The sequence below is a fragment of the Patiria miniata genome, unplaced genomic scaffold (assembly GCF_015706575.1).
Source record: "Patiria miniata isolate m_02_andy unplaced genomic scaffold, ASM1570657v1 HiC_scaffold_20, whole genome shotgun sequence".
NCBI classification, from domain to species: Eukaryota; Metazoa; Echinodermata; class Asteroidea; order Valvatida; family Asterinidae; genus Patiria; species Patiria miniata.
The window spans coordinates 10,188,232-10,317,120 of record NW_024037059.1 but is presented as its reverse complement, the minus strand read 5'-3'; the positions used below and the strand labels follow the sequence as shown (position 1 = coordinate 10,317,120).

General features: G+C 41.1%; 7 protein-coding genes and 1 pseudogene across 10 annotated transcripts; 3 read left to right on the top strand and 5 right to left on the bottom strand.

The window, feature by feature from the left end:
- The first annotated feature begins 7,456 nt into the window (after positions 1 to 7,456).
- LOC119729372 lies at positions 7,457 to 9,475 on the top strand. Its single transcript, XM_038201994.1, has 2 exons — positions 7,457 to 8,056; positions 8,207 to 9,475. The coding sequence occupies exons 1-2, from the start codon at positions 7,457 to 7,459 to the stop codon at positions 8,531 to 8,533; spliced, it is 927 nt and encodes a 308-aa protein (XP_038057922.1). The 3' UTR covers positions 8,534 to 9,475.
- Positions 9,476 to 9,551: 76 nt separating this feature from the next.
- On the bottom strand, positions 9,552 to 20,245 carry LOC119729371. Its single transcript, XM_038201993.1, has 10 exons — positions 20,047 to 20,245; positions 19,260 to 19,345; positions 17,858 to 18,508; positions 17,246 to 17,320; positions 16,828 to 16,979; positions 15,640 to 15,849; positions 14,330 to 14,591; positions 12,780 to 12,922; positions 11,447 to 11,679; positions 9,552 to 11,026 (listed from the first exon to the last, which is right to left on the bottom strand). Exons 1-10 carry the CDS (start codon positions 20,072 to 20,074, stop codon positions 10,770 to 10,772), a joined length of 2,097 nt encoding a protein of 698 aa, XP_038057921.1. The 5' UTR covers positions 20,075 to 20,245; the 3' UTR covers positions 9,552 to 10,769.
- Positions 20,246 to 26,878: 6,633 nt separating this feature from the next.
- Positions 26,879 to 32,566, bottom strand: LOC119727373. Its single transcript, XM_038199241.1, has one exon. The coding sequence runs from the start codon at positions 32,564 to 32,566 to the stop codon at positions 26,879 to 26,881; it is 5,688 nt and encodes a 1,895-aa protein (XP_038055169.1).
- A 4,144-nt stretch (positions 32,567 to 36,710) lies between these two features.
- Positions 36,711 to 63,861, top strand: LOC119728155 (aminoacyl tRNA synthase complex-interacting multifunctional protein 1-like). 3 transcript variants are annotated; one of them, XM_038200228.1, is made up of 7 exons: positions 36,711 to 36,826; positions 47,778 to 47,923; positions 52,755 to 52,865; positions 54,972 to 55,130; positions 60,790 to 60,998; positions 62,168 to 62,336; positions 63,325 to 63,861. In XM_038200228.1, the coding sequence occupies exons 2-7, from the start codon at positions 47,815 to 47,817 to the stop codon at positions 63,495 to 63,497; spliced, it is 930 nt and encodes a 309-aa protein (XP_038056156.1). In that variant the 5' UTR covers positions 36,711 to 36,826; positions 47,778 to 47,814; the 3' UTR covers positions 63,498 to 63,861. The 3 variants fall into 3 exon arrangements, with proteins under 3 accessions (XP_038056156.1, XP_038056155.1, XP_038056157.1); XM_038200227.1 differs by lacking the exon at positions 36,711 to 36,826 and adding an exon at positions 38,114 to 38,273; XM_038200229.1 differs by lacking the exon at positions 36,711 to 36,826 and adding an exon at positions 42,738 to 42,769.
- Positions 63,862 to 66,826: 2,965 nt separating this feature from the next.
- Positions 66,827 to 78,637, bottom strand: LOC119727367 (annotated as a pseudogene).
- LOC119728409 (fatty acid hydroxylase domain-containing protein 2-like) lies at positions 75,179 to 95,975 on the top strand. 2 transcript variants are annotated; one of them, XM_038200637.1, is made up of 7 exons: positions 75,179 to 75,363; positions 82,441 to 82,539; positions 83,403 to 83,613; positions 85,665 to 85,786; positions 88,615 to 88,820; positions 90,722 to 90,994; positions 92,689 to 95,975. In XM_038200637.1, exons 2-7 carry the CDS (start codon positions 82,441 to 82,443, stop codon positions 92,870 to 92,872), a joined length of 1,095 nt encoding a protein of 364 aa, XP_038056565.1. In that variant the 5' UTR covers positions 75,179 to 75,363; the 3' UTR covers positions 92,873 to 95,975. The 2 variants fall into 2 exon arrangements, with proteins under 2 accessions (XP_038056565.1, XP_038056566.1); XM_038200638.1 differs by lacking the exon at positions 75,179 to 75,363 and adding an exon at positions 77,275 to 77,294 and having other exon boundaries at positions 92,689 to 92,872.
- Positions 95,976 to 98,105: 2,130 nt separating this feature from the next.
- Positions 98,106 to 99,284, bottom strand: LOC119727365 (craniofacial development protein 2-like). The gene has a single exon (XM_038199233.1). It carries the CDS (start codon positions 99,282 to 99,284, stop codon positions 98,106 to 98,108), a length of 1,179 nt encoding a protein of 392 aa, XP_038055161.1.
- Positions 99,285 to 102,515: 3,231 nt separating this feature from the next.
- On the bottom strand, positions 102,516 to 127,005 carry LOC119728444 (aminoacyl tRNA synthase complex-interacting multifunctional protein 1-like). The gene is given in 8 exon segments (XM_038200686.1): positions 102,516 to 103,046; positions 104,842 to 105,010; positions 107,260 to 107,468; positions 109,795 to 109,953; positions 112,693 to 112,723; positions 112,725 to 112,810; positions 116,641 to 116,786; positions 126,823 to 127,005. Coding segments are annotated over 8 exon segments (975 nt in total). The 5' UTR covers positions 126,825 to 127,005; the 3' UTR covers positions 102,516 to 102,873.
- Positions 127,006 to 128,889: the final 1,884 nt, after the last annotated feature.

Here is a 128,889-nt window from a genome sequence, read left to right as displayed (position 1 = left end):
TGTGAATGTTGTATGCATATCCGCTATCCAGTCTTTATATACAGGAACAATAGAATTAGCTGTTGCAAACTGCTTACCAACCAAAAGGACCTGATGCAAAAAAAATAGTTAGTGGCCTGACGTTTCGACCCTAGCAGAGTCTTTCTCGAAGGCTAAATGACAAGACTATAAACATAAACAGGTACATGTATACATTACTGATGTAACAAAAGCAGTCAAGTGGAAATAGATGATGCAGAGGAAAATACACAGAGAAAGCAGGTGGCTGAACAGAAAGGAGGGTAACAAAAGGGAGGGGGATTGGGGGAAGGGGATGGTTGACCACAAAGGACCAAGTCAATGATGGGGAGAGGGAGAGAAAGGTAGTTAATTGGTGAATGAGGCAGACTGGAGGGTGGGGGGGGGGCTTATCTGTGGTGAAAAGGAGAAGGCAAAGACAAAAAGTTATTAGTCATTTCCTTCTTGGATGTTCAGACCATGGGGTTGAATGGTCTGGAGACGTCTTATCCATAATTTCTCTCTACTCAGACGAACAATCTCTCTGTGGTTTCCTAGTGCCTCAATGCCCTGTAAAATCATGTCAGAAATTGAGTGATTAGGAAGATTGAAATGATGTCCTACGGGTGTATCCAGCTTATGGGTGTTGACTGTGGATCTGTGGCCGTAGAAACGTCTCTTGAGTGTAGTTCTCGTTTCACCTATACATTGAACACCACAAACTTTGCAAGATTTTAAATAGATTAGATTAGTGGTGGTGCAGGTGACATGACCCCTTGTCCTATGGGTGGTACCACCGGTATGGCTGGTGAAGGAGTCCGATTCTCTGATGTGTTGTCTACAGACGATGCATTTGGAGGTGCTGGGACACCTGAAAGTTCCCTGTGGCAAAGGGGGGTTAACATTATCATTAAAGGGGGGGGGGGGGGACTTCTGCCCGGACAATGAGATCCCTGAGACTGGGTGGCCGTCTGTAGGCAACTATGGGTTCTCTTGTACAACACGTTTAAGTCGATCTGATGTGCGAAGAATATGATGGTTAGAACTGGTTATTGTACGAATGGGGGGAAGTGAGGGGTGGAAAGTGACAACAAAGGGAACTTTCTCCTTGGAACTCTGTTGTTGCACAGGTCTTTTTGAAAAACTACTGACTCCCTGGAGCAAGCTTTGACTTTCTGGATTGCTCGATGGACTGCCAGGGAGCTATGGCCCCGGGAGACGAGGTGTTTCTTAAGTTCATGTGAGTGGTGGATAAAATCGGAATCATTAGAACAGATTCGACGGAGTCTGAGGGCCTGACTGTAGGCTATGCTGGTTTTGCAGTGTCGGGGATGACAGCTGGTTGAGTGGAGATATTGGTGTTTTTTTACTGTGGGTTTAACAAAGAGATCTGTGATCAAACCATCATCCGTCTTTAGAACCTTGTCATCCAGAAAGTGGGTATCCTTGGTTGAGTATTCGGTTGTGAATTTGATGGTCCTATGGTAGGAATTGATGTGATTAATGAATGCTGTGAGGCTAGATTCATCTCTGGTCCAGATGAAAAAGATGTCATCAATATAGCGCCACCAGACCCAGGGACGGCACGGGGCTGACGCCAACATATGCGCTGTTAAGTTGGCTCATGAATAGGCAGGCCATTGATGGTGCCATCCGTGGACCCAGCCCTTGGGTCTCTGTCTACCCCACTTCGCAAGCGGTGGAACAGCACACTCCATAGTACTTCTCTCAGCCTCATTCGTATTCTAACAGAACATTGTGATGTTTGTCTCAACAGCTTCAACCAAGATATTTCCTGTCTTCAAGCAGAATTACTTAGATCCATCTGCTCAGAAGCTCGTTTTGCGCAATTTACCAGTGAGATCGATACTGGTTTGTCTAAATGTAACCTGGATAAATTACACACTATGGGGGAACCCACAAAAACTAAAGATTCAATGGGGATTAACTAACGAAACTAAACTAAACTCATGATCTTTGAAAGGAAAAGTCGCGAGGAAATTGAATTAATAGAGACAAAGGACGCAAATTTAGATTTCAAACCAAAAAGGAAAAAAAATGCATTTATTTACTAAGAACTGAAATAAAACTAATAGAACAGAACGTAAGACCAAAGACCGATAGCCAACTTAAAGACTGAACTTTACAAAAACCCAAAATACATGTAACTAAAAGCAAGACTAAAACTAAAACCTAAAACCAACACAGTGTGAATTAATGGATCTTATTAGAGTACACTTTGACGAAAATTTGTAAACAAGAAAAAGAGAAGCAAAAAACATAATAAGAAGCAGTAAACAATGAAAACGAAGTCAAGTTATACGCTAGGTCTAAGTTATTTAAACAATGAAATAATATGTGGGAAAACCACTCCTCTTGGCTTTATGATGTACATAATAAAATAATGGTAATGGAGAAACATATCCATCCAACTACCAAACAAGGGTACAAATTCATAGGTCTCCACTTAAAACCAAATTTCAAAATACAACCACAGAACTATAAACAAAAATAATCAAACCTTATCATTAAAAAGGTAATACGACATTCATCAACCACTTGAACAAACTCATTAGGCAAGAAAACTCAGTCCTTCTGATTACCAAGAAAACAATCAATAATTCAACCTTGTAACAACACATTTTTCCACAAAGATACCAAAACTGCAACGATCATGATCCATCACAAATTCAATCAAAAATCAAATCATAGCAAGACTGCTCATGAACTTACTACAAACATGTCATAACCCTGAACATTATTAAAACAAAACAAACGACGTCTCAAAACTTATACACAAAACTGAACTGAGTACATAACATTAATAAAACAATTTCATGTCAAAACTCACCAATGACTTGACAAGCAGACAATCTCAAGCAGGAACACACTCCAGGTAGGAGGAACATAAAGTAAATGTGAACTTGTCTCTGCTGGTCTGCTGGCTGTACTAAATGAGGCTTGACTATGTGGCAGATTATATAGGGGAAAAAGGGGGGGCATCTAAACTGAACTTAAAATAATTTCTTTTTCCCGAGGGGAGCTACTAAATACACCAATGCAGTATACAATAATACAATACTCTGCACCCTGAACGTGACCAGTAGGAAGGTCATGAGTTCAAAGTTGACATCCATTTAGTAAGTCTTAATTGTCCTTATACTATCTGAGTTCAAGCTATAAATCTTAAATGTGTAACCTTCTGAGTTAAGTTGCCGCAGAGCAGTAAAGCTTAATTTTTAACCTTGTCCTGACCTGACCCGAACTGTGAACTTGAATGTTCCTGAACACAGAGTGAATTTATCAATTTGTCTTATTTAAAAAAAAAAAAACCTTATTGGACATTAAATAGGCCTACATCGTTATCAGACAAACCTTCACAACTAAATCTTGGCCCTGCCACATAAACTTGAATCTGTTCTTAATTGCAGGAGAAATGGTAAGATTGGTCGTCTTGTCGCCAAACAGCAACAGTACAGACAGCGACGTTTCAAGCGTAACATATACCCCCTGAGGCTGAGCAGTCAGCCCCTCCATCCACAGTTATTAACGTCTCATCATCTACCCTTTCAGACTCACTGAACACAGCCTGCTCTCCAATGGACTCAACTTCTGCCCCACTACCCCCACAGTCAATCAGGTTGAGCTCAGTCAGGACCTGACTTCTACCGCAGAATTCGCCTTCATGAATTCTTCCTTGACTCACCACCCATGGATCCAGAGCCATTTTACTGCAAGAGTAAATGGGCACCACCAAAGAACCGTGTTCCTTCCCTCGAAACTGACATACAGGTTGTTAGTTCACAAATTAATTCAAGCGATCATTCCACCCACAGGACTCATGACAACCTCCCTAGAGAAGAACGTGAGGCCCTTAAGACTCTACGAGCACGGAAGGACATCATCATCAAACCAGCTGACAAGGGCTCTGCTGTTGTTGTCATGGGCCGTCAGCAATACATCGATGAAGCCATGAGACAACTCAACAACCAAACTAACTATAAACCCCTTGACACTGATCCAACAGGTACCTTTTCAAAGGAGATTCAACAGACACTGGACGAAATGCATGACCGTGACCACCTCTCCAAGAAAGCTCACAAGTTTCTTTCCCCAGTCGATTGTAGAACAGCTAGATTTTACCTTCTTCCCAAGGTACATAAACCAGATAACCCAGGGAGACCCATCATATCTGGCAATGGTTCCCCCACTGAGAATATATCTCTTTTTGTTGACAGTTTTCTCCAGCCTCTAGTGCCACAGATTCCATTATACATTGTATATTCATGACACTCCTGATTTCCTCCGTAAAATCTCAGGTATTCAGAACCAGAGGTCCCCAACACAGCTATCATCGGTACTTTTGATGTGTCCTCTTTGTACACCAACATTCCCCAAGATGAAGGGATTTCTGCCTGCTCTTCAGCTTTGGCTAAGAGCAGTCACACCTCATCGCCCATTTCTGATATAGTATCCCTCATGAACCATGTTCTAACTAAAAACAATTTTTCGTTCATGGGTAAGAATTTCCTACAGGTACATGGCACCGCTATGGGTACACAGATGGCACCATCAATGGCCTGCCTATTCATGAGCCAACTTGAACAGCGCATATGTTGGCGTCAGCCCCGTGCCGTCCCTGGGTCTGGTGGCGCTATATTGATGACATCTTTTTCATCTGGACCAGTGATGAATCTAGCCTCACAGCATTCATTAATCACATCAATTCCTTCCATAGGACCATCAAATTCACAACCGAATACTCAACCAAGGATACCCACTTTCTGCGGATGTCAAGGTTCTAAAGACGGATGATGGTTTGATCACATCTCTTTGTTAAACCCAAAGACAAACACCAATATCTCCACTCAACCAGCTGTCATCCCCGACATAGCCTTTCACCAACGCCATCGTGGCTTAACTTGCCCGCATTCAAAGCGGCGAACGCGAAGCGACTGGAGATGGAGACCACACATGCGAGTGGCGAAGCCACGAGGGCCTTTTGCAACTTGTCGAGAAATTCTTATGTTTTTCCTTATAATCTCGATTTTTGCTACCCCAACAGGGTAGCAAAATTCCAACCAATCATCAGCCTTTTCGTGCGTGCGTGGCTACCACCCGGACGCGTCGACGCGGACGCGTTGACGCGTCACGTCGGATGCTTGCACAAAATTTAAAAACAAAAAATGCGAGTCTAGTTTTCCACGAGATCGTGACTGCGTAATTGTTATTACATTATCTTATTTGAACTTTACTTATAAAGGTATTTCTACGAAAGCCCGTTAGTGCCATCGAATGTATAAATTGCTCTTTTGCAAGTATATGTTTGGTGAATCTTGTTTTTCGGATGTATATGTTTAGCAAATCTTGTTTTTTGGATGTATATGTTTAGCAAGTCTTGTTTTTTGGATGTATATGTTTAGCGAATCTTGTTTTTTGCAAGTATATGTTTCCCGAGTCTTGTTTTTTGCAAGTATGTTTCGCGAGTCTTGTTTTTGTGAAGTCTATTTTTAGTAACAGTCTTGTTTTTTGCAAGTATATGTTTCCCGAGTCTTGTTTTTTTCAAGTATATATTTCCCGAGTCTTGTTTTTTGCAAGTATATGTTTCCTGAGTCTTGTTTTTTGCAAGTATGTTTCGCGAGTCTTGTTTTTGTGAAGTCTATTTTTAGTAACAGTCTTGTTTTTTGCAAGTATATGTTTCCCGAGTCTTGTTTTTTGCAAGTATATATTTCCCGAGTCTTGTTTTTTGCAAGTATATGTTTCCCGAGTCTTGTTTTTTGCAAGTATGTTTCGCGAGTCTTGTTTTTGTGAAGTCTATTTTTAGTAACAGTCTTGTTTTTTGCAAGTATATGTTTCCCGAGTCTTGTTTTTTGCAAGTATATATTTCCCGAGTCTTGTTTTTTGCAAGTATATGTTTCCCGAGTCTTGTTTTTTGCAAGTATATATTTCCCGAGTCTTGTTTTTTGCAAGTATATGTTTCCCGAGTCTTGTTTTTTGCAAGTATATGTTTCCCGAGTCTTGTTTTTTGCAAGTATATGTTTCCCGAGTCTTGTTTTTTGCAAGTATGTTTCGCGAGTCTTGTTTTTGTGAAGTCTATTTTTAGTAACAGTCTTGTTTTTTGCAAGTATATGTTTCCCGAGTCTTGTTTTTTGCAAGTATATATTTCCCGAGTCTTGTTTTTTGCAAGTATATGTTTCCCGAGTCTTGTTTTTTGCAAGTATATGTTTCGCGAGTCTTGTTTTTTGCAAGTATATGTTTCGCGAGTCTTGTTTTTGTGAAGTCTATTTTTAGTAACAGTCTTGTTTTTTGCAAGTATATGTTTCCCGAGTCTTGTTTTTTGCAAGTATATGTTTCCCGAGTCTTGTTTTTTGCAAGTATATGTTTCGCGAGTCTTGTTTTTTGCAAGTATATGTTTCGCGAGTCTTGTTTTTTGCAAGTATATGTTTCCCGAGTCTTGTTTTTTGCAAGTATATGTTTCCCGAGTCTTGTTTTTTGCAAGTATATGTTTCCTGAGTCTTGTTTTTTGCAAGTATGTTTCGCGAGTCTTGTTTTTGTGAAGTCTATTTTTAGTAACAGTCTTGTTTTTTGCAAGTATATGTTTCCCGAGTCTTGTTTTTTGCAAGTATATATTTCCCGAGTCTTGTTTTTTGCAAGTATATGTTTCCCGAGTCTTGTTTTTTGCAAGTATATGTTTCGCGAGTCTTGTTTTTTGCAAGTATATGTTTCGCGAGTCTTGTTTTTGTGAAGTCTATTTTTAGTAACAGTCTTGTTTTTTGCAAGTATATGTTTCGCGAGTCTTGTTTTTTGCAAGTATATGTTTCGCGAGTCTTGTTTTTTGCAAGTATATGTTTCGCGAGTCTTGTTTTTTGCAAGTATATGTTTCGCGAGTCTTGTTTTTGTGAAGTCTATTTTTAGTAACAGTCTTGTTTTTTGCAAGTATATGTTTCCCGAGTCTTGTTATTTGCAAGTATATATTTCCCGAGTCTTGTTTTTTGCAAGTATATGTTTCCCGAGTCTTGTTTTTTTGCAAGTATGTTTCGCGAGTCTTGTTTTTGTGAAGTCTATTTTTAGTAACAGTCTTGTTTTTTGCAAGTATATGTTTCCTGAGTCTTGTTTTTTTGAAGTATATGTTTGGCTTTTTTTTTTTTTTGAAGTCTGTTATAATTATAGCTGCGGTGTGCATCATGCGGGCGCTGTTGTTTGTGATGAAAGTATAGCCATGCCGGTAGCAGAGAGCAACCAATTAATTCGTTATTACTTCAATTTAGGCCTTAATTACGACGAAATAATTGCATCACTTCTCGCAAACAACAATATTATTATCAGTAAACGGCATCTCAACCGGAAACTGCGAGCTCTAGGTCTTTTCCGGCGAAAAAATCACACCGATATTGTAGACGTCGCCACCTTTATTGAAGGAGAGTTGCAAACATCCGGGCAACTGCATGGCTATAGATGGATGCACTTGCGATGCGTTCAGAGTGGTATCAATATTGATAGAGAAACAGTGCGCCATCTGTTAGGAATACTTGACCCGGAAGGCGTTCAACAAAGGGCAAGGAGACGGCTTCAGAGACGCAGATATCACGTAAGCGGTCCCAATTTCCTGTGGCACTTGGACTCTTATGATAAACTAAAACCCTATGGCATTTGTATAAATGGCTGCATTGACGGGTTTTCCAGGAATGTGCTTTGGGTAGAAGCTTACGTAACAAATAGCGATCCTAGTGTCATTGCTGGTTATTATGTGAGAACAGTACGGGCCAAAATGGGATGTCCAAGAGTAATTCGGGCCGACTTAGGAACTGAAAATGGTACAGTTCGACAAATGCAACACTTCATGAGAACCAATTTCCAAGATGCGTTTGCAGGAGACAGGAGTTTTCTTCAAGGTACCAGTCAGCACAATCAGCGCATCGAATGTTGGTGGAGTGTGTTTCGGAAACACTGCACACAGTACTGGATGAACTTATTTGAAGAACTGAAAGATGATGGTCATTTCAGTGGTGATTTTCTGGATACATCTTTAATACAGTTGTGCTTCATGAATCTAATCCAGGTAAATGATTACATATGTAGGCGTTATGAAATAGTTTGTCGTTGCACAAGTCCCAATGTAAAATCCTTTATCTGTGAAAGCCGTTTAACTTTCAGCCTTTGTGAACAACAATTAAAATACCTGAACAATTAATCTTATTTGCTCATACAGGATGATATTGACACTACCGTGAAGGAGTGGAACTGTCACAGAATAGCTTCATCAAGAAATCGACATGGCCCATTCGGTCGACCTATGGTGATGTACACGGTGCCCCAACTGTATGGAACGCAAGATTATCTTGTTCCTGTGCAACATGATGAAGTAGAAGTATGTGAAACCGAGTGTCAATTTAAAAGCCGATTTCCATGTGACAAGGATGTGTTTAATCTGTGCACTCTTCTGATGAATGAAGCAGGTATTGATAAGCCAAGTAATGCCGACCAAGGACTCCATCTATATCATTTCCTTAGAACAACAATACTGCGACAAATATAACATTAATCATGCAGGCACAAGGTATTGTAAGACTTCGGTTTGTTAAAATAGGCCGTAATCTGTACTGTTTTGATGACAAGGGACAGAAATATCAAGATTGAAAAATTAATATTAAAAAAAAGTATAGCACGGCATGGTTTACTCTGTTATTTTTTTTAAAAATTCATTATGTTAAACCCAACAGACAGCCCCCTGCCCCCCAAAAAAAACAAACACAAACAATGACTCCATTTTTTTGTTCAGCTGGGTCATCTGGACCAATTCCAAGACCGTGGAGAGCGAAGGTTCGTTTATCAGTGGATTTGTCTTCTATGAAAGTGAAATAGAAATTATAGCGGGGTATCGCTCGCAAAAGTGTGTTTGGAATCCGTGGGGGGTCAAAATCCCAAATTCCCAACGTCGGCCATTTTGAAAATTGTTTCTTTTTCAATGGTTTGGCCCACAGTGCTACAATATAATTGTTTCTGGGGTTTAGGGGTACAGGAATTCATATTTGATGTCGATTTGATGATTTGACCTTTTGTTGACCTTCAAATTAAAGATGGCCGCCGAGTTTTAGCTCACAAAGGTAAATCAACTAGTATGGACAGGTACTCATCCAGGGTTTTGCTGTTTGCTCGGACCTAAAACAACACAGGGTGAATGGATTGTGATAATGGAAATGAAACAGTCCTAGGTTAGACACCCTTTAAGCATTATTATTTTGTCTAATGTTATATGGCAATTTCTATTTTGTGGCGTGCAGTTTTTCTTGTGGATGTGTTTTTCAAAGTAATGTATTGCCTAAATTGACGGTAATAAAAGAGGGGAGAGAGAGAGACAGAAAAAAAACTTTTGTCATTTAAATTTGTCTTATCACTGGTGTCATTGTTATATTTCTTCAACATACTCCCATCATCATTTTTTTTTTGAGAGTTACAAGTAGTCTCCACAAGTTTATCCCTTCAGAAAAACATGACTTCCAATATGCTAAGTATACTGTTACTATTTATTAATAAAGAGACAATGCACAGCTGAATTTTATCTTCAAAATTAGTAACAAGTTTAATACAATACTTGAGTTAAACACAAGGCAAGAACGAGCCCAACAAACAAGTCTACTTTTACCAATCATCATGTAGGGGTGGTGTTGGACATATGATGAACTTGTATGGGTCATAAAAACTCACGGGTGTAGCAACATCTATTACATCAGTTCATGCAAGATATTTCTCTTCGCAATATTTTGTACTCGGACTTAAACACAATTCAAAATCAGTGCAATTCTATCATCTCTAACAATTGAAAATCACTTTATTTGAAACCTTTAGATCATTAATTCTTCGGACCGGATATTTGGTAATATTGAATGATTAAGTAGTGAGCAAGTTGTAATTGTAACGAACTAGGATGTAAGACTGTGAAAAAGAATAACTGATTTCTATTGAGGCCAGATGATAATACTCTCCCAAAACCCTGACAGGATGGGATCTACCATCATGCGGTGGAACGCGTCAGGATCATCTACTCCTCTTGGAAGTGACAATGTGGGGCCGCATGTGCAGATGGCTATCGCCTTAAACCTGTTACAGCAGTGTAAAATCCAACCATATGTCGTTTCTTGAACCCATATGGAGGAATGCAGTGTGCTCACTGGTGGCATTGTTCTATTTCTTAGACATACCCAATCACTTTTCCCAGTGGAGAGAGTTGCAAGTAGTCTCCACAACTTTATCCCTTCAGAAATATGTCTTCCAATAAGCTAAACTATACTGTTACTATTCATAAAGAGAGAATGCACACCTGACTTTTATCTTCAAAACTAGTAACAACTTTATAAAATACTCAATTAAGCATATGGCAAGAATGAGCCAAACAAGCAAGTCTTCTTTTTACCAATCATCGACGCAGAGACCATCATATCCATTTTTTTTAAAATTCAAACCATTAACCTTAACATCACCAATGTTGTTGCGTGGGTGGATCTGTGAATAAACCAAAGATTTAACTGTTTTTACGAAAGGCTTTTATTTTTACAGAGTCTGACCTTTCATGAAGCTAATACACAGCTGACTTTTATCTTCAAAACTACAAGTAAAAAAAAAGTAACTTGGCAAAAACGAGCCAAACAAACATTTTACCAATCACCATAGTTGAGGCCATCAATGATTAAGTCAAGTGAGTAAGTTGTAATTGAAATGAAATAGGATGTGAGACTGTGAAAAAGAAACAACTAGCTTCTATGGAGGGCAGATGGCTAAACTCTCCCAAAACCCTGACAGTTGAGGATGGCATCTTCCATCATGCGGTGGAACGCGTCAGGATCATCTACTCCTCTTGGAAGTGACAATGTGGGGCCGCATGTGTATGCAGATGGCAATCGCCTTACACCTGTTACAGCAGTGTAAAATCCAACCATAAGGCGTTTCTTGAACCCACATGGAGGAATGCAGTCTGCTCCTGTCCAGAAGTCAAGCAGCTGAGTCAATTTAACTTGCCCTGTACCAGGTTGCCCTGAAACATAATAACAACATGCCTTATTTAACCCAAAAACTGACAAATTTGTTATAATTTTATTTTATACGAATAATTTTTGTTGTTGATTTTAAAATCTATAATGATTTTTATCGAATTCTTTGCTTGGCTTGGTTTGGCTTGTAAATAGGCCCAGTAAGCCAAATAATATATAATTGTAAATATGCAATGGAAAGTAGTAGGGTGTCACATTTACAGACTGATTAGTTTTCACTTCATCCTAATTATACACAAGATTGGGTTTTCAGTTGTTTTAAATTTCACACATGTTTTTTTTTTCATTTAGTGACCCCAGGGTAAGAGTGATAACTGATCATTGAAATTATTGTAAATGTTGACATTATAATAAATCTGCTCATTAAATACAGCTCAATGTCATTATCTTTAATCTGTACTTACTTGAGCAATTTTCTATGAAAACCTCAAAGGAGTAGATGGTGTCATCCTCAGCAGACTTGTTGTTTGAGCCCTCAGGAGAGTACTCCACCTGATACAACTCCTTCAAGCTCTTGGGTGTCAAAGATATGTCATGTTGGACGAGAAGGCATCTAGTTGTGTGCTGATTTTGTTCAATGTCATGGAACAAATCTTCTCCTAATCCACTAATGAATTGACTCGTGGCTGGCTGAACCCTTGATGAAATACAATTGAAATTTTCAATCGTTTGTAAAATTGAGACTTAAAGCATTTGAAAAGAAGAGCACACTGTCCATCGGCATACATTACTCCCAAAAGAAAGAGTAATTTATGTAATCCTTGCTTTGCTGCCAGATGTGCTATAGGGTGAGTCAAAAAGAAGGTTACCGAGATTAATCATTGTTTCACTAAAACATGATTACATTGATTCAACATTGCATGGTGTATTAAAACGAGCATATTCTCCCATGCACACATCGGAAAGAAAAAATCACTGAAACTGATCTTTGCTATCAGGAGTTATACCTGTTTTAATAAAAAAAAATTTTTTTTTACATCTGTCCATGGAATGTTGAACGAAAGTAAGGAAAACCTACAAAACTCAAAATTCTCATTTAAAAAAATTAATCGGTTGAATTTTGTTTATTCTTCAAACTTGCAGTGAGGTGCCATATTGGCAATGCCTGAAAAAAAAAGGTTTTACATGGGTCGAAGATCATTCTGTTATAATTGACACTGATTAAGGGTGTGATGCAAACTCACAGATTTAAATCTCACTGGAATTTCAAAGCCTGTGTATAATATCTAGTGCTCATTAAATAGCTTCCAAACATTTCAGCTTTCCATGGACAGCTGTAATAATAGGTGCCTTTACTCCTGACAGCAAGGATCAATTTCAGTGATTATTTCTTTCTGATGTGTGAGAGAATATGCTCATTGTAGTACACCATGCAATGTTGAACCAAAAGTAATCATGTTTTAAGGGAACAATTATTAATCTCAGTTACCTTCTTTTTGACTCGCCGTGTTTTAGTTACAGAATTGCTATCTGATGAAGCATGATAGGGTACAATAAAAGTTACAATGTTATCAATTGACTTTTAATTTGAGCCAAAAACAATTTGACTGTACTGCATGGGAGTTGAACCCGAGACCTCTGGATTACCGTACCACCTGAGCTATCCAGCGCCATGATGGCGTCCTCCCAAATAGTCAACTATTTTTGCTCGGGTTGGGGTGCCAGGCTATAAGCAGTTAACGAGTAATGGATTCTGTACCCTTTTTCCGGGTTACATGCACTTTTAGAGTAACTCACCTGTAAACCATGTAGTGATTTAACAGGCTTTGAACAATGTCTTCTTTCTCAACCCCAATGAATTTTGTCACACCTTGATCTATCAACCAGTCAGTAAGCTCTTCTATGGTTGCTGTCATCTGTGAAGCAGAGCAATCCTGAAGCTGCATTGAGAAGTGAACAAACACAAACATATAAAGACTCAATAAATGAGTTTCCTAAGAATAATATTGCTTTTGCAAATATCCTTCCATCTAAGTGTAATATTAATATCATTAAGTCCCATTTTAGATTGTTGATAGATCCTCATATAATCAGTATGTAATGGGGATGAAATTGCAGGCCCCCAATTTTGTTTTACTCCTAGTACCAATGTTTCACTAGGACTAGGACAAGTCTAGGAGTTGGTGTTTGATTGGTGAGTGGTAGGTGGGTGATTGGTAGTAGCCTATATACGACCAAACATGGTGCATGGAGGGAGGTTGTCCAGGGGTCAGTGACCATACCCAAGAAGTGTTTGAGCACTTGGCCACTGGACCCCGACAGAGGAAATTTGTAAAAATTAACCCTCTAAGTTTCTTCAGTTTAAACACTTTGCCTCTGTCGGATAGCTTCATTGGATTGTTTTTTTTTCTTTTTTTAATGCTGTCACTGCGAAAGAGAGAGGCACTTGTGCCAAAAGCTTCAACAGACTTTGAAGGTGTTATAACATTCTTTAAAATGGACTACAGTGCCGGGGTGGGGTTAGGGAGAGTGTCTCTCAGTCTTTGCCAGTGACAGCATTCCCAAAAGAAGGAAAAAAAAGGAAAGTTCAAGTTTCGCAACATTGTGAGTGTGTACCGGTTAATTTGTTGCTGTCTGTTTTAAGGCCACATTTATACTGATGCTTAACCATATCTACAAACTTATTTCAAACTGCTCTCGTGGACACAATGCTTCTCTACAATATCTCTGAAGGCTACATGTATGATTCCTTCTTCTTTTTACAAACAAGAATTTGGCAGGACCCTCTGGTGGTTGTTCCTGCATGTTCCCCAGTTGAAGCAAGTTACATATGATACAGTTATGGATGAACTTTTGATCTTTGTAATGAATGTGCGCATTCATTATTTAACTGTGCCACTTATAATTGTGCATAGCGCCCATAACCATGTGAGTTTGTTCTCTATGTAGGCAGCCATCTTGTCTAGACACAATACCGTACACTATTATTACTAGCTGAAACATCTCGAGTGTGCATTTTATTCAATCCGATTCATCCAATCATTACAATCTTTCTCCATGCACTCACATTGCTGAGATTTCTAAGACTAGCCATCTGTGTGCACGTTATGATGTAAAATGGGACACAGCTCAATTTATCACCAAGCTAAAATTGATCTTAAGGTGTGTTTTAATCTTAACAGCAGGGGCACTTGTCACAACTATCCCTGGATAACATGTAGATTTTTTTTTCACCCAGAAATGGCATATCATTGTGGAAAAGATGTGGGTGGATTTTTTTTAACGGAGAAAGTTTTCTATGGACTGCTAACGGATTATGCATGCAATGTCCTTTTAATTAAGAGTACCTTTTTCACATTCGCACGATATGCTGTATCACAGATGTTGTCCACCTCACTCAAACTAACATCTGCTTTCCCAACCATAGCCTCAAACACACATGGGTTAAGGCCATTCAGGCCAGGGCCACCATTGCTCAAGCTCCAACGTATTAGTTGACCAGCTGTCTTGTATGTGCCTTTCCTCATGTGTTCCACGTCGTACCTGAATTGAAGACCACCTTTAGAACTGTCAAAGATGCCCATGCATGCAACGCCTTTCATTAGCAACCTGCATAATTATGTTAAAAGAAAAATATCATAATGATAATATAGTCAGTTCATAATACCAGACAGTGGGTGCAAATAAATTCAGACCACTCAAAGACCAATAAATGCTCTTTTCTACCTTGCGCTGTAATTTTCTTTTGACTTCAGAAGACAAATTTTTTTTTTAATGTGTTGATGTCTCTTGATCCTTTCTTGTTGATTTAAAGTTTTGTTTCAGTGATCAGGCATGCAAGTTTTCCTCGGATCAGTTGATTTCCTCTTTTTTTACTTCCCATGTGTGCCATTGAAAACAGAAAAACACTGTACAAAGTCTTGGAAAGATTTGAATTTTCTCTTTTTTTTTGTGACTTGCCAGTTGCATGCCTGAGTGATTTATAGTCATGTTTTCAAACCTTTGGCCATCTCAGTCTCCATATCGACACAGTTTTAAAGTAGCACTGAAAATAGACATCATGTCACTAAAACTAAAGCATCCATGTGAAGTACCCACCTAGAGGTACCTACAATAGAAACAACTTTCTCGTACTTGCTTTGCAAGATTTTGAAAATGCTGTCATTGTGTTACTATACTGTCTCAAATATGGCAATTTTGCCCCAAAAGTGCATTTTCAGAGGAATTGTAATAATGGCAACAAACGGACGAGATTTGGATTTTAAAGGACTATTATTTCCTTGCTCCTTGTACTACTTCATCCCACAATGTACAAACAATATTTTTTTGACTGTGAACAGATATCTGAAGTCTAAAATCCCTTGTTCTGTTTTTAGACATTACAAAACCCCTTAATTCTAAAATCAGCAAAAAGATGCTCACTTTTTCCCTACTTGTGCCTGAGACTTTGCTTGGCACCTAGAATGTTTTCCTTATTTGGGCAAAAAATAGTTAAATTTTGGTGATAATGAATTTCCTTTGGGGGGGGGGGGAGGTGATCAAGGGACAACACAAACACGGCAACTGAGAGACAAAAACATCAACCTATGCTTAAATAATTGAATATAACAAACACTGTCTCAGTTATTCTGGTTTAAATACATGCATGTGTACTTACTTAAAAAACTCCCTACTTGGCCCACCCTCGTCTTCGGCCTCCTCACCGGCAAACGTCACACAAGGTGGTCGATCAAAACTGAAGCCCTGGGCTTGAGTAGCATGTATAGCTGACTTCAGCAACCTTTTTCTAGAAGCAATGACCATTATGGGATCTCCTGTGATTGATTGCTCGAGCTGTGAAATTATCTGATGCAGCGTTTTCTCTGTTCTGTCAGAAATAATGGAGGGTAAACCAACAAACTGAAATAATCCATCCAGTATAAAGTTTATCCAGTAATAAATAATCCAGTATAAAGTTTAGAACTTATTTATACAGTCACACTGACTGTCAAGAAAGAATCAACTGTGAATGTCAGAAATGTGGTTGTTGCATTGTAAATTTCCTTCAAGGTGAAAATTAATGCCTCCTTGCTAATTGTTGACCACCACAAACCCCCCCCCCCCAAAAAAAAAAATTAGTTTGTCCAACATGTGGAAGAGGCCACATCTAATAGCATATAGTTTGGATAAAGACAAAAAAGTCATAATGTCGTCACTATTGTGTTATACTAGTCCATTTCAATAAGTGAATCTATCGCTGATGTTGACAATAATTGAGTTTCCAACACAAGGTTTTTTATCATACTACAATAATTGGGAAATGTTGCAAATGCCACAGATACATGATGGAAATCTTCATTTAAGATTTCTCCTATGCCATTATGGGCTATATAGCTAAAGCTTCTAGGTCTGGTTATAGACCAACCACCTATACCATTACAATTCTTGTGGTCTTTCCAGTCTGTCTGGCTGTCTGTATGTTTTTTTGTTTATTCGTTTGGTTGTAATTTATTTGTTTGTAGGTTAAGTTTTCTTCTTTCTTTGTCCTGGCATGCATTTTTTTTCTTTTCTCAGTTACGATTGTGCACGTCCACCTTGTTTGTCCTTTGTGAGCCTACCTTACAAAGTTGGACTTATTTGATCAGCCTCATACTTCACCCTTTGGTTAGTTTGCACTTACCATACTACATTCTCTTTACTGTAATAGATTCCATTTTCAAAACTTTGTTGTTTTGCAGTGAACATATTGCTACATAATCAAGGAGTGTATAAAATAAATGTCTATTCAAAATGTGAAATTTTGAAAACAGTTCTATATATCCCCTGAACAAAATTCATCAGTAAGTACATGCATTATCAATATTACCTTGGTTCTGGTAGTGGCTGGATGTCATTTAAACTGGCTTCGATCGCAGCAGCTAGTGATTGGTCTTCTTCATCAATGTCGCTGTCAAGTATTTCTATGTAGGACTGGTAACTTCCCGCACTGTCAGTACTTGGTACATGTTCATTACACTCCTATTTATAAAAAAATAACAAAGAAGATGAGCCATTTAATTTTAAGCTCTTTCATTTTTTTCATAGTCAATTGAAGGTGCCGTGACAGACCACAATTATATCAAAAAAATCAAATGTCAATTAACTGTTTAAAAAAGGCTGTTAACATGAAGGGGAGAAGGAGAAAAGTACAACTCTTCATTTTTACATATTGCCGAGACTGAGAGAGTTGAGATGCAGACAAAGCTATGTCATGCACACATGCTGCTAAACCATACGAATCTTACCTGATGTCGGTGACGAAATAGAATGGTTGGTGTATCTGTTTGTTCAAAGCTTGTACTGGCTTCCATGTCTGAATGCTATGTGACAAGAACAATAAAAGTAACAGTTATAGTACCCCTAACAATAACAATAAGAGTAACAAAACTTCACAAAGGAAAAGAAAACTGATATGCATTGATCTCGTAGACATGATGTTCATCTGTACCAGTTAATGACATTATTCACAATTGATCACAGAAGTGACACCCCAGTCTGTAGTTACAGAAACACATTGTATTTTGAAGAAGCTATTTTCGCTGAAGACTATAAAAACAGGGTTTAGAATAAGTTCCTGCACATGCTTAAATTGAGGTTGATCAGTCAGTTCCTGTTGGCCTGTGTACTTTATATAATTGTTTGAGGCATCTAAGAGCATGTACTGCTTTACATGGATGTTTCTATTTCCATAAAGTGATGTAAATGTATCCTATACTCTCTTGCTTGCTAGGTAAATTGATCAATAATTTGTAACCTTTACCTGTGGTCTGCTCATTGTTTCTATTAGTCCTTTCTACAAGGAAAACACTTTTTTTTTAAAATGATGAAAACATGCACATCCACAAAGTCCAAAATACCTGATCCACAGGAATTTTTGAGGTCTCCACTTCTACTTCTGGGGGATCCCACAAGTCAAAAGATTCTTCGTCCTCACTCTCCACGCCATATTGTTTCGTTTTTAGGTAGAATCGTACGACTGCCATCTTTGCTTCCTCAAACAGTTCCTCCAATGTGGCACTGCTCGGTACAACTTGGTGCCGAACATCAGTAAGTTGGGTTTCATGCGATTCCAACGATCCTTTTGAGGATTGGCCGTCTTTAAAAAAGAGGCCCTCTGCTATCTTTTTTAGGGTATCTGCTGTTGACGACTTACTTACTGCCAGTTTTCTTGTCCCTCCCCCATGTTGTTTCCGGACTTGCTTGTATTGTTTTTGGACTTCATCATAATGCATCCACCCAATGTCTATTTTTCGTGTAGTGCGTTTTGCATGTTTGTTCCCAACAAGGTGCACTTTTGGAGCTTCTGATGTACCACCGCCTCTTTTGTTATGAAGTTTCATTCGAAGTTTCTGCAGGAGTTTCCCCTTCTCAGTATCTTCACTATCACTGGAAGATGATTGCTTCATGGTTTTCTTGCAGAAATGTTGAACTGCCACACGGTCGCCCAGGTGTGGGAGGAATGCCTGAAGTTGTTTGTCATCAATGAGAAGCACTGTTTTCGCATCAATCTGCATCAAGATAAACTTGACAATTTAAGAAATAATGCTCACAAAATTTCATATGGCAGCCTTATAAAATGTCATTTTTAAGTCTTGGATTGTTTCAGATTCATAACCAATAATGTGCAGGACTAGTTAATTTGATAGTAATTTGTATGGCCCTTGGTGTTTTTAAATGTTTGCAAATTTCTTTTAACAGAAAAAAACACGTGCATTTTATAGTGGCATTATTACACGAAAGTGACTTTGTTCACACCAACCAATACTTCTTCAGATTTAAAGACAACACAGATTTGTTTAAATTTATTTGAAGAGTCTTATGCACAATCAAATGACTATTGAGTGAAGTCATGTTGCTGCGAAAGGGTCTTGTTTTTGTATATTCATGATTGAGCATACATTTGTGGGTGCACTCCATGTTCCACCAGCAAACCAGCAAATGCATGCATGCACTAGAATCACTGCGGGAAATGTTGGTCTCTGAATTAGGACTCGAGAAAAGTGTGCAAATTTTCCCCTCGCAAACAAATACAAAATGTAAACCTCAGTATTGTTTTAAGTTAACACTATCTTTTCACCCAAACTATAATGTCAAAAACTTGGAGGCCCACCCTACCCTTAAAGAGTAACACAATTAGTTTACAATGGTTCATAATATCAAACAGACAAAGTCTTTTAATGTATTACTTAGGTTTGCAGTATTATTTGATGTAAAACATATGCAAAAAACACTCATTAGTGTCATGAATGTGCTGTGTACCTTCTCTTTCCTCATCCTCTCTATAGTGGCTTCTGGGATTGCTCTGTCCCTCATAAATTGGTAAAGATCCATACCTGATGAATTGCCTATCAAGAAAAAAACAGGAACACTGAAAATGAGTTGAAAAAGTAGCTTGCACCTATATACAATGTCAATAAACAATTATTTCTACAACAGTAAGAAGCCTAAATTGCTAAAAGGCCAATCAAATATATATCTGGTGTTGTTTCAATAATTTTACAGTCACGACAGTATCTAAGATTATGATAAGTGTACTACTAGTCTGTTGGCTGGCTTACAGTTAACGTTAGAGCCAATTTTGGGCAAAATCATGACACGGCACCGGATAGGATAAGAGCCCCAATTTTGGTGGGCCTATACACTTACTTTTTATATGTCCCCAAGAACAATTCCATATTTAATAGAGAGGGGGTGCCCGGTTTGGGTCACCTACACGTAGATCAAGGTCAGACCAATGTTATAGGCGGGTGCTCTCCCATGCCTAACCACTGTTGAAAGGACGTGCTATACGTTACACAATGTACATGTAGGCCTAGCATTTATGCATTAGACTTAACCACGCTGACGTACATCATACATGGAGAAGAAAAGTAACTGGCCTAGGACTAGGATCGTGCAATCCTGTTTGACATTGTTATCCTCTCTAAAGTGAAAGAGTAAAGCATCAAAGCTACAAAGAATGGCGTACGTGACTCTTCTCTCGGCTTAAAACTAATCTCATAAAAAAGAGGAACAGAAAAAGACTCTCCAATTTGAAAATCTTTACCTGCAGTTCTGCCGGAAGAGTCCATCATGTCCGAGGCGCCCTCATGCGTTGATCGCCCGACGCCAGCGTGGTGACGATACGATCAAGTCTCACGGTGCAAAACCCAGGAAACATACAAGATTCGCCAAATATACACTTGCAAAAAACAAGACTCGGGTAACATATACTTCCAAAAAACAAGACTTGCTCAATTTATACTTGCAAAAAACAAGATTTGCCAAACATATACTTGCAAAAAACAAGACTCGGGAAACATATACTTGCAAAAAACAAGACTGTTACTAAAAATAGACTTCACAAAAACAAGACTCGCGAAACATACTTGCAAAAAACAAGATTTGCTAAACATATACTTCCAAAAAACAAGACTCGCCAAACATATACTTGCAAAAAACAAGACTGTTACTAAAAATAGACTTCACAAAAACAAGACTCTCGAAACATACTTGCAAAAAACAAGACTCGGGAAACATATACTTCCAAAAAACAAGACTGTTACTAAAAATAGACTTCACAAAAACAAGACTCGCGAAACATACTTACAAAAAACAAGACTCGGGAAACATATACTTCCAAAAAACAAGAATGTTACTAAAAATAGACTTCACAAAAACAAGACTCGCGAAACATACTTGCAAAAAACAAGACTCGGGAAACATATACTTGCAAAAAACAAGACTCGGGAAACATATACTTCCAAAAAACAAGACTGTTACTAAAAATAGACTTCACAAAAACAAGACTCGCGAAACATACTTGCAAAAAACAAGACTCGGGAAACATATACTTGCAAAAAACAAGACTCGGGAAACATATACTTCCAAAAAACAAGACTGTTACTAAAAATAGACTTCACAAAAACAAGACTCGCGAAACATACTTACAAAAAACAAGACTCGGGAAACATATACTTACAAAAAACAAGAATGTTACTAAAAATAGACTTCACAAAAACAAGACTCGCGAAACATACTTGCAAAAAACAAGACTCGGGAAACATATACTTGCAAAAAACAAGACTCGGGAAATATATACTTGCAAAAAACAAGACTCGGGAAATATATACTTGCAAAAAACAAGAATGTTACTAAAAATAGACTTCACAAAAACAAGACTTGCGAAACATACTTGCAAAAAACAAGACTCGGGAAACATATACTTGCAAAAAACAAGAATGTTACTAAAAATAGACTTCACAAAAACAAGACTCGCGAAACATACTTGCAAAAAACAAGACTCGGGAAACATATACTTGCAAAAAACAAGACTCGGGAAATATATACTTGCAAATAACAAGACTTGGGAAACATATACTTGCAAAAAACAAGACTCGGGAAACATATACTTGCAAGAAACAAGACTCGGGAAACATATACTTGCAAAAAACAAGATTCGCCAAACATATACATCCAAAAAACAAGATTTGCTAAACATATACATCCGAAAAACAAGATTCACCAAACATATACTTGCAAAAGAGCAATTTATACACTCGATGGCACTAACGGGCTTTCGTATATTTCAACAAATTATTTGAGGGTATGAACTTATTTTTCATCTGAACTTACAGTTATTTGCTCTTACGTTTTCCTTACTCACCCTTCTTTTAAAAATGGAAGCGACTAGGCAAAATCCGCGTTGTGATTGGTTAACCTTCAGCGCGCTTCTTATTTGCATAAAAACTATGAATAATTCAACAAAATCAAGTTGCAAAAGGCCTCGTGGCTTTGCCACTCGTGCGTGCTGACTTAATCTTTGCTCCTGTCGCTTCGGGTCTTCGCAACTCCGCCGCTCTAATAAGCCACGAAGGCCTGGGCGAAAGGCTATCCCCGACACTGCAAAACCAGCATAGCCTACAGTCAGACCCTCAGACTCCGTCGAATCTGTTCTAATGATTCCGATTTTATCCACCACTCACATAGCCTTGTTCAATGCGGTCTCTTTGCTTTTTGTCGAAGGGAGATAATCGGGCCCTGCACCCACAATCAACGCGGCTACGTGCGTGTACCACCGACCCTTGTCCGTACGAACGGTTCGGTACTAACACAACCAGCAAGCACACACACGTGAGTACGGACTGTACATGTACGCATGGTGTAATAAGGCAGTAAAATGTAGGCCTACTGTGTTCTGCGTGTTGGTGTACGTACGTGCGTGTGGGGGATATACGCGCCGCGTGGCCTGTCGAACGACCGCCTTGTTGGGTCTGCAACTTCCGGGTTTAATGTCTTTATTTACCTTTTCGTCCAGTTTTGGAAAAAAATGGGCGGGCTTCAGGATATGCGGGTATGCCGTGATGATTATGTAGGTTCGTCTTGGACCAATCACATGAAACAACCTTCCCAATAGTATGATTAATTCATTTTTAAGCTGACCAATTGTAAGCTTCACAAGAATCATGTGACGTCGCGCTGCATGCATAATGCATTAGTCATCATGGCGTCTTCCATGTCTTGTTAGCGAGAGCGAAATGTTCGTCACTTTTTCAACAATTTGACATTGGTTCGAGTTTTTCGGCTCGTGTAATGAATCCATTTGAGTGGGCAACGATCGTCTAATGACAGCATTACCTGCATAATTCGTTGGAGCCTTCAATACTGCTTCGGACAGACTGGGACTGAACGACTTTCACCCACAGCAACGGGCCGCCATTGCAGCGTTTCTTCGCGGATGCGACATGTTTGTTAGCCTATCGCGGGCTGACCAATGAGAATTCAGTATACGCGGGGGTGGTACCTCATTACCGTAATAGGTTTTGCTGGGTCAACTCAAAACCATCAAGGCGTTGGGTTACGCGGACTAGCTCATGCATGCACTCAGTGGCGTCACCAGACTTTTCAGTCTGGGGGGGGGGCACAGGGGGGGGGCACCCGCATTTGATGGGGGGCACTTAGGTGGATACGGATCGCCGTCCTGGGGGAGGGGTCTAAGGGGAGGGGGTGCCCCCCTCCCCTTTGGAAAATTTTCGCATACGGAGGATGGGCTAGATGCAAAATGGTGCCACATTTGATGCTAAATTCGATCTGAAGATATATCCAGAAATTGCTATTTAACCAACTCAGATGATGGGAGTTGAATATAACAAAATATATATATATTTTTTTACCAACCCAAATCTCAGATGGGGGGGCACTCGGGGGGCACTAGGTTTTCCAGGGGGGGGCACGTGCCCCCCCCCCCCCCTGCCCCCCCCCCCCCCTGGCGACGCCACTGCATGCACTGTGTGTGCATGGCTGTAATTCCTGCTGTTTGCCGACGACACACTTATTTACCAACCCATCCAATCACCTGATGACGAGCATGCCCTTCAAACAGACCTCACTGAACTTGGCCGATGGAGTGAAATGAACGGCATGCAGCTCAACCTAAGGAAAACTAAGGTTCTCCACATGTCGCGAGCAAAGAAACAAATTGATCCCCCCACTTATATCCTCAACGACACTCCTGTAAGCATCACTTCAACCTACAAATACCTTGGACTCACCCTCAACAACACTCGGACCTGGTCTAATCACATCAATGCAGTCGTTTCCAAAGCCAATAGGACACTAGGGTTCATCTGGCAAGTAGCAGGAGGAACTTCAACACAGGCCCTTTCATCTCTTTATAAATCCCTCGTACTACCGGTGCTTGAATACGGAGTGCCTGCCTGGTCCCCTTACACTGCCGCTGACATCTGTAAATTGGAACGAGTCCAGAGGCGGGCCAGCAGGATGTGTCTGAAGGTTGCCAGGGGAACCGTAACATACGAGGACAGACTTCAAGCCCTGAACTGGATGTCTTTGGAGAACAGACGAGCCAAGCAGTCCGTCACATATGTAGTGAAGTGTCTGTATGGACTTATTGAATGCCATTCTGTTTGTAATAATATAACAGTAAACACTCGCCACCTAGATCATGTCATATTCAACCAAATTCTGCCTCATGTCACGTTTACAGACGTCCTTGAATCGTAGGTTCGGACGACCAATTGGCCTGGAGCCTGACGAAAGCTCGCCATACAGGATGGCCCTTGGAAGACGACCGGAGTCCATCCTGTGGACGTGACCGAGCCATCTGAGGCGGCGCTGGCTCAACATGGCGAACATGCTGGTGGAGTGGGCACGTTCCAAGACTTCCGTGTTGGGGACTTTGTCCTGCCATTTGATGCCAAGGATGCGGCGTAGGCAGTGCAGGTGGAAGCTGTTCAGCCGTTTTTCTTGTCTGGTGTAGGTGGTCCAGGCCTCACTGCTGTATAGCAGAGTGCTGATGACGCATGCTTGGTAGACCTGGAGTTTTGTGCACACAGTTAGGTTCTTGTTAGACCACACTCTCTTTGCCAGCCTGGCCATCACTGTGGCGGCCCTGGCAAGACGGGTGCTCAGTTCTGCGTCAAGTGACAGGTTAATGGCGACTGTTGATCCGAGGTAAGTGAAGGTGCCCACACAGTCTAGGGTCTTGTTGTCAATAGAGATGGAGGGTGGGGTTTCGACTTCTTGGCCCATGACATGGGTCTTCTTAATGCTGATGGTTAGGGCGAACTCCTTGCATGCATAAGAGAGCCTGTCCACCAACTGCTGGAGCCCTGTCTCTGTGTGTGATGCTAGAGCTGCATCATCTGCAAATAGCATTTCCCTCAGGAGTACACTGGTCACTTTCGTCTTGGACTTAAGGCGGGCAAGGTTGAAGAGTTTGCCATCAGCTCTTGAGTGTAGGTAGACGCCTTCATGGGATGAGCCAAATGCAAACGACAGCAGGAGAGAGAAGAAAATTCCGAAGAGGGTCGGTGCAAGAACACAGCCCTGCTTCACTCCGCTGCGGATTGGGAAGGCCTCTGAAGTTTCTCCATCACAACAGACTGAACCCTGCATGTTGTTGTGAAATGATGTCACGATGCTGAGAAGTTTTGGAGGGCAACCAATCTTTGCAAGCAGCTTGAAGAGACCATCTCTGCTAACAAGGTCGAAGGCCTTTGTGAGGTCGACGAAAGCGAGATACAAAGGTCTCCTCTGTTCACGGCATTTCTCCTGCAGTTGTCGAAGGGTGAAGATCATGTCCACCGTGTATCTTGCTGCCCTTAAGCCACACTGTGTCTCAGGGTAGACGCGCTCCGCCAGAAGCTGGAGCCTGATGAGGGCAACGCGTGCAAAGACCTTCCCCACAGTGCTGAGCAGAGAGATGCCGCGGTAGTTGTTACAGTCGCTGCGGTCGCCCTTGTTCTTGTACAGGGTGACGATTTTGGCGTCACGCATGTCCTGGGGGACGGCTCCTTCATTCCAGTAAAGGCAGAGGAGGTCGTGAAGATGTGGCAAAAGGGTTGGTTTCCCAAGTTGGACGATGTCAGGTGTTATCCCATCAGCACCTGGGGCCTTGCCACAAGCGAGGCTGTCAATGGCTTTGCTGAGCTCCTCTTGCGTGGGGTCCCTGTCAAGTTCCTCCATCACAGGCATGTTTGCGATGCCATTCAGAGCCTCCTCTGACACTGTGTTTTCTGTGGCATATAACTCCATGTAGTGCTCAGCCCACCTTTCCATCTGTTTGCTGCTGTCGGTGATGACTTCACCGGACTTGGATTTCAGAGGCGCCGTTTTTTTGATGGAGGGACCTGTGGCTTGCTTGATCCCCTCGTACATACCCCTTGTAGGGTTCAAATTCTATTTCCCCACATTTTGCCACAGGCCGCTGATTTCCTATAACGCGATCTCAATCGGACCTATAGTTTCTAGAATTATCGATGCTAGAAACCTGTCTATATGATTAACAGTTGGTTTATTGTTCATACTGCAGGTGTCATTACATACCTCAGAACAGGCATCACAGATGTACATGTAGATTCAACTTAGAAAATGAACAACTCCATGAAAATGAGAGAGAACAATAGAGAACGGTAAAAGAAAATTGTTGTCTAGCTGGCCGTGGCGAACGAACTGAAAACAAGTAGTTGCCACGCGTAACATTTGAAACGATTAAGAACGCGTAAGTGCGCGCAGTACGCAAACCAGAAGCGCGCAGAAGACTGGCCTCAACATTCCAGCCCCTTAATTGTTATGTAACGAACATACAATTACCTCAAATCATGAAAACTATAAAAGACTCAGGCACTAATTTAAACGCACTTTTAAAAAATAGAACTAGTTGCAGCAATCGTTTCTGCTTTAAAGAGAAACCTGTAGAATACTAGATGCTTGTCAACCGAAGCACTGAATACAGAGTGCACACAGGTGTAACTCCAGCAAATGGTGTCTATTCATGCATCCCTGTAGCAATAAGAATAAAGACTCATCAAACAAGTTTATAAGTTATCATAACAACAGTCTTTGCATGCTTCACAAGAAAAGCTTTAAGAAAGTGAGATTTCAACAAAACAAAAAGGACACATCTAACAACTTGGAAAAAAGGCAAACACTTGTACTAAGTAGAACAATGTCTTTTCAACAAGTAGAGTATAACTGTACAGCGTATGCTGAACATTCTTAAAATTACTTTAAAAGACATAACATTCACGGAGACTTCCATTAGGATGAGTACAATTTGTCGAATGTCCGGAATCGTCTTGCGATGATTTCAAGTAGATTTTGGCTTCAGAACCTGCAGCTCCATCCGCGAAGACTTAATCTCACTGCATCGAACTGACAGGTGTTCCAGGTGAAATGGTGGCTGTAGAACATTGAAGGTCTCCCTTGTGAAGATCCACTGTCTGGTTGGTATCCTTAAGCAACAGCTTGAAAGGACCCTTAAAGTCAGTCTTGCTTTTAATCTGACTTGGGTTCCCAGCAACCCATCCCAACTCTAGGGTAAACCCTGCAGTTAGGTGTCCCAGTTTAGACGCCGGGGACTCGTCTCTTCAAAGTGTCTATAACTGTTGTGCATTACACAATGGCTCATTGTGATCCTTCAGAACTGAAGTTTCTTGCTCAAGGAGAAGGCAAAGCTTCGTGACCGGTCTCACCAGAAGAGCCGTTCTTGTTTTTACCTCAGCACTCCTGATCAATCCATTCGTGTCAGGATAGGTTTTTTCCACTATTCCAAGGGGCCACGAACTGCGCGGTGCTTGATTGTCAGCAACTAACACCACATCACCAGGGTGTAGGTTCCTCTGAGGGTACAACCATTTTTGGCGCTGTTGAAGATCCATCAGGTATTCTCTAGACCATCGCTTCCAGAACAGATCTGCCAAATACTGCATTTGGCGCCATCGCCTCTTCGCATACTGATCTTTCTCTGAGAAAACACCAGGTGGTGCGACGTATAGACTGCTCGGTCTCAGCAAGAGCAAATCATTGGGAGTGATGGCGTTCAAATCCTTAGGATCATCAGACGCATGGGTTAACGGTCTACTGTTAATTGTGTACTCAACTTCACACATCAAGGTCCTGAGCTGTTCCTCATCTCTACACACTCTCATATGCTGCTCATTCAACATGGCTTGTAGTATCTTCCGAATGGTACGGATTTGGCGTTCCCAGATGCCGCCAAAGTGTGAAGCTGCTGGCGGGTTGAACTTCCAGGTGATACCACGATCAGTTGTGAATTTCTCGAGAGTTTCATGATTCCACTCGCTCATCGCCTTTTTCAACTCTGCATGAGCACCCACGAGGTTGGTACCATTGTCGGAAATCAACTCTTTTATATTTCCTCTTCTGGCAATGAAGCGTCTCACTGCATTTATGCACGAGCTTGTGTCTAGGCTCTCTGCAATCTCAATGTGAACTGCTCGGCTGGTCGAGCAGGTAAATACTACTCCATACCGCTTCTTTATGTTGCGGCCCTGCTTGATATTGAAGGGGCCAAAGTAATCTATTCCGGTGCTAGTGAAGGCTGGCTTCTCAGATAGCAGCCTGTTAGCGGGTAAGTTTGCCATCTTCTGCTGACCCAATTTAGCTTGGACTTTCTTGCAAATCACGCACCTCTTCAACACACTCTTCAAAACCACTCCTGCCTTCAAAATCCAATATCTCCGGCGCAGCTCTGCAAGTACATGATTTCTGCCTTGGTGGTGAATCTTTTGGTGTGTATGTTGCATAATCAGGTCTGTCACGTGGCACCTTTGTGGCAGGATTATCTGATGCTTGGCTTCCTCTGGGAGTTGAGCGGCTTGTAACCTACCGCCGACCCTCATCAAGCTCTTGTGCATCACTGGGTCTAACTGGTCTAACAGCTTATCCACTTTCTGCTGTTTTGGAGATTCCCTTATGAGATCTTGAGGGCCATCATTCATTTCTTGAAGCCTCTTTATCTGGTGAGGAAATGCCTCATGTTGAACCCATCTCAAGATACTCACTTCAGCTTCTTCTATTTCTTCCACTGTGAGGTTGTTCACAGCGTCATGTTTGAATTCTTCTTTGCTTCTCTTTCTCAGGATTCTCTTTAACCGTAGCCACCATGCTGCGGCTCTCCTCAGACGATTCCAATCTGAGTAGTATTCTATCAGCTTCTTAACTGCATTTGACCGACTCAGCAGATTTTCAATCGGAACTGCCGCCATGACACGCTTTACTTCTGGGTCCCGATCTACTTCTGGCTCCTCGGTCACGCAAGTTGAAGGCCAATCTGCTTCTGCATGCCAGAGAAACTCTGGTCCTCGGAACCATCTCCTATTGGCAATGAACTTGTCGATGGGAAGTCCCCTTGAACAGTCGTCTGCTGGATTCTGTTCTGATCTCACATACTTCCACTGACATGGATGAGAACTGTCCCTTATCACTGTAAGTCGATTAGCCACGAAAGACTTGAACCTTGTCGTCTCATTGCAGATATACTTGATGACGGTCATACTGTCTGTCCAGAAGAAAGTCTGGTCAACAGGGATCTCCAGCTCTCTAACTATCGAGTTGTGTACTCTCACTGCTACAGTGGCTGCTGTAAGTTCAAGTCTGGGTATGGATTGCTGCTTCAACGGGGTCACTCTTGATTTGGATGTAACAAAGGAGCAATGAACATCTCCATATCTGTTCTGTAGTCTCAGGTAGCTGACGACGCCATACCCTTTCTCACTGGCATCGGCAAAGTGATGGATCTGCACACTAACAGGATCCTGAAAGCCTTCAGGCTTGAAGCATCTATCTACTGAGATGCATTCTAGTTTGGGTAGGTCCATCAGCCAAAGGTTCCATTTGTGCAGGTGTTCTTGAGGAATCTTCTCATCCCAGTTCAACTTCAATCTGCATAGATCCTGAAGCAGCAACTTGGCAGGCATAATGGCAGCACTGACCATTCCCAACGGATCATAAACTGAACTCACAATGGATAGTATACCACGACGTGTGGGTTCACGATCTTTCACATTGATCTCGAAGCCGAAGGTGTCGCTCTCCATACACCACAAGACTCCAAGAGTTTTATCTGGTGGAAGAACATCTTGATCAATCTGCAGGCCTTTTACCTCCTTAGACCATTCTTCCCTAGGAATCGACCGTAAGACTTCTCGCTGATTGCTGACCCACTTGGTGAGTCTGAATCCACCCTCAGCTAACAGGTCTGTCACTTCCCTCGAGATGACCTTGGCCTCTTCTTTATCTGGTACTGACTTGCAAAAGTCATCGACGTAGAAATTCTTCCTGACAGCATTCGTAACTTCCGAGCGATAGCGCTGTTCGTTGTCTGTAGCTGTCCTACGTAGTGCATAATTGGCACAGCTGGGAGACGATGCTGCACCAAAGACGTGCACTGTCATTCTATACTCTTCTAATTCACGACTCAGATCTCCACCTGGCCACCATAGGAATCTTAGGAGATCTCTATCTTCCGATCTCACCCTCACTTGGTAGAACATTGCCTCTATGTCAGCTTTGACGGCAACTGGTTCTTGTCTGAATCTCATCAGCACACCTGTGAGACCATTGGTCATGTCTGGCCCTTGTAACAGCTGTCGGTTCAGGGAAACACCACCATACTCTGCGGCGCAGTCGTACACCACTCTCATCTTCTGCTTCTGAACTTGGTAAACACCGTGATGTGGGATGAACCAGACTTTACCATCACTTCTGAACTTCTGGCTGTCGGGAACCTTTTCAACATAACCCTTGCCTATGGTATCTTCCATAGCTTGCACATATTTCTCTTTGAACTCTTGGTTCTTATCGAACTTCCGCTTCAGTTGAACAGCTCTCTTCTCTGCCAGCGAGCGGTTGTCAGGCATTCTTACTGTGGGTCGCTGTAGTGGTAGTGCCATCTGATAGTGACCGCCTTGAAACTCTGTAGTTTCTTTGACAATGTCTAAGAAGCGCATGTCTTCCCTTGACAGTGCACTTTCATCTTGGCTTTCGCCCAACCTTTCATTGAAGTCTAAGTTCATGTAGTGCTTGTATTGATCTTCCAGGTTGGTCAAGCCATCTAGTACGTTGATGTAGTTCGCATCAAGTTGGGATTTGGGTCTGCCGGGCACTCCATAGATGACCCATCCCACAGGGGTCTTAACACCATAAGGATCTCCCGAGTTGCCTCTGATGACCTCAATTGGTGTTGTAGCAGCTGGTACGTTCATACCTATGATTAGGGTTACCCTTGGAATCGCTGGGCTGCACAGTTGTGGTAGTTGTATGTGTGACAGGTGGGTCCATTCCTGCAGATCATCTTTCGTTACCATGTCTTCTGGCGACACAGGAATGTCATTCTTGACATACACATCAGGTAGGTCGATGAAGCTGTTCTCCTCTACCATCCCTCCCAACTGGAGTCTATCTATCACGATAGCAGAGTCGACAACTTCTTCTGAATTCAAGGTTTTCAGTATTATACTTCTCTTCCTTGTTCTCACCTTCAGTGCTCTGCAAATCTCGCTGTCTGCGAAAACTGCTCCACATCCGTTGTCTAGAAATGCGTACGTGGCAATGCATTCATGACTTGAAGATGCCTTTACTAAGACGGGTACGATAGCCATTCGAGGACTGCCAGATGCGTGCAAATTCGCCCCAGCCCCTAGTACACCTGCACACCCCGTTGTGACTTGGGTCTGAGAGTTCTGCGCTGGGTGGGACGTCTTAGTGATTTTCTCATCATTATGCAGAACTGTTGGATGGTTGCCTGGACATTTGCTGCATTTACTTAACTCTCTCTGTTTACAGCTTGATTTCGTATGACCGACCCCTAGGCAGCCAAAACACAATCCGTGTTTGAAACAGAATGACGACTTGTCCTTCCAACTCAGCTGCGCGAATTTCATGCATTCTAATGTAGCGTGATGGGAGTTACCGCCACAGAATTGACAAGACTTCTTCTGCCTTGCTTTCTCTGCATGGCTATTCACAGCGGTGCCAAATGCCTCTTTCTTGACTTGAACTCTTTTGTTCTTCTCTCCAATGTTATTCTTGCCTAGGTGGGGAGTCTCACGTAGCCTTCCAAACGTTGGGTTGGAGAGTATCTGAGAGTGTCGATCTACGAAACTCACCAGATCGTCAAGGACAATGCATCTCTTTTTCTCTTCTTCCACTTCATACGCTTTGTTTCTCCACATGCTGCGCAGTCTGTACGGAAGTTTCTCGACCAACATCTGGATGCTCTGGGTGTGGTTTAATTCACTGAGAGCGCTGACAGACTTTGTCATGTTCTTGCACTCCGATAAGAATATCGAAAACTTATTCAGGCCGGTAGCATCTTCTGCTCTGATGTCAGGCCAATTATTGGCTTTATTTAAAACCGCCTGAGCAATCTTGTGACTGTTGCCGTATCTTTTGGCTAGCAACTCTTTAGCCTTGCTGTAGCCCTCTTCAGCATCATGGTAATGTAAACAACTGCTTACCAGAGTGTTGGGCTCTCCGGAGGTATATTGACAAAGATAATTCAGTCTATCTCTACCGTCTGTGGTCTTGTCTTCGACACCGAACTCAAAGGACTTGACGAATCTTGTGTACTTCAGTGTATCGCCATTGAAGTTTTCTATCTGTTGTGCTGGTAACGCAGCTCTAACTTGTTGCTTGATCAAAAGTTGCGTCAGCTCACCGATATCGGAAATGGGCTGCAGATGTGGTTGATACCGTTGTGCTGTAGTTGGCTCAGGCACATCATGGTGATCCAGCTGAGCACAATCTTTGTGTAGCTGGCCTATATTCACCTGCGGAGTCAATTCTGGCATCCGGTTTTCGACTTCATCTACTTTACCTTGAAAGTCTTGCGGTATCGACCAAGGATTTTCAATCTTGTTGGGCTCTTCATTTGAAGAGACCCTTTCAGATGCTCCAGCTTCAATTCTATCACCCAACACAGAACTTGCACATGCCACCGGATGAGGAATTTCGTCGGGCAACTTGAATCTGATTTTCTGATCAAACTCATCTTCATATTGCTCTATAGCACTAATGCTGGCTTCAGAAACTTCTATTTCTACCTGCAGGTCGAAGTTTTCCTTTTCTCTCTGCAGTCTAAATTCTTCCTGTTGCCTAGCTTGTTGCACAGCAAGATGTCTAGATTCTAATTCTTGTTTCTTTGTCAGTAGACGTTGCCTACATAACAGTTCAGCTCGTTTTGCGGCTGCTTTCACATGAACTGAGCTTGATGTTCTGTTACTCATGGGTGAAATTTGAGAAACACTATCTTTGGCATCCATCATTCTTTGATGTTCTCCGACGTGAAATATAACAGAAATGATATTACGGCATCATAAAACCGGTAGGTAAATATATAGCGCCCTCTATGGCGACATCATCAAGGCAAGACGATTTATCGATGCCCGAAATTGTCCGGTACGGGTGAAGAAATACAGGAAACCCGCAGTAATTTTACTTCAAAGTTCTATAGCTACACTCTACAAATGTTCACAAAGAAACTGGGTAGCACATTCAGTAGATCTACAGTTCATAATCAATTTTCTTTTACTAAAATGTAGGGTTCAAATTCTATTTCCCCACATTTTGCCACAGGCCGCCGATTTCCTATAACGCGATCTCAATCGGACCTATAGTTTCTAGAATTATCGATGCTAGAAACCTGTCTATATGATTAACAGTTGGTTTATTGTTCATACTGCAGGTGTCATTACATACCTCAGAACAGGCATCACAGATGTACATGTAGATTCAACTTAGAAAACGAACAACTCCATGAAAATGAGAGAGAACAATAGAGAACGGTAAAAGAAAATTGTTGTCTAGCTGGCCGTGGCGAACGAACTGAAAACAAGTAGTTGCCACGCGTAACATTTGAAACTGATTAAGAACGCGTAAGTGCGCGCAGTACGCAAACCAGAAGCGCGCAGAAGACTGGCCTCAACACCCCTGATGTCACCTGTGTCGGAAGCGGCTTGTATGCGGGAGGAGAATTTGAGCCAGTAGTTGTTTGCGCAGCGTCGTGCTGTTTGCTGGGCCTTGCCCCTAGCTTTTCTAAGAGCCTCAAGGTTCCTCGTCGATGGATTATCTTTGTACTTGAGGAAGGCGGTGCGCTTGGCCTCGATAACTGGCTCCATCTCCGCTCCATTGGCCTCAAACCAGTCTGCATTTTTCCTCACTTTCTTGCCATATGCTGCGAGGGCTTGGTCATAAATGGTGTCACGCAGGCAGTTCCACTTGTCCACAGTACTTTGCTGATTGGAGGAGGAGAGTGCTTGATCAAGTGAGGTGAGGAAGAGCTGGGTGACAGTTGGATTTATGGAGCGGCTGGCGTTGATGCGGGGACGTGCCTTCTGCTTGGCATGGTGGATCTGCCTGGGCTGTGGCTTGACCTTACTGAGAAGGAGGGAGTGGTCTGTGTCACAGTCCGCGCTATGAAAAGTGCGGGTGAAGTGGACAAAGTTGAGTGTATTTCGTCTCGTGATGATGAGGTCGAGCTGGTGCCAGCGTTTGGATCTTGGGTGTCTCCAGGAGACCCTGTGCAATGGCTTAGTCTGGAAAAAGGTGTTGGTGATGCAGAGCTGATGATAGCAGCACAACTCTAGCAGTCTCTGCCCATTCTCGTTCATACTCCCCACTCCGAAGTGTCCAAGGCAGTCTGGCCAGGATTCGTGGTCGGCACTAACCCTAGCATTGAAGTCCCCCAGGAGGAACAGGTGCTCGTTCTTTGGGATGGTGCTGATGGCAGTGTCAAGCTCCTCGTAGAACTTGTCTTTTGACTCGGGGGGAGAGCAGAGGGTTGGGGCGTAAATGTAACGAAGAAAAACGGTTCACTGAAGAAAATATCTGTAAAGGCCTGGTTCAAATTGATAAGTCGCGAAAAATTTAATAGAAAACTGGAACAAATTTAAAAAAAGAAAGAGACAGACTGAATTGGGATGGAACTTTACAAACAAAACTATTTAATCCAGGATTAACTGCAAGTTTTACATTCACAAAAAAAACCTTTTGGGAAAACAAAACCAGAAATTAATAAATTTGGAAAAAAAAAATCAAATTGGAAACAAAAAGTAATTGGAAATGAAAAGTAAATAAACTTAACCAAAAAAACTAAAGAAGACGGAAAAAAACCAAAAACAAAAACCAACACAGAGCGTCAAAATAATGGACCTTAAATGCACTCTGACTGAAACCTAAAAATCAAGAAAAGACAAGAAAAGACAAGAAAACAATTAAGAAATGTATCAAAAGAAAGTTAAATTGGTTAAATAGCGCAGTCTAACTCTATTATGTACAGCATGTTACACAAGGTCACTAATTCCAAACATACACAATGGCAACACAAGTTTCTGGCTGAATATCTAATGAGTACTAATCCATGTTCCTTATCAGTTCCACATAACTTCTAATTAGACTTCACCCAGTCTAAGACAATCACACTAAGCCTCAATGTAAACAGGTGGTAAAAGTGGATTTAAACATAAAAGAAAATGCAGTGAAGGAAGTGGGACTAAGACAAGTCTAATTTCATGAATAAACATCTGGTGATCTTCTAAGAAAGGAATTTATACACTTGGGTCTCTAGATCTGTGGGAAAGTCAAACCACCTAGCTTAAACAATGGTAGAGATACACTAAAAAGTCATTCAATCTACATGTTCTAGGGGTAAAATATGAATCTTTCTCAACAAAAATCAATTCTCCAAGCAAATCATGTCATCTTGAGGAACCAAAAGTTATAAAACAAAACTCAATAAATGTAAACTCATGAAAAACATTCTTCCAACCTGTAAAACTATAGTCAAAGAAACTTAACTCCTTTAAAAAACAATACTCATCCTTACTCCATATATGTCAAAAAGGTAAGAAAGAAAATATAATTGTGCAGAATCCAAATCATAACCCATCATGGAACAGTAAAATCTCAATGCTTCAAAATTAAACTTTCACAAAAACTTTCCAAAGACAAAAACACACTTTAGACCATAACTAAGTAAAAACCTTCTAAAAACTGCACTAGAACTCAAAACATGATTATACAATATAAAAGAACAACAATTTCACAATAAAACTCACCAGGACGTGACTTGAACAGCTCAAAAACACACAGGGCAGGCGCTCCCAAGAAAAGGGGAAGAGTGGATATATAATACACAGTCCTCTCTCTGCTGCCGCTGGTCTGCTAAGTGAGGAGCTGTGGACTTACAGGGTGGCAGAGCACATGGTCTTATCATAGAGCTAGGTCTTATCAAAGGGGCTATTGTTCTAAGGGGTCATGTTACTGGGGAAGAGGGAAAAGTTAATCAGGGGTACACACTTCTATGAAAGGGTAGGGAACATCTAATAAAAAGGGGTGATTTATTCAGGGGAGCTACACCTATACCTAAACACTAAAAGCAATACAGTTAAAACTACAAGTTCAATTTGGCCCTGCCACATAAACGCTCAACAGATTGGCTGGTCCACTGCTGGTGGATATACGGATGGCAAGGATGCGTTCAGAGCCTCCTGTTGGTGGTACAGTTGTGGCAATCAGGGTGTTTTTCACTGCAAAGCCAACGCCATGTTCTCGGGTCTCTTCTGCGCTCTTGCCATGCCAGAAGAAAGTGTAATTTTTCTCCTTAAGGGAACCACAGTCAGCAAGCCGCGTGTCTCTTGGAGAGCAGCAATGTCGACATTGAGTCGGTCGAGCTCATGGTCGATGATGGCGGTCTTGCGAGAGTCGTCAATGTGGTCAAGGCTGTCTGAGAGCCCTGTGCACATGGTTCTAACATTCCAGCTTGATATGCGAAGAGCTGGCATCTTCGTTTTATTCTTTCCTTTTTTGTCTGGTGCGGTGTTAACGTCCGCTTGTCGTGCTTTACACTAAGCCCCAAGCACCCAATGAGGCAGACGGACGTTGGCGGGTCGACACCTTACTGGCCGGGGCTGCCCGGCTTGAGGCGGGCGGTAGCCGACCAATGGAACGCGATGGTTCCTCCCACCGTCGCAGCTGACCCGTGGCGCCCCGTTTCCTACGCCAATTGGATGGGACTTATAACCCGTAACTGCAGCTGCCGTGTTGTTTCCTCACTCTAGGGTGAGGCTGGAGTGGCCTTTCCAGGGCGCAAGCCTGGGCATGAAGTACGGAGATCCTGGGTTGCCCATGCGTCAGAATCCCCCTCTCGGCCTTGCTGATGGGTTCCAAAGGAATGCGAGCATGACGTTTGGCACCAGCTTGGCTGCAGGAGCTGCCGAAACGGTGTTTGCAAGGCACCATTTCGCCTTCGGGGCTCCACTCCTGATTTGGAAGGTTTACTCCTTTACACGTGGCCGTTGGGTCAGACGTTGACCTCCTCCGCCCTGGTCGTTGGCTGTCTGATGAAGCTCATCCGCCCAGTGGTGCAGTGTAGACACAACCCTCTCACGTGGTTTCGCCCGCCAGCTGAAGCGGTATACCGGGGTGTGGCACTTGGAGCCAGCACGTGAGAGATTTAGGAGATGGATGAGAACCAGTGATGCCTGTCCACTCTACCAAGAGAGTGCAGCTGACAGATAGCAAAGGTACTATCTCTATCCAGAGCCCCCTACACCTATTATATGGGGACAAGCTGATAGCCTTGGTCAAGGCTAGTGCAACAACAGAGTTCCAAGGAGAAAGTTGTTGTCACTTTCCACCCCTCACTTCCCCCGCCCCATTCGTACAGTAACCAGTTCTAACCATCATATTCTTCACACATCAGATCGACTTCAACGTGCTGTACAAGAAGAACCCATAGTTGCCTACAGGCGGCCACCCAGTCTCAGGGATCTCATTGTCCGGGCAGAAGTCCCCCCCCCCCCCCCCCCCCTTTAATGATAATGTTAACCCCCCTTTGCCACAGGGAACTTTCAGGTGTCCCAACATCTCCAAATGCATCGTATGTAGACAACATCAGAGAATCGGACTCCTTCACCAGCCATACCGGTGGTACCACCCATAGGACAAGAGGTCATGTCACCTGCACCACCACTAATCTAATCTATTTAAAATCTTGCAAAGTTTGTGGTGTTCAATATATATAAATAGGTGAAACGAGAACTACACCCAAGAGACGTTTCTACGGCCACAGATCAACATTCAACACCCATAAGCTGGACACACCCGTAGGACATCATTTCAATCTTCCTAATCACTCAATTTCTGACATGATTTTACAGGGCATTGAGGCACTTGGGCATTGAGGCACTAGGAAAGTCTGAGTAGAGAGAAATTATGGATAAGACGTCTCCAGACCATTCAACCCCATGGTCTGAACATCCAAGTAGGAAATGACTAATAACTTTTTGTCTTTGTCTATTCTCCTTTTCACCACAGATTCTCCTTTTCACCACACCCCCTCCAGTCTGCCTCATTCACCAATTAACTACCTTTCTCTCCCTCTCCCCATCATTGACTTGGTCCTTTGTGGTCAACCATCCCCTTCCCCCAATCCCCCTCCCTTTTGTTACCCTCCTTTCTGTTCAGCCACCTGCTTTCTCTGTGTATTTTCCTCTGCATCATCTATTTCCACTTGACTGCTTTTGTTACATCAGTATATAATGTATACATGTTCCTGTTTATGTTTATAGTCTTGTCATTTAGCCCTCGAGAAAGACTCTGCTAGGGTCGAAACGTCAGGCCACTAACTATTTGTTTGTCTTTATATAGAGATCAGTGGATCGTACCAACGGGGCACGAGGTTGGATCGAGACGCGACGAACGAGTACAAGTGGAGTCAGACTCAACCTCGTCCCCAGGGTGTCGAGCAGTACGCGCCCACAACTACTTACTATGGGAAACGCGGTTGGAAATAAAGTAAGCACTGGGGACGAGGTTGAGTCAGACTATTTGTACATTTTGCATGGCGCACGTGCGAACCTCGATCATCCTGATCTTCATTCTGTCTCTGGTTTCGTCTCCAAAGACCTGAAGACCCACCCTTCTCCGCATTACTGCTGCTAGTCTTCTGCTATCTACTTCCTGGCTTATGTGAGTCCTATGACTAGATGATAATCCAGTGCCAGTGGCGTAGCACGGTCATTATTTATTTGGGGTTACATTTAATTAGGGGCTTGCTTAGCCCGACTGCGTCTGGCCGTACAGTACTATCGCAAGCTCTGTAGTAGTCGGACTCCCTATTATCGCGGCATCCCTATTATCGCGGCATGAGAAATTTCTCTTTTTACAGTGTCAAAACTCCTTCAAGTGGCGATTTTTATCCAGTTCACCAGTCATCAAGGATTTTCTACCGAAATGTATATAAAGGACGATTAAAAAATGTTGTGTCTTTCGGGACTTTTAACGATTTTAATAAATATTAACGTTTTCCAAAACTTGCAAAATGTTCCCTCACCGTGTCTGCTAAAAGGTACCGTTTATATTTTAACATAAATCTTTAATTGCGCTCTGTCCATGAAAGTTCCATTGTCTGGTTCCCATTCTTCAGCTGCAAATGTAAAATGAAGTCGAACGACGATATTTGCAGCGCGAAATCGTAACAACTTTTACGGGATCAAAATAAGCACCGCGCGTTAGCGAAAATAAAACGGCACACTGTGTAAAGTGAATGGCGCCCTCAATCGCCGATCAGTAGACTTGCCTCAGGGATTTGTGTTCTCCTTTCGGGGGAAGGGCAGGGTCTTAAGAAATCATCCTGCAGACATTTTGTCTTTAATCAACTTGAACGTTACAGGGAAAATATCAGACTTTATTCAGGGGGTGTTTGGTCAAACACAAACTATGAACAAAAAAGTTGGGATCATTATAAAAACCACTTCCCGCATACCGCGATAATAGGGAGTCCACCTCCATTCGCACACGCCTCGCATGTCTAATTTCACAGGCATCGTACACGGAATAAACCACACCACCCGTCAGATTTTGTTATATTAATTTAAAAAGGAAGAGTTATACTACACATAAGACCGGACAATTCTGGAAGGTTAGTGCCTATAGTGGGCAATCTCTATTCCGAACGAGAAACGTGATAAGTACCGCGATAATACGGCGTTCCATCCTACGGCCAGACGCCCGATGCTTCCACAGAGACTGAATTTTTTGGGCCGCCGATGTAGCGAATTTGCTACATCTTTCGATCGCGATTATCTTTTCATCCAGGACACAAATTTCCAAAGTTAAGGTTCGTAGTCGTAGAGCAACTCATACCTTTTCGAAAAAACGTTCTTTGGTCTCAATATTTTCATCCATCTGGCCACAAGACGAATTTCAGTCATCAGATTCCACAAATATCGTCCCCCATGCGATCCCCCATGCGATTTCAAAATGGCGGCCGCGCTGTAATGTATGCATTATGCGAGCGCGCTTGGGCAAGATAATGAATATGCATTATTTAGTTCATGACCTCGTGTTTGTATGGCCAGCCGCGCTGAGTGGGTCCGACAAACGTCATTAACTATGATGCATATTCATTATCTTGCCCAAGCGCGCTCGCATAATGCATACATTACAGTGTGGCCGCCATTTTGAAATCGCATGGGGGATCGCATGGGGGACGATATTTGTGGAATCTGATGACTGAAATTCGTCTTGTGGCCAGATGGATGAAAATATTGAGACCAAAGAACGTTTTTTCAAAAAGGTATGAGTTGCTCTACGACTACGAACCTTAACTTTGGAAATTTGTGTCCTGGATGAAAAGATAATCGCGATCGAAAGATGTAGCAAAATCACTACATTGGCGGCCCAAAAAATTCAGTCTCTGTGGAAGCATCGGGCGTCTGGCCGTACTACAGAGCTTGCGATAGTACTGTACGGCCAGACGCAGTCGGGCTAGGGCTTGCTCTACTGAGCGGTCATACTAAAAAGCGTCAACACAGCGTCAACACACTCCAAAGCGTCAACACGGCGTCAACACAGCGTCAACACATCCAAAATGCATTAAAATTGACACAAGCAGTATGTAACCCATACGGTATGGACAGAAACAAGATTTTGGCTTCAAATCAATAGGTTAAACGTCTGCAAATTGCGATTTTTAGTTCAAGAAAATTGGCTCTCTCTCCGTGCCGCTCCGAAATCGGCTGCCATGTTGCCTCAGTGGCAGCGCGGACCATACCATTATGCTAAAGGTGAAGGTTGTACAATAAACCTCAGTCCCTCACAGATCAGAGTGCACTGGTGTCCCTCTCTGCAGCAAGGCACCCTCTGTTGTTTATGACAAGATTACCTACACACCCCTACTTTAAATGGTGTAGTCCCAGCTTTGTGCGAAGTCAAAATGGCGGACAACGGCCGTGCAAGTGAAGGGTCAATTTTTCGCGTGAAAATACTATATTTTTAACAACAAAATGGAAACTCAATCCAATGAAAATTCTCTTTTATTCTATGCTTTACAATTATATACCTTTTCTGTCAATTCAGAATGTGTTTTGGATGTGTTGACGGTGTGTTGACGCTTCTGTCATGTGTTGACGCTGTGTTGACGCTTTTTAGTGCGACCCCTACTGAGCGGTCATACTAAAAAGCGTCAACACAGCGTCAACACACTCCAAAGCGTCAACACGTCGTCAACACAGCGTCAACACATCCAAAATGCATTAAAAGTGACAAAAGCAGTATGTAGCCCATATGGTATGGACAGAAACAAGATTTTGGCTTAAAATCAATAGGTTAAACGTCTGAAAATTGCGATTTTCAGTTCACGAAAATTGGCTCTCTCCGTGCCGCTCCGAAATCGGCTGCCATGTTGCCTCGGTGGTAGCGGACCATACCATTATGCTAAAGGGTGATAGCGTTGTACAATAAACCTCAGTCCCTCACAGATCAGAGTGCACTGGTGTCCCTCTCTGCAGCAAGGCGCCCTCTGTTGTTTATGACAAGATTACATACACACCCCTACTTTAAATGGTGTAGTCCAAGCTTTGTGCGAAGTCAAAATGGCGGACAACGGCCGTGCAAGTGAAGGGTCATTTTTTCGCGAGAAAATACTATATTTTTAACAACAAAATGGAAACTCAATCAAATGAAAATTCTCTTTTATTCTATGCTTTACAATAATATACCTTTTCTGTCAATTCAGAATGTGTTTTGGATGTGTTGACGGTGTGTTGACGCTTCTGTCATGTGTTGACGCTGTGTTGACGCTGTGTTGACGCTTTTTAGTGCGACCCCTACTGAGTGGAGCGTTGAATTACAGGTACCCCTCCATACCAACGCTCCACCGATTCGCCTAGCCCCACTAGTGTGGCCGTCGGTATGCTGCACTGAACCTAAGGCCACACACCGTGGTCCGCGCACTACTGAGGATGTTTTCATAAAATTGGCAGGGAATTTCTTACATATGGTTGTATTCTACGATGTCCCATCTATCACTTCTGGGATTCTTAGGTGTAATGATGTTCAATTTTCCGAGATATTCTTGAATCTTTCTGGAGCCCATATGCACTCGTGAAACGTCCGGTGATGGCAGCCATTTTGAATGTGACAAGAGATGACCTCAAGCTGTGACGTCGCGTTTATGCAAATTGCTTGTCGAGCAAGGGCGCGAGTTGCAAATGCGACGGCTGTTTCCTGTGCCGTAGATCCTGAATAGGGATCAGTGCACGTGGCCCCCAGACGATAAATGCATGGTACAGGAAACAGCCGTCGCATTCGCAACTTGCGCCCTCGCTCGACAAGCAATTTGCATAAACGCGACGTCACAGCTTGAGGTCATCTCTTGTCACATTCAAAATGGCTGCCATCACCGGACGTTTCACGAGTGCATATGGGCTCCAGAAAGATTCAAGAATATCTCGGAAAATTGAACATCATTACACCTGAGCATCCCAGAAGTGATAGATGGGACATCGTAGAATACAACCATATGTAAGAAATTCCCTGCAAATTTTATGAAAACGTCCTCAGTAGTGCGCGGACCACGGTGTGTGGCCGTAGGTTCAGCGCAGCATACCGACGGCCACACTAGTGGGGCTACGATTCGCCATACTTTGGTAGCACCATCACAGTAGCATAGTCACAAACTCACGCAAGGACAAAAAGACCCCCAAAAAACGGTAAAGAGATTACAAATGAGAGAGACAGTTATCCTGGATTGATCTATACATTCTTGACATTCCATGAGACCCCTTATATTGTTCCCAAACAGCGAACATTTTGGAAAAAAACAGCAAAATAGTCTGAAAACTTACAGTTCAATGTGTTTGCATGGAGGCTCAGTTCTTGAATTAGCTTGTCAATGAGGGCGTCTGACGTGACGTCACCGTCGTTGCTCGATCGCGAAGAAAAACAAGTCGCGATTTATCTACGACTGTTTTGTGTAATAATACGTGCTCCTTGGGTGTGTTCGAAGCCCATACTGTCGTACGGCACGGCGCGGATCGGATCACGTATTATTACACGAAACAGTCGTTGATAAAGCGCGACTTGTATTTCTTCGAGATCGAGCAACGACGGTGACGTCACGTCAGACGCCCTCATTGACAAGCTAATTCAAGAACTGAGCCTCCATGCAAACAAATTGAACTGTAAGTTTTCAGACTATTTTGCTGTTTTTTTCCAAAATGTTCGCTGTTTGGGAACAATATAAGGGGTCTCATGGAATGTCAAGAATGTATAGATCAATCCTGGATAACTGTCTCTCTCATTTGTAATCTCTTTACCGTTTTTTTTGGGTCTTTTTGTCCTCGCGTGAGTTTGTGACTATGCTACTGTGATGGTGCTACCAAAGTATGGCGAATCGGTGGAGCGTTGGTATGGAGGGGTACTCGTAATTCAACGCTCCACTCAGTAGAGCTAATTAGGGGCTAAATAGGGCCTATTGAAGGGGGGGGGGGCTGTACTGTAGCACTAGCACTTGCAGTGTATTGTACATAGGCCTAGATTAGCCCTGGTGGACTCCCTTTCCTCCCTACGTTACGGAGGGATAGTCGTATTGCAATGAAGACTTCGTCCAACCTGGGCTAAGGCTACTCCTATAGTCTGTCTAGATCTAGAAGCCCGCAAAATTGTCTGCAGCACAAAACACTAATAAAGTACAAAAACGTCCATCAAAATGCAGACATTTCACACAGAACCGCTGCACAGTTTGCCCCTATACTCCGTACTTTACCTCTTGACATACTCACGTATCATGGGCAGAACTAACATAGGTGGATTCTGTCGGTTTTTAGGCCAAAATGATGAAAAATATGCCCTTTCCGCACTGAGCCAACCGAACACTTGAAACGTGCACGAGCGATGATTTTCGGTTCGCTCGGAGCACGCCGCGGGGGGTACGGTACAGGCGAAATGATAGTATGTGCATGCGTACAAGTGCATGTACCGTACCCCCCTCGGCGCGCTCCGAGCGAACCGAAAATCATCGCTGGATCATATTTGTTTTGTTATTCGGCGCAGCGCGCACAAGTATTGGAATGACGCACAGGCGCGCGCAGTTGCTATAATTCGTCGGATCAGTACGCGACATCGTGTAAAGCTGCAATTCAAAACAATTTGAAACATGATTTAGCAACTTTTGATTTTAAATTGAGATCCTAGAATGCTGTTTTTTTCTCGGAATATGAAGCTGAAGCTGAGCTGAAACTTCATCAGGTTGTTCAGTATCCTTCATTAGATTTTGAACACTTGTGTTGCTTCAAATGAACAAAATGCACTAATTACAAATGATGGACTATAGAGCAGTTTTTTGCTGAAAACGATTTTGCGGGGTTCTTAATAGGAGTAGGTATTACGGTCATCCTGCATGTAGGACTGTTAGTCGGGTACCAGCTGGTGGGTCTCTAACCGTTTTGTGCATGCGGAACTGAGGTTACCAGAGTATCATGCCTGTCTTTGATTTTCTGATCATTTTGAAAACATTCGTTGTGACAAAGTTGTGGCACATTTTACTTCGAATTTCTTGACAATGACAAATCCAACACTCGCGCAAATTCACAGGAAGCCTTACAAGTAAGTGATTTTATGGGCAAAATTTAGCCCCACTAGTGTGGCCGTGGTATGCTGCGCTGAACCTCTGCGCAACATACCGCGGCCACACTATTGGGGCTAGGCAAAATTATACGTAGTTATATGTAGCGGATCAAAAGATACATTGTATAATGATTTCGCTTGTATTTATGCGAGGGAAGCGCGTGGCATTGCATACGCCATGTTCACGGGTCTATAATTGGGGTAACATTTATTGAAGGGGGGGGGGGGACTGGTACTGTAGCAGGGTACGTATGTATAGCCCAGGTTGGACTTCGTTGTGTACACACAATGGAGTCCAGGGTATGAATCTCTCCTGCCATAACACATTTTTTTCATATTTTTACCTGACGGAGGAAGCTAAAATTTCGCTTACATACCAGTATGTTGCAGCGTAAGAATTGTACGTGTTCAGTAGCTATCCCATTATCGCAGGGTGTTTGCGATATTGACGTTTCCTTTTCTGGTCACACGTAAAATTACCGAAGTTTAAATCGCTACAGAACACTCACCTTTCACTTTCAGTTTTTTCTCAGGTCAGAAGTTAACCTGAGGAGTTTTTCTTATTATGACAGCTACTTTCACGATCAAAATCGATGGATTAGTTCCAGAAAAATAGTTTTTTTTTATCACTTTTACAGAAAATACTCATTTTGATCGAATTTGCATCAATTCAGGTTTTAGAAGGTAAGACCTTAGGTGACGCTTTTTTTACAGCCATAAATAGATTTAGTGACTTATTTTCTGCCTAGAAAGTCAAGATTTCAAGCTGAAATCAGTTTCGCTCAGTGCGAAAGGGACGAAAAACAAAACTTGGGTGCCTTCTTGATTTCGCCCGATTTTGCGTCCATCACGTTTAACATGCGTTTAATAAGTAGGGTGTGATGGGTGGGGCCGGGTGATACTGAATGGGTTGTGTTTTGGTGGGATGATTAGTGATAGGGTGTGGAAGTGGGGTGGACATAACCTCTTAACAGAAGCACCTACATGTATGGCAATATTGTTTGCACCATTGTCTCTCTCCTTTCCAGAGCTTTTATTTGATTGAAATTCGGCTATATTTCAACTTAAAATAAACATTATGCTAATTAAGCCTGTTGCGGGTACCCGCCCGCGGAGGCCAAGAACCGGTTCCATTTTATCCGGTCGGGTACCCGTAACCGAATTTATAAATTTCGAGGCAACGTCCGAGACAAAAAAAAACACAAGTACATGCATTCAAATATAACTAACAGAAGATTTACAAAGTTCAGAGTGAGTTTACCGACGATTTTGCGATTTATATTTTGTTTTCAGTTAGACTATCTTTGATGCGTCTCCAGAAGCCCGAAAGTGGCGACACACGATAGTATCAACCCATTGTTTGTGTTTGTAATAAAGCTTCTTGTAGCCACTAGCCAGGAAATCATCTTCTCTGATGCGCCGCAGATGGCGAGTACGAGTAGTACCCGTAACAAGTCCGTAACCTAAGTAAGATTTACAAAGTTCAAAGTGGTTGCGGTTTTTAGTTTGTATTCAGTTTTGTTGACTATCTTTGGAGTTTGAATTGATGCATCTCCAGAAGCACAAAAGTTGACCCATTGTATGTGTTTATAATAAGTTTCTCGTAGCGGGCCGCCAGGAAATGATCTTCTTTGATGCACCGCAGATGGCGGAATAAACAAACGATACTAAGTGATTGGCGTTTTAATTGCAGTCACGCACAATAAAAAAAGATGACAAAATGTAAGCCCAAGTTACTTTGCTGTGTCTGTGACTCTGTGTGATTATTTCTTGTCCCTGACATTCCCTGTCTCATAACCTTGCTGTCCGGTGATCATCATGCCATGTTCAGGAAGTAGCCACATTTGGTCACATTTTGAGAAAAAGTCGAAACTGTTTGTTAATTAATTGTTTTTCTTTAACCCGATTTTTTCTGATGTACGATGTCTCAAAGCCTGAGAAAGTTTGAAGGGTATTAATAATTTCCTATGATCGAACAAAGTGTAGATAAAAAATATACCTTTAACAACAAATGATACAATAAAAAAAATAACCACGCGCCAATATTTTCTGCGGAACTGGCCAATCACAACGCACGTAAGAAGTGCAACTTGACTAGCGATTAGCGTAGTACAGCATGCATGCGCCGGGTCCCTATGATAAAGCACAACACTATTTGTGCACGTGCTTTCACTTACCGTTACATGTAGTACTGACTGCCGTGCCGGTGTAGCATGAATTTAGGTTTTATGAACTACGGACTCATTGGTGGTATTGCGCATGCTCATGCATAGATAATTAGGAGAGGGACCAGTCACGTGAGAGGGTTTAACCAATAAAAGGGAAAAGAGTCCGATTTTCACACGAGTCTGATTTTCATATGATGCCGGTCGTCGTATGCATGCCTAGCCGAGTAAGCCGACCACGCTGCGCTGCAGTCAGTGTGGGCCACCTGGGCTAGCTGAGGTGACGGCCGGATGGACTACAAAAATTCATTTAATTTTCAACTTTTCTGTCAATACAGATTAATAATTTCTAAGCGTTGAGTATTACTATTATAAAATCTGTTTACTTACATGTACATGTAGCTGTTGTGTCAGTTACAGGAATTACAGTGTCAATCTGTTGTTCATAACAGTGTCCATCAGAGAATTATCATTTTTTGTCACAGTCTGCCCCGATGTATTATTTTTTTCAGCATGTTGGAGCATTTACCTAGAGCTTTCAAATGGACAATGATCATTCCCAAAACGCTCCTCACATTACGCTTAATCAACATCAAATAGGACACCAGTTGCAGTTTTATGAACTTTGTCTGTCCTTAAATGTCATTAGGGACACTTTCATTTAATTTTGTAGCTCTGCCACATGTTTTTCCTGGTGGCTTGAAAGACAAATTTTGTATGTATTGGACCTATAAATAGTGTGTAGTTTATTTTCAGTCTGACAGTTTGTTACAAAAAGTGTACCCATGATTGTGGCTGTGCACACATGTACACACACGTTTGGTTATGGTGTACATCAAGGAGTTTCTATTGTTCCTCTTCCCTTTTCCTTTGTTTATACTTTAACTTTCTTACAACAGCTCTCATTGGTTTGTACACATTTCTAATCGAGGAATCCTTGATTTGGCTCCTGTCCTTGATTCATCGATGATGTCGCACGTGTGTGTCCTCACATTTTTCATCCACGATTTGAATGCCTGAACATGCCCATGGAAGAAATCCTAGATTTCTGTTATTGTTCATACATGTGTGTAATTAAATAATAATTTAATTCATCCATTCAAAATAGCATCAAGCTCCACATGAAGTTACTGTATTACAGGTACATGCAGTGGCTGCACTCTGCCTTGTCTGCCTGCCTCAACCCTGCAAAAACTGTCCAACCTCCTAAATGGGTTATAAGAGTCCTGTAGCTACACGTACATGTAGGTTTGTAGGACATGTTCTCTGATCTGTTTACATCAAATGTTGGCTGATCTCCAGTCTAGCATGTCCAGTGGCTGTCATCTGTTAGAAATCAGTGGCACAGCTACATGCTTTCTGAGCATTTGTCTTTGTTCACATTTTATTAATCTAACAGGTTCCTCATTCGCTGTGGCCGATACGTCCGTTCAACCATGTCTGGAAATTCAGTGGTTATGGAACGTCTTGAGCAGCGAGCACAGCAGGCAGATCAGATCATTGCACGCCTGAAGAGCCAGCTCAATGAGCTGAAGAAAGCTGCAGGTAACAAGAATCAATCATTGGCAGAAAACAGTGTCCAGTTTCAGGATCTAGTGTTTCAGAATGATTGAATTAAACAAAATGAAAAGTGGCATCAGCTGTAATTTAATTTATTTTCTCTCCGTCATATCACTTTTGTTATTCCTGCCAAATTGAAGCAATTTCTGCTCCTGAAGTCAAATCAATGCCATTTTTAATTCTACATATAGAGTGTTTAACTCCAAAATTTAAGGAATTTAAATTTAACTTATTGTCATCAGTTGAAATAAACATTATGACAATCTTCTTGATGTTCAGTGTTCATGATAAAGTCTTTCAAATATTGTGCAGCTAGCATGGCTAGTGGTCTGAACCCTGAACAGTTAGTTACCACAGGCATGACAAGGGTTAAAAAAAACCCCTAAATTTCATCCATTTTTTTTTTCTGTAATAGAAAGCGTCTTGAAACGCCATGGTGTCGGACATACATTGTACCGGTACATGTACATGTACTCAGGCAAATGATTTTATTGTTTACCTATTCATGAATTGTTCTGTTGAAGTAACAACTGAATTGGTATAAAACAGTGTTAGAAATAAACTATACATTTTTATTTCAACAAATTACTTTACTAAGATTCAAAACGATACGTGTTGTACATGATTCACTTGGCATTTGAATTTGTTGAGGCTTTTCATTGAGGTTTTTTATTTTTTATTTGATTATGCCACGGAATGTTCCCATGAGTACACTGTAGATCATGTCACCTGGTCACAGTTGAATCCATGCCGCCAAATACAAACACCGATGGGAAAGACAATGAAAGAAGAAGGCTCCATTGTTGAAAAAGACAGGTGCTCTGATATGAACATTTTACAAAGTCTGGCTATAGTGACCAATTGGATTACTTCTGTAATGAAGCAACATTTGAATAAGGGAATAAATCTGTGCTCGGGAGGTTTTAATCACTCTGTTTAAGACCGCTCGGAGTCTGGGTGCTGATATTTGGTGAGGGTAATTATCAGCACCCAGACTCCAAGCGGTCTTAAACAGAGTGATTAATACCCACCAAGCACATATTTATTTCCGGTCAAAAAAAAATCAAAACTTTTCGGTCAAAAAACCCTGATTTTCTTCAACAAGTTCACTTCATGTTTTTTTAAACACCCCTCTAGCTAAATAATGGAGTGTCCAGCTTGTGAATAAGATGTAAACAACTCCTTTTATGGAGATTGGCACGCGCGTCGCACGTACTGTAGTACGTAGTATTGCACATGCCTACGTGCTGATTGTGAACGTTCAACCAATAAAACAGTAAGAGGCACTGGATTTTTAGGAGTCCAAATTTCATGCAACACTGGAAAGTGTTTAAGACCAGCTAGCCATGTCTTTATCATCCATTTACATAAGACTAGCCACGTGACGGGCTCTCGACCAATAGGAATGGGTAAACCGTCTTACATGTAGGTATTTATGAATGACACCATTACATGTATAATGTCCAGTTGAGCATAAATGCAAAATCACCAAGATTACTAAATTAAAAAGTATATTACTGATTCTGTATCTTGATTGGCTTAGGATCTGTTACATGGTGCGAATAACATTTCTTTGTACTCACCGAAAAACTGTAACAAACGTGTACATAGCAGCCTTAAGTGTCTCTACCTTGTTTATATTGTTCTTGAAAATTATACTTGTTCATGTAGTTCTTACTGCTGGAACATGTATACACAGCATGACATATGCCACTACCAGCACTTGCATACATGTACATATAGTGTCTCACAGTACAACCTACGGTACATGTATCTGGGCAATTCCACACTTTTGGGCCCAAATGTGTGACATTTGAGAAGACCTTTTAAGTTTTGATGATAAAACTATGATCTTGGTCTCTCCATTTTTGCTGTACACATTGCAAGCTTCGAACAAATATCCTCACCTGCAAAGGATACCGGTTTTGTATATTAAAAAATATAGTGGCTATTGTTTTAAAAAGTGTAACGCACGTTACAGACATTTGAGATTAATGTCACAAAGTAAGCATTTAAGTTTAATGATCCCCTAATGTTGACTTATTCAAGAAGATGTACCCTGGAGGAATGCTTATCAGTCAAAACCTAGAAAACTCAGAGTCAGCGTGAAGAATCATTTGATATTTTATCATGTTTATAATCAGGATTTATACGTACGAACAGACTGGACATTTGTCAAAAAATGTCTGTCCCTGTTAGTACGTAGCGCTAATCTTATCATAAATTTGAAGCCAGTGTGAAAACTGTTATATTTTCGCTTGATAACAATGTAAAATGGCTTAATAATGTCACTGGAAGTGCCTATTAGAAACTGAATTTGTCCTAAGCACCCTTTTCTTAGCAGTGTGTCTGTCCACGTTACATACGTATCACACAGAAAAGATGCCTGTTTTTTCTCAAATAAAACAAGGTATCATCTTTTGTCTTGTCTTGTTCTAGTCACTTTCAACTTAGCAAGATATTGGAAAAAACTGAAGAAAATACTAGCATATCTTTTACCCTTAATACACAACATCCATAAACTTATCTAATTGGCCCATTAGGCCAAAAAAAAAAAAAAAAATTCGGTCTCTGGTCAGACCAAAGTTCTGGAATTGACGCGGCCACGCGTTTTGTTTTTGTTGTTGTTTTTTTTGTTTTTTTTTTTCAAGCTTGGATTATACAGACAAGGTGGGTACTATTTTGGTTTTTTTGGTGTCCTCATGTACATTGGTGTCCTCAATAATTTGCCTTGGTGCTTATTATTTGCCTTGGTGCAATTTCCCATTCCTTGGTGCTCTTTGGTAAAAAAAAAATGAGGAGGTGCGGAAATAGAGGGCGCTGTTGGAGCTACCGCGGAACATTTTGGAAAAAAAAAAGATCGACGCGCATGATTAAAATCAACGCGCGCGCTGACCAGAGACTGACTTTTTTTTTTTTTTGGCCTTAGTGTGGAAATGCCCATCATGGACTAGCCATCATGACAATTTCCTTATTAAAATGAAGTGGTTTCTGGCTTATCAATCATCAAACCTTGGGGACAACCAGGCACCGGCTTATCCAGATAAGTTGATCAGCTCATATGTCATGACATGCCAGAACGTGCCCAACTGAAAAGAGTAGTTTCTTGTGCGCTCCATAACTGATTTATAATGGTGGAGGAGGATGAGATCCAATAAAAGGAGGAGTGATGAAAGGACTGGGATGACAAGGATCAAGGAGCTTCTGAAGGAAAGGGAAAAACTAATCACTCTAATGTTCATGCGATCCAATTGCTTAAAGGGTGCTCTGTAGAAACACCATGAAGGCATTTGAAAGAATGTACCGTACACAATGTACATGTACAGTGTACATGATGGAAATATTTGATATGCATTGTATTAGGAAAGGGTTCTGGAGAAAATTAATGGTGGAAGTTTTCAAGCTTCTTTCTTTTTCAGCATTTCAAGCCCACCTTTGTACATATTGTAGACACTGTATACTTTGTTGGGTGACATACATTGTACATGTGCAACACATGTGTATTTTGCTCATTTCACACTATTAAAAGGGATACATGTACAAACATGTGACATGGGATTGGGAAATGAAGCAGCATAATAATAGCAAGTTGTTTGTCCTCTTTTTCCCATGTACATTCCCACCCCATTGTTGAGGTTTGTGCTCGTGCTCACCAAGAGTGCAAGAGTATCCAGACAAATTTTACAAGACTGCTCAGAGGACAATTAAGTTTGTTAATATTGATAGAAAATGATAAGTACAAAAAAAATTTTTTACCCAAATACATACAGTAATCCTTTTTCCATTCTTATCGCTGCATGATTATTATCCGTAAAAACCAACACAATCTACCGTACGGTGTATTAACATTCTAAGACATGATAGAGTATTATAACCAGAGTACGTTACATACACACGTAACATGGACAGAAATTGGTCGTAAGATTATGAACATTACATACATGTACATATACATGTACATGTATCAAGGACTTAAAGAAGAAAATTGTGTTTAATTTGGCTGGTAGCAATCTTAAATGTGTGTTGAATAAGTGAGACAACATTGGAGTACTTTCATGTACATACGTGATAATCAATGGAACTGTCAATTTATAGTCAAGACTCTGTCCATGTACAGGTAGTTTGTATGGTGACTGACCCCTGTATATGTTCTTATGCATGTACATGTAGGGAAAAGCAGAGCAAAATATCTTGTTTTGTTGTGCCTAGCTTTAATGTTTCACTCTCCAATCCCAAATGTGCAGTCGTTTGCAGACCATTAGTGTGGAAATTAAGGCCCACTTACCCGTACATGTACATTGTACATTGTGGCATGATTTTGGTTCATTTAGTAGAATTGAATGGAGTGATATCTGTGTGATTGGTCGAAACCAATTGCCACTCAGGAAATATGTTACCCAATAAATTGAGTACAAATTATGGACATAAATGTAACTTCATTCGTCATTCATTACTTGCATAGTAGCACCCCATGGCTTTTGCTTATGTACACATTGTACATGCATATTGTGCACACTTTCCATATTAAACAAAATATTTTAGTGTACAGGTTCATCTTTTCAAACCGTGGACGAAAAATACCGAAGAACAAAAGAGAACAATATCGTCCACGATTCCCAGCATACGTCCGCGATTGGGGTCGTGTACAAAACATATGGAAGTCTTCCTAAAAAAAGAGTACAAACAAAAGAGGGACAGGATGTCCACGATCGACGGTGAACACACGTTTGTGTGTGTACACACATAGAGCAAGGACAATGCATCTTGCATTTCATCATGCCACATAGCTTCTTCTCGTTACCTTTTTCTTGTGAAGTTTCCAACAATGGTGGCAAGGAGGCCAGCCTTCAAGCTGAAAATACTGAGCTGCAGGCTGAGGTGCAGAGAGCATTGAAGAGACTAGTTGCCTTGGAGACCAGTCATGGTGGTAAGTCACTTGCTATGATTACTGTGTTTAATCGTGAGACTTGTTGGTTATTATTCCTAATATGGCCAGTCACTTGCCGTGTCACGCGTACATGTAGCTGCTCTAATTTCTCATCCACGCAACTGACAGCAACATGAGGCTAGCGAACGATGGCCCTAAAAAGGGCTTCAGAAAATTGGCAATTGTCATGGCAAACTACAACCAATCAAGACAAACAAAGCTGTTTTAGGTAGTAAATGACCTACTACATAAACCTATCTAGAGGTATTTTTTTCTCAAAAAAAGGATTTTGATGCATTTTGACAATTTCTTTTAACTAACATCGTCATCTTGGCTGATAGTGGTACCGGGTACTCTGATTAGTTGTACGTAGTTTTCTGTGGTCTCAAATGCAGTCTCGTAAAATCTCGCGTAGGCTTTTGGGCTATGCGTGCATGACCCCGGACAAGAAATTGAGGTCAAACAGGGCTCTGCGCATGACACGGCCACTGACTGTGGCCAGATGAACTATGTTTTGTAGTCGTATTGACTCATCTATCTCCGGACTGATCTTCCAACATGTCCAAGGTCTCCTAGCTTTCTCAATTAGTATTTATGTACAACAGTGTAGTAGTCTCTTTCAAATAACAGGTTTTTTTTTACTTTTTGAAAGACGAATGGGGTAGTCCCATGTGTTTGGACTGCCTCAAGACAAGCTACATGTCGAACATGTAGTTGTTATTTTCTGACACCCGGTCACATCACCTTTTGACTTGATTTGGAATGGATTTACCTTGATTGACCACATGGTTTTTATGATTGATTATCAACTTTTTGAATCTTATCTTTTAAAAACTATTCTTGTTTTTGGCGCCTAACCCAACCCCTTGGGCTCTTTACTTATGTAGAAAGTATCCTGAACCCGCCAAAATCCCTCAATTTTGACATGCAAGAAAAATGTTGGTGGCCAGTGAGTCCATCAGAATCCACCAGTAATGTGCCTATCAAATGGCCCCCCCCCCCCCCCCCGCATGCCCCCCTCCCCCCGCGCTGCCCCCCCCCCCTCCCCCCGCGCTGCCCCAGGTCCGATGTCAGGATTGGATCATGTTTTTCATGCCCCAGGGTGGGGATTTTGGTCACTCAAATTACATTGTTGCCATTGGCATACTACATGGTACGGCAATCAGTAGTGCGCCCCACGTATGTATGTCAGGGCATGGTCGGGGATTGTCACTTACATTTTGCCCAAGGGGTGGGGATTTTGTTACTTCAAAAGTAACAATCCCCACATCTTGGGTGGGGCAGCTGGGGGGGGGGGGAACTTGCGCATTAGGCGGGAATAAATCTATTGAGATCCTGAATCCGCCAAACTCCCCCAACAGCTCAGTATACAGGGTGAGTCCAAAAAAACGAAACCCAATTGTCGGGACTACTGTTTTATTGAAGTTCTGCATGTAGCACTTTCAAAATCTAGGATATAAAAGCCCAATTCATCAGTTTACAAAAATCATTCAAAACACGTACTTTTCAAGTTACGGAATTTTAAACACAACCACCGTTTTAAGGTTCTGTCAACGGATCACAAACAAAGATCAGTGTTCTTTCAACTAAACGAACAATGACGAAATCCTTCAGCAAAACAAAAATTCACACACATCCCTATATGATTCATTTTCGTCATTGTTCGTTTAGTTGAAAGAACACTGATCTTTTTTGTGATCCATGGACAGAACTTAAAAACAGTGGTTGTGTTTAAAATTCTGTAACTTGAAAAGTACATGAGTGATTTGAATGATTCTTGTACTAAAACAAAGCTTAAGAATTGGGCTTGCATATATATCCTACATTTTGAAAATGCTACATGCAGAACTTCCCTAAAACAATGGTCCCAACATTTGGGTTTCATTTTTTTTTACTCACCCTGTAGAGGTATCCTGAATCTATAAAAATTTTGCAGTTCCGCTAGGCTTACAATCCTGAATCCATCAAAATCCCCCAGTTTGTGCAATATGGAGGTTTCCTGAATCCGCCGAAATCTTTTCAGAGGCTGAAAAAAAAAATGAAACTCTTTGCACACATTGAACAGTATGAGTTTGTACATTGTTTGATTGACTGTATATTGCTCAGTTATCCAGATACCATTGCCTAGGCCCTTTTCAAGTCAAGCTAATGGCGAGATGCAAGAGTCAGAGGTCAAAGTTCAAATGTCAGATCCTGTGCTAAAGAGTAAAGATGCTGCAGATCAGGCCAAGCCAGCTCCAAAGACAGCCAAAACAGACAAGAAAGGTAGGAAACATTGAGCAGTTGTATTAAACCCATTGAAGTACCGGTAGCGGTACTACATTGTATTATATTGTGTTGATTTTTAATATTTGTAAATTTTATTGCATTGTATCTTTGAAACTCTGATACATTTCCTCACCGTGCGCAAGCATGAATTTCCTACAATGTAGTTCCGGCTTCGGAAAACCATATCACTACTCGTGCACATGAATATTGCGTGATGTTTGTAGTCGAGCTCAGATGCAGGCTAGGAATGAGGCTGAATATATTTCACTATAATTACTTATTAATACTGATCCAAACATTAAATACATCAGAAGCGAGTGTGGATTTTCATGTCAAAAAATTAGGTACATTTCCCAACGTTTTTATTGGATTTTTTTACAACGGTCATGTATGATTATAATCGATCAAGCTGTTGGTTGATGAACTTTGGTTGGATTTACTTGGGTCGAAAAGCCACCAAAAAGCGCGCATTGTTCGCAATGTTCCTTATTTTCCAATGAAGTTTTGCAAAATCAAACTTTAGCATGTTTAGTGTCTTTTTCAACCCTCCAATGCTTGCCCCGGGCGAACTCAACCCTGCTTGTTGTTGCTTTGAGAACCAAACTTAATGTGGTGTATTTTTGGTGTATGTACAAATGTACATTGTGGCTAAGATTTGGGGATGTATGTTTGGTGTAGTCACATCATTTGCATAAAGCTGGTGCACAATTGGTGTACACCACATGTGCACCAAAACTACACCAACTAAAGAGGTGTACAGCCCAATTGGGTGAGGGTTCACACTACAGTTTCGCCCAGGAGAAATGTCTGGCCCCGGGGATAAAATCTCAGAGGTGGTGCAGGGGTGAGAATTACAAGTGTGAAATATGGCTTATTTTCACCCCCGCATTGCCACAGAGCCATCCCTGAAATTTGGTTTAGTGGAAAAGAGTGTTGGAGTCGAGTCCTCAAAGCCGAGTACCGAGTTCTTTGATGTGCTCGATTTTTACTCCCGAGTACTAGGGTCGAGTACCGAGTCCAAACCAACGAGTCCGTGCCAAAATTGTACAAAGAATCGAGTACGGGCCGAGTCCACATAATTTTTGAGTACTGATAGTCGAGCACGAGCCAAGTACTTAAGTGTACTCGGGTTGTACTCGAGTACGAGTACTCGAGTTGTACTCGAGTACGAGTACGAGTACGAGTTCTCCAACACTGGTGGAAAAGGCATAGGCTTTAGTGCTCGGGCGGATGTGAGTTGCACTGGGAGTAATGGGCAGGGTGGTTGGTGGGGGGGGGGGTTTCACTTTCAGTGACTTCTAGGTTTAGCTCTTCTGTCATACTTTTGGACCACAGAGGAGTTCATTGAGGCAAAGATTTCCATACATTTACCGTAATTTTCGGAATATAAGCCGCGCGGCGTATAAGCCGCCGCAGCACGCAAAAAACTGCAAATTAAGATTTGAAGTCGGCGTATAAGCTGCACCGGCGTATAAGCTGCACCGACGGCAGCGGTTTCAATTTTGTAAGGCTTCCAAATTCTAGCCAAAATGCTCTGAACAAGTTTTATTTACATTACAGAAGCTGTAAAAAGGGCCACAAAAGTTGTATGAAATCATTGACAATCGATACTCTCACAAACAAATGTGGAAATTGATGATGAGAAATAAACACCGGGAATTGCTGCCAGCTGCCCCGTCCGGTCCCCGGCCGTAAAAGTCAATACATCGCCCGGCGCGGCAGCCTACGCCGCGCCGGCCTATGACAACATTTTCCTGCAGCACGTGAGAGAGTATGCAACCCACCGTGATTTTCCCCCATTGCGTGTGTTGTCTGACTGGAGCGCTACATACAAATCTTGCTTTGTGGCAACAGATGCTGATTTGTTTTGTCCTAAAAATGTACAGGTCCGTTTTTATCTCAAAACTTATCAAATTTTTGTGATTACTAACGAGCAGTATTCAAGTTTCGATCATAACTTTCTTCAAAAATACTCAAAACGATGCTGCTATTTTCATGGACGAATCCATTAATTTTGAAAGGGGTGATGTAGTCCCTGTTTAGAATTTTACATCGTTTCTTGAATACATTTCAAGTACAAAAATTATATTGTGACGTTGAACAACTGATCATCGAATAAATTTAATTTTAATACAAAGTATTAGTTGTCTTTTTTCTTTTTTTAAACAGCGGAAATGTTGGTAATTATTGTTTCCAAGATAGTACACCCCAATATTACCGCAAATGGTGTGGTCCGCTGGGGAAAGCATGCTGCATGCAGCAGCAGCACTAGAATCACGTACGGCTTGTTGCAAGCGTCGATCGAAGACAGCTTTCACCGTACTTTTTATAGTCGGGGGTCTTAGGGATATTTTGGTTCACATTCTTCCAAAAGCACCAAATTTGGCACAGATGTCAGTCATACCATACTATTTCGATTTTTGACGGGCGCCAAGACGGGCGCCCCGCGGGGCCGCCATATTGGCAAAATCCAATATGGCCGCCAATCGGGTCAAAGGTCAATTGAACTAAATGAACTAGAATCATAAATAATACCACTTTTCAGGTATTTTCAGGGTCGAGCAATCTGAATCTGATGTTATTTTAATGATTTGAGGCAAGACAGATGCCCCAAGGGACCGCCACATATATCACAGTTAAGAAAATAACGAGCTAAAATCTTAAATAATACCACCTTTAATGGGTTTTCGGGGTCACAGAATCTAAATATGATGTCATTTTAATGATTCGAGGCAAGGCAGATGCTCTAGGAGCCGCCATTTTTGAAAAAAAATGGCGGCCACCCAGGTTGGAGGTACTCGCAGTTAAAACAATACAACAGGTTTTTGGGGGGGGGGGTCCAAATGTCTGATTCTGATGTTATTTTAATTATTTGATTTCAAGTTTACCCCTCGAGATCATTCCGGTCATACCTGGTGTTTCTGGTGCGTCATTCCATAAAAAAAACCTTTTCCCATTAGCTGCACATGTCGGACAGTTTGACATTTCTACGCATACCACAGAAACAATCTTAGATTGGAGCGAGAAAATTGTCCCTAATTATTTTAAGGATGTATAGGCGCGTGTGGTGTGTGCCCGCCATGCTGAGGATGGGTGGAGCTATCAACCAACGGTCGTTTCATTGTCTTCACCACCCAAGATGTTGATCACAGATAACCAAGGCTCAGGGCAACCTCTCACTTGGTGAGTTCCAGTGATATACCCAAACCGTAAATATCCATTTCTCGCATGAGAACCCTGCAGTGAGGCGGGCTCATCAAGCTTGACTTCTTCGACACATCATAACAAGTTTGCAGATGGTGACATCCTCACCTGGTTGGGATACAATTAACTCAGTGCTAGCAAACGAGTCGGCAAAGCCCCATGCTAAAATCGGGATGTACGCCCTATACCTAGACAAGGCTGCATCCACATCTTATGGGTGCACCGGAGTAACTTGATATGCGACCCACTGAACCAGTGAAGGATTGAGAGTCGAGTCACTGCGATCACTTTCAAGATCATTTCAAGCTTGTTTTGGAGATCCTCGGCCTATTGGAGATCTGAGTGGGCTTCAGAAGTGGTGAAAAGTACAGTAACATACTAATCCAAAGCATCTACTCCGATCTCGGTCTGACAAAGTCCTTGGCACCGACCTTCTTCCAAAGCCTAACATGGTGCGACACAACTTGCTTCCCCATTTCATGCAGAGCCCAAGGGGTGTGGTGCAACTGTAGGTATCAAAGGGGCCAGACATCGCTTCTTCACTACTGGAAGCAGCTTGTCGGAAGCATCCCAGCTACCTGCCGTGCTGTTTGAACATGTAAAGCAACCGCTACTACGTACAGGCCACCTTGGTCCAGCAGGAAATTCCTGACTTCATCGTGTGGGGCTGGCACAAAGATGGCACCAGTACATGGCAATCACTATGGACCAACTCTCAATGATGCTTCAGTGACATGTGCCATTCTCGTGCGCTGCGGCTGCCTCATACAAAGGAAGGTTGAAATGCAATCACACTAGGTTTCTATATGCAAGGTCCTCTACAAATGAACAGCTCCATTTAATGGCACACAGCGGCATATAGCATTTTGTCACTGCAGACATCATCTCTAAATACATGTATTTAAATGAAAATAGTTCAAACAATAATCTTTATTGATAAGTCCAATCCTTAATGACCTTTAGGGCAAAATGTGACGTACGATCTTTAATAAAACAATAGATTAAGATTCTCCGACCCTGAAAATCCATGTAAAATGGTATTATTAATAATTGCAGCTCGTTTAGTTTTTAACTGTGACTGACCTCTAACTTGGCTGGCGGTCATTTGGATTTTTCTAATATGGCCTCATGGGCATCCGTCTGGCATCAAATCATTCAAATAACCTCCGATTCAGATTCGTTGACACCGAAAAGCCCTCCAAAGTTGTATTACTTATGATTCTAGCTAGTTTAGTTTTTTAACTGCGGTATGTGGCGGCCATTTTGGATTTTGCCAATCTGTCTTGCCTCAAATCGTTAAAATAACATCAGATTCAGATTGCTCGACCCCGAAAATACCTGAAAAGTGGTATTATTTATGATTCTAGCTCGTTTAGTTCGATTGACCTCTGACCCGGTTGGCGGCCATATTGGATTTTGCCAATATGGCGGCCCTGTGGGGCGCCCGTCTTGGCGCCCGTCAAAAATCGAAATAGTATGGTATGAATGACATCTGTGCCAAATTTGGTGCTTTTGGAAGAAACTGAACCAAACGGCCCCTATAACGCCCTAACATCCCTGACTATTCCGCTCGGCACCTTTACGTGGCACGTGGTTTCGGTTCGTTAATGACTTTCTTAATTGATAATTCATTTCAGCAACATATCTCCTCTTATACCAGTACATTAAATACACATGTGAATTTCATTTTTATTCTTCAAGGCTTGGCGTATAAGCCGCCCTGTGTATAAGCCGCAGTAAACATTTTCATGGGCAAAATCAACGTATAAAATGGTATAAGCCGCGGCTTATATTCTGAAAATTACGGTAGGTGTGCAGTCAACCAGTCATATGTACCTAAAAAAAGAGGTATTATGTTCTGCTTGAGTTACCATGCTAAATTAAACAGTTAATGTTTTCTTGAAATCTCTTTTAAGGAAAACACTTTTCAAGTGCAAATACTACCATGTCAGGAAGGCCATCATTGAGAGAATTCGGGAGAATCCTTCACCATTTACATCTTTTTTGCTTGTCATTCACTACATGATACATTAGACATGTTAGATAAAACATGTTAGTTTTTATACTGTTCTAAGGCTAGAAACAGATTTCATAGTCTATTTTGCAAAGTGAACATTTTTTTTTCGGAATCATGATTTGCCGTACAATGTAAGCCTAGACAATGTCCACAAGTGATTTTAGGTTGCTGCAAATTGTTTATCTGACATGTTCATCTGTTTCCCACGTTCCGAAGTTGCACCAACCAAAATTATGTATTATGAGCGACTCATACAGGTGATCTTTATCTACTTATTTTCATTGAAACAGTCTGTTTGTGAATTCAACAGTCCATCTGTTTGTGTAGAGGACTAACATGACTAATTTGTATGAAGTTACCGTAGCATTATTAAATGTCTTTTCATTTGTACTCTCACCTTGTTTTACTGTGCAATTTCTGTTTTGTCTTAAACAGAAAAGAAGGAAAAGAAAGAGAAAGCTGATGTCCAGCGTGCAGCCACTGATGAACCCAGCATTACCCAAGTTGATTTGCGCATTGGTCGCATTATAGACGTCAAGAAACACCCTGATGCAGACACGCTGTACCTAGAGCAGGTAGACCTAGGCGAAGCAGACCCAAGGACTGTGGTCTCAGGACTCGTCAAGCATGTCACCCTTGAAGAGGTGAGGACACTGAAGCAAGACCCCTCCAAATACATGTATAGCGCAATATTAATAGAGCAGACATGTACACATGTTCATGTACCAATGTGAACCAGTACATGTTTATGAAGTGTACATGTACTTGCATGACTGTCCTGGGTATACAGTAGGCTTGTGCGGTTCCGGCGGTTCCCTGGTTCTAACCGGTTCCAATATGGGAACCGTAACCGGGAGTCCAATATTTTCAAGAACCGGGTACCCGCTATCGTCGGTTCCGGGCCCAAAAGAATCAGTTCCAGATTAAATTACCTATTTTCTGTGCACAAAATTCAAAGCCGAGAATCGGCTCCACAAGAAATCAATCGTGGCGGCGCGGCCCAGGACATTCACTCGGGCCGACTAGTCAAAACAATATTTCACGGGTCAAAGACAAACAGCTCAACAGAGCCCTTTTTGAGTTTACGGTCAACCACGAGGTGTGCATATAGAGCATTGAACCCAATACTGGCCCTGTACGATGGATAATAAACGTGCTCGGGGTTACTTGGACAAGCGGTGGAGTGTTTTAGGTTTTATGAAATGCGGACTCAAGGAGGAAATGCACATGTCATGCATAGATAATTAGGAAAAGGACCGATCACGTGAGAGGGTTTAACCAATAAAACGAACAAGGAGTCCGATTTTCACAGGAGTCTCATGTAGTTGTGCAATGTACACTGAAAGCAGGGTACCAGTGTACGTGTGTACAGTGTATGAAGTGAATCATTCTATTCTCGGCGTCATGGCGGTTGTCGCGGTAAATAAAATTATAAGCAAGGAACAGAGAATAAGTAATAAACGCTAAGCTTGCTTTCAAAAATAGTTTCACACAAAAATTGTTGATTTGAAACCAAATACGTAGTGGAATGTTCATGAACTCCACATCGAACTCCTAGCACTGCTTCAGGCCATTAGGCCCAAGTCCATCATACTCCATCAATATTTCATCACGCCAGGCCTTCTGGACCAAGTCCACCAAAATCCACCGAAATGGGGGTATGGATTTGGATGGAGTTGGGGTGGTTAGGGTTAATTGCCGAAATCTGCCTACATGTACATGTACATGTAGATACCGGTGGTTGTGATGGTGAGGTTTCAGTTGAGGGTCATGTCACTTTGATCAATTGTCATCAGTTCTTTTTGACTGACAGATGCAAGATCGTCTTGTGATTATGTGTTGCAACCTCAAGCCAGCTAAGATGCGAGGGGTGCTGAGCCAGGCTATGGTCATGTGTGCTGCTACAGATGATAAAGTGGAGATACTCATCCCTCCTAAGGGTGTGGTACCAGGGGATCGCGTCAGCTGCCAGGGATATCCATGTATGTAATATACAATGCTTATTCACTACTATATGTACACTCTCTCAGTTTAGTTTTGAGAGATACGGTACATGTCTTATTATTACATGTATCCTTCCAACAAGCAAACAGCAACAAGCAAAATGGTTTAGAGCACACTGCTTGCCCAGCTTCCTGCTGGGGTAGGGTAGCCCACAGTGGCATCTAGCACTCTATACACCACACCAGGATCAAACCTGGCTTGAAAGTACAGTCATACTGTACTGTTGTTCCAAATTTCATTTCCATCTAAATTCAGTTATTTTTCAATTACCCACTTGGATTTAAAATGCAAAAAGAAAAGCACTCTAGAACCGGTAACTTAATAAAGCTTGGTGATTGTTGCAGTAGGCCCACGCATTGATGAGTGAAATTGGATGACTGCATTACCGGTACAAGCTGATCTTAAAGGCCAATCATTAGGAGGCACTTCAATGAATTTGCTAATGATCCAACAGGTGGATGGTGGGAGGCAAGTCATCCTGCATGGATGGAAGTAATTACACGGGCCATTTCACGCAAACATCAGCCTGTTAATTGGGCATTATTGCCGTGTCATCATCAGGCCTGCAATGACCAAATGGGTCAATGAAATTGGACAGGCAGCTATCTGAAGCCTGTCATCCGGGCTATTTCTATCATACAAGGCGGTGGAAACAACACTTTTTGGATGATCAAAGTAATGTACCCCATGGGGTACATCACTCATGTACCACGAGGTATATGCCCCCGACACAGTACATGTGTGTTTGTGGCACATCACATGCTCAGTTCTCGACCAATAAAACATCACAGTCTACTACCGTGGTATAACATGACGATTTGTTGAGCTACTAATCCCGCTGCTAAAAACTGTAACATTAGTTTAGTTAGACTTCACTAATACTTTATGCGTCATCAAACTGGGACTTACAAAAGCTTTCTCTTTCTCTTGTTCTCCTGTATTTCTGTCTGTCCTCGTCTTCTGTAGTGGCGGACAACTTCCCTCCTCAAATGAATCCCAAGAAGAAGATATTTGAGCAGGTCAAACCTCACCTCAGGACCGATGCTAACAAGGTGGCTTGCTACAAGGGTTCACCCTTGGAAGTTGAAGGCAAGGGTGTGTGTGTGGCTCCAACCCTTAGCAAAGCTGAAGTGCGATAGACTCAACCACAATCAACCTTCCTACTTACGCTGGTGATGTACCATGTGTACTAGCTAGGCTTGACTTTGAATTAGTTCTTAATGACACTTAAAGGCATCACGCAACATTATAAATATAACAGCCAAGGGTTGTTGTTTTTTTTGCGAAAGTACATGTATGTCCAAACATACCTCTTATGTTGGTCAATTTTTGAATGCTTGAGGGGCTTTTTGTAGTACATGTACCGGTACTGGTGCCCACTCCCAGATCTGCAATTCCTATAGCAAAGTACGTCCTGGTCAGTAGTACATTTTATTGAAGGCAGACATCTTGACTAACTTCAAGCCCTGCTTAGTTATTAAAGATATAGTCCATCATTTGTAATTTGTGCATTTTGTTTGTTTGAAGCAACAAAAGTTTTCAAAATCTAATGAAGGATACTGAACAACTAACCTGATGAAGTTTCAGCTCAGCTTCAGCTGTATATTCCACAAAAAAAACAGCATTCTAGGATCTCAGTTTCAAATCAAAAGTTGCTGAATCATGTTTTGAATTGGGCCTGAATTCAGCATCTGAGACGCGTTCTTACTGAGCCGATTGCAGCTATACGCGATGTTGCGCACTGATCCGACGAATTTTAGCAAACGCGCGCGCATGTGTGTGCGTCGTGCCAATGCTTGCGCACGCTTCGCCGAATAACAAAACGAACTACTAATTTAAATTTTCCTACGGTGCATCTTAAGACGCACCATTGGAAAGGCCTTCTTTTGTTTATCACTTCGAAATGACAGCTTTCCAGAAAGAATAATTTCACAGGGAGTTTAGTCCCCTTACTATCTTTCAATCAAGTATGTATTTCAACAATAATTACGCCAGTTACTTTTTGGATGGCTGCAAATGATGGACTATAGCTTTAAACTTGGTGGGCTGGGGGGGGGGGCACAAACTGCACCCCCTCCTGAACCCTTGTCAATGGTCTCACTCATTAAGCCGTCAATTCACATTCTATGTGGCAAAGCATGCAACAAATATAATGCCAAAAGAGTCCACTCTTTATCAGAAAAAAAGATCCACTCCTCACAAAATGTTGACTTCAAATTCAAGTAAGTCTTGGGCCAAGGGAATAGTGATCCATGGTGGATCGTGCACTGTCACTAATGTTTCACGATTAGAGCAGCTCACCTGCTCTCACTAGCATCTGGGGAATCCTGCAGTAGCGGTTTAACTTACTTTTTCCCTAGGCTTTCTGAGGTAACCAATTAGTGATTGCAAAATGATAGCCGTTGATGGGCTGATGAACGTCGAGCTGGCACTGATGGTTGCTGAGCGCTAAGCCTTTTTAAAATTATAGTTGTCATGCAACGGTTTTAAACATATGCGCAGCATATAATTATACACACTATGCAGAATTCAACTGTGAATTGTGACGATCAAATTTCATAAGACAGCCACATGCCATTGCTGCAAGATTCCCAAGATGTTAGTGAGAGAACATTACATTATCAAAAACAGTGTGCGAGGGCGCTTTACAACAATCACATTGATGCTCTCCAACGAACAATCACTATCGATAACTGACGTCTTGGGCCAAGACTAGCTTCAAGAATGCTTTAAGCTACATAGGATCTTTAGTATGTTGTGCATTTTATCACTTTTCAGCGGTAATTGCTCCAAGTTTTGTGTAGTGTGCATAACAACTGACCCTGAAGATAGACCCTAATACATTTTGAGAAAACAATGCAGTATATTTTTGGTCTTGTAAGTGGATTTCGTTGTTACAGCGTTGGTTTTATATTTTGAATTGTACCCTCTCCTTTACTATCCCTAAATTCAGCACTAAGGACATAAAGAACCGAAGTGCGCTGCGTATTCTGTTCCACGCGCGCACAGCTTAAGTGTGTAAAGACATCAGCATGTGAACCATAGTGATCCAGAACAATGACAGCTGACGTCACACTTCTGTACTGTCAGGGATGTGATTGGTCTGTGACAAAAAAACTGGAAAATGTTATGCATGAAGTGCAAACTCTGGCGAGCGCGAAGCCATTACGATGTCGGGTACGGGGCCCGCTTAAGGGCCCCGAACATTTTTTGATTTTAAATGCTCTGGGGTGCAATCTGAAGCGATTAGTGGGCACTTTCCTCTGAAATTTTGGAGCAGAACTTGTTTTAATTTTTAAGAAGAATTTTCCTTCATTTGTTAAAATGTACTCTTGTTCTTATAAAGTTTCTTCTGTACTCAAATTTGAGAACCATGCATTTTCATGTTACCTCGCCGTATTTGCCATGCTTTGGTGTGCTTTGGGTGTTTCACATGGGATACGACTCGAGCTATTTCTATCCACTCGACGCGTAGTTGATAATGTCGTTGCAAACATTGCAAAAAAACTTTGCCAGCGCCAGGTTGCTATTTTATCGAGACACTCTTGAAATTCATGCTGATGCCCGTCAATAACAACATAGTCCCGAAACCATTCCTACCGGAACTTTTTTTTTACTTCTTTATCAAGCTCTCGCAGTCGCACTGATAAATCTCCTTGCGACAGTATCGACTTGTTGGGCGCAGCCATGATGGAAGCATACGTACACAAACACTCCGAGCCGATGCACGTAAAACAACGCAACAACGTGCATAATCCACATTGTACCGTACTGTATGCCATTGCGCAATAGAGTACAGTACTCTATTGTACTCTTTCAACTTGTTAGTGTACATGGATGTGGCGTCATGGCCCCAGTGGATGGGTTATCTTTGCAGTAATTAATCAATATCGTCAAAGTGTAAACCCCTTCAATTGTTTTTTTTTCCCAAGCGATACCATTTCTGGTATAATAGATAATGATGAAGAGGTTGGTTCAGCGGTCGTCAGACTAAGGTTCATTCCTACGTGGACCAGTCATTTTACCGTATGGTACTAGTTGAGCAAGGTTTGTCATGTTAAATTTGTTGGTTTGTTTGGATCATGGATCGACCAATCAGAATCGAGGATACAAGTTTTCTTGAAGATAATTACATTTATTGATGCAGTATCTCACATGCACTTCTTGCATTGATCTTGATTGGTCTGACTAGCGATGCTGAACCAATTCAAACAAGGTGAGGTACGTACATGCATATGTTTTAAGAATGCATTTTGCACAGGAAGAATAATTCCCAAAATCTAATCAAACTTGTTCATCTTGTTTCATCATTTGTCGTTCTTATAAATTGTATGCAATTTGTCAATTTTTCCATGTATTAAAAAAGGAATTCTTCGTCTCCGTGTGTTCTGTATTGTTTGAAATGTTAAGTCTTGTACATGTACATATATGTAAATCAATTTAAGTAATGACACTCTTGCAGACATAATGTCCATCAATGAGTGAGGATCTCAACACACTGATTTTATTTGTTTGCATACCATCTTAAACCAAGTAAAAGAACATGCATAGTGTGTCAATCTCTGCACACACCGTGGGTGTACACGAAAAATGCCCAGGGAAAAGCCACACCTGACCACCGTGTACCATTGATTTCATTTCGAATCTAGTACAACTCTCTGCCGACCTGGTATCAAAAATGCTCCATTTCCACTGATCTGCCAAGTAGTTTGTTTGTTTTTTGTTTTTTTTCTGAATCTAAGAACATATTACCACCCACTAGTCTTGGTTCTGAGAACCTTTTGCAGACCGCAGTATTGCAGCATTATGATGCTATATTTTATTGCTATTTTTTTAAAGTTACAACAAACAGTACACTATGCATTATTAGTAGGTTATTTTGTCGCAAAAATGAACAGTTAATAATATTCTGCTGTCCTGACAAATCCACCAACTGCAACAGTAAATATATGTAATTGCAAACATAACTATGACTACACAAAACAGATGAAGTGAGTAAAGTTTGACATTAAGGGCTATCACACACTTTTTTGAACCCTGAATGTCGGATCTACATATAAACATGAACAAGGTAACCCCAACTATTCTATGAAATGTCTTAAAAAAAAATTATACAAGAGGAATTGGACCAAATATGATTATGGTAAATTTAGGTCCTAGTTTTGAAAAGCAATCCCCTCAAAATGATTGTCTTTATTATCTGGTTTGTTAGTGTGACGTCACTTCAGTTTGAACTACGCCCACTGCACATTAAGTAGCATTGGAACCATTGGACCGGAAGTTGACGCAACGTGAATGTTTATCCAATGGGCGCTAGTAATATGCGTGCGTGTGTGATGAAGTCACTTAACCAACTGGACAGGAAGGAATAGAGTTTGCTTATTTACATAGTTTTATCTTCATATCATGCAACTTAATATTAGGATTAAATAACGAACTCAAAAACATAGCTTATTTTATACCTATATTGTTTCACACAATATTCTTTGTATTGTTGTGCTGATAAATATTAATAAAATCTAAAGCTGATATTAATACAATTTTGTATCATGGAAATATCATTCCTAATTGTTAATAAATATTTCATGGATGTACATGTATACATGTACTTCACAGTCAGATCAAAATATCTGGTTTATATGCCAACCAATGCGATAAAGCAATGACTTGAAACATCCTGCCCACGTACAACTTTAATCATTTAACCCAAGTTGGCATGTAGTCATACTCAATTTAAAACTATGTTAGACCCAAGTTAGTTAAAAACAGTAAGCTCTGATGCTGCAAATTTCCTGACATCAGTAAATCTACTCTGTAGCTACAGTAACAACACCAGTCTTACCTTCTTTAAAATATATTATCACATTGCATACATGCACACTGCTGTTTATAGCATAATGTTCAGCCACACTGCACTGCAACAAACCAAAACAACCAAAACAAGTCTTGTCACAATAAAATCCATCAACACTTACTGTACATTTGAGTGTATTTGAAAACTGGTCATTTGTGCACAGCAAATTCCATTTGTAAGGTAAAAGAAAAATTGTATTATCTGTTCCTGACTATGTAGACCAGGTACAGCAGTTAATGTTTCTGGGGCTAATTTTTTTTTTTTACACTCTAACGCCACTGGACATTCCTTTGAAAAAAACACCTTTTTTTAAAATCCCTCAATGTTGCAAAACTAATAGGCCATTTATAGGCCATTTATGACTTGCCATGTACCTTGTCTTCTTCATCAGGTTTGGAGATATGGGTTTATGTACAATCTGAATACAATTGATTGTGTATACTTTGGATCCTATGTGTGCTGTGTCTCCCCTACATGGTTGCTACAAAGCAACCTCTAGTTGACCAATGGTTCTTGATTAGACTTGCTCCTGTTTGACAATGCCCAGCACCCCCATCAAACATATCATGATTCTTTACTGTCAGATTTAGTCTGTTTTCTTGCTTTCCAAAGCCTTGCGTTTGCCCTTCAGATCATCTGGGATGGTTTGAGACAGGGGCACAATACCAAGAAGTAGGATGTGGCGCGAGTAATTCTTGCTCTCACGGAAGAGATTGTCGGTTCCATGCAGACGATCCAGAAATACCAAGGTGCCAAAACAGTTGGTAAACCTGCCGTAAGAAATCCAATCAATCAGTTATCTGTGTTTCCTTTATGGAATAACGGACTACCCTAGTGGTACCCAAGTATAGAACTTCACACTGCATGTATGGGTATCATTTCTCAACACTAAAGTCCAGGGTATTCTTGCCAAGAGTCGTCTCGCATGGGAATCCTCCAAAATACACCAATGAGCTGGAGTCTAAGGCAATTACAAGTGCATAAAGTTATCAAGCTTTGTACACGTTATACAATTCAATACTTGGTAACAATACCCAATATTGCATTGCCACATGTAACATGTACAAAGCTTGAGCATGGTGTTACTTTACATGTTAATAATATACACTCACCAATGTATTTTTATAAACTCTGTATACTCAGTGTTGTCCCAAGTGATTGTGCAAAGAAAATCACTCAGTGGGACGCGAACCCATGACCTCCTGCTTACTAGCGCACAATTAACCTATTGCATCAACGCAGCTTGTAAAATATTGTCGAATAACATGATGTGTACGCAAAACGTGCAAAATCTGAGACAAGCCAAACTTCCAATGGGGTTTGTCTAAGGGGCATGGCTAACTCGCAAACGGCCATAGATCAATTACTCTGGAAAATACTTGAGTATACAGTGTTTATATAAAATATGTACACCGGTGAAGGGCAAAACCCAATATTGAATTTACATACCCCGATGCAAATTCCATCTTATTAATAATTAATATATTTTAAGTTATCCTTCAAGCGTGAGTGGAACACGGAATAATGTAGTGCGTCTGTGTCTGTGAAACCTTTTCATAACTGTTTCTACAGCAGTTTTCCCCCTCTTGCCTTCAAATTAAATTTTTGAACTGTCACGAAAATACCTTAAGGCCTAAACTGATTTCGAGATAATATACAAGGTAATTCCCGAATCACGATATAAGATGACCCTTAGATGTATGGAACGCCAAAGAGGCATTTAATGTGATCATCGAATCGGTGATGGACTTTTGCAATCGGTGATGCATATTCACGATCGGTAATGGACTTTCGCGATCGGTGATGGACTTTTACTGGTGATGCATATTCACGATCGGTGAGAGCCACACTTGCAATGGGGTTGTCTAAGGGGCATGGCTAACTCGCAAACGGCCATAGATCAATTACTCTGGAAAATACTTGAGTATACAGTGTTTATATAAAATATGTACACCGGTGAAGGGCAAAACCTAATATTGAATTTACATTACCCCGATGCAAATTCCATCTTATTAATAATTAATATATTTTAAGTTATCCTTCAAGCGTGAGTGGAACACGGAATAATGTAGTGCGTCTGTGTCCCGGCTGAGTGGTATGTGGGATTATAACACCTCACCCACAGATTCTGTGTCTTGATTGGCCGAGAGCAAGTCACATGATACTTTCTATTTTTGCTATTTTTCTGTACACGGCCCAAAGTACTATGCCCATAGCAACCAAAGTACTATACCATTAGCAACCAAAGTACTATTTCCACGGCGAGGTATTTGTGTGCAAATGCATCCTGGTTTGCGCGTTGTGCGTAGCGCGTTTTGTTCCAAAGAGAGCGCGCCACAGAGTTGGGTTCAAACATTTCGTGAAGGGGTAGTTTGGAAGAGAGTTTGGAAGAGAGAAATACATTTTCCACCAATTTTGTATTGAAATTGAAGTCTATTTCAACTGTATTCAGATTTAAATAATTTAAAATCTTAAAACCAAGCAGAATCTGTGGGTGAAGTGTAATAAAACAAATATTGAATGCTTTATCTCGTGGTGAAGTAAAACTAGCCTCCCTCGGTGATCCATGGAGCATTCTATTTTCCGTCCATGGATCACCTCGGGGGGCTAGTTTTACCACACCACTCGAAGCATTCAATATTTGTATACCACTGATCTCTGTACTAGACTGGATAGCTTATACTCAGCCGCACAATGAATGAATTTGACGCCATATTGGTGAGACCGGCTGGTGATCTACAAAGGACAAGTTGCCGTTTTTATGGACAGCATGATTTCTTTTGTAAAGTCGCGGTTCACTTGACTTATATTTTGACCACCACCACTGACCAAGGTTAACTACAATTTTTCTAACGTCGTGGTTACTAAAATGAAGCAAATATCACTTTTTCGGCGTTTTGAAATAATAATCACTACGGAAATGTGTCCCTTTTAGAACATCATAATATGTGTACGTGACCAAAATGCGCGTCAACTGTTGATACAACGCGCGCGTATTTACGCGTAGAACGTTCGTATTATACGCATAGATATAGAACTTCAAATAACGTTTTTTTAAGTTCTATATCTATGATTATACGCGGCCATCTTCGTGAGACCGGGCAAGAATTGGTCAATATGCAAAATCTACTGTGTGAATGTTGTATGCATATCCTCTATCCAGTCTTTATATAGAGATCAGTGTGTGGGACACGGACGCACTACATTTTCTGTGTTCCCCGAGCGCGAGCGTGAAAACGAAGTTATCTTCCATAGATATAGAACTTAAAAGTTCTATATCTATGTTTATCTTCAAGCAACCTTGACGCGCAGTACAGTTGGAATTATAACACCTCACCCACAGATTCTGTGTCTTGATTGGCCGAGAGCGAGTCACATGTTACTTTCTAATTTTGCTATCTTTCTGTGCACGGCCAAAAGTACTATACCCGTAGCAACCAAAGTACTATACCATTAGCAACCAAAGTACTATTTCCACGGCGCGGTATTTGTGTGCAAATGGATGCTGGTGTGCGCGTTGAGCGTTGCGCGTAGCGCGTATTGTTCCAAAGAGAGCGCGCCGCAGACTTGGGTTCACACATTTCGTGAAGGGGTAGTTTGGAAGAGAGAAATACATTTTCCACCAATTTTGTATTGAAATTGAAGTTTATTTCAACTGTATTCAGATTTAAATAATCTAAAATATTAAAATCAAGCAGAATCTGTGGGTGAAGTGTTATAAAACAAATATTGAATGCTTTATCTCGTGGTAAAGTAAAACTAGCCTCCCTCGGTGATCCATGGACCATTCTATTTTCCCTCGGCTTCGCCTCGGGAAAATAGAATGGTCCAGGGATCACCTCAGGAGGCTAGTTTTACTACACCACTCGAAACATTCAATATTTGTATATGAGCCCACTGTACATGAGCTGCGCATGCAGCTGGAATGTCACTCGCATCTTGGAATAGCGCAATACGCAGGGTGCGATATGGACCATGCGATACAGCCTCATATCACACTGTTGTTGCCATGGATCGACCAATCAGGATGGAGGATTCAAGTATACTTGAATATAATATTAGTTATCCCACTCCCGTTCGTGGAACACGGAAAAATTCAATGTAGTGCATCTGTGTCCGACATGCATTTGGCCAAAAGCCGAGTGGTAGTGAGATGCAGACGCACTACATTTTCCGTCTTCCACGAATGGGAGTGGGAAAACACGTTTATCTTTAAGCAAACTTGATGCACAGCTGCAGTGAAAATTGAACACGCACACTGTACTTGAAATTTTCAGCAGTTACGTTATTACATGCGCGTGTTGTAGGGAATGGCGAGCGCATCTGAGCAATGCGAGCGGTATGGACCGTGGCCGTGCTACAATTATATGTTGTTGCCATGTATCAACATGTATCAACCAATCAGGATCAAGGATTCAAGTTTACTTGAAGATAAATATATAACAAAATGGGAAATGCTGGGGATGTTTAGCCAATTTACTTGCATTTATTTCCCTCGTCAAAAATAAGTAAAAGCACGCAAATTGACACATACATGTTTGCATTAAAGAAAGGGACAAGGGTTCCTTATTGGGCACTATGGCTAGGAAATTAATCTTAAGAGATTTAAAATGGCCGTTTTGTTTCCTGTTTTTATATTATTTTGGACTTTGGAAAAAAAATGTTTAAGTGTGACTTATGGTGAAAATCATGAGCCTCTGGCGATGGCAGGAGTGGGAGATGATAGCCACAGTGAGCAACAATGGCAGAGCCTTCCACCATCATGAACCATACCCACAACACAGACACATGAGATCCCATCAGAATGGGGCCAATGATTGGTGGAAGCATGTTGGCAAGGATATGCTCCAATGGATGGGCATAGATGGCTGTCACTCCAATAGGTGCCGTCCACTCATGGTGCTTCTTATGGAAATGTCTGTACATTCGTGGGTGATGCAGGAGTCTGGGTATAAGACAAAAATCACCATCTCAGTTTTGTTATTCAGTACAAGGCAAGGAGCACTGCTGTTTTGAGTCAATTAAGTGAAAACAAAAAATTGAAGTACAACCCACATCTGAAAATTCCTTTCTCATTTTTCCCACAAATTGTGTCCACCTGAACTTATTGACAGTGAAGATCGAGGATGAGCATTATCCTGTAAAGGTAACTCCCTCAAGAACATCATGTACACTGAGCAGTCTAATTCACTTCAGCAAACTTGGAATTGAAAGACGACATGCGCTGGGACAACTCCATTTTCAAATTTCAATTTTTGTTGAAAACTTTAGTACATGTATCATGCTGGAACTGGTGAACTCTTACATTGTACATGTACATGTAAATCTACGTACATGTACACGTACGTAGAGGTGTTCAAAATATTTCCTGAGGAAAGTAAGATAAAGACATCTTTTTTGAAACAGGGATATTCCCGGGGCAAATTTCACGAAACTCGTCATGTCTTACGACTCGTCTGCAGATTTAAGACGAGTCCCCGCTATAAGATCGATCCTCTAAGCTAAGATGCACCTTAGGATCGATTTCAATAAAAGCATCTTCAAAGAAAGACGTAAAGGAAATACAGTTAAGGGAATTGCTATTTATTGAACGAGGACCAAATTGCCAATTTGACAGATGTTTCATGTTTGACGGACGTTAATAAGAATTAAACACGCAAAACCAATTTTCTTGTGCGTTCATATAACATGACGTTTCACCTGAAAAATAATTATTGCTTATAATTATAGCATTACAAAGTCACACTTCACAGGATACCATTGATACCCTTCATTATGATTGTCCATAATAACGGGGAATGTTATTTATTAGGTGTACATGTAGGCCTACATGTATATCATCATAAATTTTAAAAGTTAGAAATGAATTATTATTATAATTAATCGCACGTCAGAAACCTTTTCATAACTGTTTCTACAGCAGTTTTCCCCCTCTTGCCTTCAAATTAAATTTTGGAACTGTCACGAAAATACCCTAAGGCCGAAACTGATTTCGAGATGATATACAAATTAATTCCCGAATCACGATATAAGATGACCCTTAGACCGATCTGAAGTAGATGAGTACAGCGGCATCGCTAAAGAATTTAGAACATGGTGAATGCCGGTGTCACATGAAAATCCGACTCCTATGAAAATCGGACCCCTATTTCCCTACTATTGGTTGATCCCTCGCACGTGACAGGTCACTCTCCCGAAACGATCCTAAAAATAGCATGGTATCGTACTCACGCGTGCGCAGTACTACCAATGAGTCCACATTTCATGGAGTCGGATATTCACGCTACACCGGCATCTAAAGTTTGGTGAATTGGATCCTAGGGTGAGTCGTGAGTTGTAGTCTCTTTCTCAAACGTCTCTTAGTCTATCCTTAATTTTTCCCCTGGTTGTCAAGATGATCCTTTAACCCTTTGTCTCAGACAGTGTTAGAGTGTCAATTTTTGCTGGTTGGCCAATACTCTCCATATGACAAAGGGGAGGATTTGAAGGCTGCTCAATTGCATATCAGAGGATTTGCTTGGCATTCCTTGTATATATAGTGTGCGGCTGCTCATCCCTGCAGCCACAAACAAGCATGGAAGCATGCACTATTCAGGTCAATATTAACTGCCCACCTGTGAAAGTAGTAGAATCCGATCTCCTCAAAGATCAGGAAGACACCCATCTCCACCAGGACCCATTTGAATGTTGGCAGGTCAGCACTGATATTGCAACCACAGTACCAATGCAAAGGGGATGTTGACAAAGACCTGGTTGAAGAGCACAGTCTGCAGGGCCTTCTTCAACTTGGGCCAGGGGACATATTTTTTACAATGTTGACATACTTTTCAAAAAAGTTGTGATGTATTTCATAATGTTGGCAGTTGCCGTGCAGGGTTGAATAAATTCCGCTTTGGCGTGCCATAGTTGAGTTTTCCGCTGGAGCACGAGCACGTCACATGCACTGATCACATGTCACATGACGTAATGTCAACAAAACCGTACCCATCCAGAAAAAAACGCAAGCGTACGGAGCGGACGTAGGCCAACATAATTTTTGCTCGCTTTTCCCCCATGCTTAAGTTTTATCAAGAAAAATTAGCCTAGATTTCTTCAATTGGTGTATTATCCTCTGAATTTTGCATCTGGTGTTCGACGTCAGTTAAATAAAGGTAAGTTTATAAGTAATAAATGAATGACGGAAACTAGCCCCACTACTACTACTATTGTTGATGTACCCTAACGTGGCGCGGCCCCTAACGTGGCGCACTTTGATTTTTCGCCTGTAGCGCCTACCTAGAGCAAAAGTTTTAACTGAAATTTCCAAGAAAGTGAAATTTCATCAAGTTCTAAACACTCCTCTTCATAAATCGCGAGTTTATTTACCCGTAACAAAGTTAGAAGAACAATTTATTTTGGCGTGATTTTCCGATTCGCAGTGGCTATTGTTACGGCAGCCGTAACGCATTTCCCATTTTCTATCGTTACGGTAGACTGCAACCTGGCAACTTTTATAAAAAAACATGACAAGAAAATATAAAATTAGAAGGAAAAAAGTGAATTTGAACTTTATGCAATTCGGACTTTATTTCCCTTTTAAAAAAAATCCTCCAAAGCCTCAGGTTAGAAAAGGAAAAAAAATTGAGTGCAAAACTGAGATTCGAACCCGCAACCTCGCGGTGCAAAATCCTACCCTCTATCGGCTGAGCTGGCGCACTGCTCAATAAAACGTGGGGAAACAAATAATTATATACCCGCGGGCGTATCAAAAAAATATCGTAGAGGGCGCTAAACAACGAGTGCCGTAACGATAGCCACTTCGTTTCCGATTTTATTTTCAAGTGCAAAGTGAACCCTTTAAAAATGCCCCGAAAAATAAGAAAATAATTTTCTGACAAACATCTGGCTGGGCATGTAAGTAGAGATAATAATTGTTTATCAGAATTTATCAAGTTAACAGAAATTCTTAAATGTTAAATTGGAATTTTCCGGGATTTATTCAAGTGCGCCACGTTAGGGAACACTCCGCCAATTTGTGCCCAATTTCCGGACGCCACCGTTTTTGAATTTCGGATTAAATTTTATAAAACTGAAATTGTTCACAGAGGTTAAATAGCAAGCATTAATAAGGTAAAAGTACTAGTGTTTTACTGCATGAATTTGAGGTTTGTCAACAAAGAGGTTTGGCAACACTGCACGAGGAAAGTCGGGTAGGCTTCGAAGTGCGCCACGTTAGGGAACACGACTATACTCAGCTAAAGTAGCTGGAGCTTGGAGAAATGGCTGGAGTTACCTAGATACAACGCCACGCTGTTGTGTATTTTTGATTGAACCTAGCGAAATCGATCCGCCATACATAACTCCGTATGGATGTTGAGTACTCACCTAGGAATCTAAATTTGCCCGTCCGATTGTTCAGGCTGTGGGAGCAACTATAGAATGCAGGGCCACGCCGGAGCAAGTTTTTTTTTTCTGCTTGGAGGCGTGGATCGAGGCCAACGATGTGAGGATAGGACTAGGAGTAATGGCTACAAAAAGTACAATATAATAATATGCAAACCTGCAAAAAGTGCTAAGTACAGCAAATGCACTTGTCTTCTCATCAATGATCGGAAGGGAGGGCGTGCTTGTAAATGTGTCGGAGCACGGAGCCACGGAGTGAGTCGCGGAGACGCACGCCGATAGAGGGCGCAATTCTCTGCGGTATTTTTTTGAGAAGGAAGCATCCATATCCATTTTTAATTTCCTCGCAAAGGAAGGGAGGAGGGCGACGAGGCACTGGAGTCACGGAGTCGCAGAGACGCGGGGCACTGGAGTCGCGGAGGCGCAGAGTCCCAGAGACGCGGGGCACTGGAGTCGCGGAGTCGCAGAGACGCGCGCCGATAGAGGGAGCAATTCTCGGCTGTATTTTTTTAGAACGAAGCATCCATATCCATTTTTAATTTCCTCGCAAAAGAAGAGAGGAGGGCGACGGGGCACTGGAGTCGCAGAGACGCGGGCACTGGAGTCGCGGAGACGTGGGGCACTGGAGTCGCGGAGACGCGGGGCACTGGAGTCGCGGAGTCGCAGAGACGCGCGCCGATAGAAGGCGCAATTCTCGGAGGTAGGTCGACTGTGGCTCCACGCCTCCACGCAGCCGTACGGAGGCGCGGATGTAGAGTGTAGTGGCCCTGCATTCTTTAGTTGTACCAGGCTGTGTAATTTCGACGAAATTTGCCATCAATAAAGACCCATACGAACTTGTAGAAATTAGATTTTAACCTGACAAGTGACCCTGACAAATAACCCCAGACGAGTACCAGGGTCATTTCCGTGCAAAATTATCGGAACCCTCTGAGCTACCTATCTGCTTCCTGTCGCTTGGACAGATTGACGGCTGTTTCATGTCACAGCCCCGAAAAAAACCCGCAGACGATTGGCTGCTCGGCTCATCTCGTGTTCGTGTGCGCCCGCGTGCGGTGCAGTGAGAGAGGAAAGGACTTGAAACTTGTCTAAAACGATGACTCTTCTAGCTGCGACAGTAAACAGCCGTCGAATCATACGAAACAGGACGGTACAATAAAACGCAATGCGCATGCGTCAGTTGGGAGAAAATGGCAGCTAGCAGGACTTCATGAACCGGGGCCAGAATTTTCCTCAAATTTCGTCAAATGCAAGTTTTGACGTACAAACAGATTTCAAGACAGCTTCATATGTGAGTACTTATTACATGGGCAAAATAACGTCCAGTGTGTGTAACGGAGGGAGTCAGAGGGACAATTTTGCCAGGTTCGAAAATACACAACAGCGTGGCGTAGTTTACAAATACATGCCACGTTCATGGGTCTAGAGTTACCCAGCCCTAAATTTTTATCATTGGGTTGTCATTTAGGGCTGGAGGAAGTTTTTCACTCGAACCAGCAGCGTTGGCAGGTCCCAAAAAAAATTGCGAAGTAAAAAACGATCCACGATGAAGATTCAGCCTACAATTGCAGTGAAAAAAGGAGGAATAACCGACAACCGTGCAGGCATGGTGAGGACTGCAATTGGATTTGTGCACAAACAAACTGCGTGTACAATGAATGGCGGTCGATTACCATGCACAGCGTACTGGTACCAGTCGTTTTTGCCAGCTGCGCCTGCTGTTGGCGCATGACGTCACGCGGAAGCGTAACACCCGATGACTGTTTCATGCACTAACATGAGGTTTACCATTCGCATCACGGCTGCGGTACTGGAACGGCAAAAAAGTGCATAAAGTGCATAAAACAGTCATCGCTTCTGCGTGACGTCATGCGCCAACAGCCAGCGCGCGCAGCCGGCAAGAACGACTGGTACCAGCGCGCTGTGCATGGTAATTGTACACGCAGTTTGTTTGTGCACAAATCCAATTGCAGTCCTCACCATGCCTGCACGGTTGTCGGTTATTCCTCCATTTTTCACTGCGATTGTAGGCTCAATCTTCATCGTGGATCGTTTTTTACTCGAGGACCTGTGTACATGTAATGGTTATTCCAGGCAAATTCGCAATTTTTTTGGGACCTGCCAACGCTGCTGGTTCGAGTGAAAAACTTCCTCCAGCCCTAAATGACAACCCAATGATAAAATTTAGGGCTGGGTAACTCCAGCTAGTCAGCTAGTGTGGCCGCGGTATGCTGCGCTCAGGAGGATATAAGGATCGAGGAAATAAGGGTTGAATCAATCCCGAGTGCAAAAAATGATGAAAAAGTCCCCTTTCCATACCGAAGCTACCGCTTGAGTGTTAAGGTTTAAACGTGCGCACGCGCGCGAAGCGTTGTTGGCAAGACGTCATAGTCTTTTGGTCTGGAAACCGACCACAGACAGCGTCTTTGAAGCGCATATCGCGGGCGGCGTCAGACGGGCCAATCACGAGGCCACGTGATAAATGCTGCGGATAATTTGGTATCGCACTGACGCTCCGGGCACTCCTCATGTCCGGATCGTTAGTGCAATTCCAAATTATTAGCAGCCTTTATCACAGTAGACTGGATCACGTTTGTAAACACAAGTGCATTTCGAACGATAAAAAGGGAGTCGGGAACTAGCTTGAACTGGTTTCCGTCCATGAAATCTGCCCTATATGTAGTTCCGGACTCCCTATTATGGTTCGAAATGCACTTGTGTTTACAAACGTGATCAGTCTACTCATTATCATAATCGATACATCGCGCGCGCGCTCGCTAACGGAATCGCACTCGGGATACGGGGACCATAGAATGTACGCTAGGCATGAAGACCACATCGCGTTGTTCAAACATTAACACGAGTCGGAAATTTGGGACTATAGCGCCATGGTCAGACTTAGTGTCAGTCGCTTTCTTCATCGAGATTGGAACCTCGGACACTTGCTTGAAAGACCAGAATTTTACCACAAGACAATGCGCACGATCGCATGCCATTGCAATGATCAGTCTTCGGACGTATTTGAAGAATCCATTGAAATAAACTAAATATTCATGAGAAATTAATTATTCATAATGAGGTATTGCACTATCATTGGCCGGCTAATGACATGTGTTGTCGTGGCTGTCGATGTCGTGCGTATTTACGTACTGCTGTCTTCCAGACACTTCAATCAATTTGACCGGCTGCCTCCAATATTATTCTGCACGACATGTGCGTCTAAAATGTGCTCTTAAATTTATTAAGTAAAAACAACTTTTTCCTAAAATATTTCGCATTTGCGTGTCTTCCTGGATTCATCTTGGGTGAAATCACAAGGTGAGGCGTCAAGGTTTTATTATATGGCCGGCTGTAATTGTATTACAAAACACTGCATTCGAATCGACCAATCAAACAGTTATAGGCCATCAGCTTGGGGGTTTGGTCAGTATCAAATCAGGGCATAAATGATTATAGTGCGCATGCGCAAGGTATACCGCCCCTAAAGTGGTAACAAGCATTTTGATGGACATTTTGAAAAAAGGGTGATAACACTTAAAAAGCTGCCACCGCTGCAATGCTATCACATATTTTCCAACTCTGGAGGTGTATAGGCCTACCTTGCCAAAAATTGCTATGACGATTATTCCTCTCATTTGATACCGGTTGCCAAAATTTTGGACCGAGGCTGATGGCCTATTAGTCCTGATTTGGGAATGAAATGATGTCACAATTTATTAAAGTCGACCCAGATTGGCTGAGGCGCGGGATCGCATATTAAAATCTGCATGCTTAGATATATCATTATCAGACGTTATACAGGAGACTGGGCTCTGTGGATAACAGGTGATACTCAGACTAGGGGAGGGGGGACATACATGTACCTTGGTGAGCAATAATGCGAGTGCAAAGCCCTAACATTGTGGGGTTCTGCTAAAGAACCCCGATATTTTTGTTTTAGCAAAAGATCATCTTCTACAAATCAGTTTCGAGATTGGAGTCGTTGTATCAGCTATTCTGAGCTGTAGAATTTATGATTGTAGTAGGCTACAATTTTCATTCGGGGACAAACAAAAGTGGGGGGGGGGTGGGACAAACGATATGATATTCTTCCCCCCCCCCCCCCCACTTTAATATGTGGGGGGGGGGACTTGTTCCCCCCCCCCCCCCTTTGGTCCCATTTATGAATTTATAAATCTTCCTGTGCTACCCGCATGCAAAGAAACCAAACTGTGCACAATAAATACCAATTTCCATTCCCAAATCAATATAAATTGTGCAACTGCATTCTTGGCAGCAGTTCAGGTTTAGCCATCCCCAATTAGGGGTCTTTGGTCCAGTGAATTGTGTTGCGTTCAGAATTTGGCATCCATTCAATTTCTTTCTTTTGCCTGTCATGAAATCTTTGGCATTTTTCCAAGGACTGTGCATGATGTCACCTTATAGGCCTATTGAATTTGTGCAAACGTGTGAAAAACCTATAGGCTTACTGGACATTTTAATACAGATGCAAATTCCAAGGTCACTGTTTCTGTCATTTGTATGTAGTCACGGGTCTATGTGTTTTGCAAACTGCATCAGACCTTCATTTTTTTGAGGAGTGCAGTTGTGCAGACTCCAACCACACTTCTCGTCTGTTTTAGAGGAGCATAAAATTGCGATCCCAAATAGCAAAGAGAGGCTTTTACAATCTGCAGTTGAAATTTCAAAGTAGCTATACTGAGAGCTTGTTTTCCTTAAAAATTGCATCACATGGCCGCCATTTTGTTTTACGTCTTAACAAATTTTGAGAAGAGGTCCGACGACTCTTGAATATGTTAAATATCAGACGACTATTTACTGTATGCTGAATAAATACATAAGACAGTCACCGAGTTGTACTATAATACACCTACAACGTGTCGCACTTATGATGTGTTTTGTGAAATGGATCGGATCGCCGGACGCATCGCAGCTGCGTCGCAGCGCTGCGATGTATCGTATGTTACGGTGAGTTATATGAAATCGGGTGCTGAACACAGTCAGAGCTGATGGAAGAGCTAAAAAGGAATAGGATTTGTTTGTCATAATGTACAAAACTCACATCAAAATGACACCATGAAAAATATGTACTGTACCATTGCACAACAATAAGCTATACATGTATGGGCAATTCCATGAGAAAGTGGACACGTCTGAACAAATGAAAGAAACATTAAATCTACAAAACGAAATTAAAGGGAACAACAAGACCTATCAATTGAAAATGACATGTATGAATGAACAAAATGTATTCAAATATTGCCAGCATTAGAACATTTGCGCTAAGTAAGAATGATTGTTCACGACGTTTTCTGCGACTTAATTTATAAAACTTGATCTGCCTTTTCCGTGAATGTTTGTTTTCATTTCTGTATTTTGAGGTTTCATTTTGATTTCTGTAGCCCTGGTATTGTTTACAATAATCCTCCAGGTGGGAAGTCAATCTAGAGTACTCTGTCAATCTTGTAGGGCTGTCTCAAATATTGGATTGTTCAATCATCAACTGAATATCCAAATAGCATAAAGGTATCATACTTGTAATGGGATTTTCAGTTACAATTTTGAAAATAAATTGCAAACCTACTGGTAGCTACCCTAAATAATCATTAAAGTAGAGAGCATTGCTGCCTAGTAAATTGTCACAACATGCAGACTTTAAGTTTGACGTCAGATTGTGCCATCAATCTTGCCCAACCCAGCACGATACTTCCCATGACTCCCCAGGAAACATGACAAATATGCACATAACCCTGGGGTTAGTACTGTAGGGGGGTACACGAATGACGTCAGTGAGATGACATACCAGAGGGGCCAGTTGATGTACATGTGTTTTGATTTCTTGACAGATGGAGTGTGCTACTATGAGAGAAGAAAGCTGCTGTGCTGGGCCTAGCAGGCTACCAGCTGATGATAAACCACAGGAAGTCAAGGTTGGCATTACTCAGGTAACCAACCAAATGAATCATTTCAAACTAATCATCAACTGTCTGAAGATTAAATTCTACATTTTGATAGCTACATGTAGTTCAGAGACACATTTCGTTATATTATTATAAAAACTAAAAAAATCTATGTAATTGCCTCAAATTACCGTATGTTGCCTGTAGCCTCAAGAAACTGCACCAATGTTTTATTACTTAAAATCCTTAAGTAAAGACAGGAAAATTAAACCTGTCTTTACTGTGTACCATAATAATTTCAGACTATGTTAGACACTGAAAGATGAACCATATGTTATGAATTTGTTGACTTGTTAGATTGGGGTGTGGGGTGGAAGGAGAGTGAGTGGTAGACTCTAACTAGGAGGAATAAATGTTGGGCGTTCCAGCAAAATGAGACAAAACTGCGCAGAGGTCCAAATGAGGGTTTGCAGGTGTTAGGAAAGAAAATAAAATTCTCCTAACAATACTGTTTGTCGGACATTCCGTTGACAAGTTATGGTTGTGTATTAAAAGTGAGCAAATATCAACATTACCGAGGGCAAGGCATTTAAAGTTTTGAGGTTTGTAGTTGAGAAAGTATAAGAGACCGGTTGTTTTTCCTTACAAACACCTTTGTGCAAATGTCAATAAATCTGAAAATGGAAAAAAAATCAACCCCACAATTGGGTGTTTTTTTTTTTTTCCCCTTCAATTTTCTCCACTGAATGGGTTCTCATTTTGCAAGAATGTCTCACAATTTCGCTGAGGTTGCAATACCGTTCGTTTTGGTGTCATTGGGCATTCCATTGTAGTTCCATTCGATTTTACCATGTTAGTCACTTGGCATAATTGAACATATCCAAATATTCTGACAATATTTTGTTTAGAATCGTGCTGAGCTGATGAGCCAATGGGCAGACACTGTCAAGAAAGTTGTCTTCATTGTGGGAGGGGCCATCATTGTCTTTGCTGCAGCATGTAACTCCCTCACCTGGCATCTTGAGTCATTCTGGGGTGCTTCCGGTGACTTCTGGAACCGACAGTGGATGAAGATCTACAACTTGTTTGGCGGCAATCTCTTCATGCTTGGAGTAGTAGGTGGGCAACATGGCTCAATATTACATGTGTAATGGAGGTTTTCAACCGCCATACGCAGTAAATCTTTTGTGCATTTAATGGTAAAGCCGGAGTCCATCATTTGCAGCTATCCAAAAAGTAACTGGAGTAATTATTGTTGAAAAACATACTGGTTGAAAGATAGTAAGGGGACTAAACTCTCTGTGAAATTATTCTTTCTGGCAAGCTCTCATTTTAAGAAATCAACGAAAGAAGGCATTTCCAACGGTGCGTCTTAAGAAGCACGGTAGGAACATTTAAATAAGTAGTTCGTTTTGTTATTCGGCGCAGCGTGCGCAAGCATTGGCACGATGCACAGGCGCGCGCGGTTGCTATAATTCGTCGGATCAGTGCGCGGCATCGCGTAAAGCTGCAATTCAAAACAATTCTAAACATGATTTAGTAACTTTTGATTTGAATTGAGATCCTAGAATGCTGTTTTTCTCGGAATATACAGCTGAAGCTGAGCTGAAACTTCATGAGGTTAGTTGTTCAGTATCCTTCATTAGATTTTGAACACTTTTGTTGCTTCAAACGAACAAAATGCACAAATTACAAATGATGGACTATGTCTTCAAGGTATAATATTGTGAAAGCTAAATGTTTATAACTGCCCAGTCACAGTATGAAGGTGTTCTGAGGCATGTGTCTAGTTGGAGCTGCAGTGGGCACACACACTCATGCATGGATTACGTGCAAGCAAGCAGATGACATACATGTACATGTAGCCTCAGTCTTCAGCCATACATATTTCAGCACTATAAACCACCCTGAATCCTTCAAAATCCTCTTTGCCACAGTGGAGGAATTTGGAGGATTGAGATTACATGTACATGGCAAAAGTGCGTTACTGATTTCATAGGATGCACTTTGTCAAGGTCTTGGGCTGGACCTTGTGTTGTTTTTGCTCAGCCAGGCCTGGATTATTCCGAATTTTGTTGGTTTTGAAATCAAAAAAACTATACGTTTGATAAAGTAAATAATTTTACATCATTTTCAATGAAATTTGTCTGATAGGAAGAAAATACGGCTGAATAAAAAAAATAAACAGTTGTAAGAAATTTTCCTCTGCTCGCACCTGCCTGGGCTGCTAGCTATACTGTGTACACGTGATGCAGCTACAAAGTACCAGCTACTACACGTACACACAATTCACCGACTTGTACAGCGCGTGTACGTACAGACTTTTACAGTCACACACCAAAAAAGGCGGGTCTTGTGGGCAAAATACACCGTGACAATCGCGGCTTACATGTAGCTAGATGCGTATTGAACCTTTCTCCAAAGCAACACATCTAGACGTTTTGACGAACAAGTACTTTTCAGTGCAAGTAGGCCCTTGGTACAATGTACGTACATGAGCTTGAAAATATGACACTTTTTTTACCATACCGTTTTCATGGTGTTACGTTTCACAAAGTTGCATATAAAATCATATGGGCGGCTGGCTGCGCGCTCGGCCCGTTAGCTTTGCGTATCACAAAACCTTCAAACAATTTGGTTGATTCTGTCCTATTTTTCTCCCCATTACATTGTGAAAGTAAACCTGGAAACAATTAGGAAAATATGTTAGTTTGCTATTTAAAAATCCTCAAAGTAGCTTCTTTGAGGATGTCATCTTGGGTTGTTGTTCATTGTTGTTGTTTTTTTGGAGGGGGAATGCAATCTCACGCTCCGTAGAATTGGCCCCTGAACATGGATAGCAATCTAACTTAAATTTGTGAACAAAACATTGTTAGAATTTTGTCAGTGGTTAGACTTTTTGGAATGTTTAATCATTTTTTATACTTTTGACCGAAAAGGTATTCATGAGTGGGAATAAATATGTGGTTGGCCGGTTTTAAACAGTATGTTTAAGACCTGTTTGGAGTCTGGATGCTGATTATTACCCTTGCCTTCAGCTCGGGTCATTATCCGCATCCAGACTCCAAATCCAGTCTTTAACATAGTGTTTTAAACCGGCAAACCACACACTTAATCCCTTATTCATATCATGATACTAAATTATGTAAATTTTTTGTTTTTTTTGTCAGGTACTGAGTTGATTACCTTTACGTTCTACTGGCTGTTCAATGCATTCTTCCTGTTTGTTGATGTGACTGGTCGACCAGCCTTCATTCTCAAATACAAGATACAGGAAGATCAGAACACACCGGTAGGCCACCCTCCACCCACCTCTCATTGCTTCCTCAATCCACAAATTCAAAGTCACTGTGTGTAACTTGTCAGCCATAAATCTACATCCACAAGACTTTGGATTAAACAAGGAACAGTTGAAATAAGGCATATTTTGAAATTGAATCTGCTTTGTTTTACTATTGGGCGAATCCACGCCGGAATCGAATAGAATCGACCCCAACCTCGGAATCGGAATCGCGATTCCGCTTTTTTGAGGAATCGATTCTCAGATGTAGCCGATTCCAGTTCCCCGAGCGTCGATTCCAGTTTTCGCGCGACGATTTTGAAGACTGGCCAACTCAAACGCGCCTTCAAAGAACATCCGATTCTTTAACAAAACGGCCCCTTAACAGTTTTAAAAGTATGCAGTGCGTCAAAGACAAACTGATAGTACATCTCTCTGATGAAGCCGTCCTCTTACAAAAAGCTTTAACAGCTCCACGGCATATTAAATATCACAAAGTGAGCTATTTTATTTGTGTAATACAGAGGCAGCCGGCGCCGCGCTGGAACGGCCTATTTGTCGACGTGGCCGCGCCTGCCTGCTGCTACACATTTTCTCACGAAATGATTTTCTTTCTTTGACGTAAACTGTTCATTTGTCTCAGCAAATCAGGTTTTCCTTTCATCACAGGAATTTTTCACAGCCACTGGAAACGGTATGCAGCTCCCGAAAATTTGAAAAGATTGTTGTAAAATCCAGGAAGAAAACAGTTTGTCTTGGATTATTTTGTCCTTCCCCATCAAAAACCAATACAGCCCTGAACTTACGTTTGAAACAACCGGCAAGTGGCTATGAATCGCCGGCTATTTTCGAAAAACAAATCCCTGCATTAAATATGGCAAATATGAACTGCAAAGTTCCACATGCATACGAGGTGAAAAATCATTCCCATAAAGCATTTCATACCTAAAAACCACTGTGAATAAAACACCAGCCGAGCGTAAGCGAGGGGAAAATCTGGGGCGCCCATGTACTCTGTAATGTGGAGCGATCACGTGTTTTGACAACCAATCTGTATTTCTCATCTCGGGAATTCCCTTTGTAGATGAGCACGTGCTGAGGGCCTGTGTATGCTGTCATTTGATGGGCAAGTTGGTCTCGTTTTCCCCTTTCACGACCCAACCACGTGATGTTTTTATGTGCACATCGTGCCGCGTTTGGCTTGCGCAATCGCAATGGACCGATCCAGTAAGCCCCTCCCACTGCGCACGTGGGCAAAGTAACACGTGATTCTTTCCAATGCCACGCTGCATTTTCCTGCCGCGCGAATCATACGCGCATGTCGGAATTTTGTGCACGCATGTCAGACATAAATCACGGCTGTCATTGGTCAGAATACCATGGGGCGGTGCTTACTGGATCGGTCCATTCACATGCTATGAGACACAATCTTGTAAAATAGTCGGACTGGTGGATCGGCAAAAGATCGGGGAAAATAAATTAAAATATTCAAAATATTCTTGTAAATTTCGTAGGTACACGTATGTATTCATTGGCAATGTCCCAACTTCTAAAGCTACATTCGAAAGTCCAAGAGCGGCAAGTCAAGTTGAATCGACATCAAAAGTTTCCAGGGTCCGTACGTGAATGACAACTGCGTAGTAGAAAATTGTGTTTTTATGAATGGCATGAAGTGACTGGTACTCGGCGATTGATCGTGAATGTAGTGTTGAATCGTTTACCAGCGATCCATGCCGCGATTACGTGACCATCAAAAATGAAATCGCGCAGAGAAATTCTATGTATTCCGATATGATTATCACGCTAAGAGAAAACAACAATATTATGTTTGGCGACCATTTCGATGGAAAATGTCAGTTTTTCAGGGTGGTTTCCACAATATTTTCAACTGTTTTGATTGATAGTGCCGAACTTATGTGAGCTCTGATTTTGATCTTGCGTGTTTTCCGCAGGGGAAACAAAACTTGTCGACAGTCGATCATTTATTTTATTGTGTTTCCTGCCCAAAACGTGACTTTCGTTTTATAATTAAATGACTATAAGAAAGCCATTACACCCACAGTGACCTCATTATTTGCATTTTCATTGTAATGTTTTCGTTTGTTTTGTTAGGTTTTTCTAATTTTTAATTAATTTGTTTTGATTTTTTTTTATTATTTTTTTGAATTTTTTTGCAAAAATTACGGGAATCAATTCCGAATGGAATCGCGATTCCCAGACGGAATCGGAATCGATTTCAAAAATGCTGGATTCGCCCAAGCCTACTTTGTTTTGGGGGGCCTGGGTATAGCACATTTACCATCACATACTATGTACCTTGTACATTTTCACCCTTTTAATGTGTGTGTACTTTTTACATTGTATGTGTTTCATTTCATATATGACTTCATAATGTTCGTATTCGTAACGAAAGCACAATGGGGTTTTAACCAGTTCGTGCCGGGGTTATTTTGACAAGAATGGAAAGAGGCGCAGGATCATTTTTCACCTGACCTTACATGTAATCACCTTCAGGTAGCACATCCTAATATTTCCAGCCTCGCTCGCTGCCTGTTTATCCGTCATCCATACCCAATACCGCAAATCTTTGCGTGTATACACATCATCCGGGGCGGTTAATGTACTGGTTAATGTACGTTTTTTGTACATGGCCTGTCAACATGGAATTTCATGCAAACACCTCCCCCTTCCTTTATAAGAGTACATGTATGTGATGTGTATTGGGCCAGCCGTGGCTGTTATTGTATGTGTTATTTACTTGGTCGCAAACACACTTTGTCACAAACCAAACGTCTGAGTGTATAGAGGTAACATAAGGGTCGTCCCTTCTTACTTTGTAGGTTCCCTGGCCCAAGTTGAAGAAGGCCCTGCAGACTGTGCTCTTCAACCAGGTCTTTGTCAACATCCCCTTTGCATTGGTACTGTACTTCTTGATGCAGTGGCGTGGTTGCAATATCAGTGCTGACCTGCCAACATTCAAATGGGTCCTGGTGGAGATGGGTGTCTTCCTGATCTTTGAGGAGATCGGATTCTACTACTTTCACAGGTGGGCAGTTAATATTGACCTGAATAGTGCATGCTTCCATGCTTGTTTGTGGCTGCAGGGATGAGCAGCCGCACACTATATATACAAGGAATGCCAAGCAAATCCTCTGATATGCAATTGAGCAGCCTTCAAATCCTCCCCTTTGTCATATGGAGAGTATTGGCCAACCAGCAAAAATTGACACTCTAACACTGTCTGAGACAAAGGGTTAAAGGATCATCTTGACAACCAGGGGAAAATTTTAGGATAGACTAAGAGACGTCTGAGAAAGAGACTACAACTCACGACTCACCCTAGGATCCAATTCACCAAACTTTAGATGCATTCACCATGTTCTAAATTCTTTAGCGATGCCGCTGTACTCATCTACATGTACTTCAGATCGGTCTAAGGGTCATCTTATATCGTGATTCGGGAATTAATTTGTATATCATCTGGAAATCAGTTTCGGCCTAAGGGTATTGTCGTGACAGTTCAAAAAGTTAATTTGAAGGCAAGAGGGGGAAAACTGCTGTAGAAACAGTTATGAAAAGATTTCTGACGTGCGATTAATTATAATAATAATTCATTTCTAACTTATAAAATGTAATGATATACATGTAGGCCTACATGTACACCTAATAAATAACATTCCCCGTTATTATGGACAATCATAATGGAGGGTATCAATGGTATCCTGTGAAGTGTGACTTTGTAATTAATGCTATAATTATAAGCAATAATTATTTTTCAGGTGAAACGTCATGTTCTATGAACGCACAAGAAAATTGGTTTTGCGTGTTTAATTCTTATTAACGTCCGTCAAACATAAAACATCTGTCAAATTGGCAATTTGGTCCTCGTTCAATAAATAGCAATTCCCTTAACTGTATTTCCTTTACGTCTTTCTTTAGGCCAAAAAAAAAAGTCTCCGGATTCTGGTATGCGCGCGCGTCGCCGTAGCCATGCGCGTCGGCAAAATGAAAAGTTTTTTTTTCAATGAAAGATGATGTCTCAAAACCGCCAAACTCACTGGTTTGACTGGAATTCTGCTGCTGCACAATTTTAACGTGTTTTTAGATGGGGTTATGGTCGAGAATAAGCTTTATGTGGCCTCTCTGGACTCCCATACATTTGCACTAAGTTTAGTCGGGCACCATTTGCAGTCATCAGCCGACATTTGAAGCAAAAAAATCAGGTAAAAAAAAACAAAAAAAGCCGCGTCGCCGCACCACTTTTTGGGCAAGCTCCATACCAGAAACCGGAAACTTTTTTTTTTTGGCCTTAAAGATGCTTTTATTGAAATCGGTCCTAAGGTGCATCTTAGCTTAGAGGATTGATCTTATAGTGGGGACTCGTATTAAATCTGCAGACGAGTCGTAAGACATGATGAGTTTCGTGAAATTTGCCCCAGGAACATCTTTGTTTCAAAAAACATGTCTTGATCTTACTTTCCTCAGGAAATATTTTGAACACCTCTACGTACGTGTACTTGTACGTAGATTTACATGTACGTAGATTTACATGTACATGTACGTAGATTTACATGTACATGTACAATGTAAGAGTTCACCAGTTCCAGCATGATACATGTACTAAAGTTTTCAACAAAAATTGAAAGTTGAAAATGGAGTTGTCCCAGCGCATGTCGTCTTTCAATTCCAAGTTTGCTGAAGTGAATTAGACTGCTCAGTGTACACGATGTTCTTGAGGGAGTTACCTTTACAGGATAATTAATGCTCATCCTCAATCTTCACTGTCAATAAGTTCAGGTGGACACAATTTGTGGGGGGAAAATGAGAAAGGAATTTTCAGATGTGGGTTGTACTTAAATGTTTTGTTTTCACTTAATTGACTCAAAACAACAGTACTCCTTGTACTGAATAACAAAACTGAGATGGTGATTTTTGTCTTATACCCAGACTCCTGCATCACCCACGAATGTACAGACATTTCCATAAGAAGCACCATGAGTGGACGGCACCTATTGGAGTGACAGCCATCTATGCCCATCCATTGGAGCATATCCTTGCCAACATGCTTCCACCAATCATTGGCCCCATTCTGATGGGATCTCATGTGTCTGTGTTGTGGGTATGGTTCATGATGGTGGAAGGCTCTGCCATTGTTGCTCACTGTGGCTATCATCTCCCACTCCTGCCATCGCCAGAGGCTCATGATTTTCACCATTTGAAGTAAGTCACACTTAAACATTTTTTTTCCGAAGTCCAAAGTAATATAAAAACAGGAAACAAAACGGCCATTTTAAATCTCTTAAGATTAACTTCATAGCCATAGTGCCCAATAAGGAACCCTTGTCCCTTTCTTTAATGCAAACATGTATGTGTCAATTTGCGTGCTTTTAGTTATTTTTGAAGAGGGAAATAAATGCAAGTAAATTGGCTAAACATCCCCAGCATTTCCCATTTTGTTACATTTTTATCTTCAAGTAAACTTGAATCCTTGATCCTGATTGGTTGATACATGTTAATACATGGCAACAACATATAATTGTAGCACGGCCACGGTCCATACCGCTCACATTGCGCTGTGCTCAGATGCACTCGCTATTCCCTACAACACGCACATGTAATAACGTAACTTCTGAAAAGTTCAAGTACATTTTTGTACAGTGTGCGTGTTCAATTTTCACTGCAGCTGTGCATCAAGTTTGCTTGAAGATAAATTTGTTTTCCCACTCCCGTTTGTGAAAATGTAGTCTGTCTGCATCTCACTACCACTCGGCTTTTGGCCAAATGCATGTCGGACACAGATGCACTACATTAAATTATTCCGTGTTCCACGACCGGGAGTGGGATAACTAATATTATATTCAAGTATACTTGAATCCTCCATCCTGATTGGTCGATCCATGGCAACAACAGTGTGATATGAGGCTGTGTTGCACGGTCCATATCGCACCCTGTGTATTGCGCTATTCCAAGATGCGAGCGACATTCCAGCTGCATGCGCTAAACTGCTGAGATGTTCATGTAAAGTGGGCTCGTTCCAACTGTACTGCGCGTCAAGTTTGCTTGAAGATAAATTCGTTTTCACGCTCGCGCTCATGCAACACAGAAAATGTAGTGCGTCTGTGTCCCACATACCACTCAGCCGGTACACAGACGCACTACATTATTCCGTGTTCCACTCACGCTTGCAGGATAACTTATAATATATTAATTATTAATAAGATGGAATTTGCATCGGGGTTATGTAAATTCAATATTGGGTTTTGCCCTTCACCGGTGTACATATTTTATATAAACACTGTATACTCAAGTATTTTCCTGAGTAATTGATCTATGGCCGTTTGCGAGTTAATAGCCATGCCCCTTAGACAACCCCATTGGAAGTTTGGCTTGTCTCAGATTTTGCACGTTTGGGTCCACATCATGTTACTGGACAATATTTCACAAGCTGCGTTGATGCAATAGCTTAATTGTGCGCTAGTAAGCAGGAGGTCACGGGTTCGAGTATCACTTGGGACAACACTGAGTATACAGTGTTTATAAAAATACATTGGTGAGTGCATACAGCTCTCATTAACATGTAAAGTAACATGGTGGTTGGACTGTACCATGCTCAAGCTTTGTACATGTTACATGTGGCAATGCAATATTGGGTATTGTTACCAAGTATTGAATTGTATAACGTGTACAAAGCTTGATAACTTTATGCACTTGTAATTGCCTTAGACTCCAGCTCATTGGTGTATTTTGGAGGATTCCCATGCGAGACGACTCTTGACAAGAATACCCTGGACTTTAGTGTTGAGAAATGATACCCATACATGCAGTGTGAAGTTCTATACTTGGGTACCACTAGGGTAGTCCGTTATTCCATAAAGGAAACACAGATAACTGATTGATTGGATTTCTTACGGCAGGTTTACCAACTGTTTTGGCACCTTGGGATTTCTGGATCGTCTGCATGGAACCGACAATCTCTTCCGTGAGAGCAAGAATTACTCGCGCCACATCCTACTTCTTGGTATTGTGCCCCTGTCTCAAACCATCCCAGATGATCTGAAGGGCAAACGCAAGGCTTTGGAAAGCAAGAAAACAGACTAAATCTGACAGTAAAGAATCATGATATGTTTGATGGGGGTGCTGGGCATTGTCAAACAGGAGCAAGTCTAATCAAGAACCATTGGTCAACTAGAGGTTGCTTTGTAGCAACCATGTAGGGGAGACACAGCACACATAGGATCCAAAGTATACACAATCAATTGTATTCAGATTGTACATAAACCCATATCTCCAAACCTGATGAAGAAGACAAGGTACATGACAAGTCAGGACCAACAGCTACCCGGCATATTAACACTGTGCACTAGATGGAATTCAAATATGACTACCCCACATAGCAAAAGTAAGTTGAAATAGGTACCCTGCACCAATAGACCACCATCAGAATTCCAAACCAGAAATACATACTTGTACTACTATCTGTACATTACAGGATTTGTTTCATTGCCTAGCACCCCCATGAAGTTTGCTAGAAAATATGAAGAAATGATGGCATCTGTTACTGTCATTAGCAAATCTAACGTTATCTTTTGACAGAAGAACACAGATGTAGATGTTATAAAGTGGCATGTACAGCCTCATGTAAGAATAAGCATCCTATTCAACTAAGGTCAGGTTTGTCCTCTGTGGTAAACCTGTTTTCTTAAATTGGTAAATAGCGCTTAATTGTAGAAAAAAAGAAAAAAAAAGAAAAAGTCTGTGAAGTTGACGGACCAAGTTATTGGTTAAAATATAGAAAATAGTCATTCTCAACAAAAAGGACATGTTTGCATAAATGATACGATATACATGTTCATTTACATATTACTTTGGAAAAGGATGGATCTTACCGTAGTTGTGTCATTCATGTATGAAAAAGTACATGTGCATGCTATATTGTAAATTGTTTTCCTATTTAAATTCTTATTTTAATTCATATATATAATTATGTAGTGCTGCTATATTTATCATCCACATGCATTCTTGTAGTTTATGCCATTAACTCTTGTGGCTTTTTCATTTGAAAGAGTTTTAAGGGCATTCTTACATTTAAAGTTCACGTACTTGAAATGTACCCATTCACTTTAATTATATCCATACAGAGACAGCTGTTTTTTACCCAATACAAAAAAAAAACCGGTTAATATTTAAATTGTTATATTATCCATATACATGTACAGTAGTTAGAATAGTTCATGGCAAAACACTTGACACTGTGACGTACATGTTAATTTTGTGGTTTTCCATAATGAGAACTATTAATTCAGGAAAATTTTAAAGCAAAACAATATTGAAACTGGATGGAGAAACAGTTTCACAACCTACCGGCAGCTGGGTGCTTGAAAAGGCGTGGGGATCCTCCCTTCTGTTGTTCTCTTAATCACTGAACAGCTGAGCTGCTGAGCTGAGCGTAGTGTAGGGGAGTTTTGATTGACCCTACAAATGGCCTATTAGTTTTGCAACATTGAGGGATTTTAAAAAAGGTGTTTTTTTCAAAGGAATGTCCAGTGGCGTTAGAGTGTAAAAAAAAAAAAAAAAAAGCCCCAGAAACATTAACAGCTGTACCTGGTCTTCATAGTCAGGAACAGATAATACAATTTTCTTTTACCTTACAAATGGAATTTGCTGTGCACAAATGACCAGTTTTCAAATACACTCAAATGTACAGTAAGTGTTGATGGATTTTATTGTGACAAGACTTGTTTTGGTTGTTTTGGTTTGTTGCAGTGCAGTGTGGCTGAACATTATGCTATAAACAGCAGTGTGCATGTATGCAATGTGATAATATATTTTAAAGAAGGTAAGACTGGTGTTGTTACTGTAGCTACAGAGTAGATTTACTGATGTCAGGAAATTTGCAGCATCAGAGCTTACTGTTTTTAACTAACTTGGGTCTAACATAGTTTTAAATTGAGTATGACTACATGCCAACTTGGGTTAAATGATTAAAGTTGTACGTGGGCAGGATGTTTCAAGTCATTGCTTTATCGCATTGGCATATAAAGCAGAGATTTTGATCTGAATATGTGAAGTACATGTACGCATGTACATCCATAGAAATATTTCTTAACAATTAGGAATGATATTTCCATGATACAAAATTGTATTAATATCAGCTTTAGATTTTATTAATATTTATCAGCACAACAATGCAAAGAATATTGTGTGAAATAATATACATGTAGGTATGAAATAAGCGTTCGTTATTTAATCCTAATATTAAGTTGCATGATATGAAGATAAAACTATGTAAATAAGCAAACTCTATTCCTTCCTGTCCAGTTGGTTAAGTGACTTCATCACACACGCACGCACATTACTAGCGCCCATTGGATAAACATTCACATTGCGTCAACTTCCGGTCCAATGGTTCCAATGCTACTTAATGTGCAGTGGGCGTAGTTCAAACTGAAGTGACGTCACACTAACAAACCAGATAAAAGAGACAATCATTTTGAGGGGATTGCTTTTCAAAACTAGGACCTAAATTTACCATAATCATATTTGGTCCAATTCCTCTTGTATAATTTTTTTTTTTTTTAGACATTTCATAGAATAGTTGGGGTTACCTTGTTCATGTTATGTAGATCCGACATTCAGGGTTAAAAAAAGTGTGTGATAGCCCTTAATGTCAAACTTTACTCACTTCATCTGTTTTGTGTAGTCATAGTTATGTTTGCAATTACATATATTTACTGTTGCAGTTGGTGGATTTGCCAGGACAGCAGAATATTATTAACTGTTCATTTTTGCGACAAAATAACCTACTAATAATGCATAGTGTACTGTTTGTTGTAACACCAAAAAAAAAGCAATGAAATATGGCATCATTATGCTGCAATACTGTGGTCTGCAAAAGGTTCTCAGAACCAAGACTAGTGGGTGGTAACATGTTCTTAGATTCAGAAAAAAAACAAAAAAAAAACTACTCGGCAGATCAGTGGAAAAGGAGCATTTTTGATACCAGGTCGGCAGAGAGTTGTACTAGATTCGAAATGAAATCAATGGTACACGGTGGTCAGGTGTGGCTTTTCCCTGGGCATTTTTCGTGTACACCCATGGTGTGTACAGAGATTGACACACTATGCATGTTCTTTTACTTGGTTTAAGATGGTATGCAAACAAATAAAATCAGTGTGTTGAGATCCTCACTCATTGATGGACATTATGTCTGCAAGAGTGTCATTACTTAAATTGATTTACATATATGTACATGTACAAGACTTAACATTTCAAACAATACAGAACACACGGAGACGAAGAATGCATTTTTAATACATGGAAAAATTGACAAATTGCTTGACTTACTTGACTTACTTGACTTAATGCTGTCCTCCCTTGGGTTCTGAAAGAATCCTTGGAGCTAGCAGCCGCTTCACTATGGAGGACCATTCCCTTCTGTTTCCAACCAGACGTCTCGCTGCACAAACCGTTGGAATCCCGACTTCTTGGCAGCTTGATTTGATGTTGTCAAGCCATCGTTTAGGGGGTCTACCTCTGGGTCGATGACCTTGGATCCTTCCCTCGACTGCTAGCTTAGGGTATCTGTCGTTTGTCAACCTGATGATATGTCCAAAGTAGGACAGTTGTTTGGCTTGGATCTTGTCTACTATGGTGGTCTGAGAGTTGGTTTTTTCTCTGATGTTAGTATTTCTTATCTTGTCCCTTCTGGAAACGCCCATGATTCTTCTCAGGCATAACATTTCGAACACCAGTAGTCTGTGTTCGTCTTTTTTCTTCAGGGTCCAAGACTCGGAGCCATATGTTGCAATTGCTAAGATGAGTACTCTGTAGAGCTCCATTTTTGTGCTTGTGGTTATTTCTTTGGATTTCCAGATTGGTGTTAGTTTTTGCATTCCTCCCATTGCTAGACCAATTCTCCGTTTTATGTCGTCCGAGCTTGTGGAATTGTCGGATATGACACCACCAAGGTAAGTGAAGGTTTGTACCTGATCTAGCTTCTTACTTTCGATGTAGATTGATATATCTTGTCTTTGTCTGCCAATCACTTGGACTTCGGTTTTGCCGAGGTTGATTGTCAGGCCAAACTGCTTGCTCACCGTGTGGACTTTGGAAACAAGAGTTTGCAGATCTTCTTTGGAATCAGCCATTAGGACAATGTCGTCGGCATAGCGGAGATTGTTGATAATGAGACCCTGTAGGTTGATACCAACGTCCACATCATTTAATGCCAGGTTGATGACAACTTCCAATAGAATATTAAATAACTGAGGCGATAGGATGCAACCTTGTCTTACTCCTGTTAGAGTCTCAAACCACTGTGTGGTGATGTTGTCGACTCTTACTGCGCTTTTCGAAGTCTTGTAGAGAGCCTGTAGGAGACAAACAATCTTGCGTGGGTACCCTAGGTGTTTCATGGCAGCCCATAGTCCTTCCTGCCAAACAGTATCAAATGCTTTCTGGTAATCGATGTAACATAGGTAGAGGGGTTTCCCAATCTCTGCATACTTTTCAGATATTTGTCTCAGAGTAAAGAGTTGGTCTACTGTGCTGCGGCCTGCTCTGAAGCCTGCTTGTGACTCTGAGAGTATTTCTTCAGTCTTTCTTTTCATGCGGCTGTGTATGATGCTACAGAAGACTTTTCCTACTAAGCTGAGTAGACTAATTCCTCTGTAGTTTGCACAATCTAGTTTGTCCTTCTTCTTGAAAATAGGGACAATGATAGCCTTCCCCCAGTCTTCTGGTATGGCTTCGGTTTCCCAGATTTTATTGCTCAGCTTGTGGATGATGTCTACTCCTGGGTCACCAGCTGCTTTCATTTCCTCCGCTGTGATACCATCATATCCAGCTGCCTTTCCTTCCTTTAGATGTTTTAAGGCTCTTTCAACTTCCTCTCTCATTATGGGGGGCTCATTGTCATCTGTCTGGGTGCTGGGTATTGTCTGGATTACAGTGTTGTCTGATGGGCCTGGCATATTGTATAGTTCTGCATAATTTTCTTCCCATCTTTCTTTGATCTTTTCCTCATCTGTTAGAACATTTCCGTTTTTGTCCTTAATACTTTTCATCCGGAGGGCTTTCTTCCCAGTAAGTGTCTTGATGGTCTGATACACTTGTCTCGTTTTGGATGCATGGTGACAGTCATCAACTTCTTGGCATAGGTTTTTGATCCAAGAATCCTTGCACAGCTTTGATTTTCTCCTTATTTCTCTGTTGAGGTAGTTGTACTGACTGTTTTTTGACTTGTCTGCTAGTTTCTGTTCCTGGACCTTTCTTCTTTGATCACAGAGGTCCAGTACTTCTGCTGTAAGCCATGGTTTTTGAGGCCTGGGTTTTATTGTACCAAGGACTTTCTTGATGTTTCTTGGAAGCTGCTTTTAATACCGTCCCATAAAACTTCAGCGTCAACATCAGTATCCGTGGCATTTAGAAGAGGCTCGAATCTCCCACCTATTCGTACTTTGAAAGCTTCTCTGACATTCTTGTCTTTCAGTTTTTCAATGTCAAATCTGGTTTGTCTTGCTGATTTAGGCTTAGCTTTTAGTCTGAGCTTCATGTTGGCATGGACAAGTTGGTGGTCTGAACCAATATCCGCGCTTGGAAAGCTCCTGGACATGGATATGCTACTCTTCCATCTCCTGTTGATGAGGATGAAATCGATTTTATTTCTTGTGTTGCCGTCGGGTGATTCCCACGTCCATTCTCTTGAATCTTTTTTCTGCTTAAAGAGTGTGTTTGAGATGCATAAGTCATTTAGTGCACAGAAATTGAGTAGTCTTTCTCCTCTATCATTGGCATCACCTAGTCCAAATTTCCCAAGAATACCATTCCAGGATTCCCAGTCTGTACCAACTTTGGCGTTGAAGTCAACCATAACAATCTGGATATCCTGAGAAGGGATTTGGTTTATTGCTTGTTGAAGTTGATCGTAGAAACTATCAATGTCTTCATCTGATGAAGCTGAAGTAGGTGCATAAATCTGGATGATAGTTATTGCACCAATTTGAGTGTGTAGTCTGGCTGTAATGATCCTTTCAGATATTGGGTTGTATCCGATTAACGCTCTTTGTGCAGCTTTGTTTAGTAAGATGGCCACACCTTCTCTGTGGGTGGTGTCATTTCCAGAGCACAAGAACTGTATTCCTTCCTGTCGTAGCTCCCCTGAATCACACAAATGGGTTTCTGAGAGGCCGATTACCTCCCATTTTAAGTGGCTCAGTTCATGTAGTAAATGTTCCAGGTTTCCCTCTTGGTGTAGGGTACGAACATTCCAAGTGCCTATACTTATGGTACACTTTGCATTTAAAAAGGCTCTTTTCCCATCAGGTGTATCGACAACAGTCCTTCCAATTGGGGCTCGGTCTGGTGTTCGCCCTGCTGTAGGAGGACCATCATTCCTTCCAATTGGGTTTGGGATTGATGCGTCATGATGCTCTGCTACTTGCAGGCTCTGAGGTAGTGGAGTCTGTCTGTTTGTCGGGGCTTTAACCCGAGTGCTGTTGGATTTCTTCATAGTTATGCGGTTTCAGCGGTCTTTGTAATTCCGTCAGGGCGAAGGACCTTGACTTCTCTCCCTGCCTATCAACGTGCTGGGTGTTTATGACGCTGGTTGCTCATAGGCATTGAGACTTAGTATACCTAGCCACCCTGGTCTGTTCGTTCCTGTTGAACAGGTCAACAGGTTAACAACCCCTACCACGTGAAGGTAGACCAGGACGTTTACCTGTTGTCTCACAAGTCGGTCGTCCCCACACTCTACATGCTATATTACGTGCTAATACTACTCTAACAACACTAGCATGCACTAACGAGCTACAAGGGGTCGGACTCCTCCTTGTACGGTCCATCACATGACTGCGATAAGAGATACAGGCTTGACAAATTGCATACAATTTATAAGAACGACAAACGAGAAAATGGCATGAAGAATAAGCAATGGCAATTGGATGGATTTTTGACAAGCATCAAAAGTTATTCCGATGTGATAAATATAACTGATGAACAAGTTTGATTAGATTTTGGGAATTATTCTTCCTGTGCAAAATGCATTCTTAAAACACATGTATGTACGTACCTCACCTTGTTTGAATTGGTTCAGCATCGCTAGTCAGACCAATCAAGATCAATGCAAGAAGTGCATGTGAGGTACTGCATCAATAAATGTAATTATCTTCAAGAAAACTTGTATCCTCGATTCTGATTGGTCAATCCATGATCCAAACAAACCAACAAATTTAACATGACAAACCTTACTCAACTAGTACCATACGGTAAAATGACTGGTCCACGTAGGAATGAACCTTAGTCTGATGGCCGCTGAACCAACCTCTTCATCATTATCTATTATACCAGAAATGGTATCGCTTGGAAAAAAAAAACAATTGAAGGGGTTTACACTTTGACGATATTGATTAATTACTGCAAAGATAACCCATCCACTGGGGCCATGACGCCACATCCATGTACACTAACAAGTTGAAAGAGTACAATAGAGTACTTTACTCTATTGCGCAATGGCATACAGTACGGTACAATGTGGATTATGCACGTTGTTGCATTGTTTTACGTGCGTCAGCTCGGAGTGTTTGTGTAAATATGCTTCCATCATGGCTGCGCCCAACAAGTCGATACTTTCGCAAGGAGATTGATCAGTGCGACTGCGAGAGCTTGATAAAGAAGTGAAAAATAAGTTCCGGTAGGAATGGTTTCGGGACTATGTTATTATTGACGGGCATCAGCATGAATTTCAAGAGTGTCTCGATAAAATAGCAACCCGGCACTGGCAAGGTTTTTTGCAATGTTTGCAACGACATTATCAACTACGCGTCGAGTGGATAGAAATAGCTCGAGTCGTATCCCATGTGAAACACCCAAAGCACACCAAAGCATGGCAAATACGGCGAGGTAACATGAAAATGCATAGTTCTCAACTTTGAGTACAGAAGAAACTTTATAAGAACAAGAGTACATTTTAACAAATGAAGGAAAATTCTTCTTAACAATTAAAACAAATTCTGCTCCAAAATTTCAGAGGAAAGTGCCCAGTAATCGCCTCAGATTGCACCCCAGATATTCTAAAATCAAAAAAATTGGGGGCCCTTAAGCGGGCCCCGGACCCGACGCCGTAATGGCTTCGCACTCGCCAGAGTTTGCACTTCATGCATAACATTTTCCAGTTTTTTTGTCACAGACCAATCACATCCCTGACAGTACAGAAGTGTGACGTCAGCTGTCATTGTTCTGGATCACTATGGTTCACATGCTGATGTCTTTACACACTTAAGCTGTGCGCACGTGGAACAGAATACGCAGCGCACTTCGGTTCTTTATGTCCTTAGTGCTGAATTTAGGGATAGTAAAGGAGAGGGTACAATTCAAAATATAAAACCAACGCTGTAACAACGAAATCCACTTACAAGACCAAAAATACACTGCATTGTTTTCTCAAAATGTATTAGGGTCTTTCTTCAGGGTCAGTTGTTATGCACACTACACAAAACTTGGAGCAATTATCGCTGAAAAGGGGTAAAATGCACAACATACTAAAGATCCTATGTAGCTTAAAGCATTCTTGAAGCTAGTCTTGGCCCAAGACGTCAGTTATCGATAGTGATTGTACGTTGGAGAGCATCAATGTGATTGTTGTAAAGCGCCCTCGCACACTGCTTTTGATAATGTAATGTTCTCTCACTAACATCTTGGGAATCTTGCAGCAATGGCACGTGGCTGTCTTATGACATTTGATCGTCACAATTCACAGTTGAATTCTGCATAGTGTGTATAATTATATGCTGCGCATATGTTTAAAACCGTTGCATGACAACTATAATTTTTTTTAATCAGCCCATCAACGGCTATCATTTTGTAATCACTAATTGGTTACCTCAGAAAGCCTAGGGAAAAAGTAAGTTAAACCGCTACTGCAGGATTCCCCAGATGCTAGTGAGAGCAGGCGAGCTGCTCTAATCGTGAAACAAATTTCAGTGACTGCACGATCCACCATCGATCACTATTCTCTTGGCCCAAGACTTACTTGAATTTGAAGTCAACATTTTGTGAGGAGTGGATTTTTTTTCTGATAAAGAGTACACTCTTTTGGCATTATGTTGCATGCTTTGCCACATAGAATGTGAATTGACGGCTTAATGAGTGAGACCATTGACAAGTGTTCAGGAGGGGGTGCAGTTTGTGCCCCCCCCCCCCCCCCCAGCCCACCAAGTTTAAAGCTATAGTCCATCATTTGCAGCCATCCGAAAAGTAACTGGCGTAATTATTGTTGAAAAACATACTTGGTTGAAAGATAGTAAGGGGACTAAACTCCCTGTGAAATTATTCTTTCTGGAAAGCTGTCATTTTGAAGTAATCAACGAAAGAAGGCCTTTCCAACGGTGTGTCTTAAGACGCACAGTAGGAAAATTTAAATTAGTAGTTCGTTTTGTTATTCGGCGAAGCGCGCGCAAGCATTGGCTCGACGCACGCGCGCACGTTTGCTATAATTCGTCGGATCAGTGCGCAACATCGCGTATAGCTGCAATCGGCTCAGTAGAACGCGTCTCGGACGCTGAATTCAGGCCCAATTCAAAACATGATTCAGCAACTTTTGATTTGAAATTGAGATCCTAGAATGCTGTTTTTCTCGGAATATACAGCTGAAGCTGAGCTGAAACTTCATCAGGTTAGTTGTTCAGTATCCTTCATTAGATTTTGAAAACTTTTGTTGCTTCAAACAAACAAAATGCACAAATTACAAATGATGGACTATATCTTTAATAACTAAGCAGGGCTTGAAGTTAGTCAAGATGTCTGCCTTCAATAAAATGTACTACTGACCAGGACGTACTTTGCTATAGGAATTGCAGATCTGGGAGTGGGCACCAGAACATGTACCACAATAAGCCCCTCAAGCATTCAAAAATTGACCAACATAAGAGGTATGTTTGGACATACAAAACAAAACAACCTTGGCTGTTATATTTATAATGTTGCATGATACCTTTAAGTGTCTTTAAGTGTGATACCTTTAAGAACTAATTCAAAGTCAAGCCTAGCTAGTACACATGGTACATCACCAGCGTAAGTAGGAAGGTTGATTGTGGTTGAGTCTATCGCACTTCAGCTTTGCTAAGGGTTGGAGCCACACACACACCCTTGCCTTCAACTTCCAAGGGTGAACCCTTGTAGCAAGCCACCTTGTTAGCATCGGTCCTGAGGTGAGGTTTGATCTGCTCAAATATCTTCTTCTTGGGATTCATCTGAGGAGGGAAGTTGTCCGCCACTACAGAAGACGAGGACAGACAGAAATACAGGAGAACAAGAGAAAGAGAAAGCTTTTGTAAGTCCCAGTTTGATGACGCATAAAGTATTAGTGAAGTCTAACTAAACTAATGTTACAGTTTTTAGCAGCGGGATAGTAGCTCAACAAATCGTCTTGTTATACCACGGTAGTAGACTGTGACTTTTTATTGGTCGAGAACTGAGCATGTGATGTGCCACAAACACACATGTACTGTGTCGGGGACATATACCTCGTGGTACATGAGTGATGTACCCCATGGGGTACATTACTTTGATCATCCAAAAAGTGTTGTTTCCACCGTCTTGTATAATAGAAATAGCCCGGATGACAGGCTTCAGATAGCGCACACACACGTGCATGCGTACAGGCATATTTTAAACTCAAGTCATTGTATATCTGCAATTTCAGAGAGAAATCCAAGTATGACTAGGAATTAATCTTGCTATGCAATACAGTGTACTTATTCATTGGAGCTTTCACGGCCATTTGTCAACAACTTTTGCTGGTTATAAGATGGTGATTGTTTCCTGGCCTCACCCAACCCTCTCATCAATGGGCAACACAGGGAGGGCTCCGTCCACCCTTCTGATCTCAAAAAGGCAATGACTGATTTTTGTGAAAATTGCAGTGACTGATTTTTGTGAAAATTGCAGTGACTGATTTTTTTTTTAAAACTTGTACACTAGTCAAGGCATTCCTGCTGATAAGCTGATGAGATTTGTGTCGGAATTGTGGTAAATCAGACACAGCATTTTGTAATTATCACGTTACTATTCCACGCTTCCATCAAAAAATGATTGTGGTTTCTAGACATGATGGTCAATTAAAAAACAAATGATTTGTCCTACGTTGAAAATTTGAAATATTGCAAGAATGCTACATGTATACCCTTTGACGTTGATGAAATTGGTGTAATTATATCTGCAAGTTTCGGCTTTACACAAATCAATATTGTGCGGCGATGAAAAATGATATCAACCCCCACCCTCATCCCCAGGCCTTGGATAAATGCTTCTAAGCAAAAGGAAAATCATGTAACTCAATCTATGAAAGAATTCATGGTATATAACAATGCATATCAAGGAAATACATGTAATATCCCATTAAAAGAAATAGATGTGAATTTGAAATAATTTTTTTCTGCCTGTCCAATTTCAATGCCCAAGATTTTGGACACACATTTGGTGACTTGTGACCCATTTGGTCATTGAGGGCCCAATTAACAGGCTGATGTTTGCGTGAAATGGCCCGTGTAATTACTCCCATCCATGCAGGATGACTTGCCTCCCACCATCCACCTGTTGGATCATTAGCAAATTCATTGAAGTGCCTCCTAATGATTGGCCTTTAAGATCAGCTTGTACCGGTAATGCAGTCATCCAATTTCACTCATCAATGCGTGGGCCTACTGCAACAATCACCAAGCTTTATTAAGTTACCGGTTCTAGAGTGCTTTTCTTTTGGCATTTTAAATCCAAGTGGGTAATTGAAAAATAACTGAATTTAGATGGAAATGAAATTTGGAACAACAGTACAGTATGACTGTACTTTCAAGCCAGGTTTGATCCTGGTGTGGTGTATAGAGTGCTAGATGCCACTGTGGGCTACCGTACCCCAGCAGGAAGCTGGGCAAGCAGTGTGCTCTAAACCATTTTGCTTGTTGCTGTTTGCTTGTTGGAAGGATACATGTAATAATAAGACATGTACCGTATCTCTCAAAACTAAACTGAGAGAGTGTACATATAGTAGTGAATAAGCATTGTATATTACATACATGGATATCCCTGGCAGCTGACGCGATCCCCTGGTACCACACCCTTAGGAGGGATGAGTATCTCCACTTTATCATCTGTAGCAGCACACATGACCATAGCCTGGCTCAGCACCCCTCGCATCTTAGCTGGCTTGATGTTGCAACACATAATCACAAGACGATCTTGCATCTGTCAGTCAAAAAGAACTGATGACAATTGATCAAAGTGACATGACCCTCAACTGAAACCTCACCATCACAACTACCGGTATCTACATGTACATGTACATGTAGGCAGATTTCGGCAATTAACCCTAACCACCCCAACTCCATCAAAATCCATACCCCCATTTTGGTGGATTTTGGGGGACTTGGTCCAGAAGGCCTGGCGTGACGAAATATTGATGGAGTATGAAGGACTTGGGCCTAATGGCCTGAAGCAGTGCTTGGAGTATCCGATTGATTTTGCCCAGCTTCCTGTACTGCTATTGTGATAAAAGCCATGTGTAGTCTATGAATGTCAACGATGTCAACCAGGTGGATTCCATTTTGTCATGTACAGTTTTGTATTGGACGCATAGTGATTGATGGATTTTGATAGACTTGGTCCAGTTCCTAGTAAAACGGAATACACACTTTTCTGAAATGGAAAGTCATTGGCCCTAAATTAATTCATAGTGATATTGGGAGCCAGTGCTTTAGGCAATTCATATCATTTCAACACTGACCTAAACATTCACAATTCTTATCACTACCATAGCCAAAGTCAGTATCTTATGTTGAGACTGTTTATTGGCTTTACTACACAGTAATCAAGTTTGCGTGCCAGAATAAGGAAACTCATTGTAGAACTTTAATGACCATTAATGACTTCTTTGAAATTATAATTTAAATAATATCACATTGTGGGGAAATCATAAAAAAATATCCTACTTTGTGTCGTAAACAAATCTGAACTTTCATCATGTTCATTGGAAAAGTCAAAAAGTCGGTTTTCTGTACATTATGTAGAAGTTTCCATTTTGACCTTTAATTTCTCCTAATCGAAATGCTTTTTCTGTGACAAGACACAAACAACATGCACTTCAATATGGTATATTGACAGTAACTCAGACAATTATCAACTCTGTCTTAATACCAGTTAAGCTTTTTGTTACCACAGTGTTCTTAGACTGGATTTTATTTGGACACCCAATGACAATGTGGCTGAACTGAAGATGACATGGTTTAGCCTCCACTGTATACTAGGTTTGGGCGGTTCCAATCTTTCTGCAGCTGGTTCCGGTTCTCAAAAAAGAACCGGTTCCGAGTCGGAACCGGCTCCCGAAAATTCAATGAAAAAACATAAGCTCTTGAAATGACATGTAAAGAATAACGGTTTCACCTTGTGAGGTCCGTGTTCCGTGGATTTCGATGTGGAGTTCATGAATATTCCACTACGTATTTGGTTTCAAATCATGAATTTTTGTGTGAAACTATTTTTGAAAGCAAGCTTAGCGTTTATTACTTATTCTCTGTTCCTTGCCTATAATTGTATTTAACGTGACAACCGCCATGCCGCTGAGAATAGAATGATTCACTTCGTACACTGTACACACGTACACTGGTACCCTGCTTTCAGTGTACATTGCACAACTACATGTACTGTAGTGTGGAACCGGTCGAGTGCTGGAATCGGCTCTGATGGACCCGGGTAAAAAATACATAGGCCTAAACATACAGCCAATTCCAGAGCATAAAAATGGGACTCCTGTGAAAATCGGACTCCTTGTTGGTTTTATTGGTTAAACCCTCTCACGTGATCGGTCCTTTTCCTAACTATCTTTGCATGACATGTGCATTTCCTCCTTTGAGTCCGCATTTCATAAAACCTAAAACACTTCACCGCTTGTCCAAGTAACCCCGAGCGGTCTGGCCACGCCCCATGCATGTTTATTATCCATCGTACAGGGCCAGTATTGGGTTCAATGCTCTATATGCACACCTCGTGGTTGACCGCAAACTCAAAAAGGGCTCTGTTGAGCTGTTTGTCTTTGACCCGTGAAATATTGTTTTGACTAGTCGGCCCGAGTGAATGTCCCGGGCCGCGCCGCCACGATTGATTTCCTGTGGAGCCGATTCTCAGCTTTGGATTTTGTGCACAGAAAATAGGTAATTTAATCTGGAACTGATTCTTTTGGGCCCGGAACCGACGATAGCGGGTACCCGGTTCTTGAAAATATTGGACTCCCGGTTCCGGTTCCCATATTGGAACCGGTTAGAACCGGGGAACCGCCGGAACCGCACAAGCCTGCTGTATACCCAGGACAGTCATGCAAGTACATGTACACTTCATAAACATGTACTGGTTCACATTGGTACATGTACATGTGTACATGTCTGCTCTATTAATATTGCGCTATACATGTATTTGGAGGGGTCTTGCTTCAGTGTCCTCACCTCTTCAAGGGTGACATGCTTGATGAGTCCTGAGACCACAGTCCTTGGAACTGCTTCGCCTACGTCTACCTGCTGTAGGTACAGCGTGTCTGCATCAGGGTGTTTCTTGACGTCTATAATGCGACCAATGCGCAAATCAACTTGGGTAATGCTGGGTTCATCAGTGGCTGCACGCTGGACATCAGCTTTCTCTTTCTTTTCCTTCTTTTCTGTTTCAGACAAAACAGAAATTGCACAGTAAAACAAGGTGAGAGTACAAATGAAAAGACATTTAATAATGCTACAGTAACTTCATACAAATTAGTCATGTTAGTCCTCTACACAAACAGATGGACTGTTGAATTCACAAACAGACTGTTTCAATGAAAATAAGTAGATAAAGATCACCTGTATGAGTCGCTCAAAATACATAATTTTGGTTGGTGCAACTTCGGAACGCGGGAAACAGATGTACATGTACATGTCAGATAAACAATTTGCAGCAACCTAAAATCACTTGTGGACATTGTCTAGGCTTACATTGTACGGCAAATCATGATTCCAAAAAAAAATGTTCACTTTGCAAAATAGACTATGAAATCTGTTTCTAGCCTTAGAACAGTATAAAAACTAACATGTTTCATCTAACATGTCTAATGTATCATGTAGTGAATGACAAGCAAAAAAGATGTAAATGGTGAAGGATTCTCCCGAATTCTCTCAATGATGGCCTTCCTGACATGGTAGTATTTACACTTGAAAAGTGTTTTCCTTAAAAGAGATTTCAAGAAAACATTAACTGTTTAATTTAGCATGGTAACTCAAGCAGAACATAATACCTCTTTTTTTTTTAGGTACAGATGACTGGTTGACTGCACACCTAAATGTGACCTGTTCTGTCAAAATCAGACTTTTCTGGGCAAAAGGTCAAAAATGAGATTTTGCATATTGTTAAAACATGTTCTTTTTCTTTTTAGGCCTAATAGGTGGTTTAATTTTTGAAATCGGTCATTCCTGGGCAGAGTTATGCTATTTTGAAGTTCATTGTGTCGAAAAGTAGAAAACGGAGAAAATGGCCACGAACGTCACAAAACAGTATTTTCTTTAACTGATATACCTTAACAAATCATCAAAAATACTATATTTAGAGTTCGAAAGCGTTTTTTGGCCCCATCTTAATTTCAACCTCTGCCCAGAAGCGTCTGCTTTTGACAGAACAGGTCACAAATGTATGGAAATCTTTGCCTCAATGAACTCCTCTGTGGTCCAAAAGTATGACAGAAGAGCTAAACCTAGAAGTCACTGAACCCCCCCCCCCCCCCCAACCAACCACCCTGCCCATTACTCCCAGTGCAACTCACATCCGCCCGAGCACTAAAGCCTATGCCTTTTCCACCAGTGTTGGAGAACTCGTACTCGAGTACAACTTGAGTACACTTAAGTACTTGGCTCGTGCTTGACTATCAGTACTCGAAAATTATGTGGACTCGGCCCGTACTCGATTCTTTGTACAATTTTGGCACGGACTCGTTGGTTTGGACTCGGTACTCGACCCTAGTACTCGGGAGTAAAAATCGAGCACATCAAAGAACTCGGTACTCAGCTTTGAGGACTCGACTCCAACACTCTTTTCCACTAAACCAAATTTCGGGGATGGCTCTGTGGCAATGCGGGGGTGAAAATAAGCCATATTTCACACTTGTAATTCTCACCCCTGCACCACCTCTGAGATTTTATCCCCGGGGCCAGACATTTCCCCTGGGCGAAACTGTAGTGTGAACCCTCACCCAATTGGGCTGTACACCTCTTTAGTTGGTGTAGTTTTAGTGCACATGTGGTGCACACCAATTGTGCACCAGCTTTATGCAAATGATGTGACTACACCAAACATACATCCCCAAATCTTAGCCTTAATGTACATACACCAAAAATACACCACATTAAGTTGGTTCTCAAAGCAATAACAAGCAGGGTTGAGTTCGCCCGGGGCAAGCATCGGAGGGTTCAAAAAGACACTAAACATGCTAAAGTTTGATTTTGCAAAACTTCATTGGAAAATAAGGAACATTGCGAACAATGCGCGCTTTTTGGTGGCTTTTCGACCCAAGTAAATCCAACCAAAGTTCATCAACCAACAGCTTGATCGATTATAATCATACATGACCGTTGTAAAAAAATCCAATAAAAACGTTGGGAAATGTACCTTATTTTTTGACATGAAAATCCACACTCGCTTTTAATGTATTTAATGTTTGGATCAGTATTAATAAGTAATTATAGTGAAATATATTCAGCCTCATTCCTAGCCTGCATCTGAGCTCGACTACAAACATCACGCAATATTCATGTGCACGAGTATATTAAGTGATATGGTTTTCCGAAGCCGGAACTACATTGTAGGAAATTCATGCTTGCGCACGGTGAGAAAATGTATCAGAGTTTCAAAGATACAATGCAATAAAATTTACAAATATTAAAAATCAACACAATATAATACAATGTAGTACCGCTACCGGTACTTCAATGGGTTTAATACAACTGCTCAATGTTTCCTACCTTTCTTGTCTGTTTTGGCTGTCTTTGGAGCTGGCTTGGCCTGATCTGCAGCATCTTTACTCTTTAGCACAGGATCTGACATTTGAACTTTGACCTCTGACTCTTGCATCTCGCCATTAGCTTGACTTGAAAAGGGCCTAGGCAATGGTATCTGGATACCTGAACAATATACAGTCAATCAAACAATGTACAAACTCATACTGTTCAATGTGTGCAAAGAGTTTCATTTTTTTTTCAGCCTCTGAAAAGTTTGTGAAATGGTCGAAATCTCAGCAAAATCTTATTAACCCTAACGTACCGGGGTACCTGAATCCATCAAAATCCACACTCCTGTTTCGGGAGATTTCGGCGGATTCAGGATACCTCCATATTGCACAAACTGGGGGATTTTGATGGATTCAGGATTGTAACTGTAAGCCTAGCAGAACTGCAAGATTTTTATGGATTCAGGTAGCCCGACTGCGTCTGGCCGTACAGTACTATCGCAAGCTCTGTAGTACGGCCAGACGCTGAATGCTTCCAAAATGACTGAATTTTTTTGGCCGCTGATGTAGCGATTTTGCTACATCTTTTGATCGAGATTATCTTTTCATCCAGGACAAAAATTTCCACAGTTAAGGTTCTTAGTCGTAGAGCAACTCATACCTTTTCGAAAAAACGTTCTTTGGTCTCAATATTTTCATCCATCTGGCCAAAAGACGACTTTCAGTCATCATCTTCCACAAATATCGTCCCGAAAATGCTCCCCCATGCGATTTCAAAATGGCGGCCGCGCTGTAACTCATGAATATGCATAAACAGTCTGTGACGTATGACCTCGTGTTTTTCATTATTATGATGGCTTAAAATAAACTTTGATCATTATTGCTTATCAAAACCCTTCTGTCAACATAAGCTGCAATATTGGCCGAGATATTGGCTAAAAATCAAATATCTGAAAAACCGACACTTTAGAATTTACATATTTACCTGCCAAGGACACACATAGTTACTTCGTGAATGGTCTTCTAATGATACCTGACTCTCAAAACATGGGTTTAGAAACCTTACTTGTGTAGTTATGTGCAATATTGGCCGAGATATTGGCTAAAAATCAAATATCTGATAAACCGACACTTTATAATTTACATATTTTCATGCCAAAGACACACATAGTTACTTCGTGAATGGTCTTCTAATGATACTTGACCCTCAAAACATGGGTTTAGACACCTTACTTGTGTAGTTATGTGCTATATTGGCCGAGATATGCCAAAAACATGACTTTCCGGTATTTGCGGCACTAATTTGCATATTCCTATGCCACAGACACATGTGGTCACTTCCAGAATAGTTTTATTGTGATCTCTGACCTTGAAAACATTGGTTTAGACACCTAGTTCGTTCCATTATCTGCAATATTGGCTGAGATATAGTTACAAATAGATTTTTCGGTAATGGCGGCACTAATTTGCATAAAAACAATACGTGGGACATTTTTTGAATTTTTTAACATAGCAAATCGTTTTCTACGCATTTTTTCTGACCTAGAAACGTTGATTAGAAATTGATTTCCGAGGGTGCACGATACCCCCCTTTTCCGACTGAACTAATAGGGATGTGTGTGAATTTTTGTTTTGCTGAAGGAACGCACACCTTCTTTGTGATCCGTGGACAGAACCTTACAACGGTGGTTGTGTTTAAAATTCCGTAACTTGAAAAGTACATGAGTGTTTTGAATGATTTTTGTACTAAAAGAAACTGATGAATTGGGTTTTTATATCCTAGATTTTGAAAGTGCTACATGCAGAACTTCAATAAAACAGTAGACCCGACTATTGGGTTTCGTTTTTTTGGACTCACCCTGTATACTGAGCTGTTGGGGGAGTTTGGCGGATTCAGGATCTCAACAGATTTATTCCCGCCTAATGCGCAAGTTCCCCCCCCCCCCAGCTGCCCCACCCAAGATGTGGGGATTGTCACTTTTGAAGTAACAAAATCCCCACCCCTTGGGCAAAATGTAAGTGACAATCCCCGACCATGCCCTGACATACATACGTGGGGCGCACTACTGATTGCCGTACCATGTAGTGTGCCAATGGCAACAATGTAATTTGAGTGACCAAAATCCCCACCCTGGGGCATGAAAAACATGATCCAATCCTGACATCGGACCTGGGGCAGCGCGGGGGGAAGGGGGGGGGCAGCGCGGGGGGAGGGGGGCATGCGGGGGGGGGGGGGGGGCATTTGATAGGCACATTACTGGTGGATTCTGATGGACTCACTGGCCACCAACATTTTTCTTGCATGTCAAAATTGACACGGTTGTACATAATACTAATTGAGAAAGCTAGGATACCTTGGACATGTTGGAAGATCAGTCCATAGATAGATGAGTCAATACGACTACAAAACATAGTTCATCTGGCCACAGTCAGTGGCCGTGTCATGCGCAGAGCCCTGTTTGACCTCAATTTCTTGTCCAGGGTCATGCACGCATGGCCCAAAAGCCTACGCGAGATTTTACGAGACTGCATTTGAGACCACAGAAAACTACGTACAACTAATCGGAGTACCCGGTACCACTATCAGCCAAGATGACGATGTTAGTTAAAAGAAATTGTCAAAATGCATCGAAATACTTTTTTTGAGAAAAAATACCTCTAGATAGGTTTATGTAGTAGGTCATTTACTACCTAAAACAGCTTTGTTTGTCTTGATTGGTTGTAGTTTGCCATGACAATTGCCAATTTTCTGAAGCCCTTTTTAGGGCCATCGTTCGCTAGCCTCATGTTGCTGTCAGTTGCGTGGATGAGAAATTAGAGCAGCTACGCGTGACACGGCAAGTGACTGGCCATATTAGGAATAATAACCAACAAGTCTCACGATTAAACACAGTAATCATAGCAAGTGACTTACCACCATGACTGGTCTCCAAGGCAACTACATTGTAGTCTCTTCAATGCTCTCTGCACCTCAGCCTGCAGCTCAGTATTTTCAGCTTGAAGGCTGGCCTCCTTGCCACCATTGTTGGAAACTTCACAAGAAAAAGGCAACGAGAAAAAGCTATGAGGCATGATGAAATGCAAGATGCATTGTCCTTGCTCTATGTGTGTACACACACAAACGTGTGTTCACCGTCGATCGTGGACATCCTGTCCCTCTTTTGTTTGTACTCTTTTTTTAGGAAGACTTCCATATGTTTTGTACATGACCCCAATCGCGGACGTATGCTGGGAATCGTGGACGATATTGTTCTCTTTTGTTCTTCGGTATTTTTCGTCCACGGTTTAAAAAGATGAACCTGTACACTAAAACAAGTGCGTTTTTGTTTAATATGGAAAGTGTGCACAATATGCATGTACAATGTGTACATAAGCAAAAGCCATGGGGTGCTACTATGCAAGTAATGAATGACGAATGAAGTTACATTTATGTCCATAATTTGTATTCAATTTATTGGGTAACATATTTCCTGAGTGGCAATTGGTTTCGAACAACCACACAGATATCACTCCATTCAATTCTACTAAATGAACCAAATCATGCCACAATGTACAATGTACATGTACGAGTAAGTGGGCCTTTCCACACTAATGGTCTGCAAACGACTGCACACTTGGGATTGGCGAGTGAAACATTAAAACTAGGCACAACAAAACAAGATATTTTGCTCTGCTTTTCCCTACATGTACATGCATAAGAACATATACAGGGGTCAGTCACCATACAAACTACCTGTACATGGACAGAGTCTTGACTATAAAGTGACAGTTCCATTGATTATCACGTATGTACATGAAAGTACTCCAATGTTGTCTCACTTATTCAACACACATTTAAGATTGCTACCAGCCAAATTAAACACAATTTTCTTCTTTAAGTCCTTGATACATGTACATGTATGTAACGTTCATAATTTTACCACCAATTTCTGTCCATGTTACGTGCGTATGTAACGTACTCTGGTCATAATAAATGTTAATACACCGTACGGTAGATTGTGTTGGTTTTTACGGATAATAATCATGCAGCGATAAGAATGAAAAAAGAATTACTGTATGTATTTGGGTAAAAAAAACATTTTTGTATTTATCATTTTCTATCAATATTAACAAACGTAATTGTCCTCTGAGCAGTCTTGTAAAATTTGTCTGGAAAGTCTTACACTCTTGGTGAGCACAAACCTCAACAATGGGGTGGGAATGTACATGGGGAAAAGAGGACAAACAACTTGCTATTATTATGCTGCTTCATTTCCCAATCCCATGTCACATGTTTGTACATGTATCCCTTTTAATAGTGTGAAATGAGCAAAATACACATGTGTTGCACATGTACAATGTATGTCACACAACAAAGCATACAGTGTCTACAATGTACAAAGGTGGGCTTGAAATGCTGAAAAAGAAAGAAGCTTGAAAACTTCCACCATTAATTTTCTCCAGAACCCTTTCCTAATACAATGCATATCAAATATTTCCATCATGTACACTGTACATGTACATTGTGTACGGTACATTCTTTCAAATGCCTTCATGGTGTTTCTAGAACACCTTTAAGCAATTGGATCACATGAACATTAGAGTGATTAGTTTTTCCCTTTCCTTCAAGAGCTCCTTGATCCTTGTCATCCCAGTCATTTCATCACTCCTCCTTTTATTGGGTCTCATCCTCCTCCACCATTATAAATCAGTTATGGAGCGCACAAGAAACTACTCTTTTCAGTTGGGCACGTTCTGGCATGTCATGACATATGAGCTGATCAACTTATCTGGATAAGCCGGTGCCTGGTTGTCCCCAAGGTTTGATGATTGAAAGGCCAGAAACCACTTCATTTTAATAAGGAAATTGTCATGATGGCTAGTCCATGATGGGCATTTCCACACTAATGAGCCAATTAGATAAGTTTATGGATGTTGCGTATTAAGGGTAAAAGATATGCTAGTATTTTCTTCAGTTTTGTCCAATATCTTGCTAAGTTGAAAGTGACTAGGACAAGACAAGACAAAAGATGATACCTTGGTTTATTTGAGAAAAAAGCATGCATCTTTTCTGTGTGATACGTATGTAACGTGGACAGACACACTGCTAGGGCCCAAAAGTGTGGAATTGCCCAGATACATGTACCGTAGGTTGTACTGTGAGACACTATATGTACATGTATGCAAGTGCTGGTAGTGGCATATGTCATGCTGTGTATACATGTACCAGCAGTAAGAACTACGTGAACAAGTATAATTTTCAAGAACAATATAAACAAGGTAGAGACACTTAAGGCTGCTATGTACACGTTTGTTACAGTCTTTCGGCGAGTGCAAAGAAATGTTATTCGCACCATATAACAGATCCTAAGCCAATCAAGATACAGAATCAGTAACATACTTTTTAATTTAGTAATCATGGTGATTTTGCATTTATGCTCAACTGGACATTATACATGTAATGGTGTCATTCATAAATACCTACATGTAAGACAGTTTACCCATTCCTATTGGTCGAGAGCCTGTCACGTGGCCAGTCTTATGTAAATGGATGATAAAGACATGGCTAGCTGGTCTTAAACACTTTTCCAGTGTTGCATGAAATTTGGACTCCTAAAAATCCAGTGCCTCTTACTGTTTTATTGGTTGAGCGTTCACAATCCGCACGTAGGCATGCGCAATACTACGTACTACAGTACGTGCGACGCGCATGCCAATCTCCATAAAAGGGGTTGTTTACATCTTATTCACAAGCTAGACACTCCATTATTTAGCTAGAGGGGTGTTTAAAAAAAACATGAAGTGAACTTGTTGAAGAATATCAGGGTTTTTTGACCGAAAAGTTGATTTTTTTTTTACCAGAAATAAATATGTGCTTGGTGGGTATTAATCACTCTGTTTAAGACCGCTTGGAGTCTGGGTGCTGATAATTACCCTCACCAAATATCAGCACCCAGACTCCAAGCGGTCTGAAACAGAGTGATTAAAACCTCCTGAGCACACATTTATTCCCTTATTCAAATGTTGCTTCATTACAAAAGTAATCAAATTGGTCACTATAGCCAGACTTTGTAAAATGTTCATATCAGAGCACCTGTCTTTTTCAACAATGGAGCCTTCTTCTTTCATTGTCTTTCCCATCGGTGTTTGTATTTGGCGGCATGGATTCAACTGTGACCAGGTGACATGATCTACAGTGTACTCATGGGAACATTCCGTGGAATAATCAAATAAAAAATAAAAACCTCAGTGAAAAGCCTCAACAAATTCAAATGCCAAATGAATCATGTACGACACGTATCGTTTTGAATCTTAGTAAAGTAATTTGTTGAAATAAAAATGTATAGTTTATTCCTAACACTGTTTTATAACAATTCAGTTGTTACTTCAACAGAACAATTCATGAATAGGTAAACAATAAAATCATTTGCCTGAGTACATGTACATGTACCGGTACAATGTATGTCCGACACCATGGTGTTTCAAGACGCTTTCTATTACAGAAAAAAAAAGATGGTAACTAACTGTTCAGGGTTCAGACCACTAGCCATGCTAGCTGCACAATATTTGAAAGACTTTATCATGATCACTGAACATCAAGAAGATTGTCATAATGTTTATTTCAACTGATGACAATAAGTAAAATTAAAATTCCTTAAATTTTGGAGTTAAACACTCTATATGTAGAATTAAAAATGGCATTGATTTGACTTCAGGAGCAGAAATTGCTTCAATTTGGCAGGAATAACAAAAGTGATATGACGGAGAGAAAATAAATTAAATTACAGCTGATGCCACTTTTCATTTTGTTTAATTCAATCATTCTGAAACACTAGATCCTGAAACTGGACACTGTTTTCTGCCAATGATCGATTCTCGTTACCTGCAGCTTTCTTCAGCTCATTGAGCTGGCTCTTCAGGCGTGCAATGATCTGATCTGCCTGCTGTGCTCGCTGCTCAAGACGTTCCATAACCGCTGAATTTCCAGACATGGTTGAACGGACGTATCGGCCACAGCGAATGAGGAACCTGTTAGATTAATAAAATGTGAACAAAGACAAATGCTCAGAAAGCATACATGTAGCTGTGCCACTGGTTTCTAACAGATGACAGCCACTGGACATGCTAGACTGGAGATCAGCCAACATTTGATGTAAACAGATCAGAGAACATGTCCTACAAACCTACATGTACGTGTAGCTACAGGACTCTTATAACCCATTTAGGAGGTTGGACAGTTTTTGCAGGGTTGAGGCAGGCAGACAAGGCAGAGTGCAGCCACTGCATGTACCTGTAATACAGTAACTTCATGTGGAGCTTGATGCTATTTTGAATGGATGAATTAAATTATTATTTTAATTACACACATGTATGAACAATAACAGAAATCTAGGATTTCTTCCATGGGCATGTTCAGGCATTCAAATCGTGGATGAAAAACGCGAGGACACACACGTGCAACATCATCGATGAATCAAGGACAGGAGCCAAATCAAGGATTCCTCTATTAGAAATGTGTACAAACCAATGAGAGCTGTTGTAAGAAAGTTAAAGTGTAAACAAAGGAAAAGGGAAGAGGAACAATAGAAACTCCTTGATGTACACCATAACCAAACGTGTGTGTACATGTGTGCACAGCCACAATCATGGGTACACTTTCTGTAACAAACTGTCAGACTGAAAATAAACTACACACTATTTATAGGTCCAATACATACAAAATTTGTTTTTCAAGCCACCAGGAAAAACATGTGGCAGAGCTACAAAATTAAATGAAAGTGTCCCTAATGACATTTAAGGACAGACAAAGTTCATAGAACTGCAACTGGTGTCCTATTTGATGTTGATTTAGCATAAAGTGAGGAGCGTTTTGGGAATGGTCATTGTCCATTTGAAAGCTCTAGGTAAATGCTCCAACATGCTGAAGAAGATAATACATCGGGGCAGACTGTGACAAAAAATGATAATTCTCTGATGGACACTGTTATGAACAACAGATCAACACTGTAATTCCTGTAACTGACACAACAGCTACATGTAAGTAAACAGATTTTATAATAGTAATACTCAAGGCTTAGAAATTATTAATCTGTATTGACAGAAAAGTTGAAAATTAAATGAATTTTTGTAAATACCCCCGGTATGTGACTTTTTGTTTTTGAAAGATGTTGTTCATAAGAAGACACCAAAATCCTACATTTTGTATTATGTGATACTAAAATTAAACCCCCTAGGTGACCCCCAAGACAAAAACCCAAAATGTTTGAAAATTATTTTTTTTTGGGAGGGGAGGGGAGGCAAAACTGTGAATCTGTTCTTAATATCACACTGTCTCATTTAGTGCTGATTTACAGCTGGGGAGTCGGGTTGGTGTATCGGTAATTTCCTCGCCTTCCACCGCTGTGACCCGGGTTCAAATCCAACATTGTGACCCGGGTTGGGCCAACATGTGGACTTGGCTTTCAGTCTTTACCTGATTCCGTGGGTTTTCCTCAGAATATTCCTCTTGGCTTTTCCCCCACCTCTAAAACTGTAATTTCTTCTCATTGTCTTCTCTCCACAGGTTTCTTCAGGCTTTCGAGCTACAGTGCCTAGGGCACTTTTGAGAAATCCTAGTGGTTTCATACCAGAAAGAAATGAAAAACATGTGTATAACAGAATGATCATGCTTCACTTTCCCAGTTCCAACATGCTGCAGAAACGTTTCTCTTAAAATAACCGTCCTTTGTGAAAAAAATATGAAACAATTCTGATTGTGAACAGCATGTCATTTGTTGTTCACAAAACATGTGGTGTCTACTGTTGTTAAGACAAGATAAGTTTGCGGTAGCACCATGTGAATTTATCTCTTTTGTGAGTATGTGTGGTTCTGAAAAGAACCGGAGGGACTCAACGTTTCAAACAGTATGCTCTGCCCATCGTCAGGAGAATGAGGGATTCCAACGATGATGCGATGTTAAGGATGGGTGCGGTGAGGCGTGAGAAGGATGCAAACTGGTGAAGCTCAATACCGGTGAAGCTGAGAAGGATGCAAGTTGACTGAAGGATGCTGGATGATCACTGGAGTGTGTCAGTACACAGTGTAACGGGGAAGGAGCTCAGGGTATAGGTGACCCATAGGCAGTACGTGGACGACACCTTTGTCATCTGGCAAAACGGGCAAGACAACCTCCAGCTCTTCTTGGAACACCTCAACAAGCTTCACAGCAGCATCCAGTTCAACATGGAAAAAGAAAGAGATGGCAACATCTCATTTCTTGACGTTGAGGTGTCCAGAAAGCCAGACGGAAGTCTTGCTTGCAGTGTCTACCGCAAGCCCACCCACACGGACAGATACCTGCACAGCAACTCTGAATCAAACACAAGCTGCGCTGGCTTCAACGAAGTTGTGTAACAGAGAACATTCTCACTCTCGATATTTACAAAGCAAAACCCATAATAAAAGAAATCACAAGGGCATGAAAATTTTTTTAAAATACTTTCATAAATTGTCAAATTTGCTTGTAATGATGTGAAACACTGCTATCACTCAGGGTGCCAGGTCAACTCGGTCCCACTCCCAAGTCAAATCATTTACGTTTTTTATGAATATCATTAAAAGGAGGTTTCCTCAACTACACAAACCCCCAAAACTCAGATTTTCCACCCCAAAAATTGTCCCATGATCCAAATGTCATTTTGTCTAAAACATTTGAGAGTTATGGATCAACCATGGTAACTGTTTGGGTGGATTTGTGTTTCAGAAATTGGAATTTCAGACATAGGTATTTCGTCTATCAAACTTCCAACATGTCGAAAAGCCATAGCGTACGTATACTTGTACTGACTCCCCTGAAAAATCATGTTGTAGAAGGTTAACAAGGGGTGCCTTCTAATTCTTGAAGTACTAGCTAGCACAGGCGTAGCCAGCTGGGGGTATTAACCCCCCCAATATTTTGTAAAGACTGCCATTTTCCATTCAAATGCCTTTTTTTTCACCAGCGCTTCCTCCCCCCAATAATTGGTAAAGAGTACCCTTTTTTTCCTGAACAAGTGCCCTTTATACAAAAAGTGGTTCCCTTTTTTTGTGCCATCGCCGTTCCGGGTGCCTTTTTTCTTTAATTTCACGCATGTTTCGCCCTGAAAAGCACCATATACATGTAGGCTAGTCCGAGTACACTGTGTAACTAGGACTCTATGATTGGCCTTTTTATTTAATGATCGTTAACTTGGTTATCGTTAAGATCGGAGTAAACCTAAAGTTTACACAACCTAGATATACCTCACGGTATATCAAACGTTAAATCTGACACCGTGGTAGCAAGGAGATTTCGACCTCTCAAAGGATTTGCCTTTGAATGAGCATGACGACTATTTATAAAAGATATAGACATATATCATACTCGGCAAGAGGGATAGTCAGTGAAGGAACATGGGTTAATAGCATAGCGTAAGAACGGGTGAAAAATGCGGCAGTACATGGCAGACTACAAATTAGAAAACAAAGAGAATGGATACTTAGAGGCATCTATAAGATACACGGTCATTGACAATAATATGATTCATTTTTAAATATTTAAAATCAAATTTTATCAAATTAAATTGTAATGTTTGTATTTATTTTTATGTTTAATTTTTTTATTATTATATTAATATTTTTAATTTCTTAAAAAACTAGTTGATTTATTTTCAACAAAATGGATTTTTCAACAGGAGGACAGTGTCTATCTGGCTTTGAGTGCTGATGAAACATCGGGGATGAGGCGGTCTGTTTGAGAGAGTCGTGACTTGGACCTGAGCTGTCGAGGTATTGATTATGGTAATAATTTGTTTTTGTAGAACATTTAAAATGATAATAACTAATCTATATAGATATTTGAGATGGAGATAATGGGCATAAAAGTGAAGAAAACTTATTTATGGAGGTGACTAACCATCTTGGCTAGGAGGATATATTTGGGAAGGACATATGGAGGTGACTAACCATCTTGGCTAGGAGGATATTTTTTAGACGTGAAATTTGGAGGTGACTAATCATCTTGGCTAGGAGGATATTTTTTAGAAGGGAAATATGGAGGTGACTAACCATCTTGGCTAGGAGGATAGTTTTTAGAAGGGAAATATGGAGGTGACCAACCATCTTGGTTAGGAGGATATTTTTTAGAAGGGAAATATGGAGGTGAGTAACCATCTTGGCTAGGAGGATATTTTAGAGAAGGGAAATATGGATGTGACTAACCATCTTGGTTAGGATGATATTTTTTAGAAGGGAAATATGGAGGTGACTAACCATCTTGTTTAGGAGAATATTTTTTAGAAGGGAAATATGGAGGTGACTAACCATCTTGGCTAGGAGGATATTTTTTTGGGAGGGAAATATGGAGGTGACTAACCATCTTGGCTAGGAGGATAGTTATTAGAAGGGAAATATGGAGGTGACTAACCATCTTGGTTAGGAGGATATTTTTTAGAAGGGAAATATGGAGGTGACTAACCATCTTGGCTAGGAGGATTTTTTTAGAAGGGAATTATGGAGGTGAGTAACCATCTTGGCTAGGAGGATATTTTTTAGAAGGGAATTATGGAAGTGACTTATCATCTTGGCTAGGAGGATATTTTTTAGAAGGGAAATATGGAAGTGACTAACCATCTTGGTTAGGATGATATTTTTTAGAAGGGAAATATGGAGGTGAGTAACCATCTTGGCTAGAAGGATATTTTTTAGAAGGGAAATATGGAGGTGACTAACCATCTTGGCTAGGAGGATTTTTTAGAAGGGAAATATGGAGGTGACTAACAATCTTGGCTAGGAGGATTTTTTTAGAAGGGAATTATGGAGGTGAGTAACCATCTTGGCTAGGAGGATATTTTTTAGAAGGGAATTATGGAAGTGACTTATCATCTTGGCTAGGAGGATATTTTTTAGAAGAGAAAATATGGAAGTGACTAACTATCTTGGTTAGGATGATATTTTTTAGAAGGGAAATATGGAGGTGAGTAACCATCTTGGCTAGGAGGATATTTTTTAGAAGGGAAATATGGAGGTGACTAACCATCTTGGCTAGGAGGATTTTTTAGAAGGGAAATATGGAGGTGACTAACAATCTTGGCTAGGAGGATTTTTAAGAAGGGAAATATGGAGGTGACTAACCATCTTGGCTAGGAGGATATTTTTTAGAAGGGAAATATGGAGGTGACTAACCATCTTGGCTAGGAGGATTTTTTTAGAAGGGAATTATGGAGGTGAGTAACCATCTTGGCTAGGAGGATATTTTTTTAGAAGGGAATTATGGAGGTGAGTAACCATCTTGGCTAGGAGGATATTTTTTAGAAGGGAATTATGGAAGTGACTTATCATCTTGGCTAGGAGGATATTTTTTAGAAGGGAAATATGGAAGTGACTAACCATCTTGGTTAGGATGATATTTTTTAGAAGGGAAATATGGAGGTGAGTAACCATCTTGGCTAGGAGGATATTTTTTAGAAGGGAAATATGGAGGTGACTAACCATCTTGGCTAGGAGGATTTTTTAGAAGGGAAATATGGAGGTGACTAACCATCTTGGCTAGGAGGATATTTTTTTGGGAGGGAAATATGGAGGTGACTAACCATCTTGGCTAGGAGGATAGTTATTAGAAGAGAAATATGGAGGTGACTAACCATCTTGGTTAGGATGATATTTTTTAGAAGGGAAATATGGAGGTGAGTAACCATCTTGGCTAGGAGGATATTTTTTAGAAGGGAGAATATGGAGGTAACTAATCATCTTGGTAAGGAGGATATGTTATTTAGAAGGGAATTATTGAGGTGACTAACCATCTTGGCTAGGAGGATATTTTTAGAAGGGAAATATGGAGGTGACTAACCATCTTGGCTAGGAGGATATTTTTAGAAAGGAAAATATGAACGTGACTAACCATCTTGGCTAGGAGGATATTTTTTAGAAGGGAAATATGGAGGTGACTAACCATCTTGGCTAGGAGGATATTTTTTAGAAGGGAAATATGGAGGTGACTAACCATCTTGGCTAGGAGGATTTTTTAGAAGGGAAATATGGAGGTGACTAACCATCTTGGCTAGGAGGATATTTTTTTGGGAGGGAAATATGGAGGTGACTAACCATCTTGGCTAGGAGGATAGTTATTAGAAGAGAAATATGGAGGTGACTAATCATCTTGGCTAGGAGGATATTTTAGAAGGGAAATATGGAGGTGACTAACCATCTTGGCTAGGAGGATTTTTTAGAAGGGAAATATGGAGGTGACTAACAATCTTGGCTAGGAGGATATTTTTTAGAAGGGAAAATATGGAGGTGACCAACCATCTTGGCTAGGAGGATATTTTTTAGAAGGGAATTATGGAGGTGAGTAACCATCTTGGCTAGGAGGATATTTTTTAGAAGGGAATTATGGAAGTGACTTATCATCTTGACTAGGAGGATATTTTTTAGAAGGGAAATATGGAAGTGACTAACCATCTTGGTTAGGATGATATTTTTTAGAAGGGAAATATGGAGGTGAGTAACCATCTTGGCTAGGAGGATATTTTTTAGAAGGGAAATATGGAGGTGACTAACCATCTTGGCTAGGAGGATTTTTTAGAAGGGAAATATGGAGGTGACTAACCATCTTGGCTAGGAGGATATTTTTTTGGGAGGGAAATATGGAGGTGACTAACCATCTTGGCTAGGAGGATAGTTATTAGAAGAGAAATATGGAGGTGACTAACCATCTTGGTTAGGATGATATTTTTTAGAAGGGAAATATGGAGGTGAGTAACCATCTTGGCTAGGAGGATATTTTTTAGAAGGGAGAATATGGAGGTAACTAATCATCTTGGTAAGGAGGATATGTTATTTAGAAGGGAATTATTGAGGTGACTAACCATCTTGGCTAGGAGGATATTTTTAGAAGGGAAATATGGAGGTGACTAACCATCTTGGCTAGGAGGATATTTTTAGAAAGGAAAATATGAACGTGACTAACCATCTTGGCTAGGAGGATATTTTTTAGAAGGGAAATATGGAGGTGACTAACCATCTTGGCTAGGAGGATATTTTTTAGAAGGGAAATATGGAGGTGACTAACCATCTTGGCTAGGAGGATTTTTTAGAAGGGAAATATGGAGGTGACTAACCATCTTGGCTAGGAGGATATTTTTTTGGGAGGGAAATATGGAGGTGACTAACCATCTTGGCTAGGAGGATAGTTATTAGAAGAGAAATATGGAGGTGACTAATCATCTTGGCTAGGAGGATATTTTAGAAGGGAAATATGGAGGTGACTAACCATCTTGGCTAGGAGGATTTTTTAGAAGGGAAATATGGAGGTGACTAACAATCTTGGCTAGGAGGATATTTTTTAGAAGGGAAAATATGGAGGTGACCAACCATCTTGGCTAGGAGGATATTTTTTAGAAGGGAAATATGGAGGTGACTAACCATCTTGGCTAGGAGGATTTTTTAGAAGGGAAATATAAAGGTGACTAACCATCTTGTTTAGGAGAATATTTTTTAGAAGGGAATTATTGAGGTGACTTATCATCTTGGCTAGGAGGATATTTTTTAGAAGGGAAATATGGAGGTGACTAACCATCTTGGCTAGGAGGATTTTTTAGAAGGGAAATATGGAGGTGACTAACCATCTTGGCTAGGAGGATTTTTAAGAAGGGAAATATGGAGGTGACTAACCATCTTGGTTAGGAGGATATTTTTTAGAAGGGAATTATAGAGGTGACTAACCATCTTGTTTAGGAGAATATTTTTTAGAAGGGAATTATGGAGGTGACTTATCATCTTGGCTAGGAGGATATTTTTTAGAAGGGAAATATGGAGGTGACTAACCATCTTGGTTAAGAGGATATTTTTAGAAGTGAAATATGGAGGTGACTAACCATTTTTGCTAGGAGGATATTTTCAGAAAGGAAGTTCTTTTTTCTATTACATTATATATGTATTTATATTATAATGGGATGATGTGGGGAATAACTATTTGATTTCGATAATTTTCAGGTGAATGATGGACTATGTTAAGGATCTTCGAGAAGGGATTTAGTAGATGTGAAGTTGGCTGAGAACAGAAAGGAAAACAATTTTCTAGGTAGGTGTGTTTCATGTATTTTTACATTAAGGCATAGTTATAAGTTAATAAAACCACACGTCCAAGGATAAACCTGGCGTAACTAGTGGTGAAACATGAACATAAGAATTACGACCCAATATTAGTTATTTTTGGAGTAAAACAAAAACATTTAATTAAAACAATGAGGAGAATTGAATGTTTGTTATTTGTATAATTTATTTTCTATACAAATTTCCGATAATTACAATTAAAATTGGTGCGATGCAAATTTCCGATATATACAATTAAAATTTCATATGTATATATCCAAGTTGCAAATGCGAGGACTGTTTCCTGTGCCGTAGATCCTGAATAGAGATCAGTGCACGTGGCCCCCAGACGATAAATGCATGGTACAGGAAACAGCCGTCGCATTTGCAACTCGCGCCCTCGCTCGACAAGCAATTTGCATAAATGCGACGTCACAGCTTGAGGTCATCTCTTGTCACATTCAAAATGGCTGCCATCACCGGACGTTTCATGAGTGCATATGGGCTCCAGAAAGATTCAAGAATATCTCGGAAAATTGAACATCATTACACCTAAGCATCCCAGAAGTGATAGATGGGACATCGTAGAATACAACCATATGTAAGAAATTCCCTGCAAATTTTATGAAAACGTCCTCAGTAGTGCGCGGACCACGGTGTGTGGTCTTAGGTTCAGCGCAGCATACCGACGGCCACACTAGTGGGGCTATGTTATGTATATGTTGTGCCCATTCTTGAAAATCACGCATTCTCGAGAATGGGCGCGCATTCTTAAGAATGAGCGCCCATTCTTAAGAACGAGCACGCGTTCTTAAGAATGAGCGCTCATTCTTAAGATTGGGTGGGAATATCACGTGCACAATTTATGAATTTTGCCCAATCTTAACAAACATTGCACGACATAATTATGTTAAATGAATTGTATAGCGGTTAAAAGGGAAACAATTCATATAAAGAGGAAAGAAAATGTTCTATGCTTCTGTACTCGAATAACTACGATAATTTGAATCAAATTAAACCTGTTATTATTGCTTTTTTCTGCCCACTATGGGAAGTTTTGTAATAACGGAGGACTGGGAACTAGTCTTGGAAGTGCTTTGTTTAGGCTAGACAAGTTACAAGTCCCTGCATGTATCATATGCGTGCCACGAAAAAAAAACGATGTCCAGAAGCTGCCAAAATTGCTCTTTTGACTAGATTATAGATAGAATCCAGCTCTGCGACGTTATGGTGGGGTGTGAACAATAAATTGGTGGCAATTTAAATGGGAAATAGCATTAGCACTATGGGATGTCGCAGTATTCATTCTCATTCTTCACATTCTTCATTCTTACGTCCCCCCCCCCCCCCCCCCCCCGCTTTTATTATCCCAAAAATCAGAATTCTTTGCACAAGTATTATTATGTCTCTTATTTTTTCCCAGTCCCCCCCCCCCCCATATCAATACGCCTTTACTTATCATATCCACTCTACTTTTTAGCGCCTTGCGTTGCAACAGTATAATTATTGAGAATCAGTGAACGAGGATTCAGCTAGACTTGCCAAGCGCAGCCGGTGCTCGGCATCGACAAGACCGTTATCTTGTCGCGCATTCTCAAGAATGTGCGCTCAATCTGGAAGAGTTATTTTTTGCCAAGATTGAGCAAGGATCCAGTTGCACATTCTCAAGAATGTGCATGCCCATTCTCGAGAATGCGTGATTTTCAAGAATGGGCACAACACATACATGTACATAGCAACGTTCACGGGTCTAGAGAGATTCATACCCTGGACTCCGTTGCGTGTACACAACGAAGTCCAACCTGGGCTATGTACATGTAGGCCTATGTACAATACACTGCTACAGTACCAGCGCCCCCCCCCCCCCCCCCCCCTATTGGCCCGGGTTTACCCCTTTATAAATGTTACCCCAAAAAAATAATGACCGTGCTACGCCACTGGCACTGGCCAGTATTATTATCTAGTCATAGGACTCACATAAGCCAGGAAGTAGATAGCAGAAGACTAGCAGCAGTAATGCGGAGAAGGGTGGGTCTTTGGAGACGAAACCAGAGACAGAATGAAGATCAGGATGATCGAGGTTCGCACGCCATGCAAAATGTACAAACAGTCTGACTCCACTTTTCTATCCTATACTCAGGAACCCGATTTACTAAAGTTTCCAAAAACACTAGGTGGCGCTTCATTTTTTTCTCATAGGGTTGCAGACCAGTAAATAAACTTCCATAGACCCCAATGGTAAATGCTCACACTTCAGAAATTCGGGAAAAATACTCACAACTCTCCAAGGTGTTCGAGACACACATCAAATTAAAGCTTATTTCATCATCTTTCATTTTCTTCTCAGGTTTTGGTGGGTTAACCGATGACTTTTAGGAGAAATTTCCATCCGAAGATGATCACCCCTGAAAATAGTCCTGAAGCCCATCGCCATGTTGAAAAACGATGCCTACACTCCATTGCAAAATAGAGCGCTTTAAGGGCCCCAATTTCATCCACACTGAACGGAACTACTAGCTCACAATCCTGTGCACGGCTTCTACCCATATTTTTTACAAACCCTCAAGTTCATGGCCCACAGCATGTTCAAATACTGAAGATCGTGATTTGGCCGGCGCAGGCAATTTCGGACCAACCTCGTCCCCAGGGTGTCAAGCAGTACGCGCCCACCACTACCTGCTCTCGCACCCTGGTATTGGATCATTTGCATGTGCAAGATTTTTGCACACGTATGCAAATGAGGAACAGTCTGGTGCCTGGAGTATGCGTTACACATTAGCGTTTGTTTTTGTATGCGGTGTCTGGGGTAAAAACAGAGTCAATTCGTAGCAGCGCGACGGAGCACGGCGTGAGTTACGAAAACACGATTTTTGAAATCAAACTGTTACGATCTTATCGAGACAACATGCAGTATCATATTTCATATTCATAAATACCTCAGACAGTTTAGCTATTCCTATTGGTCGAGAGCCCGTCACGTGGCCGGTATTAAACGGATGATAAAGACATGGCTAGCTGGTCTTAAACACTTTTTCAGTGTCACAATAAAATGTGGACTCCTAAAAATCCAGTGCCTCTTACCGTTTCATTGGTTGAACGTTCACAATCCTCACGTAGGCATGCGCAACACTACAAGCGAGTCAGAATTTTATAGTTCTAAATTCAAAACGCAACGCCCCAGGTGCGTTCTGCGTGACATCGCGCAGAACATGTTACGCGCGCGTCAATCTCCATAAAAGGGTTGTTTAGATCTTACTCGCCAGCTGAACACTCCATTATTTTGCTAGAGGGATGTTTCAAAAAGCATGAAGTGAACTTGTTGAACAAAATCGGGATTTTTTGAACGAATTATTTGAATTTTTTTTTACGGATAAGGTATTTATGAATGGGAATAAATATGTGCTCGGTCGGTATTTATCACTCGTTTAATACCGCTTAGAGTCTGGGTGCTGATAATTACCCTCGCCTCCGGCTCGGGTAATTATCAGCACCCAGACTCTAAGCGGTATTAAACGAGTGATAAAAACCTCCGGAGCACACATTTATTCCCTTATTAATATGAGCAAATGAGAAAGAAAATAAGTATTTTCGAGAAGGCGTGGACGCGAATGATCGCGAAAACACGTACTGCACGTTGTGAATAATAGCACCAAGTACACGATAAAAATCCATTACTAGCCAATTGCGGTATCCAATCAGGATCCAGGAAGAAAGTTTCCTATCCAGGGTTTACTATTGGAAACCGTGTTGGAAATAAAGTAAGCACTGGGGACGAGGTTGATTTCGGACCGATTTGTCTGCAACCATAGGGTGCACTGAACCAATTCAAGCCCCATTGAAAACAGTGTAAAATCAACAAAGTTCAGGGCCAATAACACGCAAGCTGACATCACTGGGGTTTCTCAAATAAAAATTAAATTATTGTCTTGTACTTCATCTTTTCATTTTGGGTAGACTAGCCGATTACAGTTTTAAATATTCACACCAAAACAAAATCACCCCCCGAAAAGTGATAGTTCCCAAGCCCGTGCATGTAGCCGTTTT

What these genes read in the sequence shown, in the direction of transcription:
- LOC119729372 (XM_038201994.1), top strand. Translation starts at nt 7,457, where the DNA reads ATGCACTTGCGATGCGTTCAGAGTGGTATCAATATTGATAGAGAAACA. An exon ending in GCTTCATGAATCTAATCCAG is followed by an intron (nt 8,057 to 8,206) that starts GTAAATGATTAC and finishes TTGCTCATACAG; the next exon opens with GATGATATTGACACTACCGT.
- LOC119729371 (XM_038201993.1), bottom strand. Translation starts at nt 20,074, where the DNA reads ATGATGGACTCTTCCGGCAGAACTGCAG. An exon ending in CAAAAATTCCTGTGGATCAG is followed by an intron (nt 17,321 to 17,857) that starts GTATTTTGGACT and finishes CTTGTCACATAG; the next exon opens with CATTCAGACATGGAAGCCAG. An exon ending in CCAAGTAGGGAGTTTTTTAA is followed by an intron (nt 14,592 to 15,639) that starts GTAAGTACACAT and finishes ATAATTATGCAG; the next exon opens with GTTGCTAATGAAAGGCGTTG.
- LOC119727373 (XM_038199241.1), bottom strand. Translation starts at nt 32,566, where the DNA reads ATGGATGCCAAAGATAGTGTTTCTCAAATTTCACCCATGAGTAACAGA.
- LOC119728155 (XM_038200227.1), top strand. An exon ending in TGAGCTGAAGAAAGCTGCAG is followed by an intron (nt 47,924 to 52,754) that starts GTAACAAGAATC and finishes TTTCTTGTGAAG; the next exon opens with TTTCCAACAATGGTGGCAAG. An exon ending in AGCATGTCACCCTTGAAGAG is followed by an intron (nt 60,999 to 62,167) that starts GTGAGGACACTG and finishes TTTGACTGACAG; the next exon opens with ATGCAAGATCGTCTTGTGAT.
- LOC119727365 (XM_038199233.1), bottom strand. Translation starts at nt 99,284, where the DNA reads ATGAAGAAATCCAACAGCACTCGGGTTAAAGCCCCGACAAACAGACAG.
- LOC119728409 (XM_038200637.1), top strand. Translation starts at nt 82,441, where the DNA reads ATGGAGTGTGCTACTATGAGAGAAGAAAGCTGCTGTGCTGGGCCTAGC. An exon ending in TCAAGGTTGGCATTACTCAG is followed by an intron (nt 82,540 to 83,402) that starts GTAACCAACCAA and finishes TATTTTGTTTAG; the next exon opens with AATCGTGCTGAGCTGATGAG. An exon ending in CTTCATGCTTGGAGTAGTAG is followed by an intron (nt 83,614 to 85,664) that starts GTGGGCAACATG and finishes TTTTTTTGTCAG; the next exon opens with GTACTGAGTTGATTACCTTT.